Below are 144,179 nucleotides of genomic sequence, written 5' to 3'. Positions count from 1 at the left end.
TGAGAAGATCAACAAAATTGACAAACCTTTAGCGAGACTAACAAAGAAAAAAAGAGAAAAGATGCAAATACACAAAATAAGAAATGAGAAAGGTGATATCACCACTGACCCCACAGAAATAAAGACTATCATAAGAGGATACTTTGAAAAACTATATTCCAACAAAAATGACAATTTAGAGGAAATGGACAAATTCCTAGAAATACATAAGCAGCCCATACTGACGAAAGAAGAAATTGATGATCTTAACAAACCAATCACAAGCAAAGAGATAGAATCAGTCATTAAAAATCTCCCAACTAAGAAGAGCCCAGGGCCAGACGGCTTCACAGGTGAATTCTACAAAACATTCCGGAAAGAACTAACACCAATCCTGTTGAAACTATTCCAAAAAATCGAAACAGAAGGAACACTGCCTAATTCCTTCTATGATGCCAACATTACCCTAGTACCAAAGCCAAACAAAGACACCACAAGAAAGGAAAATTACAGACCAATTTCTCTAATGAACCTAGACGCAAAAATACTTAACAAAATACTTGCTAATCGTATTCAACAACACATTAAACGAATTATACAGCATGACCAAGTGGGATTTATTCCAGGTATGCAAGGATGGTTCAACATAAGAAAATCAATCAATGTAATACACCATATAAACAGATTGAGAGAAAAAAACCACATGATTATATCTATAGATGCAGAAAAGGCATTTGACAAAATACAGCACCCCTTCCTGATAAAAACACTCCAAAAGATCGGAATACAAGGAAACTTTTTGAACATGATAAAGAGTATATATGAAAAACCTAAAGCCAACATTGTTTACAATGGCGAAATCCTGAAATCCTTCCCTCTAAAATCAGGAACAAGACAAGGATGCCCATTGTCTCCGCTCCTATTTAACATTGTCTTGGAAGTACTGGCTCGAGCACTGAGACAAGAACCAGATATAAAAGGCATTCAAATTGGAAGGGAAGAAGTCAAAATTTCATTATTTGCAGATGACATGATCCTATATATAGAAAACCCTGAGAGATCTACAACAAAGCTCCTAGAACTCATAAATGAGTTTAGCAAAGTCGCAGGTTATAAGATCAATGCGCAAAAATCAGTAGCATTTCTATACACCAATAATGAGCAAGATCAGGAGGAAATCAAGAAACAAATACCATTCACAATAGTAAATAAAAAAATCAAATACTTAGGAATAAATTTAACTAAAGAGGTAAAAAACTTATACATCGAGAACTATACAAGATTGTTCAAGGAAATCAAAGAAGACCTAAATAAATGGAAGAATATTCCCTGTTCATGGATAGGAAGACTGAATATTATTAAGATGTCTATCCTACCAAAACTGATCTACACATTCAATGCAATCCCAATAAAAATCAACACAGCCTTCTTTAAGGAACTAGAAAAACTAACTATGAAATTTATTTGGAATAAAAAGAGGCCCCGAATAGCCAAAGACATATTGAAAAAGAAAAACAAAATAGGAGGAGTCACACTTCCTGACTTCAAAACATACTACAAAGCTACAGTAGTGAAAACAGCATGGTACTGGCATAAGGAGAGACACACAGACCAATGGAATCGAATTGAAAGTTCAGATATAGAACCTCATGTATATAGCCATATAATATTCGATAAAGCCACCAAACCCTCACAACTGGGAGAGAATGGCCTATTCAACAAATGGTGCCTGGAGAACTGGATAGCTATATGTAGAAGAATGAAAGAGGATTACCATCTCACACCTTATACAAAGATCAACTCAAGATGGATCAAAGACCTAAATATAAGAGCCAAGACCATAAAGACCTTAGAAAGCAGTGTAGGGAAACATCTATAGGACCTTGTAATAGGAAATGGCTTCATGAATATCACACCAAAAGCACGAGCAGCAAAAGAACAAATAGATAAATGGGACTACCTCAAAATTAAAGCCTTCTGCACCTCAAAGGAGTTTGTCAAGAAAGTAAAAAGGGAACCCACACAATGGGAGAAAATATTTGGCAACCATATATCTGATAAGAGACTTATAACTTGCATATATAAAGAACTCATAGATCTCGAAAACAAAAGGATAAACAACCCATTTAAAAAATGGGAAAAAGATTTAAATAGACACTTCTCCAAAGAAGAAATACAAATGGCTAAAAAGCACATGAAAAAATGCTCCAAATCCCTAGCTATCAGGGAAATGCAAATCAAAACTACAATGAGATACCATCTTACTCCCATAAGATTGGCAGCCATGAAAAAAACAGTAGAATACAAATGCTGGAGAGGATGTGAAGAAAGGGGAACACTCATCCATTGCTGGTGGGAATGCAGAAGGATCCAACCATTCTGGAGGACAGTTTGGCAGTTTCTCAAAAAATTATCCATAGATTTGCCATATGACCCAGCAATACCACTGCTGGGTATATACCCATCAGATCTGAAAACAAGGACACAAACCGATATATGTACACCAATGTTCATAGCAGCATTGTTCACTATTGCCAAAAGTTGGAATCAACCCAAATGCCCATCAACAGATGAGTGGATCAATAAAATGTGGTATATACACACAATGGAATACTACTCAGCTGTAAGAACCAATACACTACAATCGCACGTGATAACATGGATGAACCTTGAGAATCTTATGTTGAGTGAAGCAACCCAGGCATTGAAGGACAAATACTATATGACCTCAATGATATGAAATAAGTTAACTGCCTCAGAGAGCTAGAGTCTGGAAAAGTGGCTTACTGGAAATCGGGGGGTGGAGGAAGGCTGTGAGTTAATGTCTGTAGGGGTGGAATCTGTGATGAGCTGGGGGTAAGTATGAGCACAAAGAAGGGACAAAATGGGGGCAAGGGGTTACCTTCGGGTGGGGTTTTCTGGGTTTGAGGGGGGCTGGGGATGGGAAGAGGGGTAATATGGTCCAAGAAATAGGTGGGAGGGAGGGGCAACATACAAACATGGGAGAGTGCCAGAAGTTCATTGAGAACTAAATGTTGAGTAAAACGTATCAAAGTATAAGTAGGAGGGTTACCTGGTTAGGACGCTCAGGGGGTATGGTCTGATGCGGGACGGACTCCGGAGGGAATAGCTGAAGGCTCATTTTGCCAAGGTGGGTTCTACCATTGGGTGGGGTGGACCCATATCCTGGGGAAGACTAATGCCGTCGAATAGAGAGAACTGTATCTCTCGTGAGAAAGGACGGCTCCCAGGGCATTAGATTGGCAGGCGTTGTGGGCCCTAAGGGGAGGGGAAAATGGACGTGCAATGGATGGAGCAAAGGTAAATAAGGGGGCAAAAGAGGAGTTATGTGAGAGTACACGAGGATGAATATAAAACAGCTAATATTACACCAAAAACATATAGGGGACGACAGACTAATAATGAAAACCATAAGACAAAACATAGGATAACTAAAAAATTTAGAAAACTGTACAACCTAAAGTATGGACCACATAGTAAGCACAAATGTTACCTTGTTTGAAAACTATAGTTTCGGAATCTGTACATCAGTTTCAGGAAATATGATATGAATAAGTTAAAAGATTATTGCTGTGGAAGGGAAAAGGTTTTATGGTGGATCTGGGGAAATACTGTATATTGTATATATGAATTTTGGTGATCTAAGACTCTTCTGAAGCTGGCATTATGTTGGGAGTCACTTTACGGGAAGTTTTGGATCACAGAGTGGTTCAACAATGGCAGCGGAGGAATACTGATATGGGATGTTATTGACAGGATATATATGGTTGACAGGGAGTTATACAGGGCATATGCCCAGGGTATATGGTAATGTCTATATATACTCATAGTGGAAACAATTAAAAACAACAGCTGGGGGGGTACTGGGCTCCTGGCCGGGGGGTCACTGTTGTGGGCCCTGGGAGAGCAGCGGCAATCCTCCAGGTGCAACGGCAAGAACCAGGAAGGAAGGAGGGCCCAACAGTGGGCTCTTGATACTAATGGCTACACTTTTGAGCCTATGCACCTGCAATAAGAACAAGGCCTAGAGTAGCATTGTGCCTGGGGGTTTCCTCCTGACAGCCTTCATGTTACTCAAATGTGGCCACTCTCACAGCCAAACTCAGCGTGTAGATGTGATGCATTCCCCCCAGCGTGGGACACGACACCCGTGGATGAGCCTCCCTGGCACCGAGGGATCACTACCACATACCAGCTGAAGAAGCAACTAGAAAATGACCTTGAATCAAAGATTCAATGCGGAACAGCAGAATATACCTGTCTACATATAATAACATGACTTTGGGAAGCGGTTTGACCTAATGTAAGGGGGAAATGGAAAGGAGAAATGAGATTATAAGGCTGTGAGTCTCTAAAAAAGAGTCTGGAGGTTGTCAGAAGGAATACCCCTATGTACAACTGAACAGAGTCTAATAGACAGATAAGGTAGATACAACCCCAGGTATTGGTTCTTTTGAGGGATAAAGAGACCCACGGGTTCTATGGTCATGGCAGAAGGGGTTCACTGCCATGACAGATGGCCCTTCTTTGGAGCTGGTGTTTCTGCGTGATGGAAATGGACTCAGAGGGGATCTCTTTTCACAAGACTTGCATGCTACTTTATTGGAATTGTAGTTGGTGCTGGGTTTAAGATATATGTAGGGGATTTGAATCTCTGGACTGATAATATGACACCCAGGCCCAGAGCCTCAACAGACTTCAGCTCCTACACTTTGACTTATTGGACTTACTCCACTCAGCTAACATGGAGTTGAAGAAGGTCAACCACCACAACATGGAGCCTAGAGTGTCTACAACTAGAAGCGGGAAGAGTGCATCCAGTACCCATGTGCAATCTAAGCCCTCACTTGACATAGGTGTGCAATGGACACAACCAATCCAATGTCCACAGAGAAAATGTGGAATGGGTGTGGGAACGGTAGCCATGGTGGCTGCTGGGTGTGGGAATGGGAGGAAGAGATGAGATGTGGAGGCGTTTTCGGGACGTGGAGTTGTCCTGGATAGTGCTTCACGGACAATTACGGGACACTGTAGATCCCCCCAGGGCCCACTGGATGGAACGTGAGAGAGTCTGGGCTATGATGTGGACCATTGACTATGGGGTGCAGTGATGCTCAGAGATGAACTTACCAGGTGCAATGGATGTATCACGATGATGGGAGAGAGTGTTGCTGTGGGGGGAGTGGGGGGCGGGGGCGGTGGGGTTGAATGGGACCTCATATATTTTTTTTAATGTAATTTAAAAAAATAATAATAAATAAATATTTAAAAAAATAAGATAAAATAAAATAAAATGTCCCAGTTCCCCAATGGGAAATGGTTACAGAGAGTAATTTTGGAAGTCCAGACAAGAGGTCATAGTGGGCTTGCCGCGGACCTGGCAGCAGGGGAGATGGAAGGAGCGCCTTGTAACTGCTGTCCCTCGTTAGGTCATGCACCTCCCATCTTCTGTGCATGCTGGGCACCTGCTTGATGAAACCCTACTCCCCACTGAATCAGTGTGTTCTCAGTTAATTAACTGCTTACTATTTTAATCTCTTAAAATGGGTAGCTGATCCATATTGTTAATTTGATCAAACATTTCACAATAAGCACTGAGAAAGCAATTATATAGACACATAATCAATCTTTTTTATTTGCCAAGAACACAGACAAGAGTCAGTTTGGATACCTTGACCATATTAACAATTAAATAACATAGACCACATGGTTATCTAGAGTTATGTTTAGTCATACTTGCCCAAGGAAAAATCAATTCTATTTTGGTCATTAAGTTTTTCATAAGAGCTTTCTTTTTCTTTTTTTTTTTTAAAGATTTCTATTTTTTACTTCTCTCCCCTTCCCTGCCCACCCCCATTGTCTGCTCTCTGTGTCCATTCACTGTGTGTTCTTTTGTGATGGCTTCTATCCTTATCAGCGGCACCGGCAATCTGTGTTTCTTTTTGTTGCTTCATCTTGCTGTGTCAGCTCTCCCTGTGCGTGGCGCCATTCCTGGGCAGGCTGCACTTTCTTGCGTGTGGGGCTCCACCCTGCGTGGCACGGCACTCCTTGCGCGCATCAGCACTGCACATGGGCTAGCTCCACATGGGTCAAGGAGGCCCGGGGTTTGAACCGTGGACCTCCCATGAGGTAGGTGGACGCCCTATCCATTGGGCCAAATCCGCTTCCCTAGATAGAGCTTTCAATGCACAAGATAAGGCATTATAGTAAATAGTAGTGGTTCCAAGATATTTTGTTTTATAAAACAATGATTTTTAAAATGAGGAAGTGTTTAATGTTGACGTCATTTAGATTGTCAAGAAAGAGCCTTAAAGAACAACCAAACAACTACTCTCTCAGGGTTCTTAGCTGCAAGCAACAGAAACTCATTCTGGCTGACTTAAGTAGGAAGGAATTTATGACGAGGGTTTTGTGCAACTAACAAAGTCAACAGGAGGACTGGAGGCTTAGGGTCAATGTACCAAGAACCCTCCCCAAATGCACGCTGTGGTGAAGGCCACCCAGCTGCTGCCCCTGCCCACAAGCAGATGCGTTTCCTTCCCCCTCCCACTCTTGCAGGTGATGCATGTTTCCCAGTACAACCCTTAGCATATATATATATATATATATATATATATAGGTAACTGTGCACCACTTAAAATTTCCCATTTTCACCACTTTCAAGGATACAATCCAGTGACATGAATTACTTTGCAATGTTGTGCTACCATTACCACCATCAATGCAAAACTTTTTTATCACTCCAAATGGAAACTGCACACATTAAGCATTGACTCCCATTCTCCCTTCTCCCTCCCCTGGTAACCTGTAATCTACTTTGCATATTGTCATTATTTCATATGAGTTAAGGTATACACTCTCTGTCCTTTTGTGTGTGGCTCATTTCACGCAACATGATGTTTTTAAGGTTCATCCGTGTTGCAGCATGTATCAGGTCTTCATTCCTTTTTAAAGCTGAATAATAGCCCATTGGTGTACTGATCACATTTTCTTTATTCGTTCATCTGTTGAAGGACTCTTCAGTTGCTTCCCCCTTTTGGCTGTTGTAAATAATGCTGCTATGAACAGTGGTACACAAATATTTGTTTGAGTCCCTGCTTTCTTTCAGTTCTTTTGGGTGTATATCCTGAAGTGAGATTTCTGGGTCATAAGGTCATTCTATAACTCTCTGAGGAACTGCCACAGACAGAGGAGAGATAATAAGAGACGCAGCAGAGCAGGGAGCTGAGGTGGCGCGAGAGAATGATCGCCTCTCTCCCACTGCAGAAGGTCCCAGGATTGGTTCCTGGAGCTGCCTATTGAGAATACAAGCAGACGCAGATGAACACACAGCAAATGAACACAGAGAGCAGACAACGGGGGACAGGGAGAACTAAATAAAAAATAAATAAATCTTAAAAAAAGTAGTAAATGGGGTCTGAGTCTTGCAGTTCTTTTCTTTGTAATCCCCTTATTTTACAGGTGCCTATTGATGGGCTGGTGTGGGGAAGGGGAGAGGTGTATGCTCCTGGGATCAGGCCCCAGGCTTTCAGTGAACCTGTGTCACTGGGCTGTGAGCTTCACGGTGATTCTCAGCGTTTTCCACTTCTGGGGGAAGCAGGGAAGGCTCGGTGGGGCTTCAGTTGGGCATCCCCTTCCTCCAAATGGTTTGGTCCTGGAAAGGCTATGATGGCTTGGCTCTGGTAAAGCAGTGTCCCTTAAAGGCTGGCTTTTTAAAGAACAGAATGATCTGAGCATTTAAAACAAATGGTTACTTCTCTCCTTGGCAGAAGCACCAAGGGGATTTCCCCTAATTTTCACAGTGAGAACCTGGTGTGACACCGGTAGTAAAACTCAAGAAATGTGGGTCTCTCTCTAAGGATGGGCCTCCAGGAGATTTTTTTCTCTCAAGCTAGTCCATTAATTAGTCAATTACTGTATTACTCAGGGTTCTCCAGAGACACGGCCAACAGGGTATACATGTATGTAACTATTAGGAGATTCACATAGGAATTGGCTCATGTGACTCTGGGGCTTGGCAATTTTGAATTCTGTAGGACAGGCTGGAATTTGGGAACTCCAGTGAAGGTTTTGCTGAATTTCCCAGGAGAAGCTGGCTGGCCACAGGGGAGAGAGAAATTCTTTCTGGCTGTTAAAATTTTCAGTTCTTCCTTTAAATTTTAAGTTCTTCCTTGGACTGCTTGGATGAGGCTTCTCTTGTTGCTGAAGGCAATTTCCTTTGCTGATTGTAGATGTAATCAACCATACATGCAATCAACTGACTACTGATTTAAATTCATGAAGTACAACAAGAAGGCCAGGGCTTGCTTAACCAAACAACTGGTCACCATAATCTAGCTAAGTCGACACATGAATTTAACCTTTCAGCATTACTACCCAAATAAAGCTGTACTTCTCTGTATTAGGCTCTCTCTCCAGTTTTGGGATTGGTGGTTTGCCCCGTGATCTCAGTTCTACGTTGGATTTAAGAAGAATTGTTGATTTTCAGTTTTTCAACTTTTTTTTCTTCTTGTGAGATTCGGAGTGAGGATTCCCAGGCTGTCTACATGTAGGACCAGAAAACCAGGCTGCTTCTTTTAAAAATCAAAATATATGCTGTTTTTAGGGTACACATCTAAAGCCTAAGGTTACAGAAACATTAAAGATCAAAGGTTGGGGAAAGATATGCTTTGCAAAAATACCTACCAAAGAAAGTTCGAGTAGTATATTAAGATCAGAAAAAAATTAATGGCAAAACAACTACTTAAGATACAGAGAGTCATTTCATACTGATAAAAATATTCTGTTCTCCAGAATATGTAATAATTGTAAATTTACATGCACATAAAACATAGCCTTTAAATATCTAACGCTAAAATTGGAGCACTACAAAAAGAAATACACAAAAGTTCAATCATAGTAGAAAATTTTAACCCACCTCTCTACTGAAAAATGAAACCAAACAATCAACAAACAGAAAAAACAAGAAAGGAACGAACATTACAAGCCAATTTCACTCATGAACTTGGATGCAAAAAAAAATTAGATAAACTGTATGATGGATAATACAGTATGACCAAGTGGTCATGTACCAGAATGGAAGTCTGGTTTAATAACCAAATATCAATTAAAGTAGTCCACCTCATTAACAGCTTCAAGTAGAAAAATCATATAAATTCAGTAGATGCAAAAAGGCATTTCATAAAATTCATATTCCAGTCATGTCAAAGCTGTTAGCAAAGTTGCATCCAATCATGATCCCCTCACCTACTTTTTAGAATAAAAGAGAACATTCTGGTAAGGAAACTTCTGATAAAGCATACCAACAAAAACTTCAATAAACATTATACCTAATGATGAAATATAAGAAAGCTCTTCCTTTGAGCTCAGAAACAATACAAGGATGAAATTATCAATGCTTCTGTTTAACCCTATGACATTATTCATTCTGGTATTTTTTCCCATTCTGTTATAAATAGGTAGCTGGGTTGTTCTGTAGTTCCACTGCTGTCATATATTGGTTTTCTAGGCTACTTTTTAAAAAATATTTATTTATTTATCTTTGCCCCCAACCTGTTCCGCCCATTGTCTGCGCTCTGTGTTCATTTGCTGTGTGTTTCTCTGTGTCTGCTTGTATTCTCATTAGGCGGCTTCTGGAACTGATCCTGGGACCTTCCAGAATGGGAGAGAGGCGATACTCTCTGCGCCACCTCAGTTTCCTGTTCTGCAGTGTCTTCTTATTTTTTCTCCTCTTTGTGTCTTGCTGTATCATCTTGCTGCACCAGCTCTCTGCGTTGGCCGGCACTTCTGTGCACGGCAGCTTTCCTGCACAGGGCCACATCCCTGCGTAAGCCAGCACTCCACATGGGCCAGCTTGCTGCATGGGCCAGCTTGCCCTCACCAGGAGGCCCTTGGGCATTGAACCCTGGACCTCCTACATGGTAGATGGGAGCCCAATTGGCTGAGCCACATCCATTTCCCTAGGCTACTTTTTAATACTGGTTACTTGTTTATCCTCCTTTAATAAAAACCCATCTATAGATTCTTTAGGAAGCATCTATAAATAGAATCATAGCATCTCTAAATAGTGACAATTTTGTTTCTTCCCTTATATTCCTTATTCCTTACTCATTTTTCTGGTTTTCTTTCACTAGTACCTCCAATACAAAGTTCAACAGAAGCATTGATAATTTCACTGTCGGGGAAGGGCCCTGAATAGGCCATGGTCATGCTGCAAAAGGTCCAGGCCCTCTTCTTCAAAGCAAATTGGGCCAAATGCCTTGTACAGAAAATATTACTTTTGTTTCATAAAATTTTCTTCTGATGTGGGTAGAGGATTGGTCTCTGCTTCAGTGCCGGCTCTGAGAAGAATTTCTCTCCATTTGGGGATGGGGAGACAAGTTGAAAGGTGCAACACCCATAAATTAAACTACGTTCTTGGCATTATGCATTATGGTCTAACTCAGATATGTTCTTCGCTGACAAGTTTTCCTTCATGCTTTGGTTTTAATTATTGTGTTTATATTCCCAGAAATTTTCCATATTTTTCCTGGAAATCAGCTGATGACTGTAGAGTCATGATGTTAGTTAACGCTGTGGTAATAAAAAAAGCCCAAATCTCAAGCGGATTAAAAGAAAGCACATTTATTCCTCAGCCACTCAAGTACACTGCTGGTCTCGGGCCCTGTGGGCAGTCGTCCTCCATCCAGCCAAGGCTGCTGCTCCAGGCTGCTTTGGACCTCGGGCATCGCCGAATCCTGGGCAGGTCCACGCAGAGAGAGCCGGACAGCTGGGCGCCGGCAATTAAACGCCCCCCGGAAGTGGCCTGTGCCGTGTGTTTCACAGGCTACAGCGAGTCCCGTGTTTATGCCCTTTCGGGGCGCAGGACTGCGTCCTCCTCCGGGGGAGCAAGCCCAGCTCAGCCAGTAGCAGAACCGGCCAGAACCCACAGTAGGTTTTGTGAGAATGAACTGAACCTGCTTGAATGGAGGGTTAGCATGACCTGAGCCCTCACTTTTGTCAGCACAATGACGTTCCCCAAACCTTTTCCGTTCATGTGCTCTGCAAAGACTGTCTTAAGCCCTGGCCAGGGGCCCCGCCCTGTGTCAGACACAGAACGTGGGAATAAGCCGGGCTCTGCCCTTGACGGAGCAACAGCACGTGGCAATTGCAACGTAAAGGCCTTAACGGGGTGCAAGGGTGGCCGAGAGGAGGAGGTGCTCGGCTCGACCCGGGATGGAAAGAGAAGACGTCCTAGACGACGTGGTACTTACTTGACCTGGGGCTTTAAAAGTTCACAGGAGTTTATCAGGCAGAGGAGGTGGGGAGATGGGAAGGGAAATGGGTGGGGGAGACATGTATAAAGGCACACAGCTATCTTACGTGCTCTCCTCAGTAACCCCAGGAAGTAGTCCTTTGTCAGTATCCCAATTTTAACAATAAGGAAACTGAGGCACAAAAAAGGAAATGATTTTCCCAAGTCACATACAAAATACAAGGCAGAGTGGAACTTCTCTCTTAACTCTAAATTCTATATCCTGAACAGTTATCATTATCCAAATAAAGGACATCCCTTAAAGTAATGCACTTGTGAACTCACTCGACTTGACCACAGTAGTGCCTGACACGTAACGAGTGTGCATAAGGGACGGGTCAGCGTAAGGCTCCAGCTGGCTCTGCTTTCTGTGTGCAAGGCTGTGCCATACAGCACGGCTCTTCCGCTCATCTTTACATTTCTGGTTTCCTGTGCAGTACCTGTCACACTGCAGGTTTTCTGTAAACGTTTCTTGACTGAATCTCCAAGTCTTTGTCCTTAAATCAATGGGAAAAGTTCCCCTTGTCTATTTGAACACAAAATATTCCCTTAATTTGCATTCATAGAACTTCCAGCCCACTTTTTCTTTTTTCCTTTTCTTTTCTTTTTTTTTTTGGTGAGCTACTCCTTTCTTTTTTTTAAACAAAGCAGGTACTAGAGATTGAACCCAGGACCTTGTACATGGATGCAGGTGCTCAAACACTGAGCCACATCCACTCCTCCATTTTTAATTATGATGCAGACGGGACAGGGTGCAGGAGAGCAGGTCCCGGAAAGCACTAGCTCAGAGCCGTGGGCGTGGCAGTAATTCCCTTCGTGAGAGCTGGACAATGGCACGGAAGACCCACACCTGCCATTGTTCATCTGAAACAACACTTTGTGTGGCTTAAACTTCAGAGGCTGGAGATTTACTACACAGCAGCGATTACTTCAAACACTGGAGATTAATGAGGCATGTGAGATTGCTTGAGACTTGGATGCCCTCAGGAGCTTAGAAAACACTGCAAGCACTCAGTACGGATGGGGCTGCCACAGGTCATATTTGTAGGAATTCTGGGTCTGCAGCGGTGGTGAGTCTGCCCTTTCACTCCAGAGAAGATTTGAAAGATGGTTCGGGGTGGTCGCACAGCAGTATCATCCCAATGGCGCACCGAAAGACTCCAGTCAGCTAGCTATCGTTAGGATTAGCTGTTTAATGCAGCTTTTCAGAGAGTCTTGATTCTGACTATCAGTTTTAAGCAAAGTGGATACAAAAGAAAGAAACATAAGCATAATCTTGCTCTTAAGACAGTTACAAACCAGATGGGGATCTATTGGAGAATAGTAGAAGTCTGGGCAATAGAAAGCAGAGGCCACCAAGGAAGACTTGGTGGAAGAAGCAGGACTCAAATATTTGGGTTTGGATGTCTCTCCTGCCTTCTGGGTCGTCTCTGGGACAGGCTCATGAAATTATTCATGGGCTGCTCATTCTGCCTGGAATAATTTTCTTCCATTTTTCTGCGTGGCCAAGTCCCTCTTCAAGGTCCAGTTTAAACATGGCGTCCTCTTCCGGAGCCTTCCCTGCTTTCCTCCAACACCTGCGATACCTGACTGGAGGCTTTCGATGTGCCATTAGGATAATACCGCTGTGCGATCACCCGAACCATCTTCTGAATCCCTCTTCTGCTCTCCCAGAGCCCTTTGTGTGTGTGTGTGTGTGTATGTAATGCAGCATTTAACCACATCATAGTGCAACTAATTGCTCACGTGCCTGATACTCAGCGGTATCTGGCAAGCCACAAGTTTTCAATAAACGTGTTTAATGTGGGTAGATGGATGAGTTCCTTAGCTGATAGCACTTTCTAGCCGGAGATGAGCGGGAGATCTAGGGAGGGTCTTGACTGTGAAGGTCCATTTAAAGGGAAGCTGAAGGAAGAAAGGAAAAGATGTGTGTAAGCTTAAGGGAAACATTGGAACTTGTTTATTAATTATCCAGGAAATAAAAGCCCTCATAATTCCACTTCTCAGAGATATCTATTGCTAACCTCTTTGTGTTTCTCCAGCAATTTTTCTATGCCTATAAATATATTGGCAAATTTTTGTGCAATTTATATTCCTACTATCCATGTAGGAAAGTACCCAAAAAGGCAGTAAAACAACAAAATTTATTGTGTGTCTAGCATTTACTGTGGTACAGTGAAGGTACAGAATTTATCTCTGACTTCCATGGATTTTCAGTATAGTGGATAAGACAACATCTAAAAAATTATAAACTAAGTAAATGATCAAAATTTATAGAGACACATCCACACCATTGCTATGGCTGTTTTCAGCAGAGAAACAATAAGATGAGAGCAAAGTCTGGAGACTAAGCTAGCAGTGGATGGATTGAAACAGAGCTGCAAACCGAAGAAAGGCCTATGGGGCCTTGGACCTGAGTGTGACAGAGGGGAAAAAAAGTGAAACCCGAGAAGTAACTTGAAGCAAAGTTCTTATTCTGTGGTCCATGGATCTCTTTAGGATTTGTGAACCTTCAGGTTTAGGCATTATGTGTAGTTCATCTGTATTTAGACATTATGTGTAGTTCATCTGTTTTTTTTTTATGGACAGCAAATTTTATGCTTTTTACCAACCTGTCTGTGGAGGCAATATAGCGTGTTTTAAGGTCAGTGACTTTGGAGTTCAGAAATTTAGGCTCAAAAGCCATCTCCATCACTGTAGCTCTGAGACCTTTGACAAGTCACTGGACCTTCTGGAGATAACAACAGTAACAATGACAATGTAAGTAACTGGCACATGGTGCACACCCAATTATTATTATTCTCTAGGGGTCTTTTATCTAAAAGATACAAATCAGTTCTTTAAAAAAAAGAATATACAAGACTTGATATGAGATTGATAACAAGAAAGCAGGGAGAGGGAGCAGGAGAAAAGGCTCCGAGGTTTATCAGAGGCGTGTGAAGGACAAGCTATGCCCACTCTTCATGGCACAGATTTCAGAATGAAGGGTTGGACTGTAGATGTAATTTAGAGAGTTCAGTGAGTTTAGATTACTTTGCTTTTGATTACTAGCATTTTTTACTGATCGTAATTTGAAAACTAAAAGCAAACTTTGGCAGAATGGGTAAAGGAGGAGGGAGTGAGTTGAGCTGGGGCCTGGGGTTGGGCAAGATGACTTCCAAGGGCAGTACCAAGTAATAAAGCACCCAAAGCACCCTATCACCTGCCCAAGTACCCATTTTAATAATAACACACACTTGGTCTCAGAGACAGCCTGACTGGACTCCAGATGTCGTCAGTCATTGTCCAAGCTCAAGCTCCAGTTCACGCCATCGGGGAGGTTTGGTAGGGCCAGGAGGGGGGCTGGGCACTGGGGAAGGAAGTTGGGGGGGAAGCTGGGGAGGAGCTGGTGGGTGCTGGCCCAGGCCCTGGGGTTGGGGGGAGCTCGAAGCAGAAGCTGGGGGGGAACTGGGGGGGAAGCTGGGGAGAGCTGGGGGGGAGGGCTGGCCTAGGCCCTGGGGCTGGGGGAGGAAGCTGGGGGGGAGTTTGGGGGGGGGCTGGCCTAGGCCCTGGGGCTGGGGGAGGAGCTAGGGGAGGAAGCTAGGGGGAAGCTGGGGGTGGGCTGGCCTAGGCCCCGGGGCTGGGGGAGGAAGCTGGGGGGAAGCTGGGGGGCTGGCTTGGACCTCCCTGGAGCCCTTACCCCTAACCCAGGGTGTGGCCAACTACTGACCCCGTGGAATCTGCTCCCTCGGAGGTATCCTGACTGGGAGAATGAGCAGAAATAGAAAAGCGAAGGGAGCGAAAACCCCTGGGAACATGGGCGGTAGCAGGAGCCAGGAATGCAGGTTTCAGCTCAGCGAGACCCCAGAAGCCCGAGGCTGCAAGCCGGGCTCTCACTAGGCTCCCGAGGGGCGGGGGGCGAGGGGCGGTGCCTCGGAGAAGCCTGCAAGCCGCCGCTTGCCCTCGGTCTCTGAGGATGGACACGGTCCTTCCCCGGGCCGGAGTCAGCTTCCTGAAGGGCAAAGCAGAAGCCGGCTCCGACTCAGGCTCTGCGCCAACAACGCAGGCGGTCAGCCTTGCAAGAGAACGGGGGCAAGAGCTTGACCATGAACTAACACTTACTAAAAGCTTACTTGAAACATAGTGTCTGAGAGTGAGTTTGAGAGACTTGATAGTTTTCCAGTTCTTGAAATCCTCTCCAAGCATTAAATTAGGTTACCACTGAGTAAAGATTTAGTATTACAGCTTTTACTCTAATGGAGTGTCATTTAAGGAGCAGTATTTAAAACAATAAATTCCTTCTATTTCATTGGGAGGAAAAGTCCATTTCTCCAGGGGAACAACATGTGCTTATTTTAATTATAAAGAGAATTTTCAAAACTGAGTAAGGTTTCCACTTTTTCTTAGCTGCCAGGAAACTCACAGCTACAGTGTAAAGTGTGACAGTGGTAATAAATGGGTACCATTTGTGTATCTGCTTCATCCAAGTGTGTGTGTTCTCATTTTTAAAATGACCTATTTTCTATGTTTTGCTATTATAAGTTATCCCCAGACATTTTTGGAAGTGTTAGTTGAACCATCTGAAGTTCCCAACAGTCCATCATTTTTTTAAACTAAACCATTTTTATTAAAAATTTTTTATTTTATTGATTTCTTTCACCCTACCCCCTCATTGTTTGCACTTGCTGTGTCTGTTCATCTTCTTTGTTTCTTTAGGAGGCACCAGGAACGGAATCCAGGACTTCCAATGTGAGAGGGAGGAGCCTAATCGCTTGCGCCACCTCTGCTCCTTCCCTGCTTTGTTGTATCTCTTATGACGTTTTTCTTCTTGTGTCTCTCGTTGCATCAGCTTACTGTGTTAGCTTGCCATACCTGCCCATTAGCTTTGCTGTCTTGCTTGTCTTCTTCAGGAGGCACCAGGAGCCTCTGCTCCCTGCTTTGTTGTGTCTCTCATTATGTTTTTCCTCTTGTGTCTCTTGTGTCAGCTCGCCATGCCTGCCCGTTGTGCCAGCTCACTGTCTTCTTTAGGAGGCACTGGGAACTGAACCAGGGACCTCCCATGTGGTAGGTGGGAGCTCAATCACTTGAGCTACATCTGCTTCCCAGTCCATCATTTTTGACATACAGATGGAGCAACTCCAGATGGCTCAACATATAAATCAGAAGTAAGTACAGGGTGGATAGACTGTGCTTAGGGAAAAGTCCCAAGGCCTAAGGCAGAACCGTAACTCCGTGCTTCAGTGCTTTCCGTTTTCCTCTTCCTGCTTCTGTGTGTTTTCTGTATTTCCAATGCACTGTACTTTATTCATTAACTTGGCCACTTCTTCCTCTCTGCTGTCCTAACAGTACTTATTACCCTGGATTGCATTTTTCTTCTGGATTTCTTGAGAGCAAGTGCCGTGTCTTGTTGGCCTTTATAGCCTCTGTATTTGGCACACAGGAGGGATTCAATAAAAGCTCACTAAAATGAACACAAAGTGTATCCAAGGCTGGCTTAACCAATTCAGAATACAATCCATATGTAACCTTTTCTGCCTTGGTTCTATTAACTGACTTTTCTAAAAAGAATCAAATAAAGCTTCATAATGACTTCTTGTGGTTTACATCTCTTCTATTACTCTGCTAAGCTTCGTATGACTCACATTCTCATCTCATATTCAGGTGACACTCACACTTCAGTTTGTTCTGATCCAGCCGTGGTTTTTAGCAGCGCATAACTACAGCTAAGATCACACTGGGATGTTTTCCAGATTTCTTAAATTGAATGGAGGCTACGTTTGAAGGATGCCCTTGGCTCTTGTCCTCTCTTGTTTGCAATTGTTTCTCTTAGAGAAGGCAGTATCCATCCTGATTCTATAGCAGAAGGCTCCTTTTGACTCAGGTTTCCTCTGTGCTGTGCCTCAGCCCGGGGTTTCCGGCACCCCTTCAGAAAGGACCAGTTTCGGGTCCCGATGCCCAGTCCTTAGGTGCTCGAGCAGCTGTGCTCTGCTCTGTTGGCAGAGGCAGGGACGGTGCTGAGAGCCAAAGCTACTCACCTGTCCACACAGACCCGGCGTCTTGTCCAAACGCAGCCTCTGATTCCGCTGGTCTGGGCTGGGGCCTGAGGTTCTGTGTCCTGAGGACAGCCCAGGTGATGCTGGCCCCGGCCGCAGAGTGAGCAGCGAGACCGTAACGCCCCCGCCCCGCGCCGCCCTCCTGCGCCGGTCTGGCTGCTCCCACCTGGGGCCTTGGGGGGCTCGTCTCCAGGAGAGGCGGGAGTCCTGTGGGCCGGCCATGCTGCACGGGGGCTGCCCAGGCCAGCGGGAGCTCTCGGGGCTTCTCCGGCCCCTTCGGTCCTCTGGTGTCTCCTGGGAGCCCCCCGGGTGTAGCTTTTCCGTGCTCTGCGCCATCAGCTCAGGAGCCCGATCCAGTCAGCTGCTGGGGCTCCCGGGCTCAACCACCTCCCTGCAGTCTGTCCTAAGGTGCTCAGTTCAAACTGTGATCAGTGCTCCCTGGTCTGGATCTCGTGCTGGCATTCTCCAGCTCTGGGTCCCGCCGGTCATCGAATGCCCATGGGAGGCAGGATACCCGCCAGGCCTGACCCCAGTGTGTCCTTCACGGCCCAGGGCCCGTGCAGGTGGAGGCGCGGTAAGGCCCGGCGCGTGGAGAGCAGCCGGGACATCCAGGTGGGCCCCGCCGCATCCCAGGTTCCCACACGGGCACGGCAGGTGACCTGCGTGGGAGGCGATGTGGGGGCACAGCCACAGGCCAGGGCTGCCAGGGCCGTCCTGACGCAAGAGGAGCCGGCGCTGCCGACACCCTGACTCCCAGCTTCGGCCTCCGGAGCTGGCGGGGAAAACTGCTGCTTTACGCCCCTGGGGTTATGGCCGCTCGGTCAGCAGCCTTAGAGGACAAACCCAGGGTCGCGCAAGCCTGCAGCCCGATGCAGGGGTTGAAAGGCAGCATGGACGAGTCCACTTTGAAAACTAAAGCCATGGGCCCCAGAGCTCAGTGGGTATAAGGATCACTTAGGCGCTGATCCAAATAAACATTTTCTGCCTCAGAAATTCTGATAAGGCCACGCCCACAAGAGGCTGTAGGCCGTGACCCCTTAGCATTTAGCCCCTGGCCCAGAGGCCAGGACCAAAGGTCAACTCCCAGGGCATCTTTTCAGGCTGCCCTCCCGTGGGGTGGCCCGTCCTTCGGTGGGACCCGTAGAACCACCACACCACCCCAGTGAGGCGCACACGTGTGCAGCCGCAGGCCTGGGCGCTGCGGCCCCCGGCAGCTGTCTGTCCTTCCTGTGGGAGACACGTTGGAACACACTGATGCCTTCCTCTGAGGACACCGAAGCAAGTTCATCTTACCCACAAAGCTATACTCAGAAAGTAAGAGCTAGCTGAGCTCCCATTTTGTACTAGACTCTGTTGGCAGTTTCTGTTGTGACGATCACAGTCAGGGGGTGCACAGGCATGTGCCAACACGGGGCCCTGTCAGAAAAACTAGAGTCCCTGGAAGGGGAGTGACGCTGGCCACATTTGAAGTGCTGCAAATCACTTCAGAGTGCTGAGAGCTCTGTGCTTAGTGCAGAGTGCTGAGAGCTAAGTGCTCCAGGCTCTGTGCTTAGTGCAAAGAGCTGAGAGCTCTGTGCTTAGTGCAGAGTGCTGAGAGCTAAGTGTTCCGTGCTTAGTGCTTAGTGCAGAGTGCTGAGAGCAGCACTAGAAAGCACCAGGCCTTTAGAGCCTGCAGGAAAAAGCAGATATGCTGGGAGTGGATCTAAGAACAGGGGAGCGACTTTTCAGAGAGACGGTGGAATAGCGCGTTACCTGTTTATTAACACGAGCGTCTACGCTGTATTACTAATTAGGAATTGTAAACTCCTTCCTTCATTCCTTCCTGTAGCTTTCGTGCATCAGGCTCTTTGCTAGGGGCAGAGCCAGAGCCACAGAACAAGGCACCGCCTGCGCCTCTAGAGAGGAAGCCAGGTCTGCGGCAGGGGCGCGCAGGGCAGTGTCGTGTACACAGATGACCCTTTGAAAGTGGCAGTCCAATTTTACAAGACAAAAACACAATGCCCAGCTAGGATTGCCAGATGAAATATTGTGTGGGACATGCTTTTACTAAAAATTTATTTGTTGTTTATCAGAAATTCAAATTTTGCTGAGTAACCTGTTTTCATTTGCTAAATCCAGCAACCCTATGTCCAGTTTCCACCCTACATCCAGAAGAGCACAGAGACTGACAAGACACAGTCCGTCTTTAGGCTCAGAAGGGAAGATGCTCTTCATTCCAAATTACTGGATTTAGGCCCATAGCCCTGCCCTGCCCTGCAGGGTGTTCACTGCTCGCCTGCTGTTGGAGAAGATCTGCTGTTTGTGGTTTCAGAAATGGGGGCCACACCTGGTTGGGACCCGGGGAGCCCGTGGCTCTGCCCGTGGGCACGGAGGAGGCCTGCGTGGGCCGGCTGTAATCCAGCCCAAGACCCCCTCTCAGTGTTCCACTCGAGGCGTTTTAGCTAGTCAAGGCCAGGCAGTGTTGGGAAAGAGGCGAGCAGCGTTCAGTGCTCTTACAGGACAAGGAGGTCGAGCGCAGGTGTGCTAAATCCTTGCCCCATCACTTTCTTAAACCTCAAGCCTCCATTTCTTCACTGATGTCATGGGGAAGATCGCTATCCTGCGCCGACTCAGGAAACGGCCCATGTAGACGGTGCCTGGCACGTAGGATCTGTGCTCCTCCATACATGGTACTTTGAACCACACTTCTGGGGTGCCTTTTTTTTTTTTTTTTAAGATTTATTTATTTATTTCCCACCCTGCAGCTTTTGCTGTCTGTGCTGTCTTCTCTTCTCATTTTCTCTCCTCCAGGATTCACTGGAATTTGATCTTGGAGACCTCTTATGTGGAGAAAGGCTCCCTGTCAATTGTGCCACCTCAGTTCCTGGCCTCTGCTGCGCTTCACCTTGACTCTCCCCTTGTGTCTCTTTTGATGCGTCATCATCTTGCTGCGCGACTCACTTGTGCGGGAACTGGCTTACCATGTGGGCACTTGCGTGGGCACTGCTTGCCATGCAGGCACTCTTTCTTTTACACCAGGAGGCCCCAGGGATCGAACCCGGGTCCTCCCATATGGTAGGCGGAAGCTCTATCACTGAGCCATATCCACTTCCCTGGGCTGCTTTTCCATCTGGTTTATTACTATTTTTTTGTTTCAGATTTGCTGTTACAAGTGTTTTTGTGCATATAGCTTTTTTAAAAATTTTGCATTTGTTCCTTGGAATAAATGCTTCTGAGTACCATATTGGGTCAGAGAACATTGGTGGCAGCAGCACAGGGACTGCACCAGACTCCTGGACTCTGCTCTCAGCTGCCCCACTGCCTGCTGTGTGGTTTTGGGTGGGTACCTTCACTTCTCTGTGTCATTTCATAGTGGGGTTGTAGACTGAAGTTGATACGATTGTTGTTATGAACATGTGATAGACCTTAATAGACAGAGGCTACTAAGTAGAAGTTCCTTCTCAAACTTTAATATTAATAATTGAATTACTATACTAACTTTCTCATCAGACTAAGGGCAAATCCTTTTGGTGTCTATCATATTTAATATGATTTTGAGATTAACAGGATATAGGGATTCCTTCTGGACCTGCTGAAGCTGACCTTTTCCACCCCGTGAGAGGTGGAGAGGTTGGCAGGCCTGTGTCTTGGGCTCACCCTAACCCTGACCAGCTCTTGTCCACAGGTTCAGGGTGACCTTCCTTCGCTGGTGCCCCTTGCGCCATCACAAGTAGAAGTCGCGGCACCGTTCTCATTGATTTATTTTCTCCTCATGCCCAATATGAAGAGCAAAGGTCCAGTGGTCATTGGCTCAACAGTATCTGTCTGTTTAGGAAGACACACTCAGTAACTCATGCCATCCTCTTGCTGGCTCGAGGAACCAATAAGAGGAACTCATTCCTCTTTCCAGGGAAAATGGACTAAATAATGTTAAGGACAGGAACATCCCCTTGCACAGACTAAGACCTCCTTTACTGTCCCTCGTTCTCAAAGGTTGGCTGATCATAAATGGAACCTAGAGAAATGTGCTCTGCAACAAGTCTGTTCACTTTTCTGAATCACAATTTCCTTCATCTGTAAAATGGGAATAATAGCAATGCCTTCTCCTACCCCTGGAGTTGCTATAGGTGTTCATTGAAATCATGTAAGTAAATTGCTTTGTAAACCACTACAATCTATACAAATACAAGTTAGTATTTTTATTAGCGCCAAATTTAAACCATAGTTCCACTCAGTACTAACAGAAAAAAAGAAAAACAAATATTCAGAAACCCAGTAAGGATATTAATAGCCAAAGTAATTCACTAATGTTAATAGAATATATAAAATTATGTAAATTTAATTAATTTTTCATTTTATAATCATCAATTTATTTTTTATGATAACATGTACAATTTAAAATAGCCCATTTTAACCCTTTTCAAGTATACAATTTAGTGGTGTCTTTTACATTCACAGTGTTGTGCTTCCGTCATCACCATCCATTACCGAAACGTCATCACCCCAAGCAGACCTCCCTACTGAGCAGGAACTCCGTTGCTACCGCCCCTGCCCGGTGACCTGCAGTCTTCCTCCTGTCCTAGCAGTTTGCGTCCTCTAGTGATTGCATGTAAATTGGGTCCCACACTCTCTGTCCTTTTGTGTCTGGCTTATTTGACTCACATGATGTCTTCAACATTCACCGCGTTGTTGTCTGTACCAGGACTTCATTCTTTTTCACAGGGAATAATGTTCTCTTGTATGTAAATGCCCCCTTCTGTTTAACTGCTCGTTAGTTGATGGACACTGGGTTGTTTACACCTTTGGACTATTGTGAATAATGCTGCTGTGTGTAAATGTCTGTTTCAGTCCCTGCTTGCAATTTTTTTGGATATATAACTAGAAGTGAGAATGCTGGGTCATATGGCAATTCTATTTTTAACTTTCTGAGGAGCCAATAAACTGTTTTTTACAGTGGCTGCACTACTTCGCATTCCCAGCAATGATACACGAGGGTTCCTGTTTCTCCATATCCTCACCAGCATCTATCATTTTTGAGGTTTTCCAATAATAACCATTTGAGAGGGTGTGATACAGTATTTCATTGTAGTTCTGATCTGCATGTCCCTAATGCAGGAGTTCGTAGCCTTTTTTGTTCCATGGACCCCTTTGCCAGTCAGGTGAAAACCACAGACCCCTTACTAAGTCCACACTGCACTGTGTATTATTTACTACATATATCACACCCGCACCAACACGTCCTCACAAGAATAATGTTTTCTTGAATTTCAATTCAAGCTCATGAACCCCTGGTTAAGAACGCTTGCTAATGGCTAATGATATGGAGCTTCTTTTCATGTGCTTATCGGTCATTTGTATATCTTCTTTAGAGGAATGTCTATTCAAGCCTTTTGTCCATTTTTAAATTGGATTTTTGTCTTTGGATGTTGAGTTGTAAAAGTTCTTTATATATTCTGGATATTAAATCCATATCAGATATATGGTTTCCCAATATTTTCTCCCATCCTGTAGGTTGTCTTTTAAATTTCATGAAGTTCTTTGAACAAAAGTTTTAAATTTTGATAAAGTCCAATTTATCTATTTTTTTTGTTGTTGCTTGTGCTTTTGGTATAAAGTGCAAGAATCTACTGCCTAATACAAGGTCCTGGAGATATTCTCCTATGTTTTCTTCTAGATTTATATTTTTAGTTCTTATATTTGTGCCTCTGATCCACTTTTATTGTCTTCATATGCAGAATGAAAAGGGGTCCACTTTCATTCTTTTATAGTAGATATCCAGTTTTCCCAGGACCATTTTTTTGAAGAGACCATTCTACCCCCATTGAGTGGACTTGGCACCCCTGTCTGAAAATCATTTGGCCACAATGTGAAGATTTATTTCTAAACTCTTGATTCTGTTCCATGGGTCTGTATGTCTGTCCTTGTGCCAGTACCACACTCTTTTGATTACTGTAACTTTGTAATAAATTTTGAAATTGCAATGTGTGAGTCCTCCAACTTTGTTCTTCTTTCATAAGATTTTTTGACTGTTTGGATTCCTGTGCCCTTCCAAATGAATTTGATGATTAGTTTTCCATCTCCGTGAAAAAGGCTGTTGGAATTCTGATTGGGATTAAGTTGAATCTGTAAATTACTTTGGATGATATTGACATCTTAACAATATTTAGTCTACCAATCCATGAATGTAGTTTCAGTTGCAATTGTAAATGAATTTGTTTCTTTTGATTTCTTTTTTGGACTGTTCATTGCTGATGTACAGAAACACCACTGATTTATGTGTGTTAATCTGGTACTCCACCACTTTGCTAAGTTCATTTATTAGGTCCATTAACTTTCTTGTAAATTCCTTGAGATTTTCCATATATAAGATCATGTGCAAAGTTTTACTTCTTCCTGTCCTATTTGGATGCCTTTTATTTCTTTTTATTTCCTAACTGTTCTGGCTGGACCTTCCAGTACAATGTTGAACAGCAGTTGTGTCTGCAGGCATCCTTTCTTTGGGGGAAAGCTTTTGGTCTTTAACCATTGAGTGTAATGTTAGCTGTGGGCATCCATTTATTTTTAAAATCTTTATCAATTCCCTTTTTATATTTCCCTTATGTTTGATTTGTTATTCCTTTTTCTAATTTCTTAGGTTGATATTTTATCTATCTATTCATTCTTTTTAATAATGAAGACATTTAAAACATAAATTTACCTCTGATTACAACTTTGGTTATATCTCAATGTTTAATATGTAGTGTTCTTATTATTGCTATTTTCTAAGTGGTCTGTAATTGCAGTTTGATTTCCACTCTGATCTAAGTTACTTAGGAGAATTTCTATATTTTCAGAAAGTTGGATTATTTTGTTCATATTTCTGTTAATAATTTCTACTTCTATTGTAAGACTATCAGAGAATATTGATGCTGAACATTCTGTTGGGGGAAGGGTTGAGATTTTCTTTGTAGCTTAATATATGATCTTTTTTTGTAACTTCCTGTGAGTACATGGAAAGAAAAAGAGTGCTGTTTTTACTTTTCTTCGGTGTAGAATTCTACAATATATTTATTACCACCTAACTAAGTCATGTTCTCTGTATTAACTTGTTTAAATAGAGCCCTCAGACCTCCACGGGGAGAGTCAGGCATCCGAGTGTGTCTGGGGAGTGGGTTCATAGTCACCGTCATCTTCTCAAAGGAATCTGGGACCCTCAAATCCTACGACCTCGTGCTCGGTATTTTACTTCATCAGTCAAGGACTAAGAAAGCAGAGAGAAGTTAGCTCCTGACTGTAACTTAAATCAACATTAACAACTTCTCAAATAAAAATATTATTTGATTAATATGTAGGATCCCTGGGAAATAGCCATATTGACACTTATTTATCCATCGCAGTCTAAATGGCCTCTGCTTATTTCATCCCAGGTGTGGAGTGGGACTCACAGGGTGACAGAAGGGGCCAAGTCACTCCCCAGATCTGTCAAAGGCAGCAGGAGTCACGCACAGTTTTCCTGTGAGGTTTGCGCTGGGTTCTTCGCAGTCTCCTCTGATGAATCCTCACCTCCCACCCTCAGCTGCTGCTCTGAGGAGACAGGCCGCTCTGGAGGCTGACCACGTCCTTCATGGCAATCAGTTCAAAGCCAAATGCATCCTAAGGGAGGCGAAGAGTAAACGCACCGATTTGCATGAGAGGAATGACAAACACTTAAAAGCCTTCAGTCAAATTACAGATGCACTCGGCACAGGAAGTACCTGCTGACACACAAGTCATGCATTTTTCAACGGTGTACTTGAAAAATTACCTTTTAAGGCGACTGATCACCTTAAAAGAAAAATTAAAGAGGTCTTGAAGGAACAACAAGGCCTGAGATGGTGACCCGTGCTCGACAGTAGTCCCTCGTGCCCATCCTCGGAAGTACGGCAAGTTCTCGAGGCCAGCTCATCCATGCCGCGCAGCGTGGGGTCATGCCCCTGCCTCTGAGACCGGGCGCCGGGTCGTCACACACGCCTGTGTCGTGGAACCCGTGGCTCTGGGCTCCAGGCTCCGGCGAGCGTCCGTGGTGGGCACACTGCGTCTGGCCGCACGTGATTCCAGGAGGGTAGCACTGACCTGGGTCCGTGGGGAGGGTGCCCCGGGAGCTCTGTATTCGAGCTTCTTCTGGGCTTCACCCTGTATGTGCCTTCTGGGTCCTCCAGCAGGAATAAGCCTTAACCAGAGTATAATCACTCTCATTAGGTCCTGAGTCCACCTAGTGAACGTGAGAAACTGAGGTGGTTCCGGGAACCCCAAACCCGAACTGGTGTCAGAAGTGAGGATGGTTTTGTGGGCCCTGCCTTCTAACTCCTCACCTGTGCTAATTTCAGGGCTAACGAAAATGTTTTAATTTCTATTTATTTTAAAATAAAAAGACTATAATAATAATGAATATATGATAATGAATCCAGCCTGGATTATATTTGTCTTTATACAAAATAAATATATATTTTTTGAAGAAAGTATCCTTGAAAGCAAAAGTGCTAGAGCCAAGGGCAGTTATCACAGGCGTCTGCTGGAAAAAATTATCTATCAACGTGGTGCTTGGTCAGTTTCTAAGAAGATGCTTCATGAAGGCTGTTTTAATGTGCTTATTTACGGTTTTGAGGCACTGTTTAGAATGTAAACCGAGGCCTCACAGCCTGTCTGTGCCTGTGCCCTCCTGCCTGTTTGCATCCTCCCGCTCTTCTGTCCGTGAACTTCTTTTCCTTGCTCGTCTCTTTCTCCCCCCGGTGCAGGTGGGCCCAGCGCCAACCCAGCACCGCACTCTCTGCTGCGGGTCCCGTGTGCTGAGTTCACGCTGTCTCCTAGAGGACCTGCCGGGCGTCTTCCAGCGGGTGCTTGGCAGATGTCCATGGGCTGTGGCTAGCCCCCCACCCTCACCCCTGCCTGCCTGAGCCCTGGTGTGCACAACTGGCCCTTCCCAAGCTGGGGGCAGGGGGGAGCACAGCTAACGAAATGTGCCTTCCACATAGTTTTAATATGAATCAATTACACTCAGAGCATAAAACAATCACAGGAAGAATGAGCCAACTGTAAACAGTGGTCTGAATATAATTGCAATTTTGTGGTTTCTCACGCCCTCAGTTGTCATTTGGCCACACACTCAGCAAGCGGGAGACAGGAGGCTCCTCTTCAGGAGATGCCCCAGGTCAGGCAGGACCAAGCTGTTCACTGTGGGTGACCCAAGCCTAAGTGTCCACATCACACACATTTCCTGTCCCTTCAGGATTACAATAAGCCTCTTCCTTAGTGATTATGTATTAGGAACGTCTAAGTAGGTGTGCTTTAACAGCAAGTCAACTGCATTGCATTGTCACATGCCTTTCCACCTTTGTAGAATTTTAATACTCAAGCACAATGTTGTTTCATTGTAAAGATACATTGTTGGGGCATAGTAATTCAGTATTATTAAGACATATACAATATATCTTAAATGAGAGGAGCACTGAGACAAAAATGTTTAGCTGTCATAATTTTCAATGTATATATGCTACTCCTATTTAAGTTGAAAACCAAGAAAGTTTAAGGTCTTTATTGATAGGAAGAAAGCTCTTAGCAAGACAAGACTAATCAATGGCAGTTTTTTCTTTTAAAATAATCCTACTAATAGAGAAATAGGAAAAATTCTTTGCATATTGTATCAGCCAGAGTGAAGCACTGAAAAACAAAATCTAATATACTTGGAAAATTTAAGGGAAAGGGATTTATTAAAAGGTTTCATGGTTTCCTGCTATGTCAGGAGGATCAAGGAATTGCCCTCGAGGCTGAACTTCCAAGAGCAGCTTCCCAGATCAAATCGCAGACCTGGGTGGCGGGAGTGGCTGCCCGTTCCTGAACCCGCAGCCTGACGACCTCTGCCACAACTCACACCAGGAAAACAGGCGGCCCAGCTCCTCTCCTCTCCCCCTGTGGCTTATTTCATTTGAGTACGTCTGATTGATGAAACCAGCTGCAACCAAGTCTGAGAAATGCAGGTTTTAACTTCCAGCCTCTACGTGCTAACAGGGAGCCCGAATGAACATGCGTAAGCCAGGACTACGTCACTGGGTGATACTGGAAGTGCAGGTAACAGGGAGAATTCTGATTAGATACGGTCACATTTTAGGCTTATTTTTTCCCCTTTCCAGCCTAGAGCTGTGTTCATCATAATCCATAATCCTTGGTTCATTAATCACTCTCTTTATTGATCTATGCATGGTTGCAATAATTTATTCACTCATTCATGCATTCATTCTTTATTTTTTTAGGAGGTACTGGGGATTGAACCTAGGACCTCATACATGGGAAGCAGGTGCTCAACCACTGAGCTACATCTGCTCCCTCTTTTTTTTTTTTGAGGTACTGGGGCCAGGGATTGAACCAACCTGGGACCTCATATCTGCTTCCTTCAGTTGGCTTTCTGTTTGTTTGCTTGCTTGTTTTTTTTTTAGGAGGCAGCAGGAACCAAATCCAGGACCTCCCATGTGGGAAGCTCAACTGCTTGAGCCACATCCGCTTCCTTCCTCATTCATTTTTAGTAACACAATGAACATCATGGACCCACCCACTACCGAAATAAAAGCTAGGCTCTTGACAATAACCTACATATAATCAAACATCCCTATATTACCCCACTCATGTTTTTATGGTATCTATATATATTCCTAAAAAGTACATTTTTTGTTTGATTTTTTAAAATTTAATTTACATTAACTCTTTATGTTCTTATTTTTCATTGCTTGATTATTTACTTTACAATAGCTATCTTAATTATGTTCTCAAAGTACATTTTTAATTTTCTTTGCTTCTATACCTTATATAATCATACTGTATGTAATATTATAGGTCTTCTTTCATTCAATATTATATTGCTAGGTTATCCATATTTTTGAATTTCAAGGTAGTTCCATTCATTTCACCTGCTGAATTCTGTTGTTGAATATGACAATATTCCATTCTATGAATATTCATCCATTTTTCTCTTAATAGGCATTTGGATTGCTTCAAAGTTTTGCTATTGTGAAGAGACATTGTGAACATTTTTTCATATGTATGAGAGTTTACATATATACGAAAGCTTCTATGAGGATATTTACTAAGAGTTGGATTACTGGGTCTTGGGAATTCTTTAGTATGGATTGGAGTTCTGTGGTATATTTAAAAAGGTGAAAAGTTTATATGCTCTGAAGAGAAACCAGAGTACCTGTGCTACCTACAAGGTCATGAAAAATATATACTTTTCAGTTGACCCTGGTTTCAAAGTAGTAAACCAACATAATCAGCAAAGACTGAAGTATAAGGCTTAGAGTTTTTCTAAAAGAATCTGTATTACATTTGGAGAAACAAGTCCAAGTTTGTAAAATCGTATCACTCTTATTTTTGTATTGACTTCTCTTCTGACATAACCCAGGACACGCTCCTTGCTCTCAGTAGAGAGCACCAGCTGGAAGAAAGTTGCTTGATATTCCCCAAAGAATCAGCCTTCTCGCACCACTTTGGGGCCATCTCTCTCTCTCCATTTCCCCTAAACCCCTTCCTGCTGACACTACAGTATCAAGCTGTTCTACCAAGCGCAGGAACATCTCAGGGCTCCACCTGTATCAGTGGGAAATTGATAGGACATAGTCTCTGTTAAACCCAGCTTGATTTCATGTGACAATGATCAGACACTAACCAGACTTGGGGTTTATGTCAGCTGTCTAAGCTCTAGGTGATGGATTCCTTCGGAAAGAGACTCAGTTGAAGATTTAGATGCCTGTGGTCTCTCGGGAGTGCTCTCAGTTACAACACTTGCTGGGGGTACGCAAAGCTGAAGTTGAGCTGCAATACTGTTGCGACAGAGGCTTTAGCTGGTCACACACTCTGAGACAGAGAGCACCTGCGCAGATGTCCAGGGTATGTCCTGGTAGACCAGGTATGGGACGTGGGCTGCTCCAGGAAGGCACATGGTCGTCAACATGACCACCTCTCTCTGGAGGGCAGTTCCTGGGGGAGGCCTCAGGCTGCTGGAGGATGACCACCTCAGTTCCAGACGGGTGCAGGTAGCATTCCACAGCATCCATGCAAGCCCATCCCTGTGCTACTTGGATCCGTTTGCTTCTCATAAATTCACCCCATCTTGGAACAGCTCCTCCAAGGACTCTGGCCTGCCTGGTTCCTTGGGGGAATTCACAAAGGAAGATCCTGCCACTGCAAATGGACGCCCTTCCGAGACGGCCGTCCCAGATGCCCCACATGCCCAGTAGCTCCTCTGCTGACCTGGTGGGTAATTCAGACCTTCATTTCTGTGGGGTCTGAGCCCCTGGTCACCATGCACTGCTCAGGCCATGCTGCTGTTCATAGTGGACAGGAGAGTGATAGAGGCACCGTGTTCACCTGGCATTAATACTTACCATATTCCTTCTTGCTCCTGTTGTATAGCAGCAACCCCCCCCCCCCCCCCAATGCTAAGGGTTAGTTATCTTTGGTGGAATGGTGACTCTTTTCCTTATCTACTAGGCTTTGGAAAAAGTTGCCTGAAGGGACTGGGTGACAGCTATAGCTTAAAGTTCAGTGAGACATTGCTTCTTCCCTGGTAGAAGCATTTTACACTGGGAATAAAAACCTCTAAACATGCAGAACCTAGAGTCGTAGAAATAGAAGCTGAATTAACCAAGTGGGTCTCTGAGAGTGACGGTAAGTGGGACCGCTTCCACTTCTACTCCTTAGTTCCAGGACCTCTGCAGTCCACCTAATGGGGGCACAGAGCCACGTAATGTAATGACGTTTTAGGACATATACTGGGACCTAAAGATGGTACTCCCACACTCACAAGGTATCCTGTCCAATCTGGAGCCTTAACTGCCTCCACAGTCCTGTTTCATTGCCCTGTTGGAGCAAAGTCTTCGGGGTGGTGTCCTAGGAAAGAGGTGCCCTGGAGCCCAGGTTATGGCCCTCTGCTGTAAAGTGGATCCCTTGGTGAACTGCAGGATTGTGTCGGAGTCCAGGTTGCTAGATTCGTCTCTCTGTGGACACTTAGATAGCGCTGCTGGTAGAGGCCATGGAGCCAGTGAACACACAGTGAGCCTGAACCCAGACAGTGTCTCCATTTATTTCCTGATCCTCATTCTGATAGAGGAGTCGTGATGGCACGGACGCAGCAGAAGCCTTGGCTGATCAAGTGGGCCTCAAAGGGGTCCAACATCCTTGAAATGCTGGATATTCTGCCTCAGTCCAGGGCTGAATAAATGGCTGTGGGTCCCTGGGGGAGGACGGGGGATTCATTACCCCCCACTGGCCTTCCTGTGAGGCCTGCCCTCTTCAGTCTGTGGGCTCCTTGGCAAAGCCTTAGAGCAGAAACCTCTGTTAATCTTGGGGGCCTCTGGATTGGGACAGTCCTTCAGAGATGACGTGAAGCAAGAGCGCTTTGCTGTCCCTTGTCCATCGGTCATCGGGCGCAGCTGCCCCGGGGAGGGAGCACGGCTGTGGGGGGTGGCCATCGTCAACTAAGTGAAATTTGCCTCAGCTGTGAGAGCAAGTGGGGAAGTGCGTCCCTCAGGCCCGAAGGGGAGATGTGGGGGTTCACCGCGTCCACCACTGCCCTCGCTTCCTGGGGGACAAAACAAAGTGCACAGATGCCGTGGCTGGAAACAACAGACATTTATGCTCTCATAGTCCTGGAGGCCGGAAGTCCAAGCGCAAGGTGCCGCGTGGCTGGCTGCTCCTGAGGCAGAGCCTGTGCCGAGCCTCTCCTGTGGCTTCCGGGGTTTCCGGCAATCCTGGGCATTCCTGGCTCAGCCTCTGCCTGGCTCTTCACGTGGCTCTTTTCCTCTGGTGTCCCCCACGCCTGGCCCGAACCTCCCTCTTCTCATGAAGGTGCCGGTAATTGGATTTAGAGCCCCCAGAACCTGGCGTGGCCTCCTCTGACCTTGTTTAATTTGCAAAGCCCCAGTTCCAGACAAGGGCACTTTCACAGTTCCCCGGTGGACGTGAGTTTCCAGGAAATATTATTCAATCCAGTACAGCTACAATATCAAAGTGCCTTCTCTGGAGTCACTCAAATAATATCTGAAAATCTTTCCTCCTCTGAATCCAGGCTGTCACCTCATTAGCAGACGTCACGGTCTTGGCTGCTTCCTCATCGTCTCCCAAAATGTCTTTTACAGAACACCAATACTAAAAGAGTTACCACAGGAAGAATTCCACAGTCAAACAAGTTTGGAAAATGTGTAATTTACCCAACTCCTGCGGCTTACAAAGCACATTAACATTAAGCTTTCTGAGGAGCCTTACAGCGCAGTGAACTTCCTGAAGTCGGTATTCCTAAAGCTTTTAACAGTCCACGAAGCTGCAGTTCCAGGGAGCAGAAGTTGGCTGACCCTTGCCGAAGCTCTTTCTTGGCTTGGAGGCGTTCCTCTTGGCCTCCAGTTCTGCGGCACTTTTCAGGTAGGGGATGCATGCCGTTCCATTCCCACGCTCTAAACCTGTCCAACGTCTTCACAGCCTCTCAAACGCAGACTGCGTCGACCTCCTCCTCCCTGGTCACTCTGCCCTAAGCTTCCCTCGCCTTCAGCCTTTCACACAATCCTGGGAGAAATCATGAGGGAGATGAGACATGCACAGGTGAAGCAACATGAATTAATTAGAAAATAATAGTCCACATCAAATGCTATCACAGTGTGATTCAAACTGAACACTAAATCAGAAGAAAAAGAGTTGCCTCTATACTCACCAGCATTCCCAACACGGTTCCAAGCCAGAGCCCAGGGGAAGGTTTACTGAGCCGACAGCTGGCTCAGATGGAAGCTTAAGAAATATGTTCTTAGTTCTAAAACAGCAACATTCACAAAGCTCAACCCCACTCCTGTGATTCCTTAGAGGTCAAGGAATAAGCAAGGGCTCAAAATCAGATTTCTTTTAACGGAAGTACCTGGAGTGTATAATGATCTAAATAAAGATCACATAAAATCAAAATCAAAGTTAAATTACTGTTTCCTTTATTTCTGGAAGGTGCCTTATAGCTCTCTTTGTGCAAAGGATGATGTAAATCCCTGAGAGTTATAAAAGTGCAGAGGGGCTGTCTCTAGAAGGTGCGTCTCAGTATGTTATCTTCCCAAGAGCTAATGTTTTCATGCTTTGAAACAATCTGGATAAAAGGAACTCTGAAGTTTAGCTCTCAAAAGAGGAGAGGAACAGAAAGGTGAAAGGAACGAGGGCTTAGGGATGTCAGAGTCCCATTTATTAATTCATCGATTTGATTACACATTTGGACCAGGAGATGCAAACTCAGCCGAATACAGAGTCCAGTAAAAAACAGGCGAAGAAAGCAGTAGAGTGAAACATCCTCCACAGCTTCAGACCATGGGCTTCAGAGTGAGGGAGACAATAGAGAGCAGTGGGGCCTGCGGCCAGCTGTAGCATGCAAGGCTGTCTAATTTGGGTGTGGTCTTCCTGCTCTAGTCAACTGATGCCAAGTGGGAATTCAGGCACTAAGGTGAACAGAGCTCTGATTGTGTAAGAAAGTTTTAAAATCTGGATTTTTATTTGGAAATCTCCCTTTTATAAACATCATAGGGAACAGGGGAAGATGTGGGGGATTGTGGGGGCTATAGGATATTTAACTCTAGAACTCTTTTTTCATAGCTCATGCTTTGGACCTTCTCAAGTGGGCCAATAAAATCCTTGATGTTGTAATAAATATAGGTTGTTGAAATGAGTCACATTTAAAACTAACCGAACAGACTAGTTTTAAACATATAATTTGTAGATGTAAAATCTGCACCTTTATTACTTGGAGACGACACATTGAGGTGCCGAGTAGTTTTCCTCCCACACTCAAGGAAAACAACCTTTTGTATTTGCCCCTTTTCTAATGCGGCAGAGCCTCCCACCCTTCAGACCGGCGTCCCTCCATGGCAGGGCAGTCACGCCGAGGCCACGATGCCAACGGGTCCTGGGACAGCTCGAGGGAGGAGGTCCTCACGGGCAGGTTTTGTCTGCCCGGTGCCAAATACAGCTGCTTCCAGGGCCTCCACAGCCGCTGAGGGCCCGCAGGGCCCCCGCTGACGGACGTTCTGACGTGCAGATGCTGCCCTGTGGAGACGCTGCCGACAGGTTAATCCCATAGTCATTTCCTGCACACACAAGCTCAGGAAAACGAGGGCTTCCCATCTGTGTTCCCATCGTAGGTGTTCTGGAGACTTTCTAAGAACCTAGACCTGTCACAGCCCCCCTCACCCCACATGGAAAGACCCTCTGCCCAGCACCCCACCCACTGCCAAGAGGTCTCCAGCCTCTCCCTGGGCCACGGGTTCTCAGGCAGCAGCTGTGAAATGCAGCCTGCCAGGCCCAGCTGGGCCAAGGAGCCCTGGAGAGGGGGCAGGGGGCAGGGGTAGAGGGCAGGGGGCAGGGGTAGAGGGCAGGGGGCAGAGGCAGGGGTGGGGAGTTAGGGGCGTGGGGGGCAGGGGATGGGGAGTAGGGGTGAGGGCAGGGGGCAGAGCAGGGGCAGGGGGCAGGGCAGGGGGTGGGGAGCAGGGGCAGGGGATGGGGAGTGAGAGGTGGAGCGGGGGCAGAGCGGGGGCAGGGGGCAGGGCAGGGGGTGGGGAGCAGGGGCAGGGGATGGGGAGTAGGGGCGTGGGGGGCAGGGGCAGGGAGTGGGGGGCGGGGGCAGAGCAGGGGCAGGGGCAGTCCTCAGTGACTCTCAAGGAGGGCTGTCAGGGCTCCTCCCTCCACCCCTCCCCTCGCCTCACCTGCAGGCGCTGCAGAGAGGGCCGGGGGCTCGCGCCCTTATGTGCGTCCCAGCCCAGGAGCCCCCTCTGTGCCTTGCTCAGGGGCTGGAAGCCGAGGCGGTCCTCGGTGCCTCTTTACGGGGAAGTGAGGGGACCTGAAGACGCTTCTGTCCACCTGATTCGACTCTAGTTTGCACTCCCAGCACCCCCTCCTGGCCCTGAGCATTCACACAGCGGCAGGAGCCTCCGTCTGTGGCTCTCGGCCTGAGAGGCCGTGTCTGCAGAGACCTGCTGAGTAGCCCTTCTGAACCCCGGGTTAGCCTTTTGCTTATACTGTAACAATAGGTGAGTGAAGGGTTGACTACTACTTTCATTTTGGCTTGTAGTCTTAACTGGCTACTTTGAAACCTGGTAGCTCAGCTCTTGGCATATCATTTAAACATTTTTAAATGATAAATTTGGACTTCTGTTTCAGGCACTGGAAAGTATACAAGGTGGCTTTTCCCCATAACAAATTACCGCAACACTTGAAACACTATTCATTTATTCATCTGCTCCTAAGTTTGTGGGTTGGCGTTTGGACCAGGCTCAGGCAGGCTGCTGGTCTCTGCCCCCTGTGCTGCTGGCTGGGCTCAGTCCACCCCGGGGTCCCCCATATGTCTGGTGATTGTCTTTGGCAGGAGCCGTGGGAGGACCCCAACATCCAGTGACAGGTTCTCGGGCACCCAGAGAGCAAGCCCCGGCACACAAGCCCTTCTCAAATCTCTGTTTGCATTCATCTGCGTATGTTCCCTCAGCCAAAGCAACTGACATGGCCAAGCCTAGACTTGAGGAGTAGCGAAGTATCCCCTGGTGGGAAAATTGCAACGGAAATTGGAATTGGACACATAAGAGGAATTGGACACATAAGAGAAGCTGTGGCAGCGGAGAGGGCTGCCAAAGATCACCATCTGCTGGCAGACCAGAGAAGTGCATGTGAGGAAATAAAAAGTAAAAAGGGGAGCAGATGTGGCTCAAGCAGTTGAGCATCTGCTTCCCAAATGGGGGGTCCCCGGTTCTGTTCCCAGTGCCTCTTTAAAAAAAGAGAGTGAGAAACTTCTGAGAGCGGAAGGGAAAAGCAGACCATCACATACAAGGGACTCCCAGTAAGCCTTAGTGCAGATTTCTCATCAGAAACCATGGAGCAAGAAGACAGTGGTATGATACAATCAGGATACTGAAAGAGAAAAGCTGCCAGTCAAGAAATATTTCTCCAACAAAATTGTCCTTCAGATATAGAGGTGAGTTTAAAATATTTACAAACAGAAACTGAGAGTTCATAAAAAAGAATCCACCTTTGCAGGAAATATTAAAGGGAGTTTTACAGCCTGAAAGAGAAAGAGAGGAGAGGCTTGGAGGAGACAAATGACCTGATTAAAAAATGGGCAAAAGACTTGAATAGTAGAAGTTGGGAAATTAAAAAGCAAACATGCATATCATCATATAGGGGTCCCATACGACAACCCTCTACCAACACTTTGCATTGTTGTGAGACATGTTACAGATTATGAAAGAATATTGTCAAAATCTTACTACTATATAGTCCTTATCTTACATTTGGTGTATTTCCCCCCCAACCCACCCTATTATTTTTTTTTAAATGTATGTTTTTTATGTCAGAAATTGTAAGCTTACAAAACAATCACGCACATGTGCAGAATTCCCAAACAACACCCCTCTATCAACACATCACAATGTGGTAGAACATTTTTTACAGATAAGATAATGTCATCTGATTTCAACAAGGTCTTTTAATGAATTTTTGTTAATCATGAATGTTGTGGGAAACTGGCTTACCTGTTCCGTATTGTAAATGTTACACCTGTTCTATTGTAGATGTTGCAGTTGTTCCCTATTATTGTAGATGAGGATGAAGTTCTAATAGCAAACAGCTGCTTGGTAGTTTCCAATAAATATGAGATAGAAACTAGGGTTGAGGCTCTCAGTTCCAGAAGCTGTGAGTCCCCTGGTCCCATCTTTATCTCCTCTTTTGTGTCTTTCTCTCTATCCCTTTATTTTGTAAAGTTCTGTATTGCCTTCACTTCAAGCCAACTATTGCTGAGCTGATTGCAGCACATGAAAGCATCTGCCTATTTATAAAACAGTAGAATGTATCTGTATGGGCTAAACAGGACTTCATTTAGCAGTGGTGCTTTATGTGCATATTCATTCATTCTCTCATTCTGTACCAAAACTTCACGGAGACTTACTTCTAGCTAGACAACTATGCCTATTGACTGACGCAACCCAGGAAATGTTTCTCAGCCCCTTTTTGCAGGCGTCTGTAGTTTCCAGGTTGAGAATCATTGATTTAGATTACCTGGTTTTATTAATGTGTTGAGGACATCCAATGAGTAAATTGAAGAGATTTGGATCTTGCCACTTCAGATGAAAAGGCCCTGATGCAAAGTGGTATCCATGATGCAGATATAGACAAGAGAACATACCTGACATTGTTTTTCAGGATCTTTGTTCCTTTTATTTCTTTAACAGCCATTATTTGCTTAAGTTCATCACAAGTGCTGGACATCACTCTGGTTTCCAAGTCTATTTTATTTTTATTAATTTTAATCTTATGTATTTTATTAAATTCATTTCCAACTCTAACAAATACACGATACTAATGGATGGTGTTAATAATGGGATGGTTCATGGGAATAATATACCAAATATAAGCTATGGACTATAGATGGCAGTAATATTATGGCAGTGTTTACCATTTGTAACAAATGTCTTCTTTTACCATTTGTAACAAATGTCTTCTTTTACCATTTGTAACAGATGTCACAACAGTGTAAGGTATTGTTGGTGGGGTGATGTATGGGCGTTCTTTCTGGTATGCATGATTGTTTCATAAACTCACAACTTCTCATATAAAAGAGCATGGGGTCTGGATCAAATCTTCACAAGGACTGACAAGTAACATCTCCCTCCATATTAGTGAAAAGGTTTGGATGCAGGAAACAAAAAACCTAACTCAAACTGTATTGCTTCTGAAACTGGGACGTCCCAGATGTGTCAGCTGCCGCATGGCTGCACCCAGGATGCTCTGTTACTCCTCCGTGTGTGCTCCCCACCTTTCCACTCTGCTTCCTTCCATTTTGCCTTCATTCTCAGGGAGATGATATCCACCTGGAAGCAGCAATGACCTTGAGATGTTCAGATTTACTCTATCTGTGTAGTAATTCTAGCAGAAAGAGGGCGGCCCCTCAATATAGAAAGGAGTAACTTTGCTGTGAGACATTTTCCTTCTGATCTGCAGAAGCCAGAATACTGAGATAATTTTTTAAAAATACAGAATCAGGCAGAGATTATCTTGCCAACAGAATGTTTTTTTTTAAGATTTATTTTTTATTTATTTCTACCCCCAACCCCTGTTGTCTGCTCTCTGTGTCCATTCACTGTGTGCTCTTCTGTGTCTGCTTGTCTTCTCTCTAGGCAGCACTGGAAACAAATCCTGGAACCTTCCAGGGTAGGATAGAGGCACTCAATCGCCTGTGCTACCTCAGCTCCCTGGTCTGTTGCGTCTCTTACTGTCTCTCTTTGATGCGTCATCTTGCTGCACCAGCTCTCCGCTTGGTCCAGCTCACTGTGCCAGCCAGCTTGCTTTCACCAGGAGGCCCCAGGAATCGAACCCTGGATCTCCCATGTGGTAGAAAGGAGCCCAGGGAAGCGAACTTGGCCCAATGGATAGGGCGTCTGCCTACCACATGGGAGGTCCGTGGTTCAAACCCCTGACCTCCTTGACTCCTGTGGAACTGGCCCAAGCGCAGTGCTGATGCGCGCAAGGAGTGCCGTGCTACCTAGGGGAGCCCCAGGCACAAGGAGTACGTCCCATAAGGAGAGCCGCCCAATGTAGAATAAAAGGCAGCCTGCCCAGGAATGGCGCCGCACACACGGAGGCTGACACAGCAAGATGACGCCACAAAAAGAAACACAGATTCCCGTGCCGCTGATAACAGAAGAACACACAGTGAATGGACAGAGAGAGCAGACAACTGGGGGAGGGGGGGAGGAAGGGGAGAGAAATAAAAAAAAAAAGATTACAGTAAAAAAATAAAAAGATTAAAAGATAAAATAAAAGAGCCCAGTCGCTTGAGCCACATCCACTTCCCACCAACAGAATCTTCAGAAATCTATAGGCTACACAAGTATAATATTTCCCCAGTTCTTCCTAATAGCCAGGTTTTCCCGTGAAGGCATAAGCAAAAGAAGCAGCACGAGCATTTCTGCTCCTCACCAGAGCCTTGTCTCTTCCTCTGATGCCTCAAATGTCTACAGCTGCACACGGGGTTTGCAGGAGAACGTTCTGATCTTTGCTTATCAGTAGAATTTTCTATTAGGGAATGTTGACAATAGTACTACTCAGGAGCAATAAACTAATTAAAAACCACAGAACAAAATGAGTACAATTCAGTTGTTCAAAGTCATCTGCCTTTAAAAGACCACACAGAGACTAAGGTTCAAAAGTTTTCCGCTTGGCCGTTTAGTAAACTACCTGTTATAATTACTATCAGTCATTGGCCTGATTTTCATTTTATCCTTCAAAATGAATCATACACTACTTACTAACAGTTAAGTATGAATGTATGTAGTACAAGTAATTAGCTATGGTTTTGTTATAATTGACACTTCTTAAGCAATGTAGCATTCATGTGTCACTCAATAAATATTGAGCCCGTTTTCTGTACCAAACCCTGATAAATGCTGGGGATGCAGCGTTGACTAGAGACAGAATGCCTGCCCTCTTTCTTCCCTTTTGGCAGGAGAAGCGAGTGACGCCTCAGCACAGTGCCCCGTGGCAGGCTGTGCTGGCCCGTCTGGAATTTCTTCCACGTTCCACGCCACCCAGCCCACAGCCACCTGCCGTGGACAAGTTGCTTCCTAGTAATGCAGCTGGCTTACAGAGTTCTCAACTTTGTGACTGATGGCTGAAATTTCAGATTTGTGCACACATTCCGTCACGTGTACTTCCATTCCTCCTTTCTATTGCTTTCCATTGCAGAAGAAGGCATAACAGCACCTAGGGTCCCTTGAGTACTCTGAAACAAGTGCTCTGAACCCACAAACACTTCTGCAAAAGATCCTTTTCTCTAAGAACAGGGCTTTTTATAGGCTTCCCTGAATTTAGATGGAAAAAGAAATTCTCTTTTGAACTAATGCTTGAAAATGTGATTGGAAATTGTTTTCCCTATGACCTTCCTACCAAATATGCCCCATTCACCATCCCTGCCTGTCGCTGCCAGCTGGCTCAGAAGTGTCCCTTTAAGACCCCCAAGTAAATATCCATGACAAGCGACGCACTTGTTCACCAGAAGACAGGTACAATGCTTATAGCAGACCCTTCTCAATACCCTCAACTGGAAACAATTCAAATGCCCATCAACAGAGGAATGGATGAATTGTGGTATGTCCACACACTGGGATGCCGTATACCAATGAAAGTGAACAAAACACAGCTGCACAAAAGAGCATGGATAAATCTTACAAGCTGATAATTAGCAACATGGAGTCAAGCACAGAAGAGTACATAAATATGTATATATAAAATTTAGAATTCCTGTCCATCAGGAACCTCAGAATTTGATCTTATTTGAAAAGAGGGTCTTTGCAGCTATTAGTCAAGATGAGGTCATATGGGTATATAGAGTATGACTGTTGTCCTTATTAGAAAAAGGAAATTTGGACACAGAGGGGAGACAGCCATGGGAAGATGGAAGGGGAGATTGGAGTTATGTAGTCACATGCCCAGGAGCGCCCAGGGCTCCTGGAAGCTCACAGAGGCAAGAAGGATCTTTCCGTCGAGGTTTGGAGATGCATGGCCTGCCAGCACCTTCATCTCAGACGTGTTGCCTTCAGAAGGATGGGAGAATAAATATCTGTTGTTTTCAGCTACCCAGTGTGTGGTCATTGTTACTAATCCAAGCAGGTTTCTGAACCTCTTTGTGGTCAGAATTCTCATCTGTAAAATGCACATGGAAAGTGTTGTACGTGTCAAGTCCCTCCAGCTGGGCAGGTCATGTGGTGTGGGCACGCTTGTTAGTTGCAGCTACTGTTGCATCTGCTTCATTTTTTGTTCTCACAGTCTATATGCTGGAATACGGCTGCCCGTTGTTTCCAAGCTTTATGAGCAAGTGGCAGAGAAGGTTCTTTCCTTCCCACTCTGAATTCCAAAGTTTCCTCCCCCCAAAAATTCTATGTCTAGAAGCAGGGTCATATTGTAAAAGATGACCACTCGTGCCCAACCAGATGAATTGGGGGTGCCACAAACTCAAGCAATTGGATGGGGGCAGTTTTCAGAAAAACAGAAGTGAGAAGTGGGAAGTTGCTTGGGAGAGGGTGCAGAAGGAGACCTATACAAATAGCACATTGGCAGTCTACCTTTACTCAAAATTAAACTATCCCTCTGTATACACAGTGTCAAAGCTTACATTAAGCCTCAGATTCAACTCCATGCTTAGCCAAATAAAGACTGACATTTCTTCAGCTGGAGAAAAAAACAGGTCCCTCAAGTAGAATAGGGGCTATATATGAATGACTCAGTGAAAATATGAACTATATGAGCATGAATGAGAAGGTGAGAAGTCAGGGATTTTCTGTTATCAGCATATAGGAATTTTGATAAATAGAATTTTAGAATTGGAAGGGACCTGCAAATCCCTTTGCCTACAAGTGGTTGTGTGGTTTCAGCTTGAAACCTCAGAGTCTCAGATTTGAATTAGGAGTTAGCAAGCAAGGGAAAAAGTCAACACTGATGCATGGATTCTTTCAGGGAGTACAAATAATGGACAGCTGAAGGGCATTTTTAGCAATAACAATAAAAACTATTATAGGAGAATTGGAAAGACTCTCGAACAGGTCATTTATCATGTTGTCAGTCTTTTGGCTGTGATATACAAAAATCACCGGTTAACAGCAATAATACTTTACATTCGTGGAGTATTTTTATTCCCAAAGTGCCTTTAGAGACATTATCTCTGTTAATCTTCACAAGGAAGTAAGTATTATTTTCTAACGCTCAAGAAATTACTAGCTCAGAGTAATGGGTGCTTGGTTGACTTGCAGAGTTCATTCACCTTAAGACAGAAATAAGGAAGGCGCTTAAAAAGCTGCTCCTCCACCAAAACGCACACCATTCATTTTGTGACAGGGAGTGTTATTGACAGTTCATTGGTGTCTTGCCTATCTGACCTTGTAAATTCGTTGGGAAAGTATCTTTCTTCCCTTCTCCCAAGACATTGCGAAGAGAGCCACAAGATGTGCTGGGCAGTTATTCAAGGGAAGGCGATGGGGACTGCTGCTTGGAGGGAGAGTGGGGCCCCGGAGGCGACTCCTGGGACTGGGGAGGGAGGCTGTCTGAGCTGTTTGAGAGGGGCAGCCTTGGGGGTGCTGGCTGTCCTGCTGGTCAGTCATCACCGCTCAGGCGTAGGCGTCAGCGCCCAGAGCCCCACGCCCAGCTGGAGGCAAAGACCAGCTCAGTGACACCCACGGCCTCCCGGGAAGGGGGTCTGCCGGCCCCTCCTCACCGCCTTGCCACACCCTGGGCCGGGGGGCACGGAGCCCCTTCCTCGTGTGGCCGTGAAGCCCCAGGGGCCACAAAAGTGGGGCTGTGGCTGGGGCCTTGACTGAGCGCTGAGCACCTGTTAAATGAACTGGAAACTGTCTCCTGCTGTCTTCTAGGACTGTGGAGAGACTCCAGGGGAGTCCCCTTAAATGCTGTAATGTCGGAGCACTGCAGCATGCACAGGAGTGTTCCTATCAAGGCAACGTGCCTAGGACATGCTGGGGAGGAACCACTTCCTGGAAAGGTGCTTTCTAGCTTGTGGAATCCTCCCTGTCCCACCTCGGGAATCTCATAGCTAGGGAAACCACCAGCCACTGTGCCTTTTTCCTGATTCTCTTTTCTATCATTGATCCATTAATCCAACAAATAGTTATGGGCAAAATTCGACATCAGAAAAATATTTATCCAGCAGCCACCATACCCCAGGAACGGTTCTAGGAGCTGAGCTACTGCAGAGAAGAGGTACAGCCCGGGTTCCAGGCACTGGGCTGCAGGGAGGTGGTAAACCAGACGGCTCTGCTCCGGGGCTGCAGCAGAGTGACGGTGAGAAATTAAATAGTTGACCACACAGACAAGGCTGTGTGACAAAATCCAGCTCATTACATCAGAGAAATGTTTCATATTGTCGATAGTTGCTCTCCTCTTGTCTTCACAAACCCTCAACTACTAGCTAGTGGAAAAATTAAAGGTACGATATCGTTACCTCCGTCCAGTCTTCCAGTCTGTTGGCTTGGTTAGGTGCTGGGCATGAGCACGCTGGATTGGCCTCGCCTCTGCACCTGTTGGCTGCAGAGCCCAGGCCTCTGCCATGGCCGCTGTCCACCCAGTGGCCCAGCGTCTACTCCTGGCCTCCAGCTTGAGGTCACCTCACCCGTCGTGGCCGGCCCAGCGGCAGACCTGCTGGCTTCCCACTCGGGATCCATTCAAATGGGAAGTCACTCCTCAGCGCCTCCCTCTGCCCGACCCCCCACGCCATCAAAAGCCCAAATGAAAGGGGCATAACACTCTCCCGGCCCTAACGAGTGGCCCCAATCTAGCCCCAGAGAGGAACGCTAAGACACAAGCGTCTTCTTTTCCTCCTAGTCTCTACCTTGGCCTCTTCCACCAGTGGGCAGGGCTGGACAAAGGGGGGCATTTCCTTCACTTGCCCTCTCTGACATCAGCCTCATCATATCAAGGCGAGTCCCGCGGCTTCACTGAGCACCGCAGAGGAACCTGTCGCTGTTCCAGTCCCCACCGAGCTCTCTGTGCCGCTCGCCACCTGGGCTCCTGCACCTGCAGGCCGTCCCCACACTGCTCTCTGCATGCCTGTGCCCAGCCCTCCCCTGGGCACCTCAGAGCACCTCCACGGCCTGGCTGCTGTGTGTGATCGACTCTTCCCGAACGCTGGGGTCAACGGGGAGGACGTGCAGCAAGACAAGGCGGGCAGCAACTTGAAATCAAACGTGGGAGCCCCTGGCCTCAGGCCTCTGCTCTCCCTGCCCCAGGGGCTCTCACGGGTGACCTTCTCAGCTCTCACAAAGCCCTGGCCTGCCACCATTTCTTGGGGCTTGTTTTACCCCCTTCTAGCCAAACATTTCTCCTGACTCCCCCAGTACCAGAAACGCTCATCTCCTGTCCCCTGGGCGCTCAGCCCGTTCCTCCGTTAGGGAGAGAGCTGTCGCTCTCATTGTGGCTGGCACTAGCCTGGGAAGCACAGAGTGACGGTGAAGCTCGGGTTTTAAGGCCGTCTTCCCTGGTCCTCATTGTCTGTTAGCACTGTAATTTTAAGAAGTTGCTTATCCTCTCCACACCACAGTGTTTCCATCGTCACAGCCCCTCCCAGCTGGGGCTATTGTGAGGGTCGCATGGGACCACCTCCCTCTAAGATGCCTGGACCCACGCAGGTACAGACCAAGCCATGACAGGCAATCGTTGTTCTCTCAGTTCCTCTTTCCAAGACTACCTTGGATAGTGGTTCTCCGACTGGAGCAGGTCAGAGCCCCCTGGAGGGCTTGTTAAGTGGGTGGGGTCTGAGAATGGGCACGTCTAACCCGTTCAGGTGCTACAACGAAGGCGTCCAGGTGTGGTACTTTGAGAACCTCTGACCTACAGCAGGTCTTTTCCATTTTCAGAAAGCACCATTTAGTCATTATTTTTTTGTAACATAAGAACCATCTGCCTTGACTTCCCACTTTTAGGAACAGATAGAAGCTTCAAATTGTCCTTTCTATGAGCCTCCCTTGATAGAATTTCATCGGCAGAAAAGAACACATTTAGAATGTTACCTGTTCTGTAAGAAAGAAGAGGAAATAAATATACATGTTGTAGCAGTTTAGCATTGTTTATGAATTCCACAAAAATAGATATTGGCTTATGTTTGTAAACTGGTCTGTTCTTCTGGGCATGTTGCCCTTTGATTGTATTAAGTTCAGAGGTTTCACTTTTACTTGATTAAATTAAAATTAGGGCTTTGATTTGGCCATGTCAGTAGGATGTGGTGGGTAGGGACTCACAGAGAAAATGACACAGCCGAGGAGAGAGTTTGAGTTTTGATGCTGGAGCCCCAGGAAGTAAACACACAGGAGAAGAACACAGAGGAATAGACACAGCTCTGTAGATACAGCAGAGGCCTGGGAAAAGAATGAGCCTGAGAGTCTACAGCTGACCCTGTGGAGAGAACAGAGCAGCTGAGCCTGGAAGGAAGCGAGCCCTGGGGAGAGGTCTTGTGACAGGAAACTTCCACCCCAAATAAATGCCCTGTATCAAAGTCAACAGAGTTCTGGTGCTTTGCATCAGCGCCCTTTGGTTAACTAATACATATGCATCTCCACTTTTTTTTTTCAAAAAGGGAAACTCAGGAAAGAAAAGCCAGAAACTAATAATTGTTTAGCTAGAGTGAGGTGGAGAGACCAGGAGAAAAAGCAATACTTCTCTGAGTATTCTTTTAGTTTTGGATTTTGGAAGCATGCTAGTGTATTATATATTTAAAACAATAAATTAAATCAACAAGTTTGGGGAGAAGTGCCTAGAACTGAATAAAAAGAGAAGTAATTTAACCTCACAGTATATCCAATGGATGGCAGAACCACATAGAAGGATGAAAATAGAAATAATCCAAGTCACTTTGAATATAGTACTTGGACTATATACCTTCAGTCTAAAGACAAAAAGAAGTGTAAACAAATATTGTTTGGGTAGTGATATGGCTTTAGCAATTCAGAGTCTATTTGGTGTGTATTTTAGGATTGTGCAAATGAGTAAATATATTGATACTTATGGGAACCTGGAAAGGAAATACCATATATGGAATGGGGGAAAACAAAGAAGACCTATGACATTGACTTAGAATTAGGTGTATCAGTATGAAATCAAGATAAAATAAAAAAAAAAGAAAATAGTACATGTACATGTATGTATTTTCTAACTCTGTCTACTGAAAAGGCCTAGAAGTAAAGTTACCCCAGTAGCAATGAGGTACATCTAGCCATAGATATTGTTGCCTAATTTCTTCTAAAGTATAAGATAAGAACAAGTTAACAGTGGGACATTTTGCTGTACCAGAAAATACATGTTTTTAGAAAAGCATTTTGGGGGGACATATCAAAAAGATAGAGGAGGGAGTTTGAATGGGTTTTGTGACATTTTGAGATTATTTATGAATCCCCAAAAAGGGAATATGTTTATAAACTGACTTATTCCTCTGGGTGTGATACCCTTTGATTGTATTAGAGTCAGCTGAGATGTCTTTGATTAAATTACCTGTGAAGATGAGGGCTTTGATTTGACCCCAGTTGAGTCCCCGCCCCTTGATGGGCCTATATAAATGGACATGCACTTAGGTTGACACACACCGGAAGAGAGAGGCTCTGTCCTGTTTGATCCTGGGAGAGACAAGCCATTTGCCTGATAGTTTGCAGTTGAAGAAAACAGAGCAGCTGAGCAGCTGGGAAAGCCCAGAAATAAAAGAGCCCTTTGCCAGATACTGATGTAGGAAGCCCTGAGAGATGAGCCCTGTGCCAGCCTGCAGCTGAGACCGGGAAGGAGCTGGACCCACGGAGCCTTGAGAGGAAGCAGAGCCCCAAGAAGGAGAGACCAGGAGGAGGCCAGCAGCCATCTTGCTTCAACGTGCGGCAACTGACTTCGTGAGAAAGCAGCCTTGAGCTGGACTCTTCATGGCCTTGTAACTAAGCTTTTACCCCAAATAAATGCCCTTTAGAAAAGCTAACAGATTTCTGGTACTTTGTATCAGCGCCCCTTTGTCAGACAGGTTTTACTGGCCAAATCAGACCATTTAAGTTAAAAAAAAAATGACAGTAATGATCATACCTTATTGGGGGAAAAAACAAGAACCCACTAGTCCTTAAAATGAACAAACAAACAAATAATAAGGAAGATAAGAAAGTTTTTCTTTTCTTTTTTTTTGAGAAAGTTTTTCTTTATAATAGAACACCAACTACTACATGTAGAAGGAATGATAGAAAAATCACCATTTTTGCAATCTTCATACTAGTATTGGTTTATATAAGAATCATCAAAGAATGCTAAAACTACTGGGTGAAAGTCTGTTGGGGATGAGGATGTTTATACAGTCTGAAAGTTTCTCCTCACAGATTATTTGTTAAGTATAAAAGGAAAAGAGTATTTTACAGTACTGTGGCCCTGCAGTAAAGTGATCACCAACAATGGAACGATATGTTTCCTGATAAGAATCACTGAGGAGGAAACATCAGTTATTATTTCTGCCAAAAATGTATAGCTTGAATTTAATAATGAGGAGACTATCAGCCAAAACCAGATAGAAAGACAAACTCAAAAGCAACTGCTCTTGCTTTTCAAAAATATCAGTGTCAGACGAAGAAGACTAGGGAACCATTCCAGATTAAGGGACTTCAAAGAACCGTGACAACTAAATAGAGCACGATTCCGTGCTGTATGCTCAGCCAGGAAAAAGCAAAAAACGATATTGCTATGAAGGGCACGAGTGGGACAACCGATGGACTTTGAATGTGGACAGCATATTACATAACAGTATTGTTTTGTCACCAAATTTTCTGAATGAACATTGCTCCCAAGGACAAGAGAATGTCCTTGTTCTTAAAAGATGTTGCTAAAGTATTTATTAGTGGTGGCCATGATGTTTGCAGCTTGTACTCAAATGCTTTTGCAATAATAACAGCAACAACAGCACAGTTATTCATAGAAAGAGAGAAAGCAAATGTGGTAAAGAATTAACACGCAGCGAATCTAGATGAAGCTTAGATGAGAGTTCATTGTACTAATCTTGCAAATTTTCTGTAGGTTTGAAACTTCTCCATTTAGGTGAGGTTTTCTATCCAAAGAAATGGCATAAAAAATTATTCTCCCTTTAAATGTAGAGATCTTCCACTAATTTTTTCACTAGTGCATATTTCTTTTGATAATTTTTAGTTCCCTGGCTTGGGCAGTGGGTGGGGAAGCAGGTTTAGTGAAGGTGGTGAGTGCAGATTTGGACATAGTGAAGTTTTCCAGGGCCAAGAGGCTGGAGCTTGGGGGAGAGGTCCGGGCTAAAGATGTAGAATTTGGGGTCAGGTGATGGTGCTCTTTGCGAGTTCTCCTGGGGGAGCTTGGAGAATAAGAGTGGCGGGGGCGGCAGTCCTGCCGGGGGGTGGCGTCCGCTCATTGCAGTGCTTGCAGCATCTGCTGGTTGCAGCCTGTGCTCATTGCAGCATGTGCTCGTTGCAGTATCTGCTCATTGTGGTGTCTGCTCGTTCCAGCATTTGCTCATCTTCTTTTTGTGTGTGTTTAATTATTTTGTCTTTATTTTTTTAATGTTATTTAAAAAAATATGAGGTCCCCATATACCCCCCACCCCCTCACCCCACTCTCCCCCATCTTCTTTAGGAGGCACCGGGAACCAAACCTGGCACCTCCTGTGTGCCCAACTGCTTGAGCCACATCTGCTCTGCATGATCTAAATTTGAGAGGGGAACTTTATCTTGTCCTGTAGAAATCCAGTTTCAGGATGAAGAGGAAAAAACAAAACAAAACAAAACCTGATTTTGTCACATCCAATATTACCTCTACTCATTTCTTACTGATTTCTTCCCTTTTTCCTAATTCATGTGCCATTACGTTTGAACACATTTGTTAATTCCACCTTCCCATTGAAACAGCCATTGCTTTTTGCATCACCCTCGTGTCTGGCCTGTTTGCTGCCCCAATGCTGTCTTTGGTGCTGGTGGCTGACCTTACAGAAATAGGATGAGGTGGGTTTACCCTGTTTTTTGTTTTTTTTGGTAGGTGTATTTATAATTATTGTGGCAAGGATTCATTCAACAGTTACTTAACAAAGGCTTTGCTGTAGGACCTGGTGACGTCTCAGTGGCTGAAGACATCCTCTGAGGCTTGGATTCTGTCCAGCAGTTCACACACAATCGCATGCACAGGGCCGTTTTGGAGAAGAAAAAAGGCATGTCAACAGGGACAGTCTGGGATTGCATTAACAGCTTTAACGGAAACGAGTTGGCAATGATAGAAGCATGACTTTAGAGAAGGGTGGAATTGTCCTTGAGGATAGCATGTAATAATCTAAACTTCCACGAGGGGAAGGTATCTTAAGATACTAAGATTAGGAGAGTAATTATTGCTAAAACGATTATTTGTCTTAAGATGTCATTGTTACTTTCCAGAGATAACTAAACTCCAGGTTTTTAAAACAGATTTTAATTTTTGACATATGCAAGTGACATAGTCACAAATTTGTGGAAATAACAGCTATGACAATAATGAAAAGAGCTAAAATTTATTAAGCGTTTCCTATGTGCCAAGCATTGTTCTAAAGGGGCAGGGCTCCGGATGTTAACCTCCTTCTGAGAGGTGTCACAGGAACCCCAAATTCCCCCTTAATGCTCCACTCCTGTAACCATAGCACTGGCTACTGAAATGTCTAGGAGAGGAGACGTTGGTTAAACATTTCAATGGTTTAGTCAAGTGCCCTTTGCTTGGTTGTAGAAATAGTTTTTGTTGTAAACTGGTATTTCTTAGAGCGTTCATCTTCTTTTTAATAACTTTTGTTAGACTCCTGCTGACCCTTGTTTGGGTCCCCTGTGGGTGGTTCATCTGGGAATGGGTGCCTGACGGAAACCTTTCTCAGGCGCAGAGGCTCAGAAGCCAGTCAGATGAGGTTGACTCGTCTTGGCACAAAGCCTTAACCACCGAAGGAAGGGGAAACGCGGGGATGGCAAGGGGGGATGGCTGTTATTGACTGCCCCATCCCTGGTCCTTAGGCAGAGCGAGGACCAAGAAGTCAAGAGGCAGGTCTATTCCAGGGCACACTGAGGCCTAAGCAGCCCTGCTTGGTTTTGTCTCCCATCAGAATATAACACAGAAGCAGGGAGCCATTCTACTTGGCTCCTACGCAGCCACCCCTGCAGCTTTTTTTCTTTTTCTCTTTTATCCCTGGAAGAATGCTGTAAGTACATGAGACACAAGGTCAAAAGGTGCCAGAGCATGAGTTTAACAAATGGCTCCTCCCTCCCGCGCCTGGTCCCTACAGGGAGCCACAGCTGCCAGTTCCAACGCTGCTCAGCTTTGGACTTGAGAACCACGGCGAGTGTCATGTCCTAGTAGAGACGCTGTCCCCGAGGCAGCAGCGAGGAGGAGCTTGGACTGGTCTGCGTTAAACACACATGACTCTGCCTGATGATTCCCAAGCTTGGAGACCACAGCACGTGGGGAAAATGAGCCACTCAAACCTGTCCCAGGGCCCTATTGGTACCTATCGGCTGGTCCAGCCGGGGGGAATTTGATGCACTATTATTATGGAAATGATTCATGTTCTCAAACCAAAGTTAGAAATTCAGGTAAGTAAATGTCCCTGTGTGAGTATGAACAGAAACATGAGGCAGTTCTTTCCTTCAGTCTCCGCTTTACAGGGTCCAGGCAGATTGTGACGGGATTCAGTGAAATAATCCATATAAAATGTTTAGGACTGTGCATGGCACATAGTAACAACTTAATATATGTTAGCCATTTTTAGTTTTTGTACCTCTGAAAATTAATCAACTAATTTCCCCTGATATAGAAGCAGGGAAATGAAAGTCAAATTGACTTTTTCTGCTGTTGACTAAATGTTGTTCCACTAACATTTTTCAATGATCCAAATGAGTAGTGAGGGAAGATGAGCATTTGGGTCTGTCAGTGGCAGGTGTAGAGAACAAAGCCCTGTCAAGAAGATGTGTATCAGGGAAGGTCACTACCGATTCTCAAAAGCCTCCAGAGGCAGCTCGAACCCCGATTTTGTCAACCTTTAGAGAGAAGAGTCACACCCAGGGATTAGTCCTATGTAGTAATCAAACTCACAAGAGTTTACACAACATGGTGTACCTTTATTTGTGGTTTTTAATTTTTCTTGTTTTTATTTTTGTTAATGGTATAATGAAATGAATAATTAAAATAAAAGAGGGCCACGCATGGACCTGCTGTGTGACATTGTCAGCACCGTCAGCATTGTCCGATGTCAGGAAACTGGACAGGCCAAGAGCAGCACCTGCCCACCAGGGCACCCGCTTATTAATTTTAAATGAGAATTATAGTCACAAGACTGGAGTCTGAGTGGTCAGTGCTGAACTACATGAAAAATCAAATCATAATCAAATGAAGAAACTACTGCCTAGCACCAGCTTGCAGAGGTGTATTTGACAAGCACACAGGCTTCTGGAACCATAATCAGAAGGCGCTTCCGAACGCAGAGCAGCGCGCTGCGGAGGTGCTGACGGCTGAACCGTTAGGGGCAGGGCAGGCTCCCTGCCCTGCTGGGCAGCGCTGAGAGGGGATTTACCAACATTTGCTGCAGGGCGTCTTTCAGGGTTTCCTACACTTCCTGGCTCACAGGTTCCTTTCTTACTGTCGCAGTCTTGCTTAGTGAGTTAGAATGTTCTCCCTGCCGCTGCCAAGCCTGGCATGCCCGAGGCCTGTTTTTCCCCTTACACAGTTTTGCATAGCTCTGCTTTGATTCGTTGCCATGATTTCTCTCTATGCAATCACTTCAAGTTCCTTGGGGCCATACATATAGAGAGCAACTGTTTTACACCCTTCTGTTTGATGTTTATTTTATTTTGTATAGAAAATATAGGTAAATTCCACAAAGTGCCTTAAGATCCCTTTTATGCAATATTAAGTAAAATGCTTTGGCCGTCGCCTCTCCTTCAGTTTCTTGCTCCACTGGATCAAGCCTCAGTCTACAAGCGTGACTGAGCCCCCCAGCCCTAGAAGGTAGCCCCTTAGGCTGCTCCCCAGGCCTCCCCTGCCATCACCTGCCACCCCCAATTCCACTTTCAGCTTCTTGAGGCCCCAGGGGACCTGCCGTCATCCCCTCCTCTCATCTGTGCTGGACCCTGTAGGGGCTGCCTGGCTCGGCTGGGTCACCTCCCCGGCTGCAGCTGCTTAGTCCAGGGCCAGCCTGCCCGGCGAGTGTTCCTCTCTGAGGCTGCAGAGGGCAGCGTCTGCTGGAGCTGTGCTCACAATTCGCACCCAGAGGGGGTGTGAATTGCTAGGCAGCCCTGGTCCCCACCCTTCTCCAGCCGGCTCTTCATCACTAGCCTTAAGTTCCTTCTTTTTGTTCAGTTTAGCCAGAGTCCATATGGATTCTCTACAGCCCAGGCCCCTAGCCCTTACATTCTTGCACTCTTTTAACAATTTGCACCCATTGGACACAAAATTTCCCATTTCCTACCCCTGAATGGAAAACTTCCTAAAATTTTAGCCTTGGGATCCTTTTCTTTTTTACATTATCCTTTATTCCACACAATTTAAATAAACTAGACATGCTATCGCCTTAATTCAGATGACCCCAAAGTCTACATCATAGAGCACCAACCAGATGTTCGAGCTCTACACTTAACGTTTTGATGATCTGGTCACATCTCCACCGCAGGTCACCTACTGTCACCTCAGATTCCATACGCTTGAAACCAGACTCACCCTTTTAGTCTCCAGATGTGATCCTTTCTCTGTCTTCTCTATAGGGAACAGCTCCACTCCCCCTGCATCCCGTGAGGTTCAGAGTGACCTGAATTCCTTCTTCTCCATGGCCCTCTACAAGTTCTCCGATTCTACCCTGGCCCACGTTCACCTCAGCCGAGCATGGCGCTGTCACCCTCCACCAGCCACCCTTCCCTTCCACTTGTGTTGCAGGAGTTCAGGAACTCAGCTTCCTGCAGTCAGCCTGTGCCCACCTCATCTGCCCCGGCCCTGCTGCGGAAGTCTTTCTAAAACTCAGGTCGACTCACAGCAGTTCCAAAAAGAAAAGCTTTTAATTTAGTGGTCCCCAACTGGGATGTCCACCAACATTTCCCAGGGGCTTTAGAAAGTGCAGATTCCTGGGCTAAGAAAAGAAGACTCAGTGAGCTGTTTTCCAGCCGTGGGTGTGGACCTGTGAATTTGGGAAGGTTCCTCACAGGACCCTGTGTGCCCCGTGGTGTGGCTTGAATGGAGCCTCAATGCCTCTTGAACAAATCTCAGATTTCTCACTCTGGTATTCAAGGCACCAATTCTGCTTTGAGCCTTTTCTCCCTTCAGTCCTTATGTGTCCCATTGTCCGGCCGTAGCTGGTCAGTGCTGGCTGTTCCCTGGATACATCCAGATACCAGTCTCTTAATAGAGGGCTTTTCCCTCCTAGAATGTCCTCCCTCCCCCATTTCTAGTTCTCTCAATTGTACCTTTTCTTCAAGGTCAAGTTTAAATGAGATTAAAGCACTTAGAATGGTTCTTGAGTCATCATAAGCCGTCAATAATTGATGTTGTCGTTATGATAAATAATAAATTCTACCTCTTTGAAGTCTGAACCAGTCCCTAAGTCAGAATTATTCTTCACCTCCCCTGTGTTTCCATTGCACTTTGTTTCCACTCTTTTCTGGGCTCTTGTCACATCCACCTTGCACCTGTCTTACCACCTGTGGGAGGGCACCTTCTTGTTGGCGAACCCTGTCTTGTTTATGGACCAAACTTATGCAGACCTACAGTCCCTACTCAGCCTTGAACATATAGGTACACAAGGTTTTCACTCTTGAGGACCGAGCCCTAAATGAGCCAAGTCAGAACCAGCTGCCGGAGGCGTGTCCTGGCTTCCCACCCAGTGTGCTCTGCCTCATGCTGAGCAGAAAAAGCCTGACTGACGGCCTTTTAATTAAAAGTGCATTTACCTAGCAATAGAATTCAAATTGGGGCTGGGAAAAGGAAGCCGTCCATGTGGTGTGCCAGGACACTGTGTTACTTGCCCTTGGAAGGCCGGGTAGCGCAGTGATCTCACCTCTGTTTGCTAAATGTAGTGGCTGTGTCTGCCGTTTGCTTAGCACACCCCTCCAAGTCCTTCTGAGTGTTGTAAAGAGAAAACGGCTCACTGGGTGATGACACCAGGCACTCAAATGTCCTCTGACTTTTCAGGAGCTGAGGAATTGTGTGGGGCAGGAGTGGTGACTGACACGGTAGCTGTGCTCTTTGAAGAGTATAATGTGCTGCAAAAAAGTCAAAGTAGTCTGGTCATCTGCTTTGTCATCAGTCAGGTGGCTGTTTAAATGCTTTTAGAAAGAGGAGGAGTTTCAGAGCACAGTGGCCATTCCGAATCTACCCTCCTGGCAGAGGCGAGGGTGCTGCTCATGTACTTGACCCCAAGACCCACCCACCTGGGATTAGGGACAGAAGTGACTTTTCTGGGCACATGCTCCCATGTCTGAAGGTAACTGGCGGCATGAGCAGGATGGCTGTGGAATGCGTTGTTCAACTGGGAAGCATGCAACAGCAGAGTAAACTGGGGCTTGTGGTGGCGCTGGGAGCTGATCCCTCCCCTGGGAAGTTCTCAGCAAGAGGCCTCTGTTCCAGCTCCAGTTAAAGTCCCCAGAGAAAAGCTGTGCTTTATGAAAGAAGTAACAAATCTGTGCTGGATTCTTCCTGAAGTGCAGATGGAGTCAACAAACCCCTGCACCGGCTTCCTCAAGGCTCACCACGAGGCTAATTTCTCCGTGAAATCTTCTCACTGTCCTCCAAACAGCATTGCTTTCTCGGAATTGCTGCAACCTTCTCTACTGTGCGATTTGAGACTTAATTTGATATGCCCTGCTCCAGTTCATCACCCACCAGCTTATTCCAAACACTGAGGCTTGGAGAAGCTGTTCTATCCACTCGCCCCTCGGCATGAACAGCCTTGCACCGTTAGTAGTCTTTCACATGATTTGGCATGTGAGTGTAAGATTTTCCCTTCTCCACTCCCATTATTCAGTTATCAGTTGAATACTCATTGATTGATTATGACTTTATATGTAGAACCATTCTCATTTTGTTTTGAATGGATGAGCTATTTACGTCAGCAAAACTTACCTGGACTTTCCCCTATTTAGGAACGTATACCTGCAAAATTCCTTCTAATGTGGACTTCACATCAGACTTCCTGGAGGACGGCGGGGAGTAAGGTCAGTATTGCAGTCCTCGAGGGTAATGCCAGAAGGCTGAAGCATGCAGGTGGAGTGGGCGGAGGAGTAGAAATTTTGAAATCCATCAGGTCTAGGATTCTAGGAATTCTCTTCTACGCTGAGCCTCAGTTTGTTCATTTGTAAAATATTGGTAACAGTATGTATCTCACAGGGCTGTTAGGAAAAATGAAATGAGATAATGTTCAGGAAAGTAATTACCATGATGTCTAGAATAGAATAAGTGCTCAATATATGCTGGATTGGTATGATTCTCAATCTGAGTGGGTTACTAATGCTTATTTTTAGGGGATGCCAACTCCTATAAATCTAAGATAGGAGCATGAGGGCGGCTGTGCGATAAAGGGGAATAAAGATTCCTAAGTGACTGCACATGATGCCAGATGCCTGGGAAGGGCTGTAGTAAAGAAATAATCACCTCAAAGCTGGAACTGGTATAGGCCAAAGTGCTTAGCTGTTTTCATGAGGGAAAAATCAGACAATGAACAATTATGTGTTCTTAAGGCTACAATAGAAATTAGTACAAACAGTATCATATTAATAGAACATAGTTATGGTTGACTCCTGGCTTGGCATCCAAGGAAACAGGTTGGTGACATTTTCTTTTTAAACGGTAACTCCTTCTGGAGACGTCATGGCTTAAAAACCTCTGAGGGAACTTCTAACTGGAATTCTGCTTGCTCCTGAGCAGAAACTTTCTAACTTCTGCCTGGAGCAGGTTGCATGTTGGTGTTTATTTCCTCAGTGGGACCCACTGGAGATCTGCTTCACTTAGGATTTAACGAGGGCTGTCCCTCATCATCGGGGCTCTGGCGTCCCAATGCTATTAAGCTGTGAGCAGGCTCCTCGAGTCACCACCTACTGTGGTGCAGGAGCAGGAATTCCAAGATTCCTTGTGCACAACGTATCTCTCAGGTGACCCACTTACCATGTCTTTCACACTCTCCCTTTGAACTGTGATAAGAAAGACTACACTACATGACGTGACAGGTAAAACCTGTCAAATTAAGTCGCAAACCAGCTCTTGATGTTAAAATCCTGAAACAGAGAATTTATCAAGTTTAATTTACATGTGAGGATCACGAGTCCAGAGAAAATTCAGACCCCAGAGTTTTGTACTCAGTATGACAATAGTTTCATTACGTGAAAACAAAAGTAAAATAATTCCCTTATATTATATTATATATATTATAATTTCTGTTTTAAAACAGAAAGAAATGAATTTTTGAAAGCACTCTTTTTTCTTTTGAGTCTTTGGAGGTACACTTTAGATATATTAAAGTAGTAGATTTAAAGCCTTTTTACCAGTTAGTTAAACTTCAAAAGGAATACTTTAAGGTGTGGGAAATGGTGTTTGCTCTCCAGCACTCGTCCTAAGTAACTTCCTACTGCCCTTCAAACAGTCGTTGTTCAGGGGCGGTGCTAGTAGTGACACTTTCCGAGTGAAGCCCCATTACCTGACTTCACGGGAATCTTCCTGAGCTCTCGTTAGCCCCCTGGGAATGGGCAGACAGCTGCGTACAAGGCTGCAGTGACTGCAGTGCACCTTGGAGCCAGCAGTGACCCCTGAGGGAAAACACACGCTGCCAGCTCGAACTTGGGGCCCGGGGGGTGTGAGGCAGAGCGGCTGGAGCACGTCTTAGAGTCATAACTGGACTTGCTCTAGCTGCAGTCTTTGGGTAACTTGCTTAGTCTATCTAAGCCTTAGTTTCTTCAACTGAAAAACAGAATTAATACAATACCTACCTCATAGGGTTGTTGTGAATAAATGAGTAAATGCTGAAAAGCACTTAGCATGGGGTTTTGCTCAATGAGTTCTTATTATAGCTAAACTGAATTCCTATTATAGTTTTTACTACTTTTAATAAAATTAACATAAGCTTTGTGCTGCAAGAATCTCCACTTTCCTTATCTTTTACTATATACTTATTTATTTTTTCAGTTCTCACTGCCATGTATTTATTTTCTTCTACTTTCCAAATGGTAACATTGTAATGTCATTGATTATATCTATCTATCTATATATATATGTATTTTTTTTTGCTTGTATTTTTCTTATCTTTTAGATATGACTAACAGGAGAAAAGAGGGAGAGCAAGAATCTAGGTAAAGGGAGTGAATTGAAATGAACTAACTTCCCTCATAATTTCACCCCCTGCAATGATTGGAAGCTGTGGGGACCCCAGAAAAAACATGTTCTTAAAGCTGATCCCTTCTTGTGCATGTGGATCCTCTGTAAGTAGGAGCTTTGGGTGGGAGAGTCTTAGCTGTGGCCCACCTCGCCCAGGGCAGGTCTTAACCCCCACTGGAGCCTTTACAAGAGAATGGAATTCAGACACAGGGAGAGAAAGCCCCGGAAGCAAGAAGCTGGAGCCAGGCAGCCCAGAGGAGCAGGGAGCCCAGCTGACCACCGCGTGCCCTGCCCGGGAGAGGCGCCCAGCACCGCCCAGCAGCCTTAGGAGTGGACGCCCAGCACCGCCCAGCGGTCTTAGGAGTGGACGCCCAGCACCGCCCAGCGGCCTTAGGAGTGGACGCCCAGCACCGCCCAGCGGTCTTAGAAGGCATCGCAGATGTTGCCCGGAGTGGGCGTTCTTGCGGCTTCAGAGCTGTCAGCTTGGGAGCTGGCACATTCCATGGTAAGAGCCAACCCATCTTCCGTATCCTGGTCTGGGCAGCCCAGCGGACTGGACTACCCACACTCCAGGGTCAGAGCAATCTGATGGCTCACTCCTTGGACTTTATATTCTCAGGAGGGCCTTTCCAGGCCTGGGTAAGTTAGGGGAAGGAGAGGAGAGGAGGATTTAGCCCCCAGTTTAACAACCCCGAAGGAAGATGGAGAGTGAGCTGGGGGAGAGTGCACACGAGGCAGGGCCTCACTTGGCCCCCATCCAGCACCCATCCAGCGCGCTTTACTTTCTTGGTCATAGGCCTGGGCGTTTGGCCAAAATCAAGGCAACAGTTTCTTCAGTGACTGCTGTCCTTCTCCCTGACAAGTGCTGACTGTCCCCAGCGATGTGATCCAGGGAGGAGTAGAAGCCAGAGGAGTCCAAATTTTGAGGGCTTTCTGGGATGGGGATGTGATTTCCCATTTGCCTGGGCAAGTGCTCTTGAAGACAGTGCACTAGAAGAGACAACAACCATCCAGACTTGGATTAGAATCTTGGGTCTGCTATTTGATTTTGAGAAAATTAATGAACTTCTCTGAACCTCAGTTTCTTCATTTGTAAAGTGAAGATAATACTTGAAGGTTTTTCAGGGAAACAAATGAGGTTATGTAGGTGTAGGAGTCAGGGTTTCGCTAGGAAAACAGATGCCCCTTGCCCCCATCATGACAAACTGTTAACTGAAGAGAGTTTAGTAGAGGAAATACTGACAGTGGTATGGGCAGGATTTTAGGAAACTCCGCAAGGGATGATGCAGTGTCCTGAGGCACTGGACGGTGGTCAATCAGAGTGATGTGGGAAGCCGGGGTGGGCTGCCTGCAGGAGCTCAGGCCTCCACCTGGGGAAACAGAGTCCTGCCCACCTGCTTCTCCTCTCCCCGTTGGTGGAGCCTGGAAGCCAGCACTCACAGGGCTGTTGAAGCATTCCATACAGGACAGCCTTTCAGGGTCCAAAAAAAGGTGCAAGAGAATGGATCTGGAGGAAAAGATGGAAAATAACCAGTGATGCTTCCGAGATACTTAGTACGCTATTGGCACATAGAGAGTTGTTATAATTATTACAATAAAGAAAAGAATACAGAAGCTAGATTTCAAATTTTAGCTCCACTTTTGGGAGAAAAGGATGGTAGATAATTCAAGTTCTCAAGAGTTTTTTCAGAAATGTTCAAAGCTTTATAAATGTACTGTTTTTTGAACATTTAAGAAATGTTTCAGTCTGCTTATTGTCAAGAGGATTTTTCCAATAATATTGACTTGTATGCTCAATTGTAACTGTTGTGGTTATAAGTTTAACAGTATTGTTCCAACATTCCATGAAAAGATGCTACGTGTGGTAAATCTGGGGGTAAATGTTAATTCTACTATTTGAACTTCTGTTTTCTCGGAGCATTACTCTTTCCTTTGGAACCCTCCTTAGATCAGCTAGTGAAACAACTAGTATTTCAGTTCACTGCTTCCAATAAATTACATGATGTGTGGAGAATTTACCTTTTTCTGATCCAAATGAATAAAAGATGTATAACTTACTATTGGTGATGAAATTTTTCATGTAAGTATTCTATTTATTTTTTGTTGGTCAGTAGTCTTTAACAGTAAAGTTCTTTTACATTTGACTATAAAATTTTAAAGAACATTTTAGAAAATATATTCTTCACAGTCTTTCCTAGTCACTAAAGATTAAGTTTTGAATCTACTCTCCCTTCCAATCAAAGAGATTCTTGGCATCCAAAGCTTTTTTTTTTTTTTTTTTTTGGAAAACAACTACAGAACAGGAAGCATATGGCTTAAAAGATAATGGACTTCATATTTATTACACATGACTTTCTTGGTCATCTGTCTTAATAAAAACTATTAATTGGCAGAGCCCAAGTCTTTATTTTTTCTTTTTATAAATTTAGTATTTATTTTTATCATGTACCTAACTTAAGGAGTCAAATACAACGTATAATGAGAAATAGGAGTTCTTGCCCTATAGCTCCCTACAATTTCCTCTTTCAAGAGGCAACCTCTTTGACCCCTTTTGGCCATTCCTTTTGTTATTTACACTCTTATTCTAAATAACATGCTCATAGTACCAATAATTTCTCAGCCTTAGAAATTATCTATTTTCTTGCTACTGTGATAGGTAAGAATTTAGCTTTTATATATCAGCCTTCATAAACATTTCTCCCCATCCTACCCATACCTTTCAATAGTGTTGGAATACAATCTTGGTTAATTTCATATCTTGTGATGTTTTTTGTTATGAATTTACGTGTATTATTCACCGCCAAGACAAAAGGCAGCCTACACCTATTTTTTAATCATATTTTATTGACTGGATTTGGCGGTCTTTTTTCGTCCCTTGGCTTTCTTCCTGTCCCTGGTTAAGTTGTCTCATACTCTACCAAAACTGAAAAATGCTTGTCTAATTTTACACACTTGTAAAGTTATCAGTCTCACTTTTGGTTTTGGTCCTTGAGGTTCCCTTCCAGGTGCCTTCTTTCTGTCTACCCCTCTCTGGACTGGCTGCTTCCCATGCCTGCTGTACTTCTGTGATCCTGAAACTTCCCCCTGCCATCTTTTTGGAATTCCTCTCTCTTGTGTTGCAGCTCTGGTTTCCTAGATTCCACATCTCTTTCTTTTTTGGTTTACTCCTTAATTTTGACAGAACATTCCTCCAGTAGTTTTCTAAGAAAGGAAAATGGGAATTATACTTTTTGAGTTTTTATATGTCTTAAAATGTGTTTATCCTACTCTTTCATTTGATTGATAGCTTCACTGTGTATAGAATTATAGCTCAGACATACCTTTCTTCAGAAGTGGGAATGCAATGTTCTATTGTTTTATAGGTTTTGGTATTGCTGTTGAGTAATCAGATGTTACTCCAATTGGATGTGATCTTTTTTTTTCATCTCTAGAAACTTTTAGGACTGTCCTGTTATCCTCAGTGCTTTGAAATATTATGATGCTGTGCTTTGGCTTAGGTCTGCTTTCATCTGTTGTATTGGGCACCCAGTGGATCCTTCCAGTCTAGAAATAAATGTCCTTCAGTTTTTAGAAATTCCATTATATTATTACTTTGATATTTTCCTTTCCTTTTTTATCTCTTTTCTTTCTGAAATAAGATATTGGGACTGCTAGATTGATCTTTTAATTTTATCTTTTCTATTTTTCCTCTTTTTAACCAACAAAACAAAAAATGCTTTTGTTCTGCATTTTTTTTTTAAAGATTTATTTATTTATTTATTTCTCTCCTCTTCCCCTGCTACCCCGGTTGTCTGTTCTCTGTGTCTATTTGCTGCATCTTCTTTGCCCGCTTCTGTTGTTGTCAGCAGCATGCAAATCTGTGTTTCTTTTTGTTGCGTCATCTTGTTGTGTCAGCTCTCCGTGTGTGCGGCACCATTCCTGGGCAGGCTGCATTTTCTTTCGCGCTGGGCGGCTCTCCTTATGGGGCGCACTCCTTGCGCATGGGGCTCCCTTACACGGGGGACACCCCTGCATGGCAGGGAACTCCTTGTGTGCATCAGCGCTGTGCATGCGCCAGCTCCACACGGGTCAAGGAGGCCCAGGGTTTGAACCGCGGACCTCCCATGTGGTAGACGGACGCCCTAACCACTGGGCCAAGTCTGCTGCCCATGACATGCTCTTCTTATTTTATAGATAAAACATATCCAAAAAAATTTCTTCGGGAAGTTTTAGATTTTTTTTTTTTTTAAGTTTATCTTTTGCTACCTGCATCATTTCTTCTTCTTTTAGGCACTTAGTTTTCAAGGTTCTTTTTTTCCCCTAAGGTGCTAAATCAGTTAATATTCATCTTTGTTTTCCAACTTCACAAATTTTGTTCACATCTCTTGTCTGCTGGCTTTTACTTTGCTGCTTTTTTGTCCTTTTGTGCTATTCCTATTTTATTCCTTTACTGTCATTATTATTGTATTGAAGAGATATCAGAAACGAGTGCATGAATTCAAGCCATTATTTTAAACAGGATTTGTATAGATTGCATTGGAAATATATAATAAACCAAGCACACTTTGTATACAATAAAATATAAACAAAACATTTTCATTAGTAATTATTTTGACTTGATGGCTGACTTAATTTACTTATTATGCTTTAGCATAATGTAAGATGCTGAATTTTCAGGACATTCTCTGTAAAGGGTGTTAGATTAGATGATTCCCATGACCCTTTCCACTTCTAACATTCTCTGACTCTGTGGGGAGGGACTTGGACATAGAGTCTGAAAGATGAACTTTACAAATGCATAAAGAATTAAATAAAGCAAAGGTATTGATAATGAAAGTAAGTTTATCAGTAACAGTTATGCTGGTTAAGAACCTCTTAGAGAACCAATGCGGATCACGTTTCCTTAGCTCATTTCCAGAATAGAGAACTCATTGAGATGTTAATTCAAAAGTGATGAGAAGGTTGTCTATATTTCCACTGACAATGTAACCATGTAAAATGGCCTTAAGAAACATAATGAGTGATATTTTCACAAAGAGGGGAATCAAAGTACAGAGACATCTAACATTTGGTCTGTGCATCCTCTCATTTTGCAAACTGTCCTCTCCCCAACCCCAAATCATCCATAGTGTTCTATCATCACCTCCCACAATCCACGACTAGTCCACCTCTCAGCTGACCAGTCCAGGAGCAGAAACCTGACCTAAGGTGAGTCAATCATAGCTCTTCCCTGAGAAATTTTAAAATTGGAACTAAGAAAAGGGACAAGCTTCTTTCTGGGCATGTTAACTGAGAGAGAGAAAGCCATGGGAATAAGAAGCTGAAATCAACGAAACATGGAAGAGAAGGGAGAGTAGAGAAGATGCCATCACGTGCCTTCCCCTGTGATGGGGAGCCAAGGCTTGCTGGCAGCTGGTCTTCAGGAAGAAAGTATTGCCTTGATGATGCCTTGATTTGGACATTTTCCCAGCCTCAAAACTGTGAGCAAATAAATTCCCATTGTTTAAGCCAATCCATTTCATGATATTGCTTTGAGCAGCCTAGGAAATGAAAACATGCATATATATCACATTTTGTTCACGCATTCATTTGTTGATGGGCACTTGGGTTGCTTCCACTTTTGGGTATTGTGACTAATGCCACTGTGAGCACCATTGTACAAATATCTGTTGGAATCCTTTCTTTCATCTCTTTTGGGTATATATCTAGGAGTGGAACTGCTGAGTCGTATGGTAATTTTATGTTCAATTTTCTGAGGAACCACCATACTATTTTCCACATAGGCTGCACCATTTTACATCCCCACCAACAATGTATAAGGATTCCTATTTCTCCATACCTTCACCAACATTTGTTATTTTCAGGTTTTAAAATAATATCATCCCAAGGGGTGTGAAATTGTATCTCATTGTAATGTAATTTGCATTTCTCTAATGGCTAAACATGTTGAGCATCTTTTCATAAACTTAATGGCCATTTGAATATAATCTTTGGAGGAATGTTTATTCAAATCCTTGGCCCATTTTTAAATTGGGTTGCTTGTCTTTTTGTTGTTGAGTTGTGGGAGTTCTTTATATATTCTGGATATTAAACCCTTATTTTATATGGGTATGTGATTTGCAAATATTTTCTCCCATTCTTTAGACTGTCTTTTTACTTTCACATTGAAGTTCTTTGATGGACAAAAGTTTTAAATTTTGATGAAATCCCATTTATCTCTCTTTTATTTTGTTGCTTGTGCTTTTGATGTAAAATCTAAATTTCCATTGCCTACTATATGGTCCTGAAGATATTCCCCTGTCCTCCTGTAAGAATTTCACAGTATTAGCTCTTACATTTTGGTAATCAATCTATTTTTTTTTAATTCATTTTTTAAAAAAATATTACATTAAAAAAATATGAGGTCCCATTCAACCCCACCGCCCCCACCCCCCACTCCCCCCACAGCAACACTCTCTCCCGTCATCATGACACATCCATTGCACCTGGTAAGTACATCTCTGGTCATCGCTGCACCCCAATGGTCCACATCATAGCCCACACTCTCCCACGTTCCATCCAGTGGGCCCTGGGGGGATCTACAATGTCCCGTAGTTGTCCGTGAAGCACCACCCAGGACAACTCCAAGTCCCGAAAACGCCTCCACATCTCATCTCTTCCTCCCATTTCCCGCACCCAGCAGCCACCATGGCCACCCTTCCCACACCAATGCCACATTTTCTCTGTGGACATTGGATTGGTTGTGTCCATTGCACATCTATGTCAAGTGGGGGCTTAGATTCCACATGGATACTGGATGCAATCCTCCTGCTTTCAGTTGTAGGCACTCTAGGCTCCATGGTGTGGTGGTTGACCTTCTTCAATTCCATGTTAGCTGAGTGGGGTAAGTCCAATAAATCAGAATGTAGGAGCTGAAGTCTGTTGAGGCTTAGGGCCTGGCTATCGTATTGTCAGTTCAGAGATTCAAATCCCCTACATATATCTTAAACCCCAGATGTGCCCTGTCCCACATGCCCCCCACATCCAACATTCTAAACTGGTAATCCTCCCTTGCTGTACTTGCCAAAAGAATATGCTCAACATTGTAGTTTCAACCACATACCCACAAATCCCCAGAGTTCATCTGCTTCCTCCCCCAACCCTCCTCCCAGTTCCATTGACAGTGCAACCACCCTGTAGCAGTTTGATATGGTTATGAATTTCAAAAATAGATATTGGATTATGTCTATAATATGATTTGTAACCTGGGCATGATTGAGTTATGATTAGGGCTTTGAGTCTCCACCCTTTGGTGAGTGGGGACTCACAGATAAAAGGTATGGAAAGAACACAGCTGAGGGTTTCTGATGTTAGAGTTTTGATGTTGGAGTTTGATGCTGAAGTCTTAAGCTGGAGCCCCAGGAAAGAGACAGAGCCGTTTGCCTGATAGTCTACAGCTGACCTTGTGAAGAGAGGCAAAGCCTAAAGAGCCTCATAGTCTACAGCTCACCTTGTGGAGGAAACAGAGGCACTGAGCCCAGAGGAACCCTCACAGACATCAGCAGCCATCTTGCTTCAACAAGCGGAAATAGACTTTGGTAAGGGAAGTAACTTATGCTTTATGGCCTGACAACTGTAAGCTCCTACCCCAAATAAATACCCTTTATAACACCCAGCAGATTTCTGGTATTTTGCATCTGCACCCCTTTGGCTGACTAACACAAACCCCCACCTTACTCCCCTCACAGACCAGCACCAACCAACCCAACAGCATCACTGCACCACTGTTATGCCCATCCACTGCACTACACCCTTCCACCCTATAGATTTTGCCCATATGGGTATTAGATCACAACCCTCTCTTAGAAACCTATCTTCTCCCTTTCCATCTCTTATAAATCTATCTTCCAGATGCTAGCTCTGTGAGTCTGCTCAATTTGCTTAATTCGTATCAGTGAGGTCATGAAATATTTGTCCTTTAGTGCCTGGCTTGCTTCACTCAACTTAAGGTCTTCAAGGTTCATTCATGTTATCCATGTGTTAATACTGCATTCCTTCTTACAGCTGAGTAATATTTCATTGTATGTATATATGAGAGCTGGCTTATCCATTCAGCTGTTGATGGACATTTGGGTTGTTTCCAACTTTTGGCAATAGTGAATAATGTTGCTATGAAAATTGATGTGCATATATCTGTTCGTATCCCTGCCTTCTATTTTTCTGGGTATATACCCAGCAGTGGGATTGCTGGATCATATGGCTGTTCTATAGTTAGCTTCCTGAGGAAGCACCATACTGTCCTCCCCAATGGTTGCACCATTCTGAATTCCCACCAGCAGTGGATTAGTGTTCCCATTCCTCCACATCTTCTCCAACATTTGTAGCCCTTTGTTTTTTTTAAGCTGCCAGTCTAATGGGTATAAAATGATATCTCACTGTAGTTTGATTTGCATTTCCCTAATAGTGATATTGAGCATTTTTTCATGTGCTTCTTAGCCATTTATAATTTATAATTTCTTCTTTGCAGAAGTATCTATTCAAGTCACTTGCCCATTTTTTAAAAATGGGTTGTTTGTCTAATTATTTTTGAAGTGTAGGATTTCTTTACATATGCTGTATATTAGACCCCTATCTGACATATGGTTACCAAATATTTTCTCCCATTGAGTAGGCTGCCTTTTCACTTTCTTGACAAATTCTTCTGAAGTGCAAAAGTTTTTAATTTTGAGAAGTTCCTATTTATCTATTTTTTCTTTTACTTCTCAGACTTTGGGTGTAAAGTTCATGAAACCATTTTCTAATACAAGATTTGTAGATGGTTCCCTACATTATCTTCCAAGGTCTTTAAGGTCTTGGCTCTTATATTTAGATCTTTAATCCATCTTGAGTTAATGTTTGTATAAGGTGTGAGATGGTGTTCCTTTCTCAATCTTTTGTATATGGATATCGATTTGTTGAAGAGGCCATTCTCTCCCAGTTGAGTGGGCTTGGTGACCTTGTCAAATATCGGTTGACTGTATATGTGAGGATATATATCAGAACTCTTGATTTGGTTCCATTGGTCAGTATGTCTATCCTTGTGGCAATACCATGCAGTTTTGACCACTGTGGCTTTGTAGTATGTTTCAAAGCCACATAGTGTGATTCCTTTGATTTCACTTTTCTTTTTCAATGCCTTTAGCTATTCGGCAGCTCTTTTCCTTCCAAATAAGTTTCACAGTTAGTTTTTCCAATTCAGTAAAAAATGCTGTGGTAATTTTTATTGGGATTGTGTTAAATTTTGTAAATCAGTTCAGGTAGCATAGACATCTTAATGCTCTTTAATCTTCCTATCCATCAACAGGGAATATTCTTCCATTTAGATGTTTTTTTAAATTTCCTTTAACTGTGTTGTGTAGTTTTCTACATACAAGTCTTCTATATCTTTAGTTAAATTTATTCCTAGGTATTTGATTCTTGTAGTTGTTGTAAGTGGGATTTTTTTTTCTTTATTTCCTCCTAGATTGCTCATTCTTGGTGTACAGAATTGCTACTGATTTTTGCACATTGATTTTATAGCCTGCCACTTTACTAAAACTTTGCTATAGATTTCTCAGGGTTTTTGAGGTCATGTCATTTGCAAATAGTGAAATTTTCACTTCTTCCTTTCCAACTTGGATGTCTTTTATATCTTTTTCTTGCCTAAGTGCTTGAGCAAGTACTTCCAACACAATGATAAATATGAGCAGTGACAGTGGGCATCCTTGTCTTCTTCCAGATCTTAGAAGAATGCTTTTAGGATTTCACCATTGAATATGATGCTAGCTGTGGGTTTTTCTTATATATCCTTTATTATATTGAGGAAGTTTCCTTCAATTCCTATCCTTTGAAGTGTTTTTATCAGGAAAGTGTGCTGTATTTTGTCGACTGCTTTTTCTGCATCTATAGATATTTTCATGATTTCTTTCTTTAGATCTGCTTTTGGTAGTGTTTTACATTGATTGATTTTCTTATGTTGAACCATCCTTGCATAACAGGGACAAAACCCACTTGGTCATGGTGTATAATGCATTTAATGTGTTGTTGAATACAATTAGCAAATATTTTGTTGAGGATTTTAGCATCTAGGTTCATTAGAGAGATTGGTCTATAGTATTCCTTTCTCATGGTGTCTTTGGCTTTGGCATTAGGGTGATGTTGGCATCATAGAGTGAGTTAGGCAGTGTTCCCTCCACTTCTATTTTTTGGTATGTCTATTTTCTCCCCAGACAGTGGCTGCCTGCAAGCCTGGACTCCTCCCAGGGCAAGGCAGCTGGTGGCATCCGCTGGGGTCTCCCTTCTCTGGGCTTCCTTGCCTCCAGCTGCCTGCTTCATGGCTTTCCTCTGCTCTGTGTTCTGTTGACTTCAGCTTCTGGCTTCTGGGGCTTTCTCTCTCAGCTTCTGGGAGGTCTCTCTGTGTCTCTGTACAGCTTGTTCACAAAAGACTCCACTGAAAGGATTAAGACCCACCCTGTGCTGTGCCTATTGAAATAATCTAACCAAAAGGTCCTTAACCGAAGCTGGTCAAACATTCCACCTGCAGTAATTTCACACCCACAGGAATGGATTAGCTCTAAGGACATGATTCTCTGGGTCCATCCAGCTTTAAACTGCCACAGATGGTTTTGGGATCTTTGTTTTCTTGTGAATGGGCCATACTTTCCTGATTCTTTGTGTGTTTTGTAACTTTTTATTGAGAACAGGACATTCTGAGTATGAGGTTGTGTAACTCTTGGAATCTCTTCCACTCTGGTGGGATGCAAGGGCTTTTGTTCTTGTTTTTGATGTTGTTGGGGGCTGGAGCCATCAGTTTGTGACTTTTTCAAAATATTTTTGCTCACAAACAGGGAATGGACCATGTCCAGAGGAGAAAAAAGAAAAATAGGTATTGGCTCTTTAAGAAGCCTCTGCGGCTCTTCCCTGAGGGGAGTTGGGGCTACCTTGGAGGTGCCTGCCTCACCCCAGGATATGAGCTGCGCACTGAAGGCCGCCAGAGGCCACACACCCCCGGGTTAGGCAGGCCAGGTTCCTGTACCCACCCTGCCCTGGCGAGGGGCGGGGGGTAGTGGCTCTGCAAGGAGCTGAAAGTTACGGTATTTACCGCAGTTTACTGGCCTCTTCCCCCACCTTTTCCCTGGATGCTGCTGTGTCCCACTAGACCCCTAATTCCAAACCAGCTGGTTCCTGCCTATTTAATACTTTTTTGGTGGAAGGACTAATTCCTGGAGTTTCCTATTCTGTTATCTTCTCTCAATCCTCTTAGCTGTGTACCTTTTCAATCTTTGAGTTTTAAATATTTGACATTATCACCATGCTATTTTATTAGTGGTCCTTGAAATTAGATTAACTCCCCAACAGAACTTTCCTAAAAGACCCTACTGAAACGGAACCAACAAAAGGAAAAAGTGTCATCTGCTATCCTGGCTCCCAAAACCTATGAATGAAAAAAATGAAGTCGATTTCAAGATTAAAATAAATATTTTCCTTTAGAATCCAAAACTTGCTTACTTGTTGAGCCATGAAATATTTCTTGGCACCGCCTACATGCTGAGCTTTACATGCTGGTGAGAGCGCCAGCTCTGGTGTCAGAATCGCAGCACTGCCACTTACGAGCTTTGTGTCCTTGGACAAGGTACGTATCTGTGTGCCTTAGTTTCCTCATCTTTAAAGTGGATATACTAATCGGAATTCTCTCACAGGGCTGCGTCAGAATTAAATAAAATAATGTATGTATAATGCTTGAGAGTATTGACACTATCGGTATAATTACGCTTAACCTTAATTCTCTTCCAGCACCTCTGTTGAGGTCAAATATCCGCACTGAAAACCCCTTGAAATAAAAACGTATTGGCTAAATTAAGCTCTACTTAAGGGCGTCCGCTATCTCTAGCTGGGGGAACAGGGTGACTGGTCGCCGAGTAGCCAGAACTGTGGCTGGGGTCCAATCCCTCACGCCCCTGCTCTCCCCCTGGCGCTTCCCAGAAGGCCAAGCCTGGCAAATGCGGGCGGCCCTAGTTCCAGCTCGAGGTCGTTTGTAAAGTGCTCCCGGCCCCCCAAAAGCTACAGGCCTGGGTCTCCCCCGGCTCTGAGCTCGCACCCTCAGTTGTTTCCAGAAAGTCCCTCCCCGCCTGTTTCCCACTCCTCTCCACCTCCCGCGCACCCCCGGCCGGGCCCGGCGCAGGAGGCCCTGCCCCCGCCTCCGCGCTGCCCGCGCTGCGCATGCTCGTGCCGGGCGGGTGGGGCGCGCGGGGCGGGTGCGGGCTGCGGCGCGGGCCGCTCGGCGGGGAGGCCTGGGCCTGACGGGCCTCGCCGCGGCGTCCTGGAGGCCCCCGAGCGATGGAAGCGGCGGCGCCGGCGGCGGCCGAGGCCGCGGGGCGCGAGGAGCTCGGTGGGTGTCTCGCTGCGGGGCCGGGGGCGCGGGGGCTGCGGGGCCCGGGCGGAGGGCGGCTTCGCCCCCGCGGGAGGCGTTGGGGTCACGGCGTGTGGCGCGAGGCGGCGGGGCCTGCGCGGGCGGGTCCCTGGGGGCGCGGGCGGGTCCCTGGGGGCGCGGGCGGCCACGTCAACGGCCCCGGAAGCCTCCGGCGCGGCTTTGAGGAAGTTGTCCTGGGTTTGCCCTTCGGAGGCTTCAGCGGCGGCCGCAGCCGGTGGCGCCTCCGCGGCCTCCCGCCGGCCCAGGGTGCGCGCGGGGCGCGGGGCGCGGGGCGCGGGGCGCGGGGCGCGGGGCGCGGGGCGCGGGGCGCGGGGCGCGGGGCGCGGGGCGCGGGGCGCGGGGCGCGGGGCGCGGGGCGCGGGGCGCGGGGCGCGGGGCGCGGGGCGCGGGGCGCGGGGCGCGGGGCGCGGGGCGCGGGGCGCGGGGCGCGGGGCGCGGGGCGCGGGGCGCGGGGCGCGGGGCGCGGGCGCTCGTGCCGCTGGTTTCCTGCTTTCGCGTCTCCTCAGCGACGGGGATGCTCGTCAGGGCTTAGCTGCTGAGAGGAAGACCCAGTGAGGCTGCTGTAAAGAGAGCCCCGGGTTGTATGCACGGGACTTAGGAATTTTAAAAATTTGATGCTCAGTGATTGAATGTAATCTTCAAGAACACTGTTGAGCTTCTTTTAAAAATACTTCATTGTAAGTAACCGAGAGGTTCCGGTTCTTGTAATAATATGCGGGATCCTGTGCCATTTAATTTTTTTCCAGTTATAATAATGATAGAAATAATAGAAAACAGCATTTTTTTGAACGTTCTCTGTACGGTGTTAAAGAAAAATCTACACCGGACAATGTGGAAACAGGCGGGATGACTTCATTGTTACCATGAAGGTGGGGAGAGAGGAGAACTCAACTCTGCCTTAAAAAGGACAGCAGGTTTTACGGGCGGGGGCGGGCGAGTGGAAAAGCCCTGGACGGTGGTGACCGGGTTGGCCAGTGGGGTGGGTGCAGTCAGAACTCTAGGGGCAGGAAGGGGGCGGGCAAGGGACCCCCTAGAGCAGAGCCTTTCGGGGTCCCGACGGTGAAGTTGGGTGAAGACAGAGGGCGTTCGCGGTCAGTGTCCAGCAGCGCGCCCAGTGCTGCGCGCATTGCCTGTTTAATCCGCCCGCAGCCCTGAGTTCCGTGCTGTTGTTATCTCCATGTCCTAGATATAGTAATTTTAAGCTCAATAGTGGCAGAGCCAAAATAGGAACCCGGGTTCATCTAATTCAGGTTTAACTTCATTAATACCCTGTCTTAATGAGGCTGTGGGAAGTTGGACATTCTATCGCATTGCTGGTAGGAAGGAACAGGATCATATTTTTATCCTTAAAAGTGTACATATCCTTTGACCCAGCAGTTCTACTTCTAGAAACATTTCCCAAGGAAATTTGTCATGTAAATATATATTTATGCAAGAGATGTGCATTACAGTATTTATAATAGAGAAAAGCTATTTAAAATCCAACTAAAGAAAAATTATCAGATTAATTGCCATTTGTTCATGCACTAGATAGCCATTAAAAGTGATCTGGGAAGATATTCACTATACATATACTTTTATTAACTGGAAAACATTTTTCAAAATTATTTCAGTGATTTAAAAAAAATTGTGTGTGTTCATTAATTCAGCACCTATCCCCTGAGCTGCTTGTATGTGCTGGTCACCTTTAGTCACATGGAGGGGATATATTCGGGAATAAAACAGATCAAGATCCCTGATCTCATAGAGGTTCTATTCTAGTAAGGGGAAGCAGAAAATAAATAGCAAACAGTAATCAATAAATTGTGAGGAATGTTCGGTGAAAGTGCTATGGAGGAAAAAAAGCTGGATTATAAATCAGGAGGGGGTGGTGTTTGCTGGTTGGTTTGAAAGGTGAGATTGAACCAAGACTTAGAAGAGGGGAGGGAACTAGCCAGGCAGATATCTGGGGAAGGATCAGTCGGAGCTAGGAGGTCAGGGTGATGAAGAGCAGAGGGAGCTAGCAAGCCGGGCTCCAGAGGGCCTTGCCGGCGTGCAGCGATTTTGGCTTTCATGCTGAGAGCGGTGGGAGCCTTCAGGATCTGAATATAGACATTATGGGTCACGCTGGCTGCCTCATGAAGAGACTCCCTCATGAGGGAGAAGCTGGACGCATGGGGACCTGCCAGGAGGGCAGGAAGGAGAAATAAATGCATGTCCCTCCGAGGGCAGCAGCAGTGGAGGTGGAGAGCGGTGGTCAGTATGCATTTTGAAAGTATTCCAGCAGGATTTCCTAAAGATTGGATGAGGAAGAGCCTGAAGCAGGAGCCAAGGATGGCTGCAGGGGTCTGTGTGAGCACCCAGAAGAAGGGATGTGGTGGTGGTTTTGTGATATGTCCACAAATTCTTTGATGTTCTCCCTGCAGGAGAAGGACCTTGACTCTCCTCCCCTTGACCGTGGGCAGGACTTAGTGAACAGGTTGACAAATGACCGTGTGCTTCCCCCTTGTGCTCCGGCTCCTTCTTGGGTTGCTGGCTCTGGGGGCAGCCAGGGGCCATGCTGTGCAGATACTGAAGCAGCCCTAAGGGCAGGCCCTCGTGGCCAGGTAGGAGGCCTGCTGAGCAGCCATCCATAAATTATTATGCTGCAGCAGGTAGTTCGCACAGATGCGTAAAGGCACAGCAGGAGCTGATTTGGGGCTGAAGAGGAGTTGCTTGTGGGGCGGCTCAAGTTTGAGGTGTCTGTTAGACGCCCAAGTGCAGGTGCTGAACAGGCAATTGGATTTGAGATGTCTGTTAGACGCCCAAGTGCAGGTGCTGAACAGGCAATTGGATTTGAGATGTCTGTTAGACGCCCAAGTGCAGGTGCTGAACAGGCAATTGGATTTGAGATGTCTGTTAGACGCCCAAGTGCAGGTGCTGAACAGGCAATTGGATTTGAGATGTCTGTTAGATGCCCAAGTGCAGGTGCTGAACAGGCAATTGGATTTGAGATGTCTGTTAGACGCCCAAGTGCAGGTGCTGAACAGGCAATTGGATTTGGGTTTAGAGGTAGTGGTCTGGTCTGAGATAAGCATCTGGGAGTCATCGGTGTACAGATAATGTTTAAAGCCATGGAACTGATTCAGAGTATAAGGGAATATGTGTACTCCAAACTGTTAAGAGCAGTGATTTTTGGGTTGTGAGTTTTCAATTTAAAAAATGTGTATCTATATTTTCTGCATTAACCAAGTATTATTTAATTTATATAAGAGGAAAAAAAGGTATGTGGAAAGCACTGGTGGAGATGTTAAGATACAGGGTCCCTAAACTGTATAAATTAGCCTACGAGCTGCCCTTCATTTTATGGGCAATGAGAACTTCTTGATGTGTACATTTTCTCCACCTCAAAATGATTTAAATTTTCACTGCTCCCATCTTGTTATCTAGATAGTGGCTTACAGATTCAGATACAAGGTAACAACATTAAAAAAACAAACTGTTTCTACCTTCTTTTTATTTCTGGTTTGTCCGTGGCCAAATTATATAATTTTTTTCTTTGCCTTAGTCCTTGTTAGTCACATTTTTGTATATTTCCATTCTTTAATTTCAACTTAATTTTTGAAAACATTATTGCAGTTGTTGTGTGATTATGTAGCTTTATCCCACTCATCATGATATACTTTACCCTATTTTACCCTGATGTTGTAACCATAATTTAATGTCAGTGTAATACCTTATAAGGAGAATGTGCTACTGTGAATTTAGCCAGTTTCTGATTGTTATACACTTAGGTTGCTTCCAGGTTTACATCATAAAGAATGTTTCAGCTACTGTCTTTAGGTCAAAAGCCTTTTCTCTATAGACTAGTTGTTAGAAGTAGAATTACAGTGAAAGGGTACATAAACATTTTTAAGGCATAATATATATTGCTAAGTTAATGCAATTTTTCTTTATTCTTTCTACAGCTAGAAATTTATGTTGATTTTAGGATAGAAAATTGAGGTTGAAACCATAGTCTGGACAGTATGAGAAAGCATAGAGGAACTGCCTAATTTAAGAATATTCCATTTGCATGTACCACTAAATCTAGTGAATAATAACTCCACTTATAAATAGAATAATTGTGTCTAGGTAGGTTGAGATACATTGCTTAATACTTTAATTTTATAAGGCATTATTAATGCTTACCTATGGTAATCACATAGCATTTTTTATACCTGCCCAATTTAGTACTTCAAATTATAGCAAGACACTGGTAAATAATAGAGTTTATATGAAATATAAATTGCAATTTGTAATTTTTAGTTACTTTGGGGTGCTTGTTCAGATTTTATTTCATTTGTTCTTGACTCACTTAAAGCTTTTACCATATTGAGCTTTTAAGTAATTATCTCTTCCACTAATTTCTGTCTTCTCTGGTTTGCATAATATGTGTTTTCCCTTTTGGCATATTCAGGATTATAGCAGTTTGTAGCTCATCAATACCCAGAAAATGTTTCTTAAATAAGTTAATTCTAATTTATTGTCAAAGACTAGTATTTTAAAATCCTATGCAGCATAACTTTCTTCTAATATTTTAATAGGAAGGAAGGGGAAGAAAACTTATTATGTGCCAGGGAATGTGCTCTGTGCTTCGTATACATTGTCTCTTACATTTTCACAAAACTCAGAAGTTGTTATTCTGATTTTATATATGAGAAAACAGACTGAGAGGAATCCAGTTAAAGTATCAGTCAGTGCCTGCCATTCCTCTGCTCAAAGCTCTAGTACTGGTCGTGTGTGGCACTGAGCGCTTGAAATGTGGCTCATCCAAATTGAAGTGTGCTGCAAGCATAAAATATAAACTGGATCTCAAAACTTAGCATGCAAAATAGAACATCATGTATCTTGCTAATATAGTTTATGTTGGTTACACGTTGAAATGATAATACTTTGGATATGTTGGGTTAAATAAAAATATGATTAAGATTATTTTCACCTGTTACTTTTTCAAATGTGGTTACCAGGAAATTTTAAAGGATACTTGTGGCTCCCACACTGTTTCTTTGGGCCACTGAGCATGGCCTCAGGGTGTGTCCACCCTGTCCTGGGTCATCTTGAGCTCATCTCCTCCCACCCCATCTATGTGCTTACTCTCTTCCTCCTCCAGTCTTTGAAATGCCATTTTCCCCGTGAGGCCTATGTTGGCTGCCATATCAGAAACTACAGCTTAATCTTCTGCCATATTCATACACCTTCTGTTTCAGCCATGTTAAAACAGCCTTGAGTTTCTCAAGTAGTTGGATATTCTTCAGCCGGAAATGCCCCACTTAGTCCTGTGACCAGTACCAGTACTAAAACCTCTTATAAAAAATTAGACTTAAATATAAGAAAACAATATATAAACAATGTACATTTTCCTACACTGTAAACCTAACTTTAGAACAAAAATACAGCTGACTTTAGCACTTTCTATTCACTATTATTTAGCATTTCTTAAAGTTATTAGTGACTACTCTCTTTACTAATAAATCTCATTCACAGAGATCTAGGCTGAAGTGGATCATCTAATTGGGCTATTATCATGTAAAGAAGCAACTTGTTGTATGTGTGAGTTTATCACTTCCCCAGATATTTGTAGTTAGGTGTCTTTTAAACTTACCCTTTGGTTGCAGGAATTATTTTGTATCATTCAAGCTAAATTGTGATTTGCATTCAAGTCCAAAAATCCGATGCTTTCACCTATTCTTAGTTTCTTTGGTTTAACAAATATGTATTTCTTAGTATACCTCAATAATTTAGCCTAAAACTGGGGGGAAGTCTTAAAAGATTTTTTTAAGTGCAGTTTTTAAAAAATTTTTGGCACATATTATATAAATATGTACTTTTAGAATTCCTAACGTTTTTAAGAAGTAATTTTCTCTCAAATAGTTGAACTTTTACAATTTTACTCTTCTTAAACTTATTGGGAGAAGATTGATTAGAAATGCTTCCTGGAATAACTAATTAAAAAAAAGATTTTAAATGTGAGGGATGAGACAAATGAATTCAAAGCAAAGAAAAATACATGAAAAGCTGTTTTTCACAATCTCTTTTTAGTGTTCCCTTGACCATATACCACTGAGAAATGAATATAAGAACTAAGGAAAACCGTAACTGCAGGTGATAATAGTGCTGAATAAAATTAAGACAATTGGTAAACAACATAAATTTGTTAAGAGTCATTTAGGTCAACTAACTTTTACTTGGTAGTTTGAATGCACTTATTAAAACCTTGATTCTGTGAATTACAGAATCAGTATTTAGAGATCATTTTAACAATTTCAGATTTTTAATATAATACTGAAAAAGATATTAAAAATAGAATTTTCCCGTGATGCCACTAAAAGTGAATTTATCATTTGGAGTTCCTTTTTTTTAGTTTGGAGAAAACTTACCTTTTTTCTTGATGTTTCCATTGCTGGAATGATCGCTTGGGTAGTGCTTCAAATTGCAGATCATTCAGTTTTGAAATGCTGGTGGTGATAGCTATCTTTATTAAGAGCAGGTAGTGCACCTGGCCCTGCACGGTATGCACTGTACCACCCTGGGCAGAACGGTATTAGGAAGTTCAAATAACAGATGGCTTTGGATAAACGGTCTGCTGGAATCATGCCCCCGTACCCCGTGCACACACACAAAAGGCATGTTAAGTCCCAACCCTGGGCCTGTGAAGATGCTGTTAGCTGCGTGAGGGGCCTTGGTCCAGTAGAGCTGAGGTCCTTATCAGAAAGAAAGTGGGCCGAGAGAGCGAGCCTCGGGAGCAGAAGTCAGTGGAACCCCAAGAGAAAAAAGACACCGTCAGGTGCATTGCCCTGTGATGCCAGGGAGCCCAAAGATTGCAGCCAGCAGACACCACCCCAGGAGGAAGCCAGCCCTCCAGCCTCTGAAACCACGAGCCCATACCTGTCTACTGTTAAGCCAACCCATGGTATGGTATTGTTTGTAGCAGCTGGGAAACTAAAGCACTGAAAAAAAATTGAACTCATGGATGGACAAAGGTAATAGAATATATTTAGGAATGAAAATATTAACATGTTTCTATTTGAAACTGTAGCTGATGCAACTAATGATGGTTTTATAAGACTTATAGAGAGTATAACAAAAGGATACAGGATCTATTCAAATGAAAGTTATATTATAACTTACAAATAGATCTCTAGAATAAATGTGAGACAATAGATGTTCCAGTAGTCCTAAAACTGGGCAGACACTTAACTTTCATTGTGCATGAGTCTAGGATGTGCCACTTTTTATAATGGAGAACAAGAAACCAAAGAATCTTTGGAGAATGTCTTGATAACTAAAAGGTTAGAAGAAAAAGATCAAAGTTAGGAAATTTGAATTACAGAACATCTTCATTAGTTTAACTCCAGGAATTTGGAATGCATGGCAATTAAGTGGGCCTAAAATTTAATACCTTTATTAATTACATTATTTGAGGAAGAATATTTAAATGGCGTCAGAATAAGCTGTTTTCAAGCATCATCTAATATACACTGCCTTTTATGAAAAACTGATCTGCTGAGTGCTCATTGGCACTGGGGTACTGCAGTTATTTAAGTCCAAATCTCTCCTCATATCCTCCCCAAATGTAGAGTAAATTCATTAAGGAGCACAGTGAAACCACTCAGGAAATTACTCTTTTAGAATTACTAGGAGACTGAGAATACCACATAGTTCAAATTGTTTGTAAGTAGAGAAGTAAGCATCTAATTCCAAAAAAAGTTCCTTTTGCTTCTGTAAGTGTGGAGAGGGGGCTAGAGGATTCTTTGGAATCTCTGTGGCAGAGAGGAGAGGGGAGCAGATGATGTGGATGAAGCACAGAGAAAATCACCTTCAGAAATAGAAAGTTCAGCCTCAAGTGCTAAAACTCTAAACATAGGTCAGGTTGAGACTCAGGAATTCACAGCTCCGAGTTCAGTGAATGATCCTAAAGGTGAGCAGGACTGGAGGGGCATCCTTGGCAGAAACATTGCTTTTGGAGGAAAAGGAGATAAACAGAGCAAACTAGATGCCCTTCACAGTCTTCACAGTGAAGGGAAGGAAGAAAGAGGAGGGAAACTGAGGACCCTTCAGAAACAAAAGAGAATGGGAGATCATGACAATTACTTTTCCTTATCTTCAACAACTGTGATATCACACAGTAAAAGAACTGAGAGAACCGTCTTGAACTGGGATCCCAGTCCACAAAATGCCTAAAACTAGAAAAAACCAGACACTTCTTTTTTATTTTTCAATTTTTCTAGTTTTTGAAGATGCTTTAGATTACATAATTGTTACATAAAAAATATAGGGGATTCCCATATGCCCCACCCCCTCTGCCTCCCACACTTTCCCATACTAACAACTTTCGTTAGTCTGATACATTTGTTACAATTGATGAACACATATTGAAGCATTGCTACTAACCATGGACTATAGTTTACCATTAGTTTACACTCTGTCCTGCACAATTTTATACGTTATAACAAAGTGTATAATGGCCTGTATCTGTCACTGCAATGTCAATTCCAGTGTCCCAAAAGTGCCCCCATGTTACAAATATTCTTCCCTCTACCTCCCCTCAGAACCTCTGGTGGCCACTGCCTTTATGTCAGTTAGCCACTACTAAAACAGCTGAGATTATTAATTTAAAACTGTCAGAATTAACTGAAGAACCTGGCCTTCCCTTGCCCAGTATTTTATCTTTGGTCCAGTTGTTTTTTTATTAGCATACCCTTTGGGAAACAAAAAGTCTCCCCATATGAAATTATGGCTGGCTGGCCTATCTCTAGAAGTAAAATTGGGAACTGATCACTTATTGTCACACTGAAACGTGACTTGATTTGTAAGTCTTTAAGATATTATTCCAAAGATTACTACAGTAGAGGACACCTTTCCTGATCCCCCTGACAGATACTCCATTATCATATCTGGCACCAGGATACTGGATCTACTGGAATTGATGCAGACAAAAGACAGCCTTAGATCCTTATAAAAAGGAACCCTGCCAAGTACTCCTAACTTCTGATACTACAACTTAATTACAGTGCACTGAGCCATGGATCCACATCACTGAACTAAAAAAGGTCCATCAGACTCCTGGACTTCTAACTTTGAGAACCTGAAATAGCAAACTAAACAGGAAGTAAAGTAGACAATGTCATGGGACTACTTATTCCCAAGGTGACAGATAAGTCTTCACATAGACTGTACCTTACTAACACTTAGAATACATACAGTCCTTTATATTTCCCTATGCTTTGTTCTTCCACTGTCCTGGAAAAAAAATGTGATTTCAAAGGGAGGTAACCTCACATATGTTGGGTTTGTCACCATAAAACTGAATCTATACACATTGCAGGGACCCCTTTGTTCTACCTGTAACAAATGCCATTTTTGTCCTAAATGTTCCAGTCTCTTTGGATGGAACTGTACCTTTTCCTTTTTTTTTTTCATATTAAATCCAAATACTAGACCTGAGGTCCTCTTTACTTGCTTTTAAGCTTTCTTGGACTTGAGACACAACTCATCTAGAGGATTATAAAGATATTTTAGAAGAGCTTGCAGATCTTACTCTAATACTCCACAAGCCTCCATGAACTACAGGTTGTCTTGACAATGCATGTCCATTTTCAGATTTAAGACCCTAGCTCTGCAAAAGAGTCACAACACAAATGAATTTTGTTCTCTTCTCATTTGTGCAGACCAATTCTTTACAAAGCTCCTGTGAGAAGAAAGCATGAAATTAGAGTCAAAACAATTTAATGGATGAAATTCCCGCCCCGCCCCCCCCACCGTCATGAAGTAGGGGAAAACTGTAGGATTAAATTTAACAAGCATTGGAGGGAAGTGGATGTAGCTCAATCAATTGGGTGCCCGCTTACCAAATGGAAGGTCCTGGGTTCAGGTTCTGGTGCCTCCTCAAGAAGACAAGCAGACACCACACGTGCCACAATGAGCGGATGCGTAAAAAAGAGCAGATGATGCAACGTGTGGGAAGCAGATGTGGATCAGACCATTGGGCACTTGCCACCCATGTGGGAGGTTCCAGGTTCGGCTCGCAGTGCCTCCTGGAGGTGAGCAAACAATGAGTGGACAGGTGAGAGAACCATATGGGTGAGGGGGGATTAAAAAAATGAACAACAAAGTAGATAAATATTTTTTTAAAAAAAGCTTTTGGAAATTTTTAGAAGATACCTAGAATCAGAAAATTTAAAATCCAAGAAGAGAAATGAATAAAAGAGGGAAGAAATGCAAAAAGGATTGAATGAGTTAGTCATCTTAGAAACAAAACTGAATTACAAGGTGTCCAAGGGAGAATATATTGAAATGAAAATGTATTAAGCCTTTGAAAAAAGACAAGAAGAACAAAAATGAGGTGAAGAAAAACATCAAAAGGATCAAGAAGAGAAAGTAGTTGAAATGGTAGACAGGCAAAGAAGATCTAACATATATGTAATGGCAGTCTCTAAGGAAGAAAAAAAAACATTTGAATCAAACAAATATTTAAGGCTCTAATCTGAGAAAGCTTTCCAGAAATAAGAGAAAACCCACATTTTTAAAGTTACAACAGTATCCCTGGGAAAATGGACTCAGAGTGACCAGTTCCCCCCACATAGCATAGTAAAACTTTTAGATTTTAAAGGCAAAGAAAAAACCCTCAGAGCCTTCAGCAAAGGAACAAATTATGTCCATTCGCTGTGTGTTCTTCTGTGTCTGCTTGTATTCTTATTAGGCGGCTCCACACACAGATCAGACAATGGAGGGAGGGGGCAGAAATAAATAAATAATTTTTTTTTTAAAAAGGAACAAATTACATAATAGCTAAGAAAATTGGTCTGGAAACAGATGTCTCAAGAGCAACATACAAAGGAAGGTAAGGGTAGAATGGCATTTTCAAGAAATCCAAGGATAGAAAGTGTGAGCCAAGGATTTTATGTCTAGCTGAGCTGTCCATCAAGTATCAAGGCTATGGGAAAATAAAAACCTGAAACATGCAAAAATCTCAGAGTACTTTGTTCATGATCTCTTCCTGAAGAATCTCTGCCAGTGGTTCTCAAAGTGTGGTACCAGCATCACATGAGAACTTGTTAGAAATTTATATTCTCATTCCTACCTCAGACTTTCTGAATCAAAAGCCTTTGGGGTGGATAACAGGAGACTGTCCTTTAGTGTCATTTAGTGTATTATTCTGATGCACACTAAATTACAAGTGATATTTCTTCGTATTTCTGAATTCATTTATACCAGCTTTATCTCACTTTTTTAAAACTGTAGTAAAGTACTTGGGTTTTCTTTATTATAGATATGGACGTAATGAGGCCTTTGATAAATGAGCAGAATTTTGATGGTACATCAGATGAGGAGCATGAGCAAGAGCTCCTGCCTGTTCAGAAGCATTACCAACTTGATGACCAAGAGGGCATTTCGTAAGTATTGTCATTTATGTCTCCTTTTTTTTTCTTTTAAAATGTTTATTTTTTATTATATACTTCCCAAGGAACACTTCAAGAAAGAAATTACAGTAATTGTGAAATGCAGTTCCTGGGCTCAATATGTTTTATGATTACATCCAATCAATATCTAGAAATGTATATAGATATTAAGTCAATGAATGAATAAAATAAGTAAAATAACTGTAAACTACAAATCTTGGGTGGGATCATGCATCATCAGGTAAGTCACTTTCCTACAAGTGTTTACAAACGTGATTCACATTTGTTTCTACCACACGTCCTTTGCTGGAGTTAAATTAGACAACTGATGCTGACAAATTGAAACTATGATCTTTGATATCTTAAAAGAAAATTCAATTTAATACAAAGATATTCAAGAAGAAAATTTCAGGACCCTTGATCAGGAGCTTTAAATGTTTCTTGTACTACTTTGGTGTACAAAACGGTTCAAGTAAGACTAAGAAGATGAGTGCTTCCCTTCCCACTGAAGACTTGATTGAAGATGTAGGTGAAACAGGCATTCTGCAGAGAAGCGCTGGTGATTAGGATGTTACAAATAAGGAACTCCTTAGATCAGCAACTAACCAAGTTCAAAAAGCCTTAGCCAATGGTACTAAAGCATATTTAGAGTAATATTTATGACTGTAGCATAATGATTTTTTTTGCATTCTATAAACAATCATCTTTGAAATGCTAAAAGTGGGTTCCAACTTGTCATTCTTCTCTGGTGTGAGAAGTGAGAAGCTGCAGGTGTAAGCGGATGACCTGCTGATTTACCTTCTCAAAGTATTCTTGGGAAGCATTGTATCTGACCTGCTCGTAGTAGCCTCTGGTGTTCAGTTTGCCGGGCGGACTTCCCCATGGGCCTCCACAAACTAGAATGCCATCTCCAAGTGGAGGGTTTCTGTCACGCTTCAGCTCACTGGGAGATCGTTGACACTCAAATGCCTGTTGGGGTCGGTTATGAAGAGACCTCTTAGTGCAAGACCTGCACACCATAGTCTTGGGAAATTCGTTTAGTTAAATCTGACAAGAGTGCACTGTTCATGTGGCCCAAATCGTCATTCTTCCTTGGTGTATTTATCCAGGCGAGATGGCTAAAGTGGGAATCCACCAAGACAGCTCACATCCTGGAATTCATTGCCTTTGTTACGAAAAGCAGCAATTTCTGTAGGACACACAGAGGTGAAACCCAAAGGATGGAAGAAAAGCCCTAAGCTTTCCCCTTAAATTCATCAAGGCTCATTCTCTGAACTCTTTGTTGACAACAGCTCTGCCCTTAAAACAGGACGCGTGCTGGGTGACAGCAGGAGCGTGATAGAGCAGTGGGTGCTGAAGGCAAAATATGCTCGACCAGAAGCAGACCACACTACGTTTTCCAAGCACTTTCTTCCAGGAGCTGCAGGTCCGAGGGCTGCAGCAGCAGAAATGCCCCAGGAATGGCGCTCACAGGACAGGAACGGAAGCCCGGAGCAGCCTCCCTGCCCTGCAGCCATCTCGGTGCATTGCACGGTGGCCCTCTACTTTTGATTTAGTTTTTTTTTTTTTTAATTTAAATCATCTTCTCTGGTCTGCTAGATACTACAAGAAGACACAAAAAATAAATAGGACCTAGTTTCTACCATCAAGAAATTTATAGTCTATTTGGGAAGAAGTAACAAATACATAAAATATCTAATTACAGAGCAGTATATAGGAATTATTACAATGATAATATAAATTAAGTGCTAAGGGTTAAAAGAAGGGATTTGATTGAGGAGTAGGAATGCTAAGAGAAGTGACTTCTGAAATAGAAAGTAGACAGTGGGAGGTGGTAAACACTTGATACTGATTGAAAGGTTGGGAGCTAAGTCATGGAAGAAGGAAGCAGTGGAACTTATTCTTTTAGCTTTTTAAACATTTCTTGCCCATCAAAAATAGGTTTAAGTAAATTTTTATTCTAAAGTAAATTATGTTAAGCAAAGTAGCACTAAGTTTAATTGTTCCAAAAATAGTATAAATTGTAAACAATTTTAGGCAAATATTTTTCTTTCATAAGCTTAAATACTGTGCTATTCTACCTGGTTTTATTTCTTCTTCGTCAAGGGACTTCCTTCAACTGCCTTCTGAGAACTTTTCTTTGATCAAATCTCTTAGGGAGTTTGTGGTGTCCATAAGTATTTTTTTTTACATGGTGATACATAAGAGTTTAAAAATTGCATGTTTTTCTCTAATCATATATAATCTTTAGCATTATGCTGAAATGGAGCTGTTCTGCACATAATCCTAGCTACAAAGTTATATTATGAGAAAATTACCTTATCTCTATTATTTTACTATATTTAAAATAATTTAACTTAAATATCCAATTTAATCTCTGCAGTAACCTTTTTTTTTTTTTTAAAGATTTATATATTTATTTATTTCTCTCCCCTTCCCCCCCCCCCCACCCCGGTTGTCTGTTCTCTGTGTCTCTTTGCCGCGTCTTCTTTGTCCACTTCTGTTGTTATCAGCAGCACGGGAATCTGTGTTTCTTTTTGTTGTGTCAGCTCTCCATGTGTGCGGCACCATTCCTGGGCAGGCTGCATTTTCTTTCGTGCTGGGCGGCTCTCCTTACGGGGCACACTCCTTGCGTGTGGGGCTCCCCTACGCGGGGGACACCCCTGTGTGGCAGGGCACTCCTTGCGCGCATTAGCACTGCGCATGGGCCAGCTCCACACGGGTCAAGGAGGCCCGGGGTTTGAACCGCGGACCTCCCATGTGGTAAACTGACGCCCTAACCACTGGGCCAAGTCTGCCACCTGCAGTAACCTTTTATATTCCACTATTAAATGGCAAAGATAGCACTTGAAACAAGTATGACTTTCTGCTTCAGTGGTTGAATCAAATGTTACTTTGTTGCTTGCCTAGATGAATTTCTAATTCCCTTTTTAATTTTTTAACAAGAGTCTAGTACATAGTAAACATTTAATAAATAGCTGGCAACAACAACAATAAAAATAAACTGTCCGTTTGTGTTGATAGCATCTGAATTCCTTTGGTTCTAAGATAAAAATTTTAGATCATTTTTTATTTATTTTTATTTATTTATCCCCCCCTTGCTGCTTGCTTGTTGTCTGCTCTCTCTGTCCATTTGCTGTGTGTTCTTCTGCATTTTTGCTTGTCTCCCTTTTTGGGCCATCACCTTGCGGAGCCAGCTTTCTGTGGCACTTGCAGGCTGGGTGGAACTCCGCGGCACCGGGCTTTCCGCACCTTGTGGGCAAACCTGCCCCAGGACATGAACCCAGCGCCTCCCATATGGCAGACGGAGTCCAACTGATTGAGCCACAGCCACTTCCCATTAGATCACTTTTTGATTGTTAGAGTTCCTTTCTCCGAAGTGTTAGAGCTAGTTTCCCAGGCAATGCGGCTGGTAATAGGTAAAATTGTGGTTAAGGATCTCTTGAGGCTTGGAGTCCACGAGAAAGTATAAATCAGGACACAGTGGATCACCTCGACAGAGGGGGTTGCTCTGAATATATGATCCTTAAAAACTTTTTTTTGACTACCTAATGGTAATAAAAGGCAGCATTTGTCGTGCCAGACAGGGTTGTCAGAACTTTCCGTGGATTAGCTCATCTGCTGCTCTTAACAACTGTAAGGTGCTGTTCTTACCTCTGTTTGCAGATGGGGAAGCTGAGGCTGAGGGGGAGGGCTGGCTCTGAGGCCGTGCCCGACCTTGGCCAAGCTTGGGCCCAGGTCATCTCCATCCTGTGGATTCTGGCTTGGTCTTGCTCACTGGTGGGGACAGGACTAGCTCCAGTTCCCTTCTCATGCTAAACCATGATCATGTGATTGTAAGAGTTTTTGTTCTAAAACTTTTAAATCTTAAAACTTTCCTTTTCAGATTTGTACAAACTCTTATGCATCTTCTTAAAGGAAATATTGGAACTGGCCTTTTAGGACTTCCATTGGCAATTAAAAATGCAGGAATAGTGGTAAGACTTATTTTTGCAATCTCTAGTTAAGATGCAGTTACCAGTCTAATTAGAGCAAAAATTACCACAAACTAACATCTGGACTAACTTTAGATATTTGGTCAAATATAACTTGGCCAGATGACAATTAAATGACCATTAAGCTGTTGTATTGATAAAGTTATGTGAAGTAAATCAATGTCTAAAAAAGTGAGAATTAGTTCCTTTCTACTTAATTTAATACTTATTTTTAGTATTTGATTAAAAAAATTGAAAGCAGTGCTTACATTTTCTAAATATGGTTACAGCTTACTAATATTCTAGATTTTTGGGATTTAAGCAATGTACTTACATCAGCCTATACATTTAAAGAGTGTAATGTATGTATTGTGAAGTGTTAATAGTTTTTAGAGTCAGAATAAAGTATGTAGTTTTCAGATTCAAAGAATAATAGTTAAGAAAAGGAGTATGATGTCTTTTAGAGACAAATATGTAAAGCATTGTTAGATGTAATTATAGAAAATGTGATGGGAAGAATTCCCTTATGAAATAATAAAATTATATTAGTTTTTTTTAATTGACTGTCTTTCTAAAAGCAGTTTTATATGTCAGCTTTCTCTGCATTTGATTGTTTTATCCGCCCTCATTTAGAGCAACTTAAAATTTTACAATTTTAAAAATAAACTTAGGCAGTACTTTAGGCATGTCTTGATAAACCATTCATTACTTTAACTTTAGTAAATATTTGAAAATATTATGTGCTACTTTTTCCGGTATTTTTAATATAAAATATTGGTATATATTGAAACTTGAATTGTGAACTGGTGATCACAGTCACCTTTTTTACCTCTTTTGTTTATCTCTAAGCACAGTTTTTTGGACATAATAAATACTCAAGAAATAACCTATTAAAAAGGTAGATTGCCCACAATCTCAGTTTGATATAGTATTTAGAATAATGATTTATAGTTGCCTATAATTACATGGTTGGTCATAGGTTTGCCATCTGATCTTAAATATAATGTTATATTTCATCCTACTTTGTTTCATTTTTATACTCTTATCTACTATAGGTTTGGTCAGCCAAGTTGATCAGATGGAATCCTATGTGATTGTCTTAAATATCACTTGAAATTCTTTCTATATTTGAGTTTACTAATTTTCCCTTATGCAAATACCTATTTAAACATTTTGTCCAACAATATAGCAAATGAGTAGTCTGTTGTCTCATTGCTTGTAAGACAACTCAAATTTTTATAACTTAAATGCTTAAACTTTATAAATTTTCTTCCCCACAGCTTGGACCAATCAGCCTTGTGTTTATAGGAATTATTTCTGTTCACTGTATGCACATATTGGTACGTTGCAGTCACTTTCTATGTCAGAGGTAAATGTGGATTTGTTAAGTCTGTTTTGTTTCTTTTAAAGCTGTTTATTTTAAAGCATCAGGTAGTCTTAAGTTTCTATTGTGCTTTGCCCTTAGCAGTTGTATTTCCTATAATCTGTTCTAGAGACAAGTCTAAGATGATGAATGTGGAAACTAACAGTATTTCATATGATTTAAATCTGGTAATTGTTTTATTTCTTGTAAAATATACACTTATTGGTGAATGTGAAAAATCAGGGAAATGGAAGCAGCAATGCAACTTTTATGACAGTGCCATGGCCTCTAGTTTGTCAGTAATTCAGTTTTAGAACACCCTGTGCTAATGTCTTCGGTGCTCTTCTATGTGTGAATAGATAGGTAGTCGTTAATTAATGTCTTCGGTGCACTTATATGTGTGAATTGATAGGTAGTCATTAATTATATTCTTGCTTCTTTATTTCCATATCGTGCCTCTACTGGACAATGAACCACCATTTGGGGTGGGGGGAGTTGAGAGGGATAATTATTACCTCTTCTAATAGACCAATATTCTACTCTTGATCCTTTTAAAAATGTTCTCAAAACTTGGGCAAGTTGCTCATGATCTTTAAATAACAATATGTATTTGAAAAAAGAGATTGGGGAAATAATACCTCATTTTGAGAATTAAATGAGGAAGTTTTTGTAAACAGATATTGAAAACCCTGTATAGATATAATAAACTATCAAATAATGCTATTGTAAGAAATGACTCATTTGGATGTGAACAATGAGTTGATCTTTTTAGGTAATTGAAACATTTAAATCAGTGAGGCAGAAATATTAGACATGTGAATTCTAAAATATGTAATCTTTAATAGTATGTACAAACTAATATACTTGTAAAAAGAACAGATGCAAAATTTTCAAATTTGATGAAAATGCTAGGAGAGAAAACCATCTGTGTATCGCTTTGTATTCATTAATTCACATTTATTTGATGTCCTTTTCAAGAGATGGTTTTATGGGCCAACTTAAAATTTTTCTTTGGTATGTATGTCGTTAAATTACAGGTTTAAAAAACCAACATTAGGTTATAGTGACACTGTGAGTTTTGCTATGGAAGTAAGTCCTTGGAGTTGTCTTCAGAAGCAAGCAGCATGGGGACGGTAAGTACTTGCTATGATACTATGTGGTTGTTGAGATTACATTAAATTTCAAGTATTTTAATCTGACAAGATATGTAAAGAAAAGTATGATAGAGTTGGGGAGAATAAACATAAATAACTTTTAGAGTTAGACAACTTGGGTTCAAATCACAACCCTACCAGTTGCCAGTTTTCTGACCTTCGTTAGATTATTTACCATTTTGCTTAGGTTTTCTCACTATGAAATGAATTTACAGTACCCATGTGACAGGATATTATTATGGCATGTTAAGTAATATGTTATTTGTAAGATATGACATACCAATGTTGAGTAATTTTTTTTAATAAAAAGAAAAATCTTGTGATCTCATTATTTCACAGAAAGTTGTGGTATTTAGCTACATGCTCATAAGATATCTAAGGTATAGCTGCATTTTAGCATAACCTTATTTTCTTAACTTATTATTTAAATATAACTTCATCGTTGGTGAACATGAAAGTATATATCATTAGAGGATGTGAAAACGTAGTTGTCGGTGGCTAATGAAAGTCAAGCGAAGCATTTGCAAATGCTGTGTTAACTGTGGTACAAATGATGTGCTGTGGGAGTTGAAAGAAGAGGCCAGTGTGAGTAGAGGAGGTTAGGGTTTGTATGGCCTTTCTGGGGATTTTCTGGAAGTTAGATTTGCCAGTGAGCTGCTTGGAGTTCCTGATGTCCTGAGCTCCAGGAGGAAGGAAGCAGAGGCCTGAGACTGGCCTCCAGCCCTAGAATCCCATTCCTAGCCCCTGCCTCAATCTTGAGATCTTGGTCTATTGTTTTTTTCTCTATCAAGAAATGGCTTTCAGATAAAAATGGCTGGAATGGTTGTTGGTAGGGCACTAAAATCAAGGGTGAAGAAGGTACTTAGATGTCATTCATTATGGAGAAGAAATGTGAATTCATTTCAGGGTACCAAGATAACTTAAAAAATGAGATCTTTGAAGAATTAAGAAGAACAGTATAGTTATGGCAAGAATGACGACAGGCAGAAACTTTTCCAAATTCAGATGGGAGAAGGAACAACTAGGAGAATCTGTAGATCTTGTAGGGATTGTTTGACAGCTTGACATTGATAAGAAGATATGAGATTAGTGTGACATCGTCGTCCCTCACTGTTTCAGAGTAAAATGGAGAAGCGTGGGCTGTGGGCAAATTTGTAACTTGTCTAACTGCCACACCTAAATTTTGCTAATTAGGCAGATGTCTCTGTTGGTATCTTTTTCCCCACTCCCTTACACTATTTTATGTAGCTGGAATTTTTTAGAGTATCTCATTATAAAATTAAAACAGGGAAATCCCTGGAGGTCTTGGTATACTTTAGGGCCACTCCCTGGTCTCATTAGTGATGTGGATATCAGAGAGCATGCTCACTGCAGGTAGCATGAGGGCCGGCGGGGGGGGGGGGGGGGAGTGGAAAAACCAGAAAGAGCGCGACAGGCTCAGTCTAAAAGGCAAGGTTTTTATTAAACCATTTTGTAAGTAGGGACTCATTCATGCCTCAAACTGCTGAATTTTAGGAACAGAAAATGATAGGAAAGACCTCACCTTTTAACGCAAAGGAGCATCCTTTTGCTCTATAATAATTCTAGTGATACACTGATCATAAATGTCTGATCTTTGTAGGAAGTAAGTGTTCTAAATGTTTCTTATTTAAAGAAATAAAAAAAATACACAATTGTAAATGTTTAAAAGCAGTGTAAAAGAAAAATATGTTTACATATCAGCAAGACTTGATACTTATTTGTGGGTGTCTCTTTACAGGAGTGTGGTTGACTTTTTTCTGGTCGTAACACAGCTGGGGTTCTGTAGCGTTTATTTTGTCTTCTTAGCTGAAAATGTGAAGCAAGTGAGTATTTTTCTGCAGTTATTGAAAACATTTTCTTCTCATGCCCTAGCTATGACATTATATTTCCTCTGTGGAAGCCATAGTTGGATATGAAAATGTGTTCCTTCCATAAATGATGTTTTTTCTAGATTTTCCTTTAGTTTTCCCTTTTGCATATTGGATTTCTGCTGTTGTTGATTTTATTGTTCTTGTGATAATATCATTAACTCTTATTCTTTCAGATCAGAACATGACATAAATTACTGATTCCTAGCTCCTTGAAATTTAGATCTCAACAGCATATACATAGAGGTTTTGGGTATTTTTTGTGTTCTTCATATTGTACTGTAAAGACATACATGTCTTCAACCAGCAGCTTTTTCAGTGAAGTAAAAAGTAGTCATTACTAAAATCCAATGATTATTGCCATTCCAGAAAGAGACATTGCTCCAAAATGTTCAATTTTCTATAATTCTCTCCAGAAAACCTCCAAAGATTTTCTTTTTTTAAAGATTTATTTTTATTTATTTAATTCCCCTCCCCTCCCCCGGTTGTCTGTTTTCTGTGTCTTTTTTGCTGCGTCTTGTTTCTTTGTCCGCTTCTGTTGTCGTCAGCGGCACGGGAAGTGTGGGCGGCGCCATTCCTCGGCAGGCTACACTTTCTTTCGCGCTGGGCGGCTCTCCTTATGGGGTGCACTCCTTGCGCATGGGGTTCCCCTACACGGGGGACACACCTGGGTGGCGCGGCACTCCTTGCGCGCATCAGCACTGCGCATGGGCCAGCTCCACACGGGTCAAGGAGGCCCGGGGTTTGAACCTCGGACCTCCCACGTGGTAGACAGACGCCCTAACCACTGGGCCAAAGTCCGTTTCCCAAGATTTTCTTTAAGAAGAAGTGTTTTTCGGTGTTGGTAGAGAATGACAGCTTATTTGGACAAACATTCAAAACCCCAAAGTAAAAACTCCCCCTATCAAAATAATGTCAAAGCACATTTCTTTGTAGTTGATAGGTTATCTTTATTATTTCTAAGTTGCCCCCTGCTCTCTTTGATCCTTATTTTCATCCAAAAGCATTTATTAATTATCCACATATGCATGGTGTAATGGTAAAAGCATTATGCATAGTAAAATACAGTCCTTATCTTGTAGGTATTTTACTGTAAAGTGATAATATGAATGTTTTCTGAAGAACCTATATGTATATGTAATTACGGCTCTCTTTGCTAAGTATAAAGTATGTCTCGTTTTATATTTAGGCTAGGATTTGGCAAACTTTTCCTGTAAAGGGCCAGATAGCACTTTTATTCATGTAGTCCATATATTCTCTGCAACAGAGAACATACTACAATACATTAATGAATAGGCATGGCTGTATCCCAGTGTAATTTTATTTGCAAAAATAGATGGTAGGCTGGATTTGGTCTGCAGGTCATAGTTTGCCAACCCCTGATTTAGACTTTCCCTGTATGTGCCTCCAACTTAGATTTTTAATGTTGGAATAGCTCATCTAGTCAAACCCTCTTTTATAAATAAGGGAGTATTTTAAAGGGTCACAGCTAGTTAGTAATCAGGGTTTGGATTTCCAGGTCATTGTTCCTTCCAGTATAAACTGCCTCTTCCTTTAGTGTCAGTGTCTGGAAAAGTCCCATACCCAGCCTAAATGGCACCTGCTCTAAAGTTCTCTAACTCTCCCTTCCACCCCTACCTGTCTTCATCCTTGCCGGACTTACTGATTTCTTCTCCTGGCTCTGTGACACTTTTAAACCTGGCCTTGATCACATTGTGCTGATGTGCAAGTTAATTTTCCCAGCTAGACTGAGGCGCATCAGGGAAGGCCCACGTATCTGTGTGCTCACCGCTGAGTGGGAGAGCGTGGCATATCACACGTGCTTTGTGTGGTTACTGAGTTAGACAGAAAACCAGCTCACCAAACTGGGAGGGATCATTTCTTTCTCCTCATTTGGTTCTTGGACCTAGTACTTTACTGACTTATTGAGCAAATGCCTCCTAAATTTTGTTGAACTCTTCTACATGATCTCCCCTTTCTCTGCTGCTTCCTTCCTTGGTCACTCACCCTTTCTCCCCTTTCCTCCCTCAGCCCTTCCCTGGCAGCACCTACGTGGTTGTCTTTGCTCGTCTCTCATTCCCATGGCTATTTCTCCTTGTGCCTGTAAAAAGAACAGTGTTGAGGTCGTTCTGGGACCCGACGTTCTGGCCCGTGTGCTCGGAGGTGTGCAGGTCAGAGAACCTTGCAAATCACGTTGTTTCTCTCCAGCCTGACTTTATTTCTTTTCCAAATATCCTACATACAAGTATCTTTACTTTCTTTTCCTAGATATTTCAAGCAATTATGTTCTAATACAAGTTTTTCCAGAAGAAAAATCCTTATTAATCTATTGTCATCTATTTAGATACAGGTGTTCTCTCAAAGACATTGTTATTGTAGAAAAGGGTGAAAGTTTTAGGGAGAGCAAATGGTGATGCGAGGAAAGTGGATAGAAAAGGAGGAACAGTCAGAAATTAGTTAAGTAGACTCCTTGTATTTTCTTTGTTTATCCAACCTAAGCTTCAGTGCCTTCATTAGCATTCCCCGTTAGAGATGACGTGCTTTTGATTTTACAAGTGTGTTAATTTCACAAGCTCCATATTCCTGGGACTCCTCACTCATTTCAGAATGGAAAATTTTAACTCATTTATACATGTACTAAAAAGCCACATAGAAAAAATCACCCTGGGAACCAAGGATGCCTATTATAGATAGAAAGATGAAAGTCCTTTTGAGGCATTAAGGACAAAATATAGGAAGACATGCTGTCAGGCTTGAGAAAATGGTTGAAGGCAACAAAGAACATATCACCTGAGCAGGGCAGTCAGGCGTTCAGCAAAGCAGCGTGAGACCAGAGCTGTCCGCCCTCCTGACGGAGGTCTGCTTTTACATTTGATAGCAGTATGGACTAGTGTACATACTGCTTAGTTAAATGGTTATAGTTAAAAACGGTAAGATCTTAATCTGCATGACATGAAGGCACAGTACTTCATTACCCTGAAGAATTAAGGTTTAGCTTCCATATGGATGTGGAAACCTCCGGCTCTGTAGCTGTCGTGTGTGTGCTCTTGGTCCCAGTAGGCATTATGGATGAGAGTTGTTGGGGGGAGAACCTCGACTTCCAGCAGCCCTTCTCTGTCCTTACTCTAAATGCTCTAGAGCACTCTAGCCAGATAAAATAGTGCATTCAGGTCCTGGGAGAGGGTCAGGGAAATTACGTTACAAGGAAAAAATTGTGACATCAAATAGCCTGGACCTTAGAGGCAGAAGATCTGAGTTCAAATTCCTGCCCTGTCAGTTTTAACTCAAACATTAGGCAAACTTTCTTACAAATCAGTTTCCTATTTGTAAAATGAGAGCGTAACAGGATTTCCCCTCGTCTGTCATGAATGCGCTGTGAGGCTATGATGACAAAGTTTGTGAAAACCATTAGGAAATGTAAAGCATTATACAAATATAGTATTATGACTAATTCTGCATTTAGCTGTGCTAAAGAACATAATCTGCCTTTGGAATTAAAACCATTAAATTACTGAATCGTTGAAAAGTTAATAAGTCATGGATTTTAGTAAGTTTGAGTTACAGATGGGAAAGATTGAATTTAGTAATTTTATTTTGTAATATTTATTTCAGTTGTTTTGCATTTTGGTAAACATGTGAGGCATAGGAAGTCCTGTTAGCTAGCCCATCTCTGTCTCTAGAGGGCACCAAAGAACTCAAATGTTTACCGAATCTTGCTCTAGGTAGGTATCTACATTTTGATTTTATTTTTTAACCATAGGAAATTTTGTAAGCATCTTTCTGCCAAAGAATGCTAAAATATAATCAGAGATTTGTCATAGAATTAATACTAAATTTCCTAGCACTTCACAATTCAAGCAGCCTTTAAGAAAAAATTGGTTATGTAACTGCTTCTCTCTTGCCAGGTATTCTTGTTAGAGCTCAACTGTGATCATTATCTAATCTAATTTTTGGTAAGGTACGGCTTTGATACAGAAGTATTTGGCTCTAAATAATTAGGTTACTTAGAAAACTGAGTCAACAAATAAAACATGTTCTTTATAGTCAAACAGTGTGAATTATCCAGTTTGGTTTCTGTTTCAAATTGTTAAAAAATAAAATTTAATGTTCTAATTGCCAGTTGCAAGATAAAGGTGAACTATATGTTTCATAAATGGTTCATGTTGTAACTTAGGAGTTGTTAGTTCAGCACGAGTTATCAATTGCCTATATAGTGTAAAACTCTAGTAGATGTGTTCCCTGCAGTCTAAGATGATACGTATGTTTATAGTGACATTGCTTGTGGGTTTTAAGTGTAAAATTAAAGTAAAAAAACCCATTTGTGTTGTTAATAATATCAAAATTTTGTTCTGAACTTCTGATTTGTTGGGCTCTTAATGCTTACTACATGTAGAGAGAGGACACAGTGGAGGACAGTGCTGCTTGGGCAGTGTCCCCTTCAGGAGTCCTTGTACTTGGTAAGGTTAAGATGTGACGAGCTGGTTTTGGAGTCTCAGACCTAGGTTTGAATCCTAGAACCATCACTTACTAGTTTGATTAATATACAAATTATTTACCCTCCCTAAGCCTTAGTTTGTTCAACTATAAATTGAAATTATTACCACTCACCTCAGAGAGTTGTTTTGAGGATTTAATGAGATTATGTATATAAATCATTTTATGTAATACCTGACACATAGTAAGTACTAAAAAATAACAGCTGTTATTATTATAGGGTCTGGTTCTTAAGAATTTGTGTGTCCAAAACCTTGATAATGTCAGTATGTTCAAAGAAGACTGCAGTGTCTAGGCCATTGGGCTTTGCTGATGCTCGAACCATAGTATGATCTGCCTTTGCTGTAAATTTTTAAGAGTGTTTCTAAAGATCTCTATAATTTAATTTCTATTTTAGTAAGCTGGATTATGTAATTAGTTCAGTCAGAGACTGTTTTTAATTATATGGATCCTTTAAGTCTTACTGTATCTCTTTTGAAAACTGAAAATTGGGTTATAGAAGTGATTGAATAAATTTTCAGGTAAAGTTGATTTATCTTGTAGAAGTTTAGCAAAAATGTATTTACTATCATATGGCCATGCATGAACTTTTAGTGGATTTTTTTTTTAAGATTTTAAAGTTATTTTATTTTATTTTTTGGTGTAATCACATATTTTTTTTCTTCTTTATTTTCTTTTAAATGTTATATTAAAAAATATGAAGTCCCCATATACCCCCCACCCCATCTCTCCCACATCAGCCACCTCTTAACATCATCGTGGCACATCCACTGCACCTGGCAAATACATTTTGGAGCACTGCTGCACCACATGGACAGTGGTCCACATTGTAGTCCACACTCTCCCCCAGTCCACCCAGTGGGCCACGACAGGACACACAACGTCCAGCATCTGTCCCTGCAGCACCACCTTGGACAATTCCAAATCCTGAAAATGCCCCCACACCAGATCTCTTCTTCCATCTCCCAATGGCTCTGGAGTTCAGTGCCATGTCAGTTGGCCCTACTTTGGAGTTTGTGTTCCTGAGTGTGATGGAGTTGGACTCAGATATGACCTTTCTACACATGCCTCTTCTGTTACTTTTACCGGACCTGTGGTTGGCGTTTGGGTTGGTGTATAGTCAGGAGACCTGAATCTCTGAACTGTCCATGTGACGGCCAGGCCCTGGGCCTCAGCAGACTTGCAGCTCCTACCTTCTGGTTTCTTGGACTTACCCTGGCCAGCTGACAGGGAGGTGAAGAGGGTCAACCACCACACCAGGCAGCCAAGAGTGCCTACAGCTGCAAGCAAGAGAATTGCATCCATCATCCACGTGGAATCTAAGCCCCCTCTTGTGTAGAGGGGGACTGGACATAACCATCCCAGGGGCCACAGGATGGAGGAATAGAGTGTGGATTAGAGTGGACTTACTGGTGTTCTGCTGGGGAACAATTGTGATTAGTAAGGGAAGAAATTGTAGTAGTGATGTGGAGAGGGCCACGGTAGCTACTAATTGTAGAGAGATGGAAGAAGAGATTTAGTGGATTCTTATTAAATATTTGTTGCTAGTTATGATAATTTATAATTGCTTTATAAAACAGTTTTAAAATTAGGCAAATCTTTTTCAATTTTATTTTCAATATTCTATACTTCTGAGTGATACTTAGCTTCCTACACTGAAGAAAATAAGCTGAATACCCATTTGCCATTCTAGGCAAGTGTGTTCCCAATTTTAATCATTTCAAAAGCAGATTGAGTCTTTGAAAGGATCATGAGCACCATAGTCACAACAATTAAAAGTAAATTAGTTTATCCCTCATCATAATTTTCTTATACTTTATTTTCAAAGTGTAAAAAATAAATCATTATGCAAAGAAAATTGTTCTACCTTAATTATCCTTAAATTTGATAAATATGTTTCTAGGAAACCAGAGTATCTTAAAAATATAAATGTTTTATTTTATTATAGCATAGAAATTTATTATAATATATGGATCGTAATTTTCTTTGTATTTTTCTTGTAATTAAAATTTTCCTCCTTCCTTATTCTCCTGGCAATCCTATATAGGTTCATGAAGGGCTCCTGAAGAGTAAAGAGTTTGCTTCAAATATTACCTATGCACCAGATCCATGTGAGAGGAGAAGTGTTGACCTAAGGATATATATGCTTTGCTTTCTTCCATTTATAATCCTTTTGGTCTTCATTCGTGACCTAAAGAATCTGTTTGTGCTTTCATTCCTTGCCAACGTTTCCATGGCTGTCAGTCTTGTGATAATTTACCACTATGTTGTTAGGGTAAGTATATCATGTTTTAAACTGATGATCGTATGTTTCTTATATGAGTAAAATTTTTGTTTACTTAGGAGATAAAAATAATATGTGAAGACCTCTATTTGATATGCAGCACATAGTAGACAAGCAGTAAATGCTGGTCTCCTTTTGGGGGGATGCTGCTTAATTGGAAGAGTATATGACGTAGAGATTAAAAAGCAGTCTTCATCCTATGACCTGGCAATTCTACTTCTAAGTATATTCCCCCTATAAGTGAAAAGACAAGGTGTAAAACAGATCCCTGTAAGCCGGTGTTTGCAGCAGCTTTATTCGCAGTAGCCAAAAGCTGAAAGTAACCCTAGTATCCATCAGCAAATGAAAGGATAAACAAACTGTGGTCCACGCACACAATGGAGTGTAATTTAGCTTTAAGAAGGAGTGAAGTTAAGAGAAATGCTGCAGCATAGAAGAACCTTGAAAACATTATGCTCAGTGAAATAGACAAGACACATAAGGACAAGTATTGTATGATATCACTTATAAGAAATGACTAGAAGGAAAGTTGGCAGATGAAGGTTATGGGGGGGAATAGAGGGAGTGGGGAAATGGAAGTATTTATTTGTAAAAATTAAAATAATAAAATTTAAAAATCATACATAAAATACAGGGTTCCCATATGCCACCCCATATTAGCACCTTGCATAGTGTGTTGCATTTGTTACAGTTCACTAAAGAATATTTTTATATTTGTATAATTAACTATAGTCCATTGTTTACAATAGGATTCACTGTTTTGTACAGTCCTATGTATTTTTTAAAACATTTTAATTCTAATGACATATAGCTAGCCTAAAATTTTCCCTTTTAATTAGGTTCAAATATATAATTCAGTGCTGTTAGTTATGTTCACAATGGCATGCTGCCATCACTACCATCCATCACCAAAATTTTATGATCAATCCAAATAAAAGATCTGTATAATTTAAGCATTAACTCCCCATTGCCTATCCCCAGCCCAGCCCCTGGTAACCTATATTCTAGATTTTGACTCTATGGGTTTTCTTCTTCTAATTATTTCATATCAGTGAAATTGTACAATATTTGTCCTTTTGTGTCTGGCTTATTTAATGCAACATGATGTCTTCAGGGTTCATTTGTATTGTCGCATATATCAAAACGTCATTCCTTTTTATGGCTGAACAATATTCCATATATGTATATACTATATTTATTCTTTCATTGGTTGATGGACACTTGGTTTGCTTTCATCTTTTGACAATTGTGAATAATGCTGCTATAAACATTGGTGTGTAAATATCTCTTTGAGTCCCTGCTTTCAGTTATTTTCGGTGCATACCTAGAAGTTGGATTGTCAAGTCATATGGTAATTCTATACTTGACTTTCCGAGGATCCTCTGAACTGTCATCTACAGCGGCTGCACCACTTTATATTCACACCAGCAATGAATGGGTGTTTCTGTTTATCTGTGTGCTCTCCAACACTTGTAATTTTCTTTTTTCTCTTTTTTAAAGACTTATTTTTTATTTATTTCTCTCCCCTTCCTCCCCCCCCCCCCCCCCGCAAGTTGTCTTGCTCTCTGTGTCCATTCGCTGTGTGTTTTTCTGTGACCACTTCTATCCTTATCAGTAGTACCAGGAATCTGTGTTTCTTTTTGTTGCGTCATCTTGTTGTGTCAGCTCTCGGTGTGTGGGGTGCCATTCTTGGGCAGGCTGCACTTTCTTTTGCGCTCGGCGGTTCTTACAGGGCATGCTCCTTGCACGTGGGGCTCCCCTATGCAGGGGACACCCCTGTGTGGCATGGCACTCCTTGCACGCATCAGCACTGCACATGGGCCAGCTCCACACGGGTCAAGGAAGCCCAGGGTTTGAACCACAGACCTCCCATGTGGTAGGCGGATGCCCTATCCATTGGGTCAAGTCTGCTTCCCTCTTTTTTCTTTTTTAATAGTGGCCATTCTAGTGGGTGCGAAATGGTATCTCATTGTGGTTTTGGCCATTTGTCTTCAAGTCTTTGCCCATTTTTAAAATGGATTGTTTGCCTTTTTGTTGTAGAGTTGTAGGATTTCTTTGTATATTCTGGATATTAAATCCTTATTGGATATGTGGTTTCCAACTATTTACTCCCATTGAGTAGGTTGCTTTTTTATTTTCAGATCTGGTTTTTAATTTTGGTGAATATTCTTCTGGGCTTTGTGGCAGTGCTTCAGAAGATAGTGAAACCCTAGTAGAGATTTTACATTGTGCTCTTAGTCTCATGCCTGATATGAAAGAAAGAACTCAATTGAGTGATTTGTTTATTCTTTAAGTTTTGAACCATTCCCAAGAGATGAGTTTAATAAATGTAATTCCATCATTTTCTTTACTTCTTAATCTATTTGCTGTTACCAGTTCAATCCATTCTCATTACACTATTCTGTAACCTGTTTATCTGAAGTATGTAGTAACCTTAGCCAATTTCATTGTCCATAGGTTCTTTTTAAAAATTTATTCACTTTTAAAGATACTTCGATTACACAAATGTCACATAAAAAAATACAGGGGGCTCCTATATATCGTGCTCCCCACACTTTCCACATTTTCTCACATTAACATCCTTCATTAGTGAGGTACATTCATTGCAATTGATGGTCACATTTTGGAACATTGTCACTAAGCATGGATTAAAGTTTACATTGTAGTTTACATTCTTCCTCACCCAATTCTGTAGGTTATGGCGTGATATATATTGGCCTGCACCTGTTGCAGTGTAATTCAGGACAATTCCCAAGTCCGGAAAATGCTCCTGTATTACACTTGTTTTTCCTTCTCCCTGTCCTCAGAACGTCCAGTGGCCACTGCCTCCACATCAATGATATAATTCCTTCCATTACTAGAATCACAATACATCTGTAGAAGAATACCAGTAAATCTACTTTTTAGTCCATATTTCATTTCCCAATCCTGAGGATTCTGGGATGGTGATGTCCACTCCACCTCTAATTGAGAGGGAGCTACGATGGATGGGACTCTCTTGCTTGCAGTTGTAGACACTCTTGGTTCCTTGGTATATTAGCTGTCCATCATCACCTCCATGCTAGTTGTCCTGGGTAAGACCAATGAACTGGTGAGTAGGTATTGTAACTCTGTTGAGATTCAGGGCCCAGCTGGTACATGGACTGCCCAAATATTTAAGTCTCTTGGACATACACCTACCAACTCTAGTACTAATTATAGGTTTACATAGAAGGACAGAAGAGCCATGTGTAGGGAAACCACAACTGAATCTTACTCTGTCATACTGGGGAGCATAAATTCCAAAGTAGGGCCCACTCTCAAGACACCAAATTCCCGAGCTGTCTGCCCTGCCTATAGTGTTTGGATGTCTCCAGACCACTCAAGAGCCCCGCTATTTTCGGTATGTCCATAGGTTCTTAATTGAGTTTCCTTAGAAGACTCTATTGCTGGACTTCAGGGGATCTGCAATCCCTTAAAATTATTTGCAGTGTTTTTGTGTGTGTGTATGCCTTTTTCTGCTGAGCTCCTGTTAGGTTTCATCTCTTAAAGGGGCCATTTTTCTGGGACCGATTGAGAATCCCTGTCTATATACTCTCTTGACCAATCCATCTTATATGTTGCTGCCAGAGTAATTGTTCTGGAATACCCATTTGATATCCAAATAGTGAGATTTGGAGCAAGGCTGAGTCAGGACCAAGTAACCAAAGCCACAATCAGGGCATATGTTCAAATAATAAAGAGTAACGACAACTGCTAGTCCAAGAGTTGGACCCTGGAGCTAAAGGCCATCTGTATGAAGGAACAGCACAGAGGTACAAGGTGGAAAGCCAGAGTCAGGAGCCAGGAGTCTTTCAGAACTGAAGGAAAAAGGCCATGGAGTGGCAGGTGGTTTCTGGGTGCACCAAACCGCAGTGTGGTCCTTGACAAATGAGTGGCTCTTGATTCAGCCTTGAGCGTGCTCAGGTGTTTCCTCTGTAGCAGGAGCCCAGCATGAACAGCGGGGCTGTAGACAGGCAGTCAGGAGCATTTGGCTCAGAGATTATGTGGACACGTGGGAAGCCACTGCTTCAGGCAGTAAGATCCTAACAGCCTGGCTACATTGAATGTAGGAGCTTCAAGCTGTTTATTGAAACACTTACTCACTTGTAGCAGCACACATTTGCTGCCGTGAAGCTCTGAAGAGTATGATTTTGCTGTTTTAGTACAAATTATTTGAAATAAAGAAAGGTGTAACTTGTCTAATTTTTTTCTTTCTTTCTCCAGAATATGCCGGATCCCCACAACCTTCCAATAGTAGCTGGTTGGAAGAAATACCCTCTCTTTTTCGGTACTGCTGTGTTTGCTTTTGAAGGCATAGGAGTGGTAAGGATTTAGTCTTTATTATTTAAAATCTTAGGTCAACATGAGGATTTATGTAGTATGGCTCTTTAAAACATACACTTTTTTTTGTTTCCATTTTCTTGTTCTTAGAGCATGTTTTGCAGTTTGGTGTGATAGACTGGAATTATAGTTTAGTCCTTCCATGAGCTAAGAGTTTAATCTTAGACATATCACTTAAGCTCTCTAATACTCTTTTTTTTAATCTGTAAAAAGAAGAAATTATACTTGATTTTTAACATTTTTTAATGGAAAATTTCAAACATATACAAAGTATTGAGAATTGTATGATAATGGTATGATGAATTTACTCAGTTTCAAAATTCATCAATTCATGGCCAAATTTTGTTTTTTTGTATATCTTGCCTACTCTTCCAACCCCAGGTTATATTTAGGCAAATTGAAAACATCATATTTTATGAACTCCTTGACCTGAAATGCAGTTGTTTCAGTCACTGTGACATGAGAAGAGTCAAATATAAATTTCCCCTTTGGAGTTTTGCATATCAGGATTTTTTTGAGACACATTATTATCTTTAAGCTGATGCCAAGAGATTTAAGAATCCTGAGGAGTCTAAGATCTTAAATATTTCCATACAAGATGCTTCAAATTTATTAAAAATTTGCATTTGTGGATTTGGGGAAAACAGAATATTGTGCCTCATCTGTTTTATTGCTTATGTTTCATAGTCTGATGGTTTCGTATGGGAGAAAAGTCATTTGTAAACATCTAGTTACAGATGAATAGATGTAAAAAATAATGTATCATTTTACTGGAGTTCTCTTTTCTTTGCACACTCCTTTAGGGAGCTTGCAAATTCTTATGGCTCCGCATGTCACTTTTTAGAGATGGCTGCAGTTTTCACCTGAGGCTCTAACTAGTGAGCCCTGGTTGGCTGCCAGTGTTTCCAGCTGGGTGTAGTTGCCCTGACATCTCCATTTCAACAACTTTCCCATTCACAACCAGCGTCACTTCCTCATTTTCCTGTTTCTTTTAGTTTCACTTTTAGTCACTCAGGCTTGAAGCACGGGAGTAATTCTCTTACTCTGTCCGGTCTAGACTCCAACCCTTTATTAATGGCTGTGATTGTCCCCTTAGCATCCAATCAGTCCCCTCTTTTCTCTTCTGCTAGCAACCAGTCAGTGTTTCCACATCAACTTACCTATGAGAGGGGATAATGTTAGGGTTATTGTCTCATAGGGTTTTTGTGAGAACTATGCCAAGGTTTTAGATTAATGCGGGGCATATTGAAAGCATGAGTAAAATTTGCTATTATTATTAGTGTCTTTCACTATATGGGCAAATTTTTTAAAATTAATTAATTATTTTTATTTATTTATTTTTGTCTTTATTTTTTAACATTACATTAAAAAAATGAGGTCCCCATATACCCCCATCCCCCTCACCCCACTCCTCCCCCCATAACAACAATCTCCTCCATCATCATGAGACATTCATTGCATTTGGTGAATACATCTCTGAGCACCTCTGCACCTCATGGCCAGTGGTCCACATCATAGCCCACACTCTCCCACAGTCCACCCAGTGGGCCATGGGAGGACATACAATGTCTGGTAACTGTCCCTGCAGCATGTATGGTCAAATTGTACAGCCAAAACCTCTGAGAATTTGTTGCATCAAGAACTTTTCATTGAGTCTTTTCTTCTTTTTTTACATAATGAAAATCATTTGTTAATTTCACTAAAGACAGTAGATTAGACAGTAGATACAGAAATCATTGTTGGTGCATGTGCATGCGTCCGCTCGTGTACACACATATTTTCCAGCTTTGTCTGCGGAGACGGTTTACAAGCAGTGGTACCCAAGTCGCAGCAAGCACACCCTGCACCTAGATTTTGATTCTGAATACTATTCTCCAGTGAGAGGAACCAAGGGTCTTTGGAGAAATGCTGATTCTAGGGCTGAAGAAAGGAAATTCAAGATGAGCCATCTTTTTTGTGCCAGAAAGTAAGGATGTGATCTAAAAACCAAAGCATGGAGGCATGTCAAAGGACACAGGAACCAACCTGATAGAATTCATAATGGCTAAAGCTGGCACAATAGGAGCCATAAAATAAATAACATAGTATTATATTATAACTCAAAATGTAAAGTTAAAATGCATGAGGCTATACTATGATTAAATCTATAAATGGGAAGAATTCCATTAACTTACGTAGATAACCCCCACCCCAGGATGTATGACTTTACCCCTTTAGTTTTCCATGTTGTGCTAGATTTAGCAACTTGATTCCAAAGAATAGATTATGGTGAGGGGGAAGGAAAGTGGCTTTACCATGGAGAACGTGGGCACACTATCGTCAGTAAGGAAGTGTGTTGATAGCGTTTGTGATAAGACATGAACTTTGCCTCTGTGGTATTCTTTCCCCAAACTCACAATTCCAGTCTAGTCTGGGGAAAACATCAGGCCAACCCAAATGGAGGGACATTCTACAAAATACCTAGCCAGTATTCCTCAAAACTGTCAAGGTGATGAACAACAAGGAATGATTGAAACACTGTCACAGGCCAGAGGAGACCAAGGAGACAAAGCAACCAAATGAAATGTGGCGTCCTGGCTGGCCGCTGGGACAGAAGTGGACCTTAGTGACAAAACTAGTGAAATCCAAATAAAGTTTTGAGTTTGGTCAATGGTAATATACCAGTGTTGGGTCTTAATTGTAACAAATGCACCATGTATCATAAGATATTAACAGTAAGGGACACTGGGCGAGGGGTGATATAGCAACACTTTGTACCATATTTGCAACTTTTCTGTCAATCTAAAATTACTCCAAAATAAAAAAAGTTTATTTAAAAAAAACTGAGACAAGTTTGCCCACTATAGGTGATTTCAAATTTTTTTAAGAATTTAAAAATACATAGTGTAAAGACAAATAACACATAGAAAAATACTTAAAACAGTTTTGTAGGTGTCATTTTCAAGGTAAAATGATTTGCATATAAACTATAGAAAGATAATTTCTGCATGTAAAAACAGGAAACTGGGTTGTTTTGCATTACTTTAAAAATATTCCCTTTAAAAAAGAACTGCATTTTCTTCTTAGGTCCTTCCACTGGAAAACCAAATGAAAGAATCAAAACGCTTCCCCCAAGCACTGAACATTGGCATGGGCATTGTTATAACTTTGTATATAACCTTAGCTACTTTAGGATATATGTGTTTCCGTGATGAAATCAAAGGCAGCATAACTTTAAATCTTCCTCAAGATGTATGGTAAGTGGATGAGTTTCATAATTCTAGATTATATTTTTATAGACATAGATGATAAAAATGTACCTTTGGATTAGGGTTTAAATGCTTAAATGCTTATTTTGCTGTGATTTCTGTGTTTTTGTAATCTAGAAATTTTTCATTTTTCATAATCTTCAGAGGAGATCATCTAGAATGTATAAGTCTTTGTGGGGTTCTTTAAAAAGACATTTAAAAAATCACAGGACATTCCAAATTTGAGTTGAGTATAGGAATAAAGCTTGTAATTTTTTTTTTATTATGATACACGTTAATAAAAAATTTTTTTACATACTCCTTGCTGCCAGAAAATTCTGCACCTTGGATTCCTGATAAAATAGTATATCCCATGGTTTATGAACCTTGTTATTTTCCTGATCAGCTTTATAGTGTATGAACCCTTAGTCTTTTAGGAACACAGATGGGACATATTATGAATAAATCGTCCATCTCTTTAATATTAGAAATATATTCTGCCAAATGAAGCAATATGTAAGTTTTTCCTTCTTCCAGAGATTGGTCTTCCTTAATTTAAAAAAGGTATTACCAGTGATTACCATGCAGACTTACTCTCTTATTTATAAAATGGAAAGTAACTTCTTAGTTTTGGTAAATGACAATAATAAGTGCTTAACTGCCATCTAAATTAAAGCTATACTGCTTCCTTAGCTGCTTGGATAGACCTCTGCAAAGCCTTCAATGTCTCACAGATCAGTGATTACCAACAATAAAACCTGGACTTCTGACTTGCCTACTGATGTGAATCAATTATTTCAATAATAATTTGAATCCTGGACCTTTCTGGAAGTCAAAATTGTTGTTAGAATAAGCACTGTGTTTATCATTTTTATCATAATCTTACTTTAGTTTTGATATACATTAAAAATGTGTTTCAAAATAAAAACGTTTCAAATTTTATAAATAAAATTTTTCAAGATGAAGAAATGACTACACACAAGATATAAGTTGTTTAGTGTTTATTGCATTAACCTAAATTCTAGTCTAGTATATAATTTCATTTCTTTCATTTGTGCTTTTTTTTTTCATTTTTGTAATAGTTAACATGGGCTAGAATCTTTACATAAAAGGATCAGGTGTAAAAATTTTGGTAGTTATCGTTTTCAAGTACTATTTTCAATACTATTAAATATAATGTCTAGAAAACAGAATGGCATTTTCCCTGAGTTAGCATAGTATTTAGAATAAATCTTTAAAATAATATTTTATAAATAAATTTGACAGGTATTTTCATGTCAAGTATAAAATGTAAGTGGAAATAATCTCAGAATTCTCCCTTTCTCTTACTCACAGGAGTGTTTAAGGCAGTCTTAAGGGGAGGGGCCGGTGGGGGTTGCCTGCATTTCAAGTTGAGACGTTCCCATTCCCGGACAGTTAAGGACACCGTAAAGGGACAGCGGGCAGGAATAATTAGGTGATGCTTTTGGTGTACGGCTTACTTTTGGGGATGATACTCTCCTTGCCGTGACTGCTTTTCCACCCCCTTTTCCACAGCCTTTCCCACCTCCCAGGCTGTCTCTACTTGCTCTAACTCTCAAGTTAGAGTGGGATTAGTTGTGAGTCTCGGTTAAAAAGAGAATGTTAAATCTTCGTTTCTGCTCAAGCTAGTCACCTGCTTTTCATTTAGAGTAAAACCTAGATGAAGAATCCTAAGAAACATCAAAAATCTTGAAAAAAAAAAAGGAAAACAAATCAAGGTGAATGTTCCACATGTAGAGAACTCCTCTTGTGGAGATACCTTTGCAACTGTGACCTTTTTTCTGTGTTCTCTGCAGCTGGGACAGTCAAAATGGCCATGGCAGGATGCTTGTGTTTTTACAGGCATGGTTTTCTGTCAGCTGAGAAGTTTGGGCTACAACAACCATTGAAGAGTAGCCAAGATTCCTTTCTTAGTATACCAGGATGAGTCTGTCTTCCTGTGCTTCAGGCGAACGCCCAGGGAGTTAGAGGGAGCATCCTAAGGAGCTAATAAGTGGCTAGTGTCGTGAAATTATGAAGGGCTTTTGATGCCAAGTTGCCTTAAAGTCTCAAGTTCGTGGAGGGGTAGGGTCTTCAAGAAAAAGAAAGAAGCCCTGGTATAAAGCAAATATGCATTAGGGAGACTCTAGGTTCTAAGTATTCATTAGCATCAATTTTCCTGAGCTATCCTCTTAAAACCTAGGGCTTAGTTGCCATTCCAGCTGTTGCATTTAGTTTTTGAAGTAAAGAGTTTAGTTTAAGGACCTTGATGAAGTAAATTCACAATTCTGAGCTAGCACATCAGCTCCTTGCGGGCAGGGATGTGCATCTTCTAGGGTTATGGCTCACTCCCCACAGGCTAGCACAATGCTCAGCAGGTGGAGTTGCTCAAGACGTACTTGTCGAATGTAATTTAAGATTAAAAGCATCTCACTTGTTACCTAATAATATAGCAAAGGCACCACTACTAGCCCTAGTTGAGTGATGTCTTAATGATATTTTGCCAAGTGTTCCACTAAAACCAAGAGAGAGCATTGCCTTGGGATTCTTGGGGCAGTAACTCAAGCATAATATCAGCTCATATTTTATTCAAAACGAATCACCTTTTGCATTCTCATTCATATTATCTATGTTGCTATTTATATAAAAAAGTTTCCCCCAAAAAACTTTGAGTAAAATTGATACCACCATATTGAACTCATAGCTCAGAGCCCCTGGCACTGTCATACCCCTGAGGGAATATGTGTGGCAAGTGAAAAGCACAGGCTAAGCACCTAAGAGAAGACAGTGAACCTGTTGAACCTAAAATTATGATGCTGCTGTGAACATTGGCATACAAAGAACACTTTGAGTCCCTTCTTTCAATTCTTATGGGTATATACCTTGAAGTGAGATTGCTAGTTTATATGATAATTCTGTACTTAACTTTCTGAGGAACCACCAAACTGCCTTCCACAGCAGCAGCACTATTTTATATCCCCACCTACAATGAGTGAGTGTTCCTATCTCTCCACATTCTCTTCAGCATTTATTTTCCATTTTGTAAATAGTAGCCATTCTAGTGGGTGTGAAATGTTATGTTGCTGTGGTTTTCTTTTGCATTTCCCTAATGGTTAAGGATGCTGAGCATCTTTTCCTGTGCTTATTGGCCATTTTTTAATATCTTCTTTGAAGACAAATGTATTCAAGTCTTTTGCCCATTTTTGAATTGTATTGCTCCTCTTTTTATTTTTAACTTGTAGGAATCCTTCATATATTCTGTATAGTAAACTCTTATTGAATATGTGGTTTGCATATATTTTTCCCGTTCTGTAGGTTGTCTTTTTACTTTCATTATGAAGTCCTTTGATGCACAAGTTTTAAATTTTGATAGGTCCCATATTTTGTTGTTTATGCTTTTGGTGTAAACTCTAAGAAAGCATTACCTAACTCAAGCTCCAAAAGATGCTTCTCTGTGTTTTCTTCCAGCAGTTATATAGTTTTGATTCTTTATTCAGATCTTTGACCCATTTTGAGTTAATTTTTATATATGGTGTGAGGTAGGGGTCCACTTTCTTTTACATATGGATATCCTGTCTTCCAGCACCAGTTGTTGAAGAGAATATTCTTTCTCCATTGAGGGAACTTGGCACCCTTGTCAAAAACTTTTGGCCATTTATGTGAAGGTTTATTTCAATTCTATTCCATTGGTCCATATATATCTGTCCTTGTGCCAGTACCATAGGTGTTTTGATTACTGCAGCTTTGTTTTTTCTTTTGTTATTTTTGCAGCTTTGTAATAAGTTATAAAATTGGGAAATGTGATTTTTCCAACTTTGTTCTTCTTTCTCAAGTTGGTTTTTGCTCTTGGGGCCCTCCACCTTTCCATATAAATTTGATGATTCGCTTTTCCGTTGCTGAAAAGAAAATTTTTGGAATTTTGATTGGAGTTTTGTTGAATCTATGAAATGCTTTGGGTAAAATTGACATCTTAGAGTTTTTTATCTTCCAATCCATGAACATGGAATGGCTTTTTGTTAAGTTCTTTGATTTCTGTTAGCAATGTTTTCTAGTTTTCCATGTATAAGTCCTTAATGTCCATGATTAAATTTATTCCTAGGTATTTGCTTCTTTTAGTCACTTTTGTGAATGGAATTTTTTCTTGGTTTCTTCTTCTGATTGTGCATTCCTTATGTACACAAACACTGCTGATTTTTGGGTGTTAATCTTGTACCCCCTCACTTTGCTATAATCATTTATTATATCTAAGAGCCTTGTTTTAGATTTTCCAGGATTTTCTGTGTATAGGGTCATATCTGCAAATTGGGGAAGTTTTGCCTCTTCCTTTCCATTTGGATGCCTTTTATTTCTTTTTCTTGTCTAATTGCTCTGGCTAGAACTTCCAGTACAATATTGAATACCAGTGGGGACAGTGGGCATCTTGTCTTGTTCTTGATATTATAGCAAAAGGTTTCATTCTTTCATCATTGAGTGTGATATTAGCAGTGGGTGTTTCATATATGCCTTTTAGCATGTTCAAGAAGTTTCCTTCTCTTCCTAGTTTTCTAAATGTTTTTATCAAGAAAGGACACTGGGATTTTGTGAAATGCCTGTACTGCTTCAAATGAGTTGATGATATCTTTTATTTTTCTTCATTCTGATAATGTGGTGTATTACAACATTTGATTTTATGTTACATACCTTAAATAAATCCTATTTAATCTTGGTGTATAATTCTTTTAATTTGCTGTTGGATTCAGTTTGTTAGTATTTTATTGAAGATGTTTGCATCTATATTCATAAGAGATATTAGCCTGCGATTTTCTTTTCTTGTGGTATTTACATCTGACTTTATTGGGGTGGTGTTGGCCTTATAGAATGAGTTAGGGGGTGCCCCCTCCTCTTCAGTTTTTTGAAAGAGATAGAGCACGAGTGGTGTTAATTCTTCTTGGAATGTTTGGTTGAATTCACCTGTGAAGCCATTTGGTCTTGTGCTTGTCTTTACTGGGAGAAATTAAAAAAATTTTTTTTCTTTATTAGGGAAGGTATGAATTTACAGAACAATTGTGAATAAAATAAGGATTCCCATGTACCATCCTATTATTAACACCTTTCATTGCTGTGGTACATTTTCCTTCTCTTCTTAGATTTACAATAAATGAAAGCACGTTTTTGTAATTGTACTATTATAGTCCATGGCTCAAGTTAGGGTTCATTGCTTGTGTAATTCAGTTCCATGGATTTTTTAAAAGAAATGTTTATTCTTTTACCATATATACAGCCTAAATTTCTCTGTACACTCACATTTAGATATATATTTCAGCATTGATAATTATGTTCAGAATGTTGTGCTACCATGACCACCATTCATCATCAAAACATTTCCATCATTCAGGGGAGTGGATGTCACTCAAGTGGTTGACTGGTTGAATGCCTGCTTCCCATGTACAATGTACTGGGTTCAGTTCTTGCCCTGGTACCTCAAAATAAAACAAAAACAATATTTCCATTGTTCTAAATAGGAACTCCTTTACCTCCTGAGAACCTCTGTGTTGCTCAAATGTGACCAGTCTTGAAGCCAAACTCAGCATGTAAAAATTCATTGCCTTCCCCCCAGCGTGGGACATGACTCCCAGGGATGAGCCTCCTTGGTGCCGAGGGATCACTACCAAGTACCAGCTGATGACATAACTAGAAAATGACCTTGAATAAAAGGTTCAACTCGGACCAGCAGAATATTTCTCTCTACATATAATAACAGGAGTTAAAAATTCTTTTTGACCTAAATCAAGGGAGAAATGGAAAGGACAAATGAGTTTATATGGCTATGAGTCTCTAAAAAAGAGCCAGGAAGTTATCAGAGAGGTTGCCCTTATGCACGCCTTCGCAGAGTCCCAGAGACAGCTAAAGTAGATACAACCCCAGGTATTGGTTCTTCTGAGGGCTACAGAGACCCACAAGTTTTATGGTCATGGCAGATGGAGTTCACTGCCATGTCAGTTGGCCCTTCTTTGGAGTTTGTGTTTCTGTGTGATGGAGCTGGACTCAGATGTGATCTCTTTTTACAAGCCTTTCCTGTTACTTTACCAGACTTGTAGTTGGTGCTGGGGTTTAAGATATACCCAGGGGATCTGAATCTCTGGACTGACCATATGATAGCCAGGCCCTGAGCCTCAACAGACTTCAGCTCCTACACTCTGGTTTATTGGACTTACCCCTTCAGCTAACATGGAGTTGAAGAATGTCAACCACCACACCATGGAGGCAAGAGTGCCTACAACTGAAAGCAGGAGAATTACATCCAGCATCCATGTGGAATCTAAGCCCCCTCTTGACAAAGATGTGGAATGGACACAACCAATCCAAGGTCCACAGGATGGAGGAATAGAGTATGGATTAGAGTGGGTTTACTGATATTCTATACATGAACTATTATGGTTAGTAATCGAAGAAAATGTGGCATTTGGTGTGGAGAAAGTGGCCATGGTGGCTGCTGGGTGTGGGGAATGGGAGGAAGAGATGAGATGTGGAGGCGTTTTTGGGACTTTGAGTTGTCCTGGGTGGTGCTGCAGGGACAATTAACGGACATTGTAGGTCCTCCCATGGCCCACTGGATGGAACGTGGGAGAGTGTGGGGGGTACATGGGGACCTCATATTTTTTGAATATAATATTTTAAAAAATGAATTAAAAAAAATAAATAGGAACTCTTTGTTTTAAGCCTTACCTTCTCATTCCCTATCCCCACCATTTGTCTCCTGGTAACCTATATTCTAGATTTTGATCCAGTGAGTTTGCTTATTCTAATTATTTCAGATCAGGGAGGTCATATAATATTTGCCCTTTTTTGTATGGCTTATTTCATTCAACATGATGTCTTCAGTGTTGTCACATGTGTCAGAACCTCATTCCATTTTATGGCTGAATATACAGAGAATATTCTGTATATACCACATTTTGTCCATTCATCCATCTGTTGATGGACACTTAGGTCACTTCCATCTTTTGGAAATTGTGAATAATCCTGCTATGAATATTGTGCAAATATCTGTTCAAGTTCCTGCTTTCAATTCTTTTGGCTTTCTAGCTAGCAATGAGATTGCCTGTTCATCAGGTAATTCTATACTTAACTCTCTGAGGACCTGCCCAACTGTCTTCCACAGTGGCTGTACCATTTTACATTCCCACCAACAATAAATGAATGTCCTCTTTCTCCACATCCTCTTCTACATATATAATTTTCTGGATTTTTCCATAGTAGCCTTTCTAGTGTGTGTGAAATGGTATCTCATTGTAGTTTTGGTTTACATTTCCCTAATAGCTAATGATGCTGATCATCTTTTCTTGTGCTTTCACCATTTGTATGTTGTCTTTGGAGAAATGTCTATACAAATCTTTTGCCCATTTTTTAGTTAGGTTGATTGTCTTTTTGTTACGGCGTTGTAGGATTTCTTTATATATTCTGGCTCTTAAACCTTTTTTGGGATATGTTCTTCCCAAATATTTCCCCCATTGAGTAGGGTGTCATCTTAGTTTCATTATAAACTCCTTTGCAGCACAAAAGTTTTTAGTTTTGTTGAGGTCCTATCAGTCTATTATTTCTTTTGTTGCTTGTGCTTTGGATGTAAAGTCTAAGAAGCTGTTTCTTAACACAAGGTCCTGAAGATGCTTCCCTTTGTTTCCTTCTAGGAGTTTGATAGTTCTTGCTGTTTTATTTAGGTTTTTGATTCATTTTGAGTTGATTTTTGGGTAATGTGTGAGGTAGGGCCCTCCTTCTTTGTTTTGCAAATGGAGATTCAGTTTTCCCAGCACCGTTTATTGAAGAGATTATTCTTTCACCAATTGAGTGGTCTTTGCCCCATGTCAAAAATCAATTGGCATGATAAATGTGAAGGTTGATTTTTGAGCTATCTGAACTCTATGTCCTTGTGTCAGTACCATGCTATTTTGATCAGGAATTGTGAGTTCTGCAAATTAATTTTCTTTTCAGAATGACTTTGTCCTTTTGGCAACCCTTACCCTTCCATGTATATATGATGAATGGCTTTTAAATTTCTGTGAAGAAGATGGTTAGAGCTTTGATTGGCATTGTGTTAAATCTGAAATCACTCTGACATTGTGACAAGGGAGCCAAGGATTGCTGGCACTCAGCCCCAGAATTCCACAGTCTGTGGGGTGAAGGCATCGCCTTGGTGATACCTTGATTTGGATTTTCTTTTAGCCTTAAACCTGTAAGCTAATAAATTCCCATTATTTAACCCAACCCATTTCATCTTATTTGCTAGAGAAGCCCAGGAAACTAAAACAGAGTTTGGTACAAGGACAGTGGGGTGCTGCTTTTGCAAACACCAAAAATGTAGAAACAGCTTTGGAATTGGGTAATGGGTAGAGACTAGAAGAATTGTTGACTGCTTGACAGAAAAGGCCTAGATTGCTTTAAAGAGACTGTTTATAGAAATATGGTTGCTAAAGGTACTTTCTGTTGACGCCTAAGAAGGAAATGATGACTGTGTTACTGGAAACTGGAAGAAAAGGCAATCCTTGTTTTAAAATAGCAAAGAACATGGCGAAATTGAGTTCTGATGTTGGATGAATGGCACAGCTTGAAAGTGCTGAACTTGGACTTTTAGATGAGGAAATTTCTAAGCTAAGTGTGGAAAGTGCAGCTTATAGTAAAATGTGAGAGGAGAGGGATAAGCTGAGAATGGAACTGCTGGGCACCAAGGAACCAGAAATTGATAATTTGGGAAATTCTTAGCTTCTGGAAAACAAGTCCCCAGAGAATAGTGCTCCATGTGAGGATTCCATGTTACCTGATCCTGGACCCAGTCAGTCGTTTCAATGCCAGTCAGGACTGGAAATGCAGTTATGCAGGAAGAATTTGTGGAAAGTTCTTCTGTGTGATGGTTTGGACCCCTGTGAACTACACAAAAGACTGACAACTTTTTTGTGTAATTTGTATGATGGGACCACTAACAGTCTTGACTAAAAGGGACAAAGAAAGGACAAAGTGAAAGAAAAATCACTTTAAGGGCAGAACTCTAGAAGCTGTGGTCTGGACCAAGACATCTCTTAGGCAAAGAGAGCAGGCCCACCCGTGTGTGGAAAGTGTGAGTCTCTCCTGGCACTTGGAACAGGCAGGCCTCTGCTTGCTGTTGAGGAGTACCGCCGGCACCCCAGTGCTCTGAGAGGGTAGGCCGTTCATCCTGGATTTGCGGAGAGCCTGGCCCTGTCCTGATGCTTGGAGTGGTGCCTTCAGCCCGTGTTTGAGAGTGTATGGCCATTGGGAAAGTGCTTTGCATTAGTGGGTCTGCTGCTCCATCATCTTGGAGGACAAGACATCTATCCAAAGATGACGTTCAGACAATAAAATATAATGGCGTGTGCCCTGCCTGGTTTGCAATTGTTTTGGTCCTGTGACTCCTGCTTTCCTTCCAATTTCTCTCTAGGAATGAGAATGTTTATCCTATGACTGTCCATACCAGGAGCAGATAACTTGTTCTCTGGGTTTCACAGGTCCACAGACTGAGGGAAATTGTGCCCAAGGACAGACCACACCCGTAACTGATTTTGAGGAGATACTGTACTTCGCATTCTTTTGAAATGACTTAAGGCTTTTGGGACATTGCGATGGAATGAATGTATTTGGCATATAGAAAGAACATGTCTTTTTGGGATCCAGAGGGTGGAGTGTGGTGGTTTGCAGCTGTAGGCACACCAGTAAACATGTTCTTAAATCTCATCTATTCCTGTGGGTGTGACTCATTGTGAATAGGGCCTTTTGATGAGGTCACTTCAGTTAAGGTGCGGCCCAGCTCCTTCAGGAGTGAAATTCAAACACAGAGAGAGAAAGCCATAGGAAGTAAGAAGAGGAAATCAATCAATCAGTAAGTGTGCAAGAACAGCCAAAAATAGCAGCTATGTACAGAAGGGGAAACATGCAGAGATTGAGAGGTGAAGAATTTTCTTGTTTGTTGTTGTTGTTGTTGTTGTTATTGAAATAATGAAAATGCTGTGATGATTGAAGTGATGAATGCACAACTGTATGATTATACCAAATACCACTGATTGTACACTTCGGATGGATTGTATGTTTTATTAATATATATGAATAAAATTGATTTGTTTAAAAAAAAAAAACAGTAGAAGCTGAAAACAACAAAATCCTGAAGAGAATGGAAGGCCAGGAGAGGCTGCCATGTGCCTTACCATGTGGGAGAAGAGCTTGCACAGAACACCACACTCTTCAGGGAGAAAGAGTACTGTGGTGATGGCTTGATTTGGAATTTGTTTTAGCCTCAAAACTGTAAGCTAATGTATTCCCATTACTTACCCTGACCCATATCATGATATTTACTTGAGCAGTCCAGGAAACTAAAACAGACATCTTAATTTAGTCTTCTAATCCATGAACACGGAATGTCCTTCCATTTATTGGAGTTTGTTGAGCTTCTTGCATGTGCATATTCATGTCTTTTGTTAAATTTGGGAAGTTTCAATTTTCCATTTCTCCTTCTATTATTGATTGAGTCTTTGTAGTCAGAAAAGCTACATTGTATATTGTATGATTTAAATATTACAAATTGTGAGTTGTTTTGTGACCTAAGATATGTTCTATCCTAGAGAACACGGTGAAGTGTTTGATGTAAGTCTCTTAGGTCTGCTTGGTTTACAGTATGGTTCAAGTCTTTTATTTCCTTACTGATTATCGCTCTAGATGTTCTATCCATTATGGAAGTGGTGTCCTGAGGTCTCCTACTATTTAATGCAGTAGTGTCTATTTCACCCTTTAATCTCTCAATATTTCCTTCATATATTTTCAGGCTGTGCCATTAGGTGCATATATATTTGTAATTGTTAGGTGTTCTTGTTGAATTGACCCCTTTATCAGTATTTAGTGACCCTCTTCGTACCTTATAACAGTTTTGACTTAAAGTCTATTTTGTCTGGTATTAGTATAGCTACCCCAGCTCTCTTTTGGTGATTATTTGTATAGTATATATGTTTTCCATCCTTTCACTTTCAACCTTCTTATCTCTTTGAATTTAAGGTAAGTTTCTTATAAACCCAATAGTATACTTTTAAGGCCATTCTGCTAATCTGTGCCTTTTGACTTGTGCGTTTAATCCATTTACATTTAAAGGCAACTATTGGTAATGCAGGACTTTCTTCTGCCATTTTGCTATTTTGTCTTTGTGGTTTGTACCTTTTTTGTCCCTCAGGTTCTTCCAATTTTGCCTACTTTGATATTTATTTGATTTTTTGTGTTGTACCATTTTGAATCCCTTCTCATTTCTTTCTGTATATCTTTTTCGTAGTATTTTTGTGGTTACCATAGGGCTTACATTTAACATCCTAAAGTTTGAACAATCATGTTTGATTAGATACCAACTTAACTTCAACAGTATACACATATACTCTTTCTTTTTTTTTTTTTTTTTTTTTAAAGATTTCTTTATTTTTGTTTAATTCCCCCCCCTCCCCTGGTTGTCTGTTCTTGGTGTCTATTTGCTGCGTCTTGTTTCTTTGTCCACTTCTGTTGTCGTCAGCTGCACGGGAAGTGTGGACGGCGCCATTCCTGGGCAGGCTGCTCTTTCTTTTCACGCTGGGCAGCTTTCCTCACGGGCGCACTCCTTGCGCGTGGGGCTCCCCCTCGCGGGGGACACCCTTGCGTGGCAGGGCACTCCTTGCGCGCATCAGCGCTGCGCATGGCCAGCTCCACACGGGTCAAGGAGGCCCGGGGTTTGAACCGCGGACCTCCCATATGGTAGACGGACGCCCTAACCACTGGGCCAAAGTCCGTTTCCCCATATACTCTTTCAATACTCCTCCATCCTCCCACCTTTATGCTTTGCCTATTACACATTATATCTTTCTACATGGTATTTCCTAAGCTATAGATTTTTTGTTCATCTGTATCTTTGTTTATTCATTTTTAAAAATAAAAATCAATTTTATTGATACACATTGATAAAGCATAAATCCACCCGAAGTATGCAGTCAGTTGTATTTGGTATAATCACGTAGTTGTGCATTTATCTCTTCAATCATTCCTAGAGCATTTTCATTATTCTAACAATAATTATTATAAACAAACAAAAAAACCTCATCACGTCTCAATCTCTCTATGCTTCTCCTGCCATATATAGTTGCTATTCTTTTTCCATCTCTCTGGTTTATTTGTATTTATATTTTGTAAAAACAGTCATGTATATACAATATCTCCATATTTGTATTTCATGTCAGGTTTCACTATGTTATACAGTCACATGTTACATTTTTTAGCTTTCCTTCTAGTAATACACATGACTTTAGACTTTCCTTTTCAACCACTGTCATACCCATATAATAACTGCTAGTTACAAACACTATGATGTGCTTTCACCATTTCTATTCATTTCCAAAGATTTACAACCTTTTTACCACTTCACAGATTAACCCTCAGCTTTCCATTCTCTACCCTCATTCTATATTCTATTGACCTGTATTCTAATTTTTAACTCAATGAGTTTACATGATATATTTAGTTCATAATAGCACCATCATCCAGTATTTGTCCTTTTGTGTCTGGCTTGCTTCACTCAACATAATGTCCTCTAGGTTCATCTATGTTGTCATAGCTTCATGACTTCATTTTTTCTACAGGTACATAATATTTCATTGTGTGTGTAGATCATTATTTCTCTCTCCATTGGTTGATGGGCACCTGGGTTGTTTCCATCTTTTGGAAATTATGAATTAACACTGCTTTGAGCATTGGTGTGCAGATGTCTGTTTGTGCCACTGCTCTCAGTTTTTTCTGGGTATATACCTAGTAATGTAAACCATAGATTTATAACTTTTTCTCCATTTGTGTTTTAGAACTTGTAAGAAGTGAAAATTGGAATTGCATAGCAAAAAATATAGTAATTCTGACATTTATAATTTCCCTTATGGTTTCTTCTATAGAGGTCTTTATTTATGCTACTTTAATCAACTGTCCAGTCTTTTCCTTTCAGTCTGAAGAACTCCCTTTTAACATCCTTTGTAGGGCAGATGTAGTAGTGATTGCTGTCTCGCTTCCATGGTTTCTCTTGAAAAGTTGGCACTTAATCATATTGGGCCATCTTTGTGCATAATAACATTTTTTTCTTGTAGCTTTCAAACTTTCTTCTTGTCCTTGCCATTTGTTAATTGGACTACTATTTGGGCATGCTTTTGGGGGGAGTATTTTTTTTTTTTTTAGTGTTTTCTGATGGAGTTAGTTGGGCTTCTTGAATGTGCATATTCTTGTCTTTCATTAAATTTGAAAAGTTTTCTGCCATTATTTCTTTGAATATTCTTTCTGCCCTTTTCTCTTTTTACTCCTTCTGGGATGCCCATAATGGGTATAGTTCTGACATTCCTCTTAAACTCTTTTCATTTTTTTCATTCTTTCTTTCTTTCTACTCTTGAGACTGAATCATTTTATTATCTTGTCTCTGAGTTCACTGCTTCTTTCTTCTGCCAGCTCCAATATGCTGCTGAAACCCTCTAGGGAATTTTTCATTTCAGCTATAATGGTCTTTGACTCCAGTGTTACTATTTGGTTCCTTTTAAAAATTTCTATCTCTTTATTGAGATTCTCATATTGTTAATTAATTGTTTTCCTAATATACTTTAGTTCTTTCTCTGTGTTTCCTTTATCTCCTTAAGCCTATTAAATATCATTTTTTAAAAGTCTTTGGTAGTTCCAAAGTCTGGTCTTCTTCCTTGATAGATTTTGGATTTTTATCTTGTTCCTTTGAATGGGCCATTGTAGCAGTTTGATATTATTGATGAATTCCAAAAAGATATATTGGATTATGTTCGTAAACTGATCTTTTTCTCTGGACATATTAGATTATATCGGATTCATAGGTTTACTGATTAAGTAATTATGTAAATCTCTTGTGCCAGTAGGGTGTTGAGTCCCCATCCTTTGGTAGATGGGGACTCATATATAAAAGGCATGGCAAAGGACAGAGTTAAGGGTTTTTGATATTGGAGTGTTTATGTTGGAGTGTGATGCTGAAGCTTTAAGCCAGAGCCCCAGGAAGAGAGGAACCCTGAACTCAGAGAGAAGCAATACCCTGGAAGGGAGGAACCCAGGAAGCCTGAACCCTCGCAGATGTCGGCAGCCATCTTGCTCCAACACATGAAAATAGACTTTGGTGAGGGAAGTAACTTATGCTTTATGGCCTGGTATCTGTAAGCTCCTACCCCAAATAAATACCCTTTATAAAAATCAACCAATTTCTGGTATATTGCAGCAGCACCCCTTTGGCTCACTAATACAGCCATCGATTCCTGTTTCTTTGTTTGTTTTCTGCTGTTTTGTAGCACACTGTACCTTTTAATATTTAAGATTTAATTCTGGGATTTAGTCCCTGAGCTGTTTGTATCATGATAGTAACATGACAGAGATTTCCTTGAGTGCCAGGAGCTAACTAAACTAGACCAGCCAATGCAAATAACACTATTCACAGTTTTTGCACAGTGGCTTTCATTGGTGGTACTCTCCTTCTGAGTTCAGTCCTCCTATCTGAATACCAGCGTGAAGTGAATGTGAAATGCAGTCTTCTCTGACTTTTCTGAGCCTGTGTCTTGTCTTGGGTGCATGTTTGTGCATAGCCTTAGGAATTCTCCCATTTACGAGAATTCAAATAACCTCTCTATTCCCTATGAAATAGAGTTTCTCCCCTTTCTCCTGGGTGCTTTATTATATGGCTTAAAGCTGGTGAACCTTTCACCCAGGTCACTTTGACTTAATTGTTTCTTATGTTCCTTTAGCTATCTACAAGCTGCTTCTCTCTTCGCAGCAAGTTCTTGGAGGGCGAGCCAGAAATGAGTCTCCTAGTAGTCGTTCAAGCTACCCCTGTGGCACCGACACACAGGCACCCCATTGCACACGTAGGGGTCACTCTGCCTCTTTGGAACAGGGCCAGGGATCCACAGTGGGCAGTAGGCTGGCTCTGCATCGTGTCTGGGAGGGGCTGAGGAAGTTCAGCAAGGTCACCATGAGCGTTTGCTACCATTTTTAAAGCTGCATTTTCTTCATTCAGCACTTGCCCAATTACTGCAGCCCTTTAACCATTTCTCAGAATGTTGAGGCAGATGACTGCCCATTTTTGCTTGTTGTTCACAGATTCAGTGGGGGAACAGCTCCCTGGAGCTTTCTATACTGCCATCCTGGGTGATCGAAGTCCAAGTGGCAAATTCTTAATAATCTTCTAATCCTAAATTTGCTTTATATCTAGATATTCTGTCCCATACTTCCTCATCAGAATGGCTTTTATTATAAATATATTAGAAATGAAGGGCACCTGACACATTTATTCATTCATCAGATATTTATTGTATGTTCTTTATATACCAGGTGCTGTTTCGGGCACTAGAGATACAGCAGTGAACAGACATAAATCCCCCCTTCCTTATTCTTCTATTCCAGCAAACGTGGTATGAATGTTCAGTAATTTAGTCTATCTTGTAACGAATGCTAAATAACCATAGTGCTCTTAAAGCTTAGGATAAGGTAAGTTCTTGATAAGGATTGTAGCTAGTTGTTGATTAAAGAGAGTTCTTTTCTTCTTAACAGAGCTAAACCCTCGAGATCCTTAACCTGAATATCACGAAGGGTCAAAGAGGGAAAGTGAATTATCAGATTATTTCCAAGGGTAGCTTCTGTAGTCAGTCTAGAAAGAAAGCGGGTCAGTCATTAACTTATTTCCAAGATTCAGGTCTTCTATTTCCTTATGCTTTAAAATTTTTTTAGAGATATTCATACCCAAAAATTTAGATTGTTTGATTTGGTGGACAATGTGGGAAATATAATAGAATCACTATAGCTTTTGTAATCTTACATGTTCAAAATGAATAGAACATTTAGATATGTTTTTTTTTCACCCCTATAATCTGATTAAACAATCCATATATTGACTGCAAAATAATTGTAAGAAAATACATTTCTGATATTTGCTGAAATGTTAAATTTTTGTTACCAGTATAATAAATCAACCATCATTTTATTCTTTGAATATCTTAATAAATTCTTTGGCAGTGCGAGGTTTTAGAAAACCTTTTAATTGCATAAATATTGTTTAAAAGTTGTTTTAAATTCTTACATGTCTTCAATACAAATTCCCATGACTGAAGGAAAACTTTTTATTCTTTGGAAGTAGAGTTTATGGGGTAAATTCTTCTTCTTTCAATTCTCTTCATTTCTAAAACTTAAAACAAAGAGGACCCTTACTGTAGACGCTTGCTTAAAACCAGAATGAGAAGAGAGACTGATAAAGCTATAGAAAAGAGGAATAGGAAAGATAAAGAGTCTAGAGTATTTGAAAATGTGGATGCGAAGCACAAAAATAAATGGGTTCTTGAAACAGGAAAGAAGTAAAATGAAACAGTCTCTCAGTAGTTGACTTAAAAGACTTCTGCTTTTCCCAGATACTCCATCTTATTTCTATCTTACTCTTCTTTGATGATTAACAACTATACCAGCTTCTAGCAGTCTCAAATCATTTTATTTCCCAATTTTATTCTCTAGAACACCAAATTATAATATTATATATAGTCAATATTATTGAATGGTAATATTACCCAGATTTTTAGCCTGTTCAGTTTAAATCAGTAGAAAAGTAATTATACTTATATGCATAATGGTATATTTTAAAAATATATTATCTATATTTTAAAAACATGTTAAATGATAATTAGTAAAAAAAAAAAAAAGGAATATTCTTCTTTTAAACTAATAATATCCAAGAAGAATATTAATATAATTCTGCCATCTTCACAATTGCATATCAGAGTATGGAAAGAGGAGTCTTTTGGTTATTTTGTACATTTTCAGTAACTTGACCATTTATGTTTAAACTTTAAGCCTTAAACTGAGGAATATATCCTCATTTTATTTTCTTTTTTTTAAGATTTATTACCCCGCCGTTGTCTGCTCTCTCTGTCCATTCGCTGCGTGTTCTTCTGTTTCCGCTGGCGCCCTTGGCAGCACCGGGAAACTTCGTCTCTTTCTTCTTGTGTCATCTTGCTGCATCAGCTCTCCGTGTGTGTGGTGCCACTCCTGGGTGGGCTGCACTTTTTTCACGTGGGGTGGCTCTCCTTGCGGGGCACACTCTTTGTGCGTGGGGCACCCTTGTGGCACAACACTCCTTGTGTGCAGCAGCTCTGTGCAAGGGCCGGCTAACCACATGAGTCAGGAGGCCCTGGGTATCGAACTCTGGACCCTTCCATATGGTAGGCGGACACTCTATCAGTTGATTCACATCTGCTTCCCCCTTAGTTTGCTTTTAAATGAAGGTTTTTGTTGCTTTGCTGTAAAGAGATCATTTTTTCATAATTATGCTATTTGTAGTATTTTCAAATTACTTGGCTCTTTTATTTCTTCATATTCATTCCTGTGATGAATATGCTATAGGAGGAGACTCACTGAATTATCCTTACTTGGCCACAATTTAGAGAACTTTTTATAATTTCTACTTCTTTGTCTTAAAAAAAAGCAATAAGCTTAAAGAAGAAAGCTACCGGCCTAATTCATATTGGGAATTCCTTTACATTAAGTGGACTGTGTGTCCTAATGTGTGGAAGACGTGCCTGTCCATGTGTTGCAGCCGTGCTCCAAAATGTGTTCACTGAATGCAATGAATGTGCCACGATGATGGAAGAGGCCATTGATGTGGGAGGAGTGGGGTGAGGGGGTGGGGGTGTATGGGGACCACATATTTTTTTAATGTAACATTTAAAAAATAATAAGAAAAAAAAAGATGTTTCTGCTAAAAGAGGATATGCCTGTTAACCCCTGCCACGAATGCAGGGACACACTCACCGTGTAGTCTCCTCTGTTTCTCATAGAATAAAAGAGTCATTGGGATTTTCTTTGGACCGTTATAAAGTATTCAAAATTTCAAAATATACAGCACATCAGTTTTATTATGTGTAGCCAAAAGGAGTAGGTTCTATCATGTTCCTCTGAGACCTGCAATTCTGGATTTTCTTTCCATGTCATTTTCAACATTTTAGGTCATCTTTTACCAGACGAAAGGAAGCTTACTAAAACTTTATACCAAAACAAGTATATGGAGTTTTGACATGAGACTATCCAAAATGTAGATATCGAAAGATATTTATAAAACAGAAAATTACTATATTGTTTTGAAGTACTGGATGACTGTTCACAACTTATGTCCTTTTAAAGCCCAACAACTTTATTTCCTCATAATTGTATTAGGTAGAATCCACCTGTAGTTCAGAACTTTACAATTTGAACCCATTTAGATGCCCTGGGGATGATCCTAGCCAGTCAGACTATTTGGCTCAGCCAAAATAAAAACTTGGCAACAGTATGTCCCAAACCTTTGCCTGCTACATTCAAACTTTCCAGGCTTGTCAAACTCAATTGTCCATCTCTCATCTAGAAATTTAGTAGAGATCAGTGGCTTTTAAAAAAAAACCCAGCATTTTTGATTAGTAAAATTTGAGCTTAAGTTAATGTTCTTGATTTCTTGTCTGTCTGAGCAGTAAAAATAAAAGGGAAGTACTTAGAGTCTTATTAAGAATAACTAAATTATGAACTTTTTCTTCCAACAGGTTATATCAATCAGTGAAAGTTCTGTATTCCTTTGGCATTTTTGTGACCTATTCAATTCAGTTCTATGTTCCAGCAGAGATCATTATTCCTGTGATCACATCCAAATTTCGTGCTAAATGGAAGCAGATCTGTGAATTTGGAGTAAGGTCCTTCTTGGTTAGTATTACTTGTAAGTATCACTACTTGTTTTTATCATAATTATTTTATTAAATTTCTTATAATGAAACTACTTAAAATATATTTTTCCATATTTTTAAAACAATTTTATTTACCTAATCAAGATGCTTTTGGCTTAAAAATCTGTATTCTCTCTACTCCTATATAAGAAAAATACAAATGAAATCCTGTCACACTTAATGGAACCAATTAAATTATTACTTTGAAAACGACACCCCTGGTGATTAAAATAAATGTATGCTTAAATCAGGTGCATAAAGGGACCCTTATGTTGTTGATATTCATTTTATTTGATTTTTGTTTTCCTTAGGATTTTTATTTCTGCTAATTTTCTTATTTTTAGCAGCTTAACTCTACCACTACCTTTCCTCCAGGTGAGGGTTTTATTGTGGTCTTCAGTAATTTCAGTGACTGCTTTTACTTTCTATTTGAACACTTGTATATAATCTCTTATCAGGGCTTCACATTATAAATAACTCTGCAAAGAAGCATTAATAATAGAATTTACAGAGTAGGATCTTGAGCTGGGTAGAGTTCTGAGTCAGGCAGGTGTAGGGGTTCAGCTCAGGGCTTCCACGGAACCTCAGGCAAGTTAGGTACCGTCTCTCAGTCCCTTTTCCTCTGCGCTGAGCTGACGATGTGGCTTCTTCTAGTAATGGGCGGTGTTAAAAACACTTGAACAGAGCAGCTAGAAGTTACCGCTGTTGTCACTGTTGCTGTGGTAGCCACAAGGATGACTGACCTGCTGAACTGGTGTGGGCCTGCCCTGAGTGATCCCAGCGGCCTGGTTCTGGTGCTCTAGGGAGTTCTGGATTAGAAATTGATAACCATCCTGGACGAGCCACGGCCAGGGAACGGTAGCGCTGAAAATCCTGGGTAAGTCTGATTGGAATGTATTGAGCAGCTTAGGATGGAGCTAATGCCTAGACTTAGAGAATTACATGTATTGTATTTTGTTTGCAAAGTGAAATCCAAGCAGGGAAAAGTAGCTAAAACTGTTACTTTTCAAAGTAATCATTCCAATGAATTTTATCAACTAATTAGGGAAATCATATTGACGAATGAGGTCTGTAAACCTGTACTGCATGAACTTGTAGAAAGTTTAAAAATTCTTTCTTGGGGAAGAACACAGTGGCATCATTTAATATCTAGAAATACTTTGCTACTTTAAATATAATTTGCAAGTATTTAGAATTAATTGGGAACAAACTGAAAAACTGTATATAGTATATGAAGCAATGTTTTTTGAAGACACTGACCATTGGGAATGAAAGATAGTGATTCTAGAGAAATAGAGACAAATGATGTAAGTTCTGCAGTTTCTTGGAGAGAGTTTCCAGGCTCCGTGCAGGGAGAGGAAATCCAGGCAGAGTCAGGAGGTCTTTCCAACATGAGGAGATGGAGCTGAGTTGAAGTCAGGGTTGAGTCCAGGGAGACTAAGGCAGCTCCAGATTGCAAAGTATTAGAGCACAGAAAGTGGCACAGGAAGAGAGAAAGAAAGACGTTGTGTGTTCTGGAGATTTGCAGAGGATCTCCCTCAAGTCTTCACCGATTACCAGCACATGGATGTGAAAAACTACCCAAGGCAGGACAGCGAATTACCAAAACATTGAAATTATATTAGAAGGTAAAACAGCTTTGGAACAGTTCCTTTTCCTGTGAGCCAGAGTAGAAAACCTCTTTATTTATAGTCCAAAAGGTAAATTAGGTCAGAACGGTTTTGACTTAATGGTGGGGAAAATTTTACCATATAAGAAAAGTTTCTCTGGTACTACATAAAAAACCTTTAGAGCAATCCGTGAGAGAATCACATTGTTCCCAGCAACTTAACTGCATCCCAAAGCTTAAGAACATGTATAAGAATATAAACTATTTTGCCCCTCAGCAAAGGAAAATAGGCAGGATCTGGCATCCAATCAAAAAATACCAGCGTTCAATGAGGCAATGTCCTGGTTTGAGTCTTCTTGAAAATTACATTTTTAAGCTAACCCATTCCTGTGCATGGAAGCCTATTGTGTGGGGGGCATTTTAGTTAAATTCAGTTGAGACCCTTTGATTCCTGGCCATGAGAGAGAGGACTCGAGGTTCCTCTACAGCTGCAGAAAGACGGAGAAGTCTGGGAGACCAGGGAGCAGTGCCTGACTGCCCACAGGTGGCAGGACTCGAGCTGTTAGGAGCCTACCTTGGGTGAGAAAGCGTCTCTGATGGTGACTTGATTTGGACATTTTTGCAGTCTTGGAACTGTAAGCTTTTACCCTGAGTAAATTCCCTTTATGAAAGCCAACCCATTTCTGTTGTTTTTAAAAAGTCAGCCTCTGGCAAACTTAGACACAGAAATATGGGACTCAAAATGAGGGGAAAACATCAAATCAATGGAAACTTTTACAGAAATGATGCAGATGATAGAATTAATTGTACAAAAGTTTGTATCTATGTATGTATCCATATATATTCCTTTTGTTCATAAGCTATAGAAAAGATTGAACATGAAGTAGAGACATGGAAGATAGAAGACCAAAATTGAACTTTAAAAGATGAAAACTAGGTCTGATAAAAATATCTGGATGAGAGTAACAACAGATTATAGACATTTCAGAAAGATTTTACATGAACTTGAATAATGTAACAATAGAAATGATTCAAAATGAAGCCCAGAGAGAAAATTGGGTGAAAAAAACAACTATCAATGAGCTGTGGGCGGCTTAAGGTTTGTGTAACTGGAGTCCTTGGAAAAGAGGAGAAATAGGTGGGGAAATTTGAAGGAATAATGGCCAAAGTTTTCCAAATTTGAAAAATATGAAGCCACAAATGCTAGGCCAACTAAATCCAATCACAGGAAACTTGGAGAGAACTATACAAAGTCAAGTAATGAAGCAAATTGCTTATAACCTTTATGTGATGGATTGATTTGCATCTTCCCAAAAGGTATGTTCAAGTCCTAAAAACTAATCTTGTGAATGTGATCATATTTGGAAACAGGAAGTTTGAAAATGTTAAAATAAGGCTAAACTAGATTGGGGGGGGGGGGGTTGTAGTCCAATATGACCAGTATCCTGTAAGGAGAGGAAATTTGACCACTCAATAGGAGAGAGAAAGAAGATAGCCATGTAATAGAGGCGGAAATTGAGTTATGTCACACATTATCGGCAAGCGATGCCAGAATCCTACAGCCTTCAGATGAAGCGTGGCCCTGCCAATACCTTGATTTCAGACTTCTAGCTTCCAAAACTGAGAGATAATAAATGGCTGTTGTTTAAAGCCTAAAAGAAAAAAAAAAATCCCATATTGGTAATTAGTGAAATATCCAGGAGGGAAAAAAAAAGTGACTTCAAAATGTTTCGAAATATTTTTATATGATACTTTAAAAAAATTTATTTATTGAAGTATATCACTCATACATAAACATACATAAAAGTGTATAATAATAGTTGTGAACTTACAAAACAAACATATGTAACATCATACAGGACTCTCATAACTCACCCTACCACCAATTACTTGCATTGTTATTAAACCTTTTTAACTAATGATTAAAGAGCATTGTCAAAATATTACTACTAAACAAAGTATTTTTCCCCCAACCAATCCTATTATTATCTTTATATCATTTATATATCAACATACCTAAACAATTAAGTGTGTAGTAAAAGTTGTGAGCTTACAAAGCAAACATGCGTAACATCATACAGGGGTCCCACACATCAACCCTTCACCAACACCTTGCATTGTCATGAGACGTCTGTTACAAATTATGAAAGAATGTTGTCAAAATCCTACTACTAATCATAGTCTTATCTCCCACTTGGTGTGTTTTTTCCCCCAACCCACCCTATTATTATTTTTTAAATATATTTTTTATGACAGAAGTTGTAAACTTATAAAACAATCATGCACATGTGCAGAATTCCCAGACAACCCTCCTCCATGGACACACCACAATGTGTTGATGGCACACACAATGTGGTGTGTCATTTGCTACAGATAAAATAATAACATCTGATTGTTACCATGTTCATAGTGTACATTTGGCTCACATTTTCCATACTGCTTCAGTGTCAACACAGTACATCTTTTGCATAGATGCAAACATATTATATTATTACTACCAACCACAGTCCATAGGTCACTTCAGGTTTATTTTTCCCATGCTTCTCCACATTCCCAGTACCTTGCAGTAGTGATATACATTTGCTCTAGCTCACAAAGGACACTCTTGCATCTGTACCATCATCTACAATTCTCACCCACCTCTTGGTTTACTGTGCTATCCAGTTCCTAGAGTATTTTCTAGCATTCTGTCAATTGGCATTTATATACCAAGACTACCATTTTCAGTCACATCCCCATTTATAAACTAGCTATTACTCACTGTTTGTTACCACCCACTCTATACATTTCCACACTTTTACAGTAAAGCTAATTAAAACTTCTCCTACTTTAAATATCAGTAGTCCATTCAGTCTTCCTTTTATTTTCTTTACGAATCCACCACCTACCACCAGGTCTTGAAGATATTTTCCAAAAATTTCTTCCAGAAGTTTTATGGTTCTTGCTTTTATTTTTAGTTTTTTCATCTATTTTAAGTTAATTTTTGGATAAGGTGTGAGATAGGGGTCCTCTTTCTTTCTTTCCGCTATGGATATCCAATTCTTTCAGCACCATTTGTTAAATGGATTGTTCTGACGAAGCTGTGTGAATTTGACAGGCTAGTCAAAAATCACTTGACCATACCTGCGAGGGTCTATTGGTCTGTTGCTTCTATTGTTGTCTGTCTTTAGGCCAGTATCATTCTGTTTTTTACCACTATAGGTAGGTATTATGATTTAAAGTCTGGAGATGAGGGTTCACTTTTCCTTTTTATGATGTTTCTGATTATTCAGGACTCCTTACCCTTCGAAATAAATTCAATGATCATGTTTTCAATTTTTTCTTTAATGCTGGTGGAATTTTTATCAGGATTGCATTAAATCTGTATATCAATTTGAGTAGAATTGACATCTTAATGATATTTAGTCTTCCAATCCATGAGCATGGAATGTTCTTCCAGTTATTTAGGGCTTTTTTGATTTGTTTTAACATCGAGTTGTAATTTTTTGAATACAAGTGCTTTACATCATTGGTTAAATTTATTCCTGACTATTTGAGTTTTATCCGTCATATTTTCTTTTTCCCACTCTTTTGATACTTTTAGTTACTTTTATTAATATAATCTTCATTTCTTGACTCTCTTCAAGGCCCTCCTTTCCTGTTTTTTTTTTCCTCAGGCTCTAGCACACCCTTTAGTATTTCCTAAAAATCTGGTCTCTTGCTTGGAAATTCTCTCAGTTTCTGTTTATCTGTGAATACTCTAATTTCACCCTCATTTTTGAAAGACAGTCTTGCTGGATATAAGATTCTTGGCTGGAAGTCTTTCTCTTGCAGCGTCTTAAATATATCAGACCACTGTATTCTTGCCTCCATGGTTTCTGGTGAGAAATCAGCACTTAATCTTATTGGGTATCCCTTATGCCTTATGTATTACTTTTCTCTTGCTGCTCTCAGAACTCTGTCTTTGTCTTTGGCATTTGACATTCTGTTGAGTATGTATCTTGGAGTTGGTCTATTTGGATTTTTTCAGATGGGAATATGTTGTGCTTCTTGGACAGGGATATCTATGTCCTTCAATAGGGTTGGGAAATTTTCTACCATTATTTCTTCAAATATTCCTTCTGCCCCTGTTCCCTTCTCTTCTCCTTCTGGGACATCCATGACACATGTTTGCATGTCTTTTGCTGTCATTTAGTTCCTTGAGACCTTGTTCCGTTTTTTCCATTCTTCATCTGTTCTTTTATATGTTCATTTTCAGAGGCCATTTCTTCAAGCTCACCAATCCTTTCTTCTGCCTCCTCAAATCTGTTCTTGTATGATTCCAATGTTTTTTTATTTTTTTATTTTTAAAATATTTTATTTTATTTATTTCTCTCCCCTTCTCCCCCCCACCCTGGTTGTCTGTTCTCTGTGTCTGTTTGCTGTTTCTTCTTTGTCCGCCTCTGTTGTCAGCAGCAGCATAGGAATCTGTGTTTCTTTTTGCTGTGTCATCTTGTTGTGTCATTTCTCCGTGTGGGCGGCGCCATTCCTGGGCAGGCTGCACTTTGTTTCGTGCTGGGTGGCTCTCCTTATGGGGTACACTCCTTGCACGTGGGGCTCCCCTACACGGGGAACACCCCTGTGTGGCCTGGCACTCCTTGCACGCATCAGCACTGCACATGGGCCAGCTCCACACGGGTCAAGGAGGCCTGGGGTTTGAACCGTGGACCTCCCATGTGGTAGACAGATGCTGTAACCTCTGGGCCAAGTCTGCCGCCTCTAATTTTTTTAAATTTCATTGATTGCACCTTTCATTCCTATAAGAGCTGCTATTTTTCTACGTATGTTTTCAAATTCTTCTTTGTGCTCATCCAATGTCTTCTTAATATCCTTAATCTCTTTAGTCATCTCATTGAATTTATTAAGGAGATTTGTTTGAACATCTATGATTACTTGTCTCAATTCCTTTATGTCATCTAGAGGCTTAACTTGTTCCTTTAACTGGGCCATAGCTTTCTGTTTCTTGGTGTGGATTATAATTTTTTGTTGGTGTCTTGGCATTTGGCTTACTAGAGTATTTTTTCTGGGTGCAGATTTTCTCTTTAGTTTAGGGCTTCCTATCCTTTCTCCCTTGCTGGTTATGCAATAGGAGCTAAACATGTAGTTGGTGCTGTAAGCTGTGGAGGCTCAAGCTGCCCTCATTGCAGCAGGGACCAATGAAGCTTCTTCCAACTTTCTACTTTGCCAGGAGTAGTGACAGAGTCACAGCTTTGTGGAATAATCCACGTACAGGCCTAGACTGTAGTTGCCCAGAGAGACTGATGAAGCTTCACATCCCTTTCTCCCCTGCCTGGGGCAGGGATGGAGCTGCAGGTGTGGGCGGCAATCTATGCAGTGCGGGTCCAAGATGACTGCAGTTGCCCTGGTAGACTTCTGATTTTCAGTCTTTGCCAGCCAAATTTCCCTGCAGTTACCTGTATAGGCTGGTGCAGGGCTCCTCAGCTTCCTCCCTGCCAGAGGTGAGGCTGAAGCCTAGGCTAGGGCTGTAGGCTGATCTGCGTGAAAGAAACTGGTTCCTGCCAACGCTGAGAGTTTCAGTCAGCCCCATTTCCCTTCAGGCTGCAGGCAGAATCAAAATGGCAGCTATGGCCTCTTTCTGACTTGGTCTGGTTCACACTCCAGCTGTTCCCAGTGTTATATCTTAGCCAGCCAAGCCTAACAATCAGTAACCAAAATTGGCAGCCAACCTTCTCCTCCTCCCCTATTTCTGGGAAATGGAGCTTCCAATTCCAGCCACAGAATAGCTTCTGGGGCGGCTCATGATGCCAGAGCCAGGTGGCAGTTCTGGCCTCTGCGGTTTAGGCGGTAATTTCCTGGAGAGGCTCGCATAGGTCCCTGGAGCTTCCTTCCTGCTGGAGGTGGCACTGGGGCCTAGGCTAGAGCTGCAGTATGATCTGGTTGAAAAGAAGCCAGTCCCCACCAGCACTGGGATTTTCAGTCCTCCCCTCTTCCCCTTGTGCCAGGCGCAGAGTTAAAATGGCAGCTCCCAACCTCTTTCTGACTTGGACAGGCTCAAACTTTAGCTGCTCTCAGGATTATACTGTAGCCCGCTGCATTTACTCATTAGTAGCTGAAATTGGTGCCCAACCGTCTCTTCCTTGCCCATTTTGGGGAAGTGGAGCTTTCAATTACAGCTGCAGAACAACTCTGGAGGCAGCTTGTGCCTCCAGTGGAGGATAGGCACTGGTTTCTGGGGCATGGAGCCTCTACTTATGACTCTTCTCTGCAGATGGGCAGTCACCTCCTTCTTCTCCTTCAAGGTTGTTGCAGGATGCTCTTCTGGTCTCCTGGAGCCCCCAAACACGTGCTTCAGCTAGCTCCAGAGAGCTCTGTGTGTTTGCTAACTGCCCTGTAGCAGGAGCTGACTCTAGGAGCTCCTTACTCTGCCACCATCTTGCTGGTTCTCCTATATGGTACTTTTATTGATATATTGACAGCTGGACTAATTAAAAAGACTTTGATTTCAGTAAAGGCCTTTTACTAATCTGAGTGCAAATCCGCTTTTAAAATTAGCTGCTGAAATTCACTTAAAGGAACTTGTGGCCGGGATTTTTTCACTTCTTCCACTGTTACACATTGGCTGCAAGTTATTGAACCACAGACCACACCATAACATCTGCTACCAAGAGTTCATTCCAGAAGCCAGGGCCTTTTCCTCAGGAGCTGAGTTGTGGCACCTAGAGCTGCAGGTTTTTCTATGCTGCATCTTCCTTTTAATTAAAACTAGCAATGTCTACTCAGCCAGCTATGAGGGTTTTATTTACAGCATTATCTATGTGCTATTCCTTTTTGCTTCACTGGGACATGGCATTGGGCACGAGCTTCAGCTGAGCCTTTGGTACACATTCTTTCAAATTAAAGCAAAAGCCAACAGCACTTACAGTAAGACTGTGAATTTTGTTATCTAAAGTGCTCAGGAAGCTTTTTGGCTGGGCTCTTTACTGATGGCAAAGTAGCCTGGGCAGCACTAGCAGTGAGTAAAGCTCCATTTAATTTCCTTCCTACAATGTCTTCCATTGTTCCATAATTCTTTATTATTATTATCTTTTTTTTTTAAAGATACATAGATCACATAAAATGTTACATTAAAAAATAGAAGAGGTTCCATATACCCCACTCCCCACACCTCCCACTCCTCCCACATCGACATCTTCTTTCATTAGTGGGATATATTAATTGCATTTGATGGGTAGTAAAGTTTGGAGCATTGCTACATAGCATGGATTATAGTTATGTTACAGTTTATACTCTCTCCCAGTCCGTTCAGTGGGTTATGGCAGGATATATAATGTCCATATCTGTCCCTGCAGAATCATTCAGGACAACTCCCAAGTCCCAAAAATGCCCCCACATCATACCTCTTCTTCCCTTTCCCTGCCCTCAGCAATTCCCATGGCCACTGTCTCCACATCAATGGTACAATTTCTTGTGTTGCTAGAGTTACAATAATTCTACAGTAGAACACCAGTAAGTCCACTCTAATCCATATTTTATTCCTCCATCTTGAGGAGAATCCAAGTTTGCTGTATTTGAAGTTGTGGGCTTATCAGCGTGGGTTATGTTGACTGTGTCCAAGTCTCCATCGGGCATTGGAATTATTTTTTGAACTCAGAAGCCTAGACAGGCCAGGCTCTTCTGCATATGCCGTGTAGGTGCTTTCCTGGTGCACAGGCACCTTGCAAGTGGGGCAGAGCTGTGGCTAGAGATGGACTGAAGGCCACTGTGGACTACAATACATCTTTAATTTAAAAGCTAGTCTGTGCTAGGAGCCATTAAATTTTGAATTATAATAGACACTGATAAACCATTGTTAGACTTCCATGTATGGATTAAATCTGTAAAATATATTAATTACTCTTTATATCAATTATTATCTAACTCATTTATCTGTTACTATTTCTAATTAGAAGTCCTTGGCTTTGAGACTATTTTTTCTGCTTTTCATAGACTATGACTTCATAAGTATGAACAAACATAAATCTTTAGTAGCTTGTAGAGTGTTAAGCACTGAAGGCCTTTAAGTTAGCTGCCACTGCAGATAAAAAGACGTGCCTTTCTGTATCCTGATACTGTATATTAAAGTCAGTAGGTGTGTGGAGAGCACCACTGATTTTTGTAAAGTTAATGTGCTGAATTGTTTTCCATAATTTTGTTGTTGATATTTTAATAATCAAGTTTTTTTTCCCCCTACTCATATGTCTGCTTTCACCCCTTTAGATGCAAATGACTTAGGATGGGTTTTTATTTTCATATTAGAGAAAACTTTGTGTCTTAAAGATGTACTTTTTGAGGGGGGGAATACAGAATGATTTTAACTAGCATGGATTAGATGTAATCATAATTGCTGCCCTTGTATGATATAGGGCAACCTATTTACAGTAACTCTATGGTAACTATATTTGCAATGTTTGATTTATCTTATTTGTGCATTTGAGTTTTATAGGTTGGATTAGCTTAAAGTATACATATTTTTCTTTCTTGTCTAATGACATTACCATATGACATCTTTCAAGTTACTTTTACTAGCAAATATCTATAGGGTATATAACATTTTAAGCATGAATTTAATTGCAATTATACTTTATGATTTGAAAGTATTTGATAAATGAAATTTTAGTCTGTAAATTCTAAAACACTAAAGTGCCCCAGGGACAATTGCCGGATGTTGTATGTCCTCCCATGGCCCACTGGATGGAACGTGGGAGAGTGTGGACTATGGTGTGGAACACGGGACATGGGGTGCAGCGATGCCCGGAGATGTACTCACCAGACGCAATGGATGTGACATGATGATGGGGGAGAGTGTTACTGTGGGGGGAGTGGTGGGGTGGGGGTGGTAGGGGTGAATGGGGACCTCATATTTTTTTAGTGTAATATCTTTTTTAAAAATGAATAAATTGAGTAGAATTTGGAAAAAAAAAAATAAAGTGTTCTTCCACATGATTTCCCAACAACAGCATTTCACTTAATTTTCTGGTAACAGTTCCAATTATTGAAAACCTAATGGGGACATATGTATTCCAAACCGAAAGGCTCTTAAGAGGTCAAGGCTCTAGTCATGTTTATCTGACTTACCTCTTATACTACCACCTACTGTAAGAAGGTGAAATAGCTCACCACATAATAAATATGTTTGATGAATTTTTTTAAAAGTAACAGTTGTTTTTCAGAGTTATGCTTTATCGTCTCCTGAGGGAAATGTTTAAAAGCATCTATTAAAAGGAGAATCCACATTATTAAGTATTTCCAGTCTAGAGTTCTAACGTCCCTCTTTCAAATTCAGTTATTTATAAAGGGCTTTCTCACTTCCATTCTGTAAGTGTTAAGCTAGTTTTATAATACTAATTTGAATAGAAATGGTAAAAAATAACTTCTGGTTCCATAAGGAACATGGTGGTAGTTTAGTTCCAAATATTTCCACCTCCTTAAAGAATCCATTGAAAAAATTAAAACAATGAGATTTGATTTTCTGTCCTGCCTTCTATAATAGGTATGCGATTATGTGCTCATTGTGTCTCTAGGGATTCTTTGGGGGTGCTTCAATGAGGTAATATTGGGGGCAGGGCTCTAATACCCTATTTCTGCTTTAAATAGTATAGCTACTTCCTGTCTTTTCATTGATTTCCCAGTAAGATTTCATTTGAGTAAAGAATACCATTCCTTATAAAATTTGGAGGTTATATTGTATTTGCCCCTCTATTTTATAAAAATGTGTGAAAAAAAATAAGTGCTCATCCAAGTTATAAGATGCATGGTTTTCATAAACTTTATACAATAGAGTAAAGAATTTAAATCTTTGTGGTCGAAACTTCAAATCACCTCTCTCTGATGTTCTTTGGTTAACTGTGTCTTCGTTTGTGAAGAAATGACAAAATCAAGTACATATATGAAATTTTGTAACTATGTAGTATCTTAAAGCTCTCTATAAAATCTTCCAATTTGCATATTTGGCTTTAGTAAATACTTTGGGGAATACATTACATAGAAAGGTATGGCTCTGCCAATAGAAAAATCAACAGTAGTTGTCATTTATTGAATGTTTATTAAGTGCCAGTCACCTCCTTTGGTCTTTTATATATGATTTATCTAATCCTCCTAACAGTACTTTTAAAAATATCTATTTTATATTAGGCAAGTTGGGAGCTTATGAAAGAATCATGCATAATGTGCAGAATTCTCACACATCACCTCTCCACTAACACCTTACATTGTTGTGGAACATCTGTTAAAGGTTATGAAAGAACATCATCAGACTATTACCACTATGGTCCATAGCTTACATGTGGTATATTTTTTTCTGTACATCTCCTATTATTAATACCATGTATTAGTATTATACATTTGTTATAGTTCATGAGGGAACCTCTTAATATTTGTACTGTTAACCACAGTCCATCTTCCACCACATGGTTCACTATGTTATACAGTCTCATGCCTTATAGTCTGTCCAATGTGTACACTCAGGTACTATCAACACAGAGTTGTACAGTCATCACCTCAGTAAGTTTTGAACATTTCCTTAGTCCAGAAGAAAAAATCCCACCCCTTATTATTGACCCTTAGTGCTGATATATAGTACCTTCTTTGACATTGATGCAGGAACATTACAATATTCCTGTAAACTATTGTCCATAAGTTACATTAATTTTATTTTTCCATGCATCACCATATTCTTACCACCTTGTAATAGTAATATACATCTGTTCTAGTTCATAGAACATTCTTGTATTATTAACCATCCTTATCCACCTCTGGATCCAGTGTTATTCAATCCCTAGATTATTCTCTAGCTTTCTCTCAATTGACTTTTATGTTCCTAGACTACTACTCCCAGCGACAATCCACTTATAAACTAGCCATGTTACTTATACTTACAGTAATGTGTTACCATCAACTCTATCCATTTCCACACTTTTACAGTCAAACTAACTAAAAATTCTACATACATTAAGCATCAGTACCCCTTCTGATCCCTCATCCTAATTCCTAGTAACCTATAGTATAGGTTTTAGCTCTATTTATTCTCCATATTTTGTTTATATTAGTGAGACCATATTATATTCGTCCATTTGTATCTGGCTAATGTCCTCAAGGTTCTCAAGAATCATTACTTTTTAGTTTGTTAATTTTGTTGATCTTCTCAAAGAATCACCTTTTTGTTTTGTTAATTCTGGGTTTTTTTGTTCTCAGTTTCATTTATTTCTGCTGATTTTGTTATTTCATTCCTCCTGCTTGCTTTTGGAATAGTTTGCTGTTATTTTTCAAATTCCTCCAGCTGTGTAGTTAGGTCATTGATTTTAGCTCTTAATTCTTCTTTAATATATGCATTGAGGGCTATAAATTTCCCTCTCAGTACTGCTTTTACTGCATCCCATAGATTCTGATATGTTGTGTTATCATTTTCATTCATCTCAAGATATTTATTATTTCTTTTGCAGTTTATTCTTTGATCCACTGATTATTTGAGTGTGTTGTTTTATCTCCATATATTTGTGAATTTTCCATTGTTATGCCTGTTGATTTCTACTGAATCAAATGGGGCTTTATTCCATTAAATAAAACAGAGCTTTATTCCATTTTGATCAGAGAAAGTGCTTTGTATAATTTCAATCTTTTAAAATTTATTGAGATGTTTTACGACCCAGCATGTGGTCTGTCCTGCAGAAGGATTCATGAGCCCTTGAGAAGAATGTTTATCCTGCTGTTGTGGGATGCAATGTTCTGTTAGGTCTAGTTCATTTATCATATTACTCAAATGCTCTGTTTCTTTATTGATTCCCTGCCCATATGTTGTATCCAATGATGAGAGTGGTATATGGAAATCTCCAGCTATTACTGTAGAGACATCTATTTCTCCCTTCAGTTTTGCCAGTGTTTGCCTCGTGTAATTTGGGGTATCCTGGTTAGGTGCTGTGATGGTTAGGCTGATGTGCCAACTTTAGGTAATTGTGCCCACTTGTTTGGTCACGCAAGCACTGGGCTAATTATAATACAAGGATATTTATGGACTTTAATCATCAGAGAATTGATTACATAGATGGCTGATTATGTCTACAATCAACCAAGGAGATTGCCATCAGCAATGAATGATGTTTTATCCAATCAGTTGAATACCTTAAAAGGGGAAATGATTTCAGCATTCAGAGAGAGTTTTTCAGCTGAACTTCGGACAGCCAACACCTCCTGGGAACTCCTCAAAGACTTTCATTGGAGCCCCTGGTTTGTAACTTGCCTGAGGAATTTGACTTGTGCATCCCCATGGTCCCGTGAGAGAATTTTATAAAATCTCATACTATTTACAGATATCTCCTGACAGTTCTGTTTCCCTCGAGAACCCTGACTGATACAGAAGCATATGCATTTATGTTTGTTATTTCCTCCTGGTGAATTGCCTCTTTGATTTGTATATAATGGCCTCCCTTGTCTCTAATAACAGCTTTGCTTTTAAAGTCTATTTCATCCCATGTAAGTGTAGTTACTCCAGCTTTTTTTTTTTTTTTTTTTTTGGTTACTGCGTGTGTGGAATATTTTTTCCCAGCCTTTCACTTTCAATCTATTTGTATCCTTGGGTCTAAGGTGAGTCTCTTGTAAACCCAATATAGATGACATATTTTCTTATTCATTCTACCAGTCTCTATCTTTTGATTGGACATTTTAATCCATTAATATTTAACATTATTACTGTAAAGGCAGTTCTTCATCCATTTTGGCCTTTGGGTTTTATGTGTCATATCTTATTTTTGCCACTTTTTTTTTTTAACACTTTTAGTTACTTTCATTGATATAATTTTCATTTCTAGATGCTCTTCCAGTCCTCTTTCCTGTCTTTTAATTTCAGGCTGTTGTACTTCTTTTAGTATTTCACACAAAGCTGGTCTTTTGGTTACAAACTCTCTCAGTTTCTGTTTACCTGTCAATATTCTAAACTCACCCTCATTTTTGAAAGACAGTCTTGCTTGATAAAAAGATTCTTGGCTGGCAGTTTTTTTCTTGCAGTATCTTATATATATCATACCACTGCCTTCTTGCCTTCATGGTTTCTGATGAGAAATGAGCACTTAATCTTACTGTGCATACCTTGAATGTGATGAATCACTTTTTGCTTGCTGCTCTCAGGATTTTCTCTTTATCTTTGGCATTTGACATTCTGAGTATGTGTCTTAGAGTAGGTCTATTTGGATTTATTTGGATGGGTATATGCTCTGCTTCTTGGACACTGATATCTATGTTCCTCACTAGGGTTTGGAAATTTTCTACCACTATTTCCTCAAATATTCCTTCTCCCCCTTTTCCCTTCTTTTCTCCTTCTGGGAGACTCATGGCACATGTGTTTGTACATCTCTTATTATCATTTAGTTTCCTGAGATACTGTTCAATTTTTTCCATTCTTTATCTCTTCTTTAGTATGTTTGCTTTCAGAAGCCCTGTCTTCAGGCTCACTGAGCCTCTCTTTTATTTCTTCAAATCTTCTGTTATATACCTCCAGTGTGTATTTTTTAAAGGAGGTACTGAGGATTCAACCTGGGATCTTGTACATGGGATACAGAATCTCAACCACTGAGTTACACCTGCTCCCCTTCAGTGTATTTATTTTTTGTGTGTGGTACTGGGGCCATGGATTGAACTCAGAACCTTGTATGTGGGAAGCCAGCACTCAACCACTGAACCATATCGACTTCTGAGTTGGTTTTTTTTTTTCATTTGATTGCTTGTTGTTTGTCTTCTGTTTCTTTAGGAGACTCCAGGACATCTCAAGTGGGAAGCAGGTACCCACTCCCCTCCAGTGTATTTTTAATTTCACTTACTGTGCTTTTCATTCCCATAAGATCTGCTATTTTCCTTTGTGTGCTTTCAAATTCTTCTTGTGCTTACCCAGTGTCTCCTTAGTCATCTTAATCTCTCTAGTCATCTCATTTAGTTTATTAAGGACACTTATTTGATCATCTATGATTAGTCATCTGGAGGCTTAGTTTTTTCCTTTGACTGGGCCATATCTTCTTGTTTCTTGGTCTTAGTATCTGATTTAGTGGATGTATTTATTGTGATCTCAGTCTCTCTTTATCCTAGAGCTTTCCACTTGATTGGCTTTGTGCTACAGCCCTTTTTTGATACTTTGTTCAACTTAATTTGGAACTTTATAGTAGCTCATGTTTAGTTAATCTGAGTTTTTCAACTCTTTTTCATCTGTTTCTTGCCCGTTTTTCCTTTGCTTGTTGTGGGGTAGGAGTCAAGTATTTGGTTGGTATTGTAAGCCGTGGATACTGAAGTTGTCCATGTTGCCTCAAGAACCAAGCCCTCTGCCAGGGCTAGGGTGGAACTGTAGCTTGGTGCAGTAATCCAGCTGTACTGGCCAGGACAGTTTGTAGTTGCCTAGAGATACTGACAAAGTTCCATGCTCCTCCTTCCCCTGCCTGGAGAAGGGATGGAGCCACAGATTTGTGTAGCAAACCAAGCCATGTAAATCAAAACGGACCTTTTTTCCCAGAGAGATTGGTGAGGCACCAGTCCCCCTCCTCCCCTGCTAGGGGTGGGGTTGGAGCCACCGGTGTGCAACAGTCTTGTCTGTGTAGTCCAAAAGTAACTGCAGTTTCCCAGAGAGTCCAAGGAAGCACTGCCTTCCCTCCTGTCCTATTGGGGGCAGGGATGTAGCCACACTGGTTCCCGATAATTTAGTCTGTGCAGTCTGAAAGTAACTACAGTTGCCCAGAGAGCCTACTTCCTCCCTAATGGAGGTGGGACTGGATCCTAGGCTAGGGCTGCAGTCCGTTCTGGGTGGAAAGAAGCCAGTCTTTACCTTCACTGTGAGTTTCAAACAGCCCGGCTTCCCCTCATGCTGGGGGTGGAGTCAAAATGGAGACTTCTGGCCTCTTTTCAAGTTGGACAGGTTCAAACTTTAGCTGTTCTTAGGGTTGGAGTTTAGCCAGCTGAATTTACAAATCAGTAGCAGAAGTCGGTGCCTGAACATCTCTTCGTCCCCTGTTTTTGGGAAATGGAGCTTCCAACTCCAGTCACAGTCATGTAATAGCTCCTGAAGTGGCTTGGAGGATAAGCACTGGCCTCCAGTAGACTGCTTTCCTCAAAAATCTTCTCTTCAAATGGGCAGTCTCCTCCTTCCAATCTTCCAAGGATGTTGCAGGATGCTCTTCTGGTCTCCTGGGTCCCCCAAGCAGGTGCTTTAGATAGCTCTGGGTGATAACTATCTATCCTATAGGATGAGCTGACCCTTGGAGCTCCTTACTCTGCTGCCATCTTGCTCTTCCTCCCCCTCCCAACACTATTTCTCCATTTTGCAATGAAGAAATAGTAGCTATATTGTAAATATGTTGAACTTGACATATCTGTGGAATATCTAAGATGAGGGTTTGCACTATTTTGAGCCCCTGTGGAGGAAGTCAGTAGAGAAAGGGAGGTTGAAAATATAGGACAGATCAAGAATAATAATTAATGCAAGTTTCTACAGGAGATGGGAGGAAATCAGATCTACAACATAGTTGCAGGGCTTTACTCAAAGACAGCAGGAATGAGGTGAGGTTGGTAGATAGACATGCATATGTATTTTTCAAGACTTTCGGTCAAGAAGATCAGAAGATAGTAATGTAATTGATTATAAAAGAAATTGGGGAGAATTTTGAGATTATAGCAAACTCAATTTTCAGTATGCTAAGCTTCAGATGTCTGACTATTTGTTTTCATTAGCCTTTAGCCATCTAGGGTTTGATTTATTTTTTGGTAAGCTTTGGCCATATAAGATTATTCAGATTGATTCTTCCATTTTCTACTCAACAAACACAGTAATCAATTGCCTGCTATAAGCCAGTTACTCTTCTAGTACCTGATGAGAAAGTAGTGAGCAAAGCAGCCTGAAGTCTACATGCATGGAGCTGTTATCTGTGTAGGGTAGACAGACAAAATAAGTAAAAATGCAGAGCAGGTTAGAAAGTTATAAATGCTACAAGAAAATAAAACTGAAATGATAGGTAAGGGGTTTGGGGGTTGGGGTGTGTGAAATTTTAAAGAGAGTAATCAGAAAACTTACATTTAGTGGTAACATTTAAGAAAAGATTTAAAACTTGAGGGCGTGAGCCATACAGATGTCCAGGGAGAAGTAGCAAGTGCAAAGGCCCTGAGGCAGGAGCATGCCTGACTTGTTAGAGGAAAGCAAAGAATAGAGTGAGCAAGGGAAAGGGGGAGAGATCAGGTCAGTAATATGAGGTTCATACTACTTTGAGTGATATGGGAAGGCTTGGGAGTAAGGTGACCTGGCATTTTAACAGCATATCAGACTGCTCTGTTGAGAATAGACTGAAGAGAAGCAAGAACTGAAGCAGGGAGACCAGTTAGCATTAGATATCGAAAAATCCAGGCAAGAGAGTGGTGGCTTGGACCATTGTGGTGCAAGGAGGGTAGTGGTGTAAATGGTTGGATTCAGGCATTATTTGGAAGACCAAGAATAAGATTTCTTGATGGATTTGGTAAGAGGTGTGAGAATGAACTGTCATGATGACTCCAAGGTTTTTGGCCAGAGCAACTTGAAGAATGGAATTTGCCACTAACTGAAATGGGAAGACTTGCCAAATACATTTTGTAGGGCATAGGAGCTCAGTTTTGGACATGCTGAGTATAATATTCCTGCTAGACATCCAAGCAGAGATGTTGAGTAGGTAGATGGATATGAGTCTGCAGTTCAGGGGAGAGATTTGAGCCGGAGATACCAATTTGGGAGTAATCCATATAGAATGAGGTCCAGGTAGTGACCAGCTATCTCAGTCTACCAGGGACTGAAAGGGTTTCTAGGACACTAGACTTTCAGAGCTAAAACTGGGGTGCAAACCATGACAAGCTGATCACCCTTCATTGAAGGACTGACTTCTGGAACACTGCTGCACTAAGAGGTCAGGGAGTTAAGGAACCAGTGGAGAAGACGGAAAGGAGTAGCCCATGAAATAAGAACCTCAGGAGAGCATGATATTTTTAAGGTCTAGGGAAGAAATATTTCAAGGACAGGAAAGGAACCAATGTCAGATGCTGCTGACTGATAAAGTAAGTTAAGAACTGAGAAGTAACCATTGGATTTAACCAAGTGGAAGTCATTTATGACCTTGATCAAAGAAGAATGGAAGGTGTGAGGACCTGATTGGAATGAGCTCTAGAGAGAAGTGAGAGAGGAAAAATTGGAGGCAGCAAGTAGACAGTGTTTGTAGGGAGTTGCTACAGAAGAACAGAAAGATTGGGGATTTTTTTTAAGATCAGAGAAATAATGCTAGTATGTTGGTGGGAATAATCTTTTAATGAAATAAAGTTGAGATTGCAGGTAAAATGTCTTTTTGGGTTGCGTTTTGTGATTTCACTTCATTTACAAATGTTCTGTTTTAGAAAAATTGACCAGAATTGATTTGTGGCTAATGAAATAGTATTTTAATCATTGCTGTCTGTTGCTACTACATGTTTTGTGCATTGTGGAATGAGCTATATGGCAGAGTAATGCAAATACTTTGGAATTAAATTATTCAAACTTCTTCACCCAGCAACGCAAAATAATGTTTAAATTATAAATCCAGGAAAATTCATACTCACTGCTTTTGTCTATTTTTTAAAAATTCAGTGCGAAGTCTGGCAGATTTCTCTATAAGCAGTAGTTCAGTAGTGCAGGCTTCCATTTGTTACTTTCAATATACTGAAAACATCTACATTTTGTATTTATGTAAGTACCAAATACTTAAATGAGAAAAATATGTCTTCATTTTCTAGGTGCTGGAGCAATTCTGATTCCTCGTTTAGACATCGTCATTTCCTTTGTTGGCGCTGTGAGCAGCAGCACGTTGGCCCTGATCCTGCCCCCTCTGGTTGAAATTCTTACGTTTTCTAAGGAGCAGTACAATATATGGATGATCCTGAAAAATCTTTCTATAGCATTCACTGGAGTTGTTGGCTTCCTCTTAGGTACATATGTAACCGTTGAAGAAATTATTTATCCTGCTCCCAAAATCATAGCGGACACCTCACAGAGTCCCTATCTAAATTTGAATACAACATGTTTAACATCTGGTTTGAAATAGTGGAGGCAAAATTATGAGTCTTCTACTTCTGTGTCAATTCTGAAAATGGTTAAAGTAAGAACTAGTAGAATACATTGCCATACACTTAAAAATAGAACCAAATTCTGTTTTCTTTTGGCATGACATTAACATTTTGGCAGTAAATTTTAATTCTTTACCAATATTGGTAACCTATGACAGATCCTTGGTTTATAATTTAAATATAATTTAAAAAATACTTGTTCTGAAATTGAAAAACTAAAATTAAACAGTTAAAATGTAAAAAATTAAAGAATAAAAAGCTTCTATTATTCTTCACCAGAAATACTTCAACCATGATTTCTCTCTTTTATCCCCATGCTACTTCTTTTGCCTCCCAGGTGAGAGAACGGGTTCAACAATAAAAAAATTAAATAATTACATAGATCACAAAAATCTGTTACTGGACCATCACATGAATGTCAAAGTAAGCTTTGTGTAAAATATAAAATTATGTTTGTATTAAAGAGCTAAGAATTTACGATTAATCCCTGGAAGTATAGAAAATTCCCATTAACTGAAACATAAGCATCAGCAAATTCCAGAAACATAGTTATTTTTATATTATTCCTAATGGCAAACTATTTTTGTCATTGTAATCAGATTCTGACTTAGTGTTTCAGTCAACTAGAGGTTGTCCAGTATAGCCTCACTTTGAAGGCCCAGAAGGATTAAGTAGGAGGACTCATTTCAACTCCCAGGCCAGTTTTTATTTTTCACATCATATCTCAGAAAAGAATCTATTATGTTCAACTTAATTTTATGTTGAGTCTCAATAATTTGAAAGTGGGTGATCTTTGAAAAATATATGTGGCTTTAGTGGAAAATCAGGGACTTCTCAGATGCCTGCACATAGGCATGTGAACCTCTTAAGGAAAGAAGCAGTGTTCTCTTTAGATGGCATAGAGCCACTGGTTGAATGTGGGCAGCTGTCTTGTCTGTGGCTTAGCTCCTCTTTTTACTTCTTCCCTTTCCTGGGTGTCATAGGCACCATTTATCTTAATAGCTAGAAATAGTTATCTGGCAAAATACAGGGCTTAATTTTTTTTTATTAGAGAAGTTATAGGTTTACAGGAAAATCATGCATAAACTAAAAAAATATAGAGTCCCCATATACCACCCTATTATTAACACCTTGCATTAGTGTGGTACATTTGTTACAGTTCATGAAAGAATATTTTTATAATTGTACTATTAACTATAGTACATTGTTTACAGTAGGATTAGTGAATCCTATGTTTTACATTTTTTTATTCTAGTAACATAACCATCTAATATTTCCCCTTTTAGCCATATTCACATATTTAATTCACTGCTGGCAATGACATTCACAATGCCAGGCTACCATCAGCACCATCTGGTATAAAAAAATAACAATCAGTCCAAATATAAAGTCTGTACAATTTAAGCATTAACTCATCATTCCCTGATCCTGTACCCTGGTAAATCTGTATTCTAGATTCTGACTCTATACATTAGCTTAGTCTAATTATATCAGTAAGATCATACAATATTTTTTACTTAACATGATGTCTTCAGGGTTCATCCATATTGTTGTATGTATCAGGACTTCATTCCTTTTTATGACTGAATAATATTCCATCATGTATATAGACCACATTGTTTATCCATTCATCGGTTGATGGAAACTTGAGTTGCTTCCATCTTTGGCACTTGTAATAATGCCACTATGAACTTTCAGTGTACAAATATCTGTTTGAGTACATGCTTTCAGTTATTTTGGGTATACACCTACAATTGGTATTGCCAGGTTATATGGTAATTCTATACTTAACTTTCTGAGGAACTATAAACTGTCTTCCTCAGCAGTTTTACATTCCCACCAGCAATGAATGAATGTTCCCATTTCTCCACATTCTCTCCAACACTTTTAATTTTCTGTATTGTTGATTTTATTTTTTTTGTCTCATTTTTTTAATGTTACATTCAAAAAATATGAGGTCCCCATATACCCCTACCCCCCTACCCCCACTCCTCCCCCCATAACAACAACCTCCTCCATCATCATGACACATTCATTGCACTTAGTGAATACATCTCTGAGCACCGCTGCACCTCATGGTCAATGGTCCAAACCATAGCCCACACTCTCCCACAGTCCACCAAGTGGGCCATGGGAGGACATACAATGTTTGGTAACTGTCCCTGCAGCACCACCCAGGACAACTCCAACCCCCGAAAATGCCCCCACATCACATCTCTTCCACTCCCTACCCCCAGCAGCCACCATGGCCACTTTCTCCACACCAATGCCACATTTTCTTCAATTACTAATCACAATGAATAGAATATCAGTAAGTCCACTCTAATCCATACTCTATTCCTCCATCCTGTGGACCTTAGGGTGGTTATGCCCACTCCACATCTATATCAAGAGTGGGCTTAGATTCCACATGGATGCTGGATGCAATTCTGCTTTCAGTTGTAGGCACTCTTGGCTCCCTGGTGTGGTGGTTGACCTTCTTCACCTCCATGTTAGCTGAGTGGGTTAAGTCCAATAAACCAGAGTGTAGGAGTTGCAAGTCTGTTGAGGCTCAGGGCCTATCACATGGTCAGTCCAGAGATTCAGGTCCCCTGGGTATACACTAAACCCTAGCACCAACTACAGATCCGTTAAAAGTAACAGGAGAGGCTTGTGGACAAAAATCACATCTGAGTCCAGCTCCATCACACAGAAACACAAACTCCAAAGTAGGGCCAACTGCGATGGCACTGAACTCCATCTGCCATGACCATACAACCTGTGGGTCTCTGTAGCCCTCAGAAGAACCAATACTTGGGGTTGTATCTACTTTAGCTGTCTCTGGGACTCTGCTCAGGCGTGTATAAGGGCAACCTCTCTGATAACCTCCCGGCTCTTTTTTCAAGAGACTCATAGCCATATAAACTCATTTGTTCTATCCATTTCCCCCTTTTATTCAGGTCAAAAAGCATTTTAAACTCCTGTTATTATATGTAGACTGAGA

At 41.4% G+C, this 144,179-nt stretch overlaps 1 protein-coding gene, 1 long non-coding RNA gene and 1 pseudogene across 5 annotated transcripts; 2 read left to right on the top strand and 1 right to left on the bottom strand.

Moving 5' to 3' along the window:
- The first annotated feature begins 53,963 nt into the window (after positions 1–53,963).
- Positions 53,964–58,576, top strand: LOC131276316 (uncharacterized). The gene is made up of 3 exons (XR_009183810.1): positions 53,964–54,035; positions 56,120–56,689; positions 56,981–58,576. It is a non-coding gene; the product is annotated as an uncharacterized lncRNA (long non-coding RNA).
- A 9,809-nt stretch (positions 58,577–68,385) lies between these two features.
- Positions 68,386–141,478, top strand: SLC36A4 (solute carrier family 36 member 4). 4 transcript variants are annotated; one of them, XM_058289417.2, is made up of 11 exons: positions 68,386–68,548; positions 79,860–79,983; positions 83,876–83,966; positions 85,244–85,332; positions 86,364–86,459; positions 88,240–88,324; positions 94,911–95,138; positions 99,393–99,491; positions 102,576–102,745; positions 121,315–121,484; positions 140,867–141,478. In XM_058289417.2, exons 1-11 carry the CDS (start codon positions 68,497–68,499, stop codon positions 141,172–141,174), a joined length of 1,512 nt encoding a protein of 503 aa, XP_058145400.1. In that variant the 5' UTR covers positions 68,386–68,496; the 3' UTR covers positions 141,175–141,478. The 4 variants fall into 4 exon arrangements, with proteins under 4 accessions (XP_058145400.1, XP_058145401.1, XP_004475582.2 ...); XM_058289418.2 differs by lacking the exon at positions 68,386–68,548 and adding an exon at positions 68,737–68,836; XM_004475525.5 differs by lacking the exon at positions 68,386–68,548 and adding an exon at positions 69,111–69,267.
- LOC139437742 (thioredoxin-dependent peroxide reductase, mitochondrial pseudogene) lies at positions 80,725–81,506 on the bottom strand (annotated as a pseudogene).
- Positions 141,479–144,179: the final 2,701 nt, after the last annotated feature.

The sequence above is a fragment of the Dasypus novemcinctus genome, chromosome 27 (assembly GCF_030445035.2).
Source record: "Dasypus novemcinctus isolate mDasNov1 chromosome 27, mDasNov1.1.hap2, whole genome shotgun sequence".
Taxonomy (NCBI): domain Eukaryota; kingdom Metazoa; phylum Chordata; class Mammalia; order Cingulata; family Dasypodidae; genus Dasypus; species Dasypus novemcinctus.
This window is presented reverse-complemented; position numbering and strand designations above follow the sequence as displayed.

What these genes read in the sequence shown, in the direction of transcription:
- SLC36A4 (XM_023583811.3), top strand. Translation starts at nt 78,558, where the DNA reads ATGTGGATCAGACCATTGGGCACTTGCCACCCATGTGGGAGGTTCCAG. An exon ending in GATGACCAAGAGGGCATTTC is followed by an intron (nt 79,984 to 83,875) that starts GTAAGTATTGTC and finishes TTTCCTTTTCAG; the next exon opens with ATTTGTACAAACTCTTATGC. An exon ending in CTTTTGAAGGCATAGGAGTG is followed by an intron (nt 99,492 to 102,575) that starts GTAAGGATTTAG and finishes TTTTCTTCTTAG; the next exon opens with GTCCTTCCACTGGAAAACCA.